The following is a 136,422-nucleotide window of genomic DNA, read 5'->3' as shown; positions in this document are numbered from 1 at the left end:
TCCCTTGGGAGGCAGAGGGCACTGGTGGGTAGCTCCCTTGGGGGCCAGCTTAACTCTGAGTGTGCACATTTGGGGATCCATCCCCTGTGTAATGGAGGTGGTAGAGTGGGGCAGAGTGCCCTGGACTGCGAGGCTGTGTGACCTCTGCCAGTTACTTCCCCTCTCTGGGTCTTGGCAATTTCCTCATTGTAGGATGGGGCTCTAGGTCTGGCAAGACGATTCCCTGGGATTCCCTAGAAAAGCCCTCAGCACAGGGTCTAGCATGAGATTGTTACTGGGGCCTTGAGTTCCCTGTTGGGGGGAGGAGATGTTTGGGACCCCTGGTTACCTGGGGCTGGAGCAGGACATTCACGTATCCCGGGTCCATGAGTGACACAGCCAGGTAAAGCAGCAGGGAGCCCAGTACCAAGAGCAGGAAGGTGAGGGGCAGGAGCAGCTCCCCCTGCTCTTCCCACTGCCGCAGTGCTGGAGAGGCCAGAGGGGGAGAGTGAGGCTGCGGCGATAGAATAGGAGGGTGCAGGTGAGGGGTGCAGTTGGAGGTGGGAAGTGTGTCCCTGGCTGAGGGAAGGCCTGGAGATGGAGTTTGATGAATGGTCAGGTGTGGCCACTGCATAGGGTGCAGGAGGGAGAAGTTCACGTTCAGCGAAAAAAAAAAAAAAGCAGTTCATCTACACTCTCTCTGGAGCGCAATAGGGAACCATGGAAGGTTATAGGGTCAGATATGTTTCTGAAAGCCCTCTTACTGCTGGAGTAAAGATGGATCAGAGGGGAGGCTTATCTGGGACACGGAGAGGAGTGTGTCTGGACAAGGGCACTGGCAGGAAGGGTGGAGAAGAGGGGATGGACAGAGGGGGGTAAGGGGGCTGATGGGGCCACACTTGGCTGGATGTGGGGGAGAGGGAGGAAGGGTCTGGCTGAGGGGTCTGGCTCTGAGATGAGGAGAGGCTGGCCAGGTCCAAGATGCCCAAGAGACAGAGGAGGGCAGGGTCGGCAGGCTGGCTGGCATGCTGCAGAGGGACAACAGGGGAGCCCAGGCCAGGAAGGGTCCAGCCCATGGAGGTGACTGAAGGATTTTGGGAGGCGGGGGGCTGAAGAGCGAGGGGCAGGAGACAGCCAGACAGCGGAGTGTGGCCAACTCTGGTGCCCCTTGACTGTAAAAGGGAGCGGAGAAGGAAGGGGGGTTGCACTGGGGGGGTTCTTTCTGATGGGGAGACTGAGCAGGATTTAGGCTAAGGGGCAGAGGCAGTGGAGGAGACTTGAGATCTTGGGAGGAAAGTGAGAACGCCCCCGGTCCAGGGGTTTATGCTGGAGCAAGGAGGGATGGTGAGTGGGGGCTGTGATGGTGGTAGTGAGGGAGGGTGAAAACTTGTGCTGGAGGTGGCCACGGAGGTGGCCTGTGGTGGGTAAAGAGGGGGAAGGGTGGAAGGGGGTTGATGGGATGAATGAATGCTACCAGGGCGAGAATCAAGGATGAGGACGTGAGGGACAGGCTGCTCCCCTATGCCGTGTTCTCTTGCCTGAGGCTGGGGAGCCTGGACTTGGGCAGCTAGTGGCCACAGGGCTGGGCGGGATGCCAGTCCTTCATCTAGTTGATCCTCGGAATCTTGGGAGTCAATTCCTGGGAAGGGTCGGGCGGGTCCCAGGATCAGGGGAGATGGGGGCTCGAGTCGGTCGTCGGATCTGGTGGGCACCGGGTGGGTCCTGGGACAGACAGGGTATCTGGCAGGGATCAGGAAGATTCTGGAATTAATTAGGGATCAACTGGGTATTAGGCAGAAAGCAGGTGGCTCTTGGAATGAGAGATGGGGAGGGGGCCTCAGGAGCTGGAGGAGATAGGGTGAATCCCAGGATCTCTCGGGCTTCGGCAAGGGACTCAGTGAGACCCAAACATCTAGGGAATCACGCGGGATCGGGGGGGGGGGGTCCAGGGTCGCGCGGGGTCCGGCTCACCGGTATCATGCAGGAAGAGCACCAGCGTGATCCCCCAGGTCAGCACGGTGTGCCCGGTCCGCACCAGGACCCCAGGCCTGAGGAGCGCCCAGGGCGCCATCGCCTCTGCCCGGGGCCCCACCCGGAAGAAGCGCTCAGAGGGGCGGGCCCTCCGAGGGAGAGGGCCCGCCGCCACCCTGGGATTGGAGGATGCAGGCTGTGGGCGGGGCCTAATTGGGTCAGGGAGGCTGCCTATTGGACGGCAGCTGCGGCCGAGTAGGCCCTCGAGCCCACAGGTGCCTGAAGAGGCTGAGGGCGGGGCCGGCGCGCGCGCAGCCGGTAACTCCCCCAACCCCACCCCCAACCAGCCAGGTAACTTTCGAAAGCCGGGGAGCCGTCGGGAGCCTCGACCCAGCCCCACTGGGGTTCCACCACCAGCCCCAGGGCCACAGCCTCACGCATGCGTACAGCTTCCTGGACGCTTCAAAGATCCAGGTGTTGTGACTTCAGGTTGCAGAATTGTGCGCGGTTCGGAGATGTGATGCCTGAGGCCTCGAGAGGGCAGGACTCGCCCAAGGTTGCTCCATGGTGATACCCTTACCTCCTTCTATTCATTTTCAGATATTGCAGATGGGATGAGAGCAGAGTGGAGGTACGTGGTGCAGATTCTGGTTAGGAGGGGCCCAACTTGGGTCAGAGTCAGAAATCCCAGCGCTGCCTCTTCCTACCTGTATGAGTTTGGGCAAGTTACTGAACCACTGCGAGCTCTGTTTTCTGTCTATGTAATGGAGATGATAACAGTACCCCCCCTGCTGAGGTGGTTGGAGGACTGAATAATGGAAATAGAGTGTCTAGCACAGGACTGTCTTGTCTCCCCAGCTCTAAGCCAGCACCTACACCCTTCAGACTTGCCCAACCCAGGGCTTCAGGCCAGGAAAGTCCCAGTGCAACTTTGATTTGTATAGAGGTGACTGGGTATTTTAAAGGGAGAATGAGGGAGCTGAGATGGGGAAGGGCAGGGGCTTGAAGAGACTCAGAGAAGTGAAAAATTACAAAGAGTGGGTCAGGGTAAATGCTGATTAGGCCAGCTGTGTCTGCTATCTGGCAATAATTGAAGTTCAGCTTCTATCCTCCCACAGAGACTGGGAGACAGAGGCCTGATCCTTCCTGATGATTACATTTTAAAGGGATGGCTATCAGGTCCTTGAGAAAGACACCCCTGAGTTGTAGGAGGTACAAATACACCTCAAAGGGACAGAGAAAGCATTCACAATTGTAAGCCCTTTTTAGTAAATGCTCTAAGAAAGGGTGGTCAGGGGCCTGTGGTCAGGTGTTGGTTAAAAACAGTAAATTCTTTTGGCAGCCTGGAGCTTTCTCAGGCAGGCACTTTAAGGGGGGGCTAGGGTCATCCTAGGGATGTGACCTTGAGCTGCTAGAAGCTATGTTAGTGTTTAAGTCTTTTAACGTCAGAGGTGGGAGTGAACGAAATCACTTGCGCTGAAGTCTATAGTTTTTACAGGCCAAGGTTGAGGCCTAGCGGAGAAGAGGGCTTGGAGCCTGGCCACAGTTTGGTCTAGGAGAGAACCTTTGTCATTGGGCACTGGGGACACACCACCTGGCACGTTTGGGAATGGTTGCACGTGATCTGGGACCAGCACCTAGACTGTTCTTTGGGGAAGAGCTCCCCCTCATTGGGTGCAGCCTCAGTAGTACTTCAGGGGCACGGAAGTCACTGCTGATAGTTACCCTAGGACAACAGGTGTAAACCAGGACCATCCTGGGCCAAAGCAGAGTCATCTCAGGATTCGGCCTCGGCTCCTTCATCCCCTCCTGCTGGCTCCCTCGCCCTCCACTCTGCTGCAGCCACGTGGGCTGCTTCGTGGTTCTCCCTGCGAGGCCTTCTCCTGGCAGGGCCCTCTGCCTAGGACACCCTTTCCCTGGACCCCTACAGCCAGGGCTGGCAGCCTGGTCTTTTTGCTGGATTCAGCTCGCATGTCTCCCCTTGTGAGGAGCCTCTCCTGCCCGCACCAGGGTACCACGCTGTCCCTTATCTGCACATATGCTCTTCCCTCTCCCTAAAGGGCTGTGGCCCAGCTAACTCCAGTCTGTCCTGCGCACTCCCACCGGCCCACAGGAGGGGCCTGCTCTGTGCTCCCTTCTCCCTGCTCCTCGCACACTGGGTCATAATCTCGTATTTAACATTTGTCTCTACCATCAGACGGCCATTCTGGGCAGGGGCCCTGTTGGTCTGTTGCCAGCTGTCCCCTCAGTGTCTGGGCACAGGGTTGTGGAGAGACTGCAGAGGAAAAACAGGTGCTCCAGCCCGATCTGCCACCTGTCCCCAGTCTGCTGTTGACCCTCTGGGCTGGGCACACAAACCGACCCGACGCACCCTCACTCAAGGCCCACTGCCTGAGCCAGCCCAGGGCCCTCCCCAGACCCCGTCCCTTCCACCAAAAAAAGACACTCTGCTCCACTTTGCACAAAAATGTATTTCTGTGACATCCCGAAGTACAGACATTTACCCAGGCCCCAGGTGGTAAAGCAATGCAATGTGAGCTCTGCCCGGGGCCTGGCTCAGGCCACGTGAGCATGGAAGGGAGGGGCAGATGTGGCCCATCTGCTAAGCTGAGGGACACAGGGCAGCTGGCCCTTCCCACGGCTGGGAGGGAAAGACCCCAGGGGAGAAAGGCCAGGTGCCTCTCCCCTGGGCTGCTCATCCAGACTGCTCTGTCTGCAGGCAGAAACGCCAGGAGAATCCAAAAACAGGCCCAGGGAAGGAGGAGGGAAGAAAAGCCACCCCCCAAGGGCAGAGTCAGCTCTGCTCCCCAGCCCCTTGTTCCAGAGGGGCCTCCTCACCGCCGTCTGTGCCATGAGAAGCAATTCGGAGTGACATCAAGGGAGGAGCACAAGATATTTCAAGATACGCTTGTGTCTCACACTTCTCTGAAACACAGCACGGAGGTTTCCAAGGGAAAGCCTGGGGTCAGAATGGGAGGGGCGCGGGAAGGGCCCGGGAGGGCCAGGCAGGGCCGCTGCAGGACGTGCCAAATGCTGGTCTGGAGATGTCTGCCTGTTGCCACCGGGAAAGGCTGGCTTGGGGACCTCCTGCCTGTGAGAGAGGTGTGGGGTCCTCTGGGCAGCGGGGCAGGCAGGGGCGAGTGAGGCAGGCTCAGTTCTGCTGGTGGGGTGCCTGGGCACCGTGGGTGCTGCGGGCAGATGAGGGGTAGGGGGTGAGGGGGAAAAAGCCCCTGGCCCCAGGAGGTGCTGGCTTCCAGGGTGGGGGGCAGGTTCTGGATATGTTTGGCAGAAGGGGCAGTGGAATCTGCCCGAATTCTGACCAGCCCTGGGCTGGGGCCTTCGACAGCCTGGGACCTGGTGGGAGACTAGGAGGCAGCCTCCATAGCAGCGTGGCCTCAGGCAGGCCTGGCCAGAGGGCAGCAGAGCCACTGTGAGCTCCACTCCTCGAGGGCCCTCTGGGGCTGGGACTGCCTGGACCTAGGCAGGTACGGCTTACTTGCTCGCCCCAGAGGCCCAAGCCGGGAGCACCAAGGCATTTGGGAGACCCAGTGGGGTTAGTTTTAATCTCCAAACCCCATCAGCTGCACCCAGGAACCTAGAGGGCGTTCTCAGGCTTTGGTGGGTGGGTTAGGGTGCTGGAGTGGGCTATCAAAAGCCCATTGCCTCTCCTAACAGGAAGGGAGGCCAAGGTCAGAGATTACAGGGCGAGGGCTGGACACTCACAATGTTAGAGGCATTTAGTCTGGCAGGGGTAGGAGTGAGTGTGGCAGCGATGAAGGCTTTGAGTTGGGGCTTGAGAATGGCCAAGGAAGCTGCGAGGACTCAGGGAGTGTTTCTTTTGTTTTTGTACAGAAATCATACACACAAAACTTCACACTTCCTAACCAAAAAAAAATAATATATATATATATATATATAATATATATATATCTCACTAATGTTAAGGAAAAGCGTCGGTTGTGCAAAAGTCCCCGTGTCCCTTCATCCAGTGGGAGGCTCCCCGGGTGGGGATCTGCCAGCTGGGCTGCTTGAGAGCGCTTCCTCCCGGCCTCGTGGTCCAGAGCAGTGGCGGCCATGGGGGCAGAGGCCTCTATCTGGACGTGTCCATGTTCTCCTCTTTAAAGTTACTGCAGTGCTCAATCACCTTGCTGGAGACAATGGGAGAAAGAGGACTGGAGGGTGGGCTTGGGTTGGGGTGGGCCCAGCCCCTCCCAGCTGATCAGGCTGCTGGATTTGTTAGCCAGTGTTAACCATGATGCTGACGCTGAATGAGATGAAGTGTACAAAGTGGCGGGCAGAGTGCAGCATGTGCGGGGTACCCAGGAAACGGTACTTGTGGCCACGAATACCATCAGCCCCGCGTGCTCCCCTCCTACTTCCCCAGGCCCCCTTTCCCACCTCTCAGTGCCTGGGCATCTGCGGTTAGGGGCTTCCCTGAATCAGCTCAGGCCTAACCTCCAAAACTTTCTGGTCTTTTTTTTTTTCAGCAACATCTTCCTTCTTCACCTTTTCCCTGTACACCCAGGCCTTTTTCTTCCCCAAAGTCTACTGATGGTCCCCAAACTGGCCGCGCATCAGATTCACCCAGAGATCCTGATCCAGCGGCAGGTCCGTGTAGGGCTAGGGCAGCTGTGCTTGCACAAGTACAAGGGCCCGACACCCTGCAGCAGCCCAGTCCCCGTGCAGCGTTTGGGAATCACCCCTCATGCTCAGATCTCCCACTCTAGTCTGGCCCTTGGGAACCACCGTCAGGTGTCACCCTGAACCCTGCACGGCCTTCCCATTCACACTAAGCCTCTGGGTTGGTGGCGGGTGTGTGTGTGTGTGTATGTGTTCACTGCAGCCTCCATGTGGTAAAGAGGTGCCTCAATGCCTTTTAGGAAGTAAGGGATGCCTGGGGTGGGACAGGACTGGTGAACAGGCAGAGAGATTTCTCCTAAGCACCCTGCCGTCAGGCTGGCCAGCATGGGTACACATCTCAGGTCTTACAGAGATGTTCAAAGTGACTGGGGTAGGTTATGGGTCAGTCTTACCCAGTGCTTCTCAAATCTCCTGGGAACCCTGTTGACAATGGACATTCCCAGGCCCACCGGCAAAGAAAATCTAGGGTGGGGCCAAACATTTTTTGTTTTTTTTTTAAGAAATGATTTTTTTTTTTACTACTACTTTTAAATTTATTTATTTATTTATTTATGGCTGTGTTGGGTCTTCGTTTCTGTGTGAGGGCTTTCTCTAGTTGTGGCAAGCGGGGGCCACTCTTCGTCGCGGTGCGCGGGCCTCTCACTATCGCGGCCTCTCTTGTTGTGGAGCACAGGCTCCAGACGCGCAGGCTCAGTAGTTGTGGCTCACGGGCCTAGTTGCTCCGCGGCATGTGGGATCTTCCCAGACCAGGGCTCGAACCCGGGTCCCCTGCATTGGCAGGCAGATTCTCAACCATTGCGCTACCAGGGAAGCCCCGGGCCGAACATCTTTAACAATCTTTTTAGGTGATTCTTTAGGGAGATTAAGTTGGAGAACCACTCATTTTACCATTCTCAAACTCAGACCAATCTGTCAATTAAATGTTTAAGCAGTGGGTTTCCCTGTTGGTGTAGCGGTTAAGAATCCGCCTGCCAATGCAGGGGACACAGGTTCGAGCCCTGATCCGGGAAGATCCTACATGCCGTGGAGCAACTAAGCCCGTGTGCCACAACTACTGAGCCTGCGCTCTAGAGCCCACGAGCCACAACGACTGAGCCTGCAAGCCACAGCTACTGAAGCCTCTGCGCCTAGAGCCCGTGCTCCGCAACAAGAGAAACCACCGCAATGAGAAGCCCGCCCACGGCAACAAAGAGTAGCCCCCGCTCGCCACAACTAGAGAAAGCCCACGCACAGCAACAAAGACCCAACATAGCCAAAAATAAATTAATTAAAAACGAAAAAAACGTTTAAGCAGTGCCTTTTGCCGACAATAACTGCAGAAACAGCCAGTGACTAGTTGTCTGGGGAGCCTCTGAGCTCCAGGCCCCTCCCCCACGATACTCTTTATTCTGCGCTGTGTTTAGAACTGGGGTAAACTTAACTCCGTTCTCTTCTAGAATGGATCCTGGAGAAAGCAAGGTCGTTACTGCTGATTGCGACACGTAGCATCTCTGAGGGTCTCTCCTGTGCACTGATGGGTGTGAGATCCCGGTAGATGATATTTTAGACCCGGTAGTGAAAACCACACAGCAGCGGAAGGCCTTGATGGCTCTGCCGTGTCCAGGACCTTCACATTATTCAGAAACTCGTATGCATTCTGCCTGATCCCTAGAATGTATTTTACCATACGTGTCCTCGCTTTAGTTGGAATGTCTTTGGCCAAAAATAATGACAAGTTCTGACCTGACTTGCTAATGCCCAGGGATGAGAGGATGGGATTCTCTGGGAATAAAAGAAAATAAAGCTTACAAATGAGGGCAATGATGCTCCGTTCAGAGCTTGATCATCCCGTTTCCGGCCACACTGTGGCCAAAATGACACTCAGGGAGGCCCCAGCTAGACGTCAGTATGCTGTCCACCTCCACACTCAGCCCCGAGTTGCCCCTGGGAATTGCAGCCATTCCTAACCACGAGAGGGCCTGGCTGTGTCCCTCGCTCCCCCAAGTCTAGGCTTCAAGCAGAAACACTGCCAGTCTCTCACCGGGCCATTTCCTTGGTCTCCTGCCGCGCGGTTGCCATCTTGATCATGTCCCTCAGGAGGGGCATCCCACCTTCTTTGATCAGCAGGGGGCAGTACTTGTCCGCTGTGGATAGGGACAGACAGCAGGTGATCAGGGTGGGATTTCTATCAGCCTGTTGCCCAGAAACCCACCCTTGCTGCAAGAACTGCCCTCCCAGAAGGCGGGATGAAGACTTGGCCCTGAGTGAGGGCACTGCTGCAACCGGCCATGAGCCATGTTTGCCCAGCCCTGGGGCCCAAGTTCCTGAGGCCACCTGGGGGAAGCAAGGGGTGAACCCCTTGGAAAAGGCTCTTCCCTTCTTTGCCGCACAGTGGCACTTCCCCCCCCCCCACCAAATGTCACCCAAACCAGCACCTTCTACTCTCTGAGAAGTTTTTGTAAAAATAGAGCTTCCTAAGCACTGCCCTTGGGTATCCTGATTCAACAGATCCAGGAACCTGTTTATTTGTACTTTTAACAAAATATGTCCAGCCAGGATGGAACCACCAGGCCTACCTATTGGGTGGCTTCATGGTTCACTCCAACAAAGAACATTCTAGGGCTCGGTATCCAGGGCTATACACTCCACGGAGAACACAGGCATTTCAATGGCCCTCCAGCAGCTCTATGTCGTAGGAGCTATTTTTATCATCTCCATTTAATGATGAAAGAGCTGAGCTTCAGAGAGATGAAGTTATCCACTCAAAGTCACTCTAGAGGCTTGTCTGAGGGAGTCCGGGCTCAGGGCTCTTCCTCTGTGCTACAATGCCTCTTTGAGGTAAGGTGCTACTTTTTAGTAAGACTAACCTCAAGGAGTAATAAAAAACTGGCAAATGCTTACTGAACAGCTGGGATGTGCCAGAGAACTCTTCCAAACACTTTACATGTCTTATTTCACAGCAATCCTATGCAGAAAGTACTATTACTATCCCATTTTAAAGATGAGGCAAATGAGGCACGGAGAGGTTGAGAAACCTGCTCAAAGTAACACAGGCAGTCTTCCCCCAGGGCCTGCACTCTTATTCACTCTGCCAGTAGCAGGACTGAGCAGTATCCAGGCACCAGGGCTCAGCACTTTCCGCTGGTTCTCTTTTCACATCAATCTTATGAGGTAAGTGTTATTATCCCCATTTTACAGAGGAGAAAACTGAGGCCCAGAGAGGTTAAATAACCTGCATGAGATCACATAACCAGTAAAAGAGAGAACTAGGGGTCAAACCTGGTCTGCAATCAAAGTCTCTTGGTGCTGCACCCTCTTTTTCCTCTCCCCCCAAAGCCACTGAGCAGAGGACAGTTCAGGCTCTTCTAAGAGAGCGTGGGAGTCTCTCTGAGGAAATGAGTGAGACTTGTTTTCAAGTTCTCTCCTGTTCTCTCGGACGTCTGTTTCCTCGGGGGTTAGTTCTTGGTTTGGGTTGGTCTTACCCTGCCTTACAGAAGGCATGGAGATTTTTGACTATGCACTTGTATGGAAGCAGGAAACATTAAGAAAGCTGTCTGGGATCTCTGGATGGGCTGGCTCATCTGCCAGACCTGCTTCTGCCGATGAGGCAGGGGCCAGCCATTATGCTGGGCGTCCCACCAATGCCAGAAAGCGGAGGGCTGGGTGCTGAGGCGCAGACACTGACACCAGCTCTCATAGTACTTCCACCTGGATTATCACCTCCTGAGGGCAAGTCTGCTTTTCAGCCGATGAGTGAACAAAGGGTGAGTGGGTACTCACGGTAGACAGACACCAGGTTGTACAGGGCCCAGGTGGCCCAATGCTGGCTGACAGGTGAGATGCCCTGGGGAAGGAGGCGAAGAATTGGCTCAAATGACCTATAGGAAGAAAAATCAAGGTCACTTTTTTTTTTTTTTTGGCCACTCCGTGTGGCTTGAGGGATCTCGGTTTCCTGACCAGGGACTGAAGCCAGGACATGGCAGTGAAAGCCTGGAATCCTAACCACTAGGCCACCAGGGAACTCCCTCAAGGTCACTTTTGATGCCGGGCATTGTGGGGGGAGGTGCATTGTCTCTTGTTGGGGGTTTGTCCTCACTGAAGGGTCCCGTGGACAAATGATGAGCAGGCCAGTAGGATGGAGGGGACAGGGGGGTACCTGGCCCTTCAGGCTCCACAAAGAGAGCGCCCTGGTGAGAGAGGTCATGAGCATTAGGGAGGCAGGAGGAACACAGATCAGGTGGTGCAGAAACTGGGGACCATGGCAGGGAGGGGAGCCCCAGCCTGGGAGGTGGGGGACGAAGGACCCTGGGAAGCAGAAGAGATTGACTGCACTTCCCATAATGGCCTTCTACTACGCGTCATCTGGAGTCAAGGTCCAAAAGCCTGAAAAATGCATGTGCAACCTCCACCCCCTCCCCAGGCCAGTGATTCCACTTCAGCTCTCCTCTGAAATGACAGTAATTGGAGTGTCGGCAAAGCCACGAGCATGAGCCTGCTCCTCCCAACATGGGTTTTCAACTCCAATGTCCGTCAATACAAGATGGCCCAGGTGCACATAGAAAGTGACTCAGTCATAAAACGATGAGGGAGACCCATAGCTGCGGCTGGAAATTCACTCACGAGATAGTAAGACTTGATGCCAGCTGGACTGGAGGTAATTAAATCTGTGCATAGAAAACTGCTGGGAAGGGAGATGCCAGAATGTTAGGGGGGGATGCTCTCTTAGGGAACGAATGGTTTCCGTTTTGTTTCCTGTTGCGTGTCTGTATTTTCTTTTCTTTTTTTTTTTTTCACAACTGGACATGTATCAAATGTTTGTAAACGGCAGGCTTTGGGTACACACAGGTGTCGATGTGAGGAAACAGGCACCAAACTGTAGAGGTGAGATGTGCGCGTTTACATGCTGTGCTCTACGTGGACTACACCTCGGTTAGTAACATCTGACACAGGACTAGGAGAAGGGCAAGTAGCTCTCACCAGACCTTGTTGGGAAGGAGCATCCTGTCCTAGCACTGACCCCACATCCATGTCCCACCCCTCCCCACTCCGCACCTGTAATTGATATTTCTCCGTGAGTTGATGTCCCAGCTCTGGATGGCTGCCCACATGCGCTCCTCCACCTCCTCCCGCTGGGGTTCACAGATGCCCCAGGCCTCAGGGCCATCAAACATGATGTGGGAGAGGACGCCACAGGCATTGTAGGAAACCTCAATCCCATCGGCCTTGCTCTCCAGCAGGTTGCTGCCAAGAAGAGAGAAAAATGGAGTCCTGATCCCTAAGTCCCTCTTCAGATACCAGCTGCTGGACCCCAACTAACAGGCCAGCTGCCAAAGGTACTATTGATTTCTTTATCACTTATCATCCATACCCAGATGACTTCTAAAGGGGATATAAGATCGCTTAAGATAAGATATAGCTACAACAGGACCATTTATGGAGGGTTGAAAGAATAAGAAACTGCATCATAGAGTGAAGGCGGCATTCCTAACAGAAACCTAGGCTAACAGCGATTGCTGCAACTGAGCACTGACTAGAGCTCTGAGCATCCTGGCAGCCAAGGCAAAAAGGGAAAGAAGAGAAGTACCAACCTGAAGACACTGATGAATTGGGAAGTCATTAGCTGGGGCCGTAGCTCCTTCACCTCTGCCACATTCCCCAAGAGTCCTAGCATATTCCGATGCAGCTCCTGCTTCTCTGGGAACTCCTGGAAAAATGAGAGCCATTGGGGGTCATATCAATGAGTACTTAATTAGTGTCTGATATTGGTAACCTAGAAGCTTTATGAGCATCTGTCTGGCCATTTCAACTAGACAAGGGGGGGGAGGGTGCAATCTGCTGCCCTCCTACCTTCCGGTACACCTAGGACAGTGCTGGGTACACACTACAAGGGATTAAAGTGGTAGAGCTCCCTGCCACAAAATCAAAGGCTGAGTGGAGATCTGACCTATAAAATTATGAATGGGACAAACATGATTCTATTTACCAAAGCTCAAAATATTAGTCTAAGGGAATCCTTTTGGAAACTAGAGCAAGACAATCAAGAATGAGTTTTAGGATGAACAGACCATCCTACTGGACAGAATTCTGTCTGGCTGATATCTCAGTGGACCCCAGCCAGACCTGGAGAGTCTGAGAAATCATGCTGAGAAGGACGGGGCTGGGTTCTCCCTTGGAGGTAGGGCTCTAAGAGAGGGTCCAGCCAGGCCGTCTGGGTCAGGGAAGACCTCTGGAGCTCCTGTTAGCAGCAAATCCTGGGCTGGCGGGCCTGTGAGTTGGTCCCCACTGCCCTTCCATGGGAACCATGGGGAGAGGGGTTGCTGGGGGACCTGGGGACAGAAGAGCGGCCAAGTGGGGGTCAAGGAGGCTTCTGGAGAGGGCGCTACCTTCAGGCAGTCCAGGAAGAGCTTCATGCCGTTGAAGTTAAGGAACATCTCACAGTTGTCGGGAGTCTCGTCCGTGATGTTCCACAGGGCGCTCCAGGAGAACTCCATCACCTGATCACACTGAAGCGGGGAGAGGGCTCAGCACAGGTTCGCCTGGATGGGCCCGCAGGCTCCTGGCACCCGGTGACAGGGTCCCCTGACACAATGTGGACACCCCCCCCACGGGCAAGCCAGTCCCTTCTCAGGCTAGGGGAGGGGCAGGGTGGCTCCATGAAGACTCAACTTACTATCTTGTCCAGCAGCTTCTTCTGAATCAGCTTCAGCATGGTCTGTGGGCAGAGAAGAGAACTTGCTGGGGGGGCCGGGGCTTCAAGAGCTACCATGTCCCCCAAGAACCAAAATGGAGGGAAGAGTCAGCAATTCTATTCCTGTTAATACATCCTGACGAGACCAAATCTGCCTCTCTATTTGGGAGACTGTTGGGAGAAGTGCCACCCACGGACCTGATACTTGGCATCAGGATGCCTGGGTGCTAGTGGTGGCTCGACCCTGACCCCACGTGGCTGTGGGCATGGCCCTCCTGCTCTGTGGGTTTCAGCCTCCCCAGCGCTAAATGAAAGGAGGAGACTGGATGTGCCTTCCTTTCTTCAGCAAATACTTATTAACTCCCCACTGTGCACCAGGCCCTGTGCTAGGAAGTGCTGGGGACGGGATGATGGAAGGAACAAGCATGGCGTCTCTCCCTACGGAGCTCACACCCAGTGGGGAGGCTGATGTTAAACAGATAGGCCCTCAGATATTTATTTAATCCCAGTTGGCAAGACATAAGAGGGGCACCTGGTCTGAGGAGGCAGGAGTGACTTGTACAGTGGGACCCAACGGGAGAGTGGAGGGGCTGGGAGACGACGGCAGAGTGTTCTCTAGGTGGTGGAGGAAATCTACGGGTGATCAGCAACTTTCACCGTTAGGAAATTCTTCCTTTGGAAGTAGTTGTTTTTTTTGTTTTTTTTTGTTTTGGCCGTTCCACGCGGCACGTGGGATCTCAGTTCCCCGGACCAGGGATCGAACCCGCAGCCCCTGCATTGGAAGCTCGGGGTCTTAACCACTGGACTGCCAGGGAAATCGCAGGAAATTCTTCCTTTGGTGCGGCCTAAATCCTCCCCTGTGGCAGTGGGGCTGCGGGAGCGAGAGGGAGGGAAGGAGGGGCAGCCCCGCCCCGCCCCGCCCCGCCCCGCCCCCGCACGCACGCACGCACGCACGCACCACAACAAAGCCCATCTTGCCCACGGCCTCCTTGTGGTCGTTGTCCACCTGGCAGACCAGGGCGTTGCACAGGTGCACGGCGATGCGCTGGATCGACTCGTCCTGCCGTGTGGGGTTGAGGATGCTGAGCAGGAGCTCGTTGACTCGGCGGTACTGGAACTCCAGCTCCTCAGGGATGCTGAAGTTGCAGAGGGTCAGGCAGCAGTTCCGCTGGACCTGGGCGGGGCCGGGAGACAAGCGGAGCACAGTCAGGGTCAGACTTGGGAGCTGGACTTGAGGGGCTGTCTAGAGGTGTGAGATCATCCAGCGCTGTGGGGGTCCACGAAGGCTGTCTGGAAGAGGAGACTACGAGGCTTTTTTTTTTTTTTCAATATTTTTTAAAAACGTGAACTGTAATATACAGAAGAGTGCATAAAACACAAATGTATAGTTTTGCAAATAATTATAAAGCAAGCAAGCTTTTCAACAACCATGTTAAGCACCATCTGGGTCAAGAAACAGCACTGCCAGCACCCAGAAGTCCCCATATGTCCCTTCCTGATCATAAGTCCCTCTCCCTACGAGAGAGCCCCATCCCTGCCTTTCACTTGAAAGATTCTCTAGGATCTTGTGGCTTTTTGTTCAACCACAGGTTTGCAAGATCAACCGTCTTGTTATAAGTAGCTGAAATGCTTTTTTTTTTTTCATTTGCAGTATAGAATTCTAATTTATTTATGCAGTCCACTGCTAGCGGACGTTCGGGTAGACTTCAGTGTTTGGCTACTTCAAACAATGTCCTGTATGTGCATCCTGGTGTCCATGTGTGTGGGCTCCTCTAGGGCACCCACGCGTGGGGTGGAGCTTCTAGGTCACAAGGTGTGCACGTCTTCAGCTTTACCAGGTAACACCAGACTGTTTCCAAGGTGGCTGTACCAGTTTATACTCCCACCAGAAGCACAGAAAAGTTCCAGTTGCTCCACATCCTCAATTACTCTTTGTCTTGTCTGTGGGGTTATTTATTTATTTATTTTACAGTATTCTCAGTGCATTTTCCTCATAATTTCCTTCCATCCTTTCTCATTAGATACTGGAAGTTCACCACACTTCATTACTTATATAAATTAGAGGATATCCTAATCCTCTAATTAACTTGTTAGCCCTTGTTAACTCTCTTTTTTTTCCCCCACAATATACATATATTTTGTAATTTGAGAAGAAAATTTATTTTAAATCATAAAAGCAATACTTACTATAAAATGTTCAAAAAATACTATCTGAGCAGAAACTTAAAGTCCCCCACTTAATTCTTCAGAAGTAATTGCCGTTAAAAGTTTGATGCGGGACTTCCCTGGTGGCGCAGTGGTTAAGGATCCGCCTGCCAATGCAGGGGACACGGGTTCGAGCCCTGGTCCGGGAAGATCCCACATGCCGCAGAGCAACTAAGCCCCTGCGCCACAACTGCTGAGCCTGTGCTCTAGAGCCTGCGAGCCACAACTACTGAGCCTGTGCTCTAGAGCCCGCAAGCCACAACTGCTGACCCCACGTGCCACAACTACTGAAGCCCACACACCTAGAGCCCGTGTTCCGCAACAAGAGAAGCCACCGCAATGAGAAGCCCACGCACCAGAATGAAGAGTCGCCCCCGCTCGCTGCAACTAGAGAAAGCCCGTGCACAGCAACAAAGACCCAACGCAGCCAAAAATATTAAAAAAAAAAAAAAAGTTTGATGCACAACCTTCTAGATTTTTCTACCATGGAAATACAAATGTATACTTGGGGGAGGGGAGAGGCAAAAGAAGGTTTTATCCATATTGGTCCAAAACTTCTCTTCACTTATCAACATGCAGGGCCATTCATCTTTCCATGTTAGGATGTACAGACTTACCATCATATCCCATGATGTGGGCAGATCTTACGTTACTCTTTCAGGACCAGGCCCCTATTGCTAAAACATTTTGGTTGCCTCTGACTTCTTATTTAATCAAAAAGGGAGGATGTACATGTATCTTTTTCCTCTAAGAACATTTCTAACTGTGGAATTTACGCCAAAAGATAAATGGATTCACAGTTTTGGCAGGTTCTGCAAGTTGCCCTGTGAAGAGGTAGTTCAGGTCACACCTCACCAGTGGAAAGTGCAAGTGTGTTCTTCCCCTGACCTTTGTCAACGGACATCATCAATCTCTCGAGTCAAAAAGTGATTATCTTGTTACTTGAATTTCTATTTCTTTGAAAGAGTTTATGAATTTGTGAGTCGTCAACTAGCATTCTTTTCTCGTTAAAAAAAAAAAAAAAAAAGACACGCCTTTTACCTGATTATAAAATCAATCTCAATGCAGGAAGAACTGTTGCTCTAAAGTCTGGAGTTGGCAGGCAGTGGGAAAGGGGGCCTTCTCATCCCTGCAGAGGCTATATCCCCACCAGAGCCTTTCTGGAGGACAATGCAAGAACACGTACCAAATGCTTTTTTTTTTTTTAAGGAGATTGGGTTGCTGAGGGCAGTATTCACATTTCTTTTGTAGATTTATTTATTATTTTTTTTTTTTTTTGGCTGTGTTGGGTCTTCGTTTCTGTGCTAGGGCTTTCTCCAGTTGTGGCGAGTGGGGGCCACTCCTCATCGCGGTGCGCGGGCCTCTCACTATCGCGGCCTCTCTTGTTGCGGAGCACAGGCTCCAGATGCGCAGGCTCAGTAGTTGTGGCTCACGGGCCCGGTTGCTCCGCGGCACGTGGGATCTTCCCAGACCAGGGCTCGAACCCGCGTCCCCTGCATTGGCAGGCAGATTCTCAACCACTGCGCCACCAGGGAAGCCCCCCAAATGCTTTAAAAATACACAAACCCACTGCTCCAGCCATTCTCCTTTTAGACGTGTCTCATGAGGAGTATCAATTACTTGTATTCAGCAAAGCCTTATTTGAAATAGCAAAACATGAAAAGCAACCTAAGTGTTCAACCGTGGGGCTGACTCAGTAAGTGCAGCCCGTGTATTCGGGGGAGCCCTGTCCTGCTACCCCCTGGGGATGGGGCTTGACCACTGCCTCTGAGCCCCAGCACAGAGTCAGCACCAGGGCAGCCTCTCCTTGGATGAGAACGCTTCACACTATGCTGACACCAACAATTATGAAGCGGACTGTTCAAACCAGCTGCCCCGGGGGGGAGGAGAGCTGGGATTGGAACTTTCACTTTCTAGTTAGTGCATTTTCTATTACTTGAATTTTTTTTCTAAGCATTAGGTATCTCACTTTTGTAATCAGAAAAGAAACAATGCTTTTGAAATTTTGTTGTAAAATGTTTTGTTGATATGGGAGATGTTCACATTTACAAGACACTGTTGAAATGAAAATCCAGGTTACACAGTATACACAGAATGGTCCCATTTACTAAATAAATATGCACAGACTAAAAGCCAGAACAATAGATATCCAGTGTTAATCTTGGCTCTCTGTGTGCTGGGATTACGGGTGTTGTTATTTTTTTTCTTTTATACCTGTAATTTTTCTCCAGTAAAAATTTTGATTACTTTTATAATAAAAGCAGTTATTGAAAAAAATACCCACCTCAGCAGAGTGTCACTGGGCAGAAGGGCTAAGGAGTTAGCACGAGCAAAGGCCCAGAGTCAGGAGGACAGGGCCCCTGGGGGAGGGTGGCAGTGGGCGATGGACTGGCCGGGTGGGGCCAGGTCCCAGGGCCCTGAATGCCAGGTCCCAGAGTCTGGCAGTGATGCCACAGGAAAGGGGGGTTGGGGGCGGGGGGCGGGGGGCGGTACAGAGCCAGGAGAGAAAGGGTGAGAGCAAGCATGGCACCGGGAGGGCTCTGCGAGCCTGCTGGTGAGGCTGGGACACACAGGGTGAGCAGGAAGTGGGGTGGCTGGGTCAGAGCAGGCAGCGGGTAGGGGCTCACCGTCACCTCCTGGTAGGATTCCATGCCATTCAGCACCACCTGGATGACCTGCCGGCGCAGCTTGATGCTCTGCTCTGAGCGATACTCGGAATTGGTCAGGTAGAAGAGGGCAGCGCTGCCTGTCACTTGAATGTTCTTGTCATACTTGTGGCACTTGAGGGCCGTGATGACGAGCTGTATGAAGACAGAGTACGGGCCGGGGTTGGCCAGGCCTGTCGAAGTTGCGTGGGGACAGACCTGGGGCTGTGAGAGGGGGCTCGGACGGTCCTCTGGGGCAGGGCTCAGCCTGATCCTGCTTCCTGAGGGCAGAAGTAGGGGTTGGGGAGCAGAAACTGGGGCAGGCCACGGTCCTGGGACAAGGCCAGTGCCGGGGCAAGTTAGGCACCGCGAGGCGGGGCTGGGGTTTGGGAGGCGGGACGGCTGGTGTCCTGGGGAAGAGGAGGGGTGTAGAGGAGGGAGTGGTGGGAATGGACCGGAGCCCGAGGGCCCCCAGGGTCGGGACTGACCTTCAGGGCCCGCAGAAGCTGGTTGCAGCGTTCAATGCGTGCGATGTCGAAAAGCAGGTTGATGGCCCGTGAGGTGATCTCCGGCCTGTGCTCTGTGTAGGCCTCGATGGCGTTCAGCACCTGTTCCTCATTTTTGTCACCACTCACCTGGAGACGGAGCATGATCAGGACATCCCAGAAGAGGCCAAGCGGTGGGATGCCCGATCCCAGCGCCATCTCTAGGCCGGGGGCAGACCCCTCCTTCCCTTCTCCCGGGGCGCCCCGGTCCTCCCCTCCCCCTCCCCCTCTCACTTTGTAGGCCGGAATATGCGTGAGGCGGCACAGGGAGGTCTCGAAGAGCCCAAGGAACTGCAGTGGCCTCTTCAGAGCCCGGAAAGGCATGATGCTGCTCTTGGAAGGCTCGATGCTGAGGGAAGAGGGTATTGGGGTGAGTGGCCTGGGGCCCGGGGCTGCCCTGGGTCAGCATAAACGGGGGCCTCTCCCTGGGGGGTGGCGAGGCATTTCCTTGGGGCCCTCTGATAGGCCCTCCGGCCTTGTCTCTCTTTTTTTTTTTTTTGGCTGTGTTGGGTCTTTGTTGCTGAGCACGGGCTTTCTCCAGTTGTGGCGAGCAGGGGTTACTCTTTGTTGCGGTGCACGGGCTTCTCACTGGGGTGGCTTCTCCTGTTGCGGAGCATGAGCTCCAGGCATGTGGGCTTCAGTAGTTGCGGCACACAGGCTCAGTAGTTGTGACACACGGGCTCTAGAGCGCAGGCCCAGCAGTTGTGGCGCACAGGCTTAGTTGCTCCGCGGCACGTGGGGTCTTCCCAGACCAGGGCTCAAACCCATGTCCTCTGCATTGGCAGGCGGATTCTTATCCACTGCGCCACCAGGGAAGCAGAGAAGTCCCATTTTTTTTTTTTTTTTAAAGGCAGGGAATAGGGCTTCCCTGGTGGCACAGTGGTTGAGAATCTGCCTGCTAATGCAGGGGACCTGGGTTCGAGCCCTGGTCTGGGAAGATCCCACATGCTGCGGAGCAACTAGGCCCGTGAGCCACAACTACTGAGCCTGCGCGTCTGGAGCCTGTGCTCCGCAACAAGAGAGGCCACGATAGTGAGAGGCCCGCGCACCGCGATGAAGAGTGGCCCCCGCTTGCCGCAACTAGAGAAGGCCCTAGCATAGAAACGAAGACCCAACATAGCAATCAATCAATCAATCAATCAATCAATCAATCAATCTTTAAAAAAAAAAAAGGCAGGGGATGGATATAGACCCCACCTCTTGATGGGAGGGTGGGAGGGTGACAAGGTCACACTGTAGAGAACACGTGGGACAGGAGATACTGTTGCAGTCATCTTTGGAGAATCCTATCTGCCACTCTAGTGAGGACGTGTCACCTTTAGGTTCCCCCAACAGTCATGAAGGGAAATGCCCGTCAACCAAACCCCACTCCATTCCGGTCGGGGAGAGGGCTTACGGCCAGTGACAGCTGGATGGGTTTGAATCAGCTCTCTCCTCCAAACAACGAACCTGGGGACCAGCCTGTCTGCCGCAACACCTGATGAGTGGCGGGTATGCTGGCCTTGCCTTAATACCACCACACCAGCTCCAGCCAGTCTGAGCGCCATAATCTCCCAGTCACTCCCCGTGCGGTACCTCCAGCCTTTGCACATGCTGTTTCCTCTGCTAGAACACCCTTCCTCTGGCAAACTCAGAATGAGCTTTCTGCACAGCCTGGGTGCCATTCCTCCTCCTCCCTCCTTCCTGACCCTCAGGGCAACCCCAGAGCCCTGTGCAGCCCTAATAATGACCCGTCTGTCCCCACGAGCTCACACCGACTCAGGGGGGCCTAATTTGTTTCTTTCTGTCCAGCATCCAGGACAGCACTTGACAGAGGGGCACTTGGTCAATGCCTGTTGAATGATACCCTGCTAGCAAACATGGCAGGTGGGTCCCCACCTGGTCTGTCCTGCATCCTCGTCCATCTTGGAGATGCTGCAGTTCTCCAGGATCATGTGGCCAGAGATGTCCAGGGACATCAGGTTCCCCAGCTTCTGCACAAAGAGGCTCAGCACCTTGCGAGTCAGCTTGAACTTGTAGTAGCTGGAGAGGCGGTCTCGGGAGATGTCCAGGTGTCTGGAGATTGGAGTTGGGGGCACAGGTCAGGAGCTGGACACAGACTGGGGCTGCCTCGTAGACCCCTGCTGTTTCAGTCCATGGCAGGGGCGGGCCCATCCCTGTTACAACCACTCCAGGGCGTTCTGGGAAAAAACGTGCTGGGACCCAGGTGCCCTTAACAGCCCCGATCAGACCAAAACAGTGGGTTTAAGGAAGGGGACTGTCTCTTCTATCCCCACCTTCTGCCTGGCCGGGGGCTCAGGAATCTTCTGGGACTGACAACCCCCACCTCCCCACCCCCACCCGGCGAGCTCTGGGCTCGCAGCTCACCGCAGCTTGTGCAACTGGACAATGACACGGATGTGGTCGTCCGACAGGTCCATGTTGTAGAGCACGAGGGACACCAGGCTGTCTTTCCACTGGGTTAGGAAGGCCGCGTCGCTCGTCTGGATGCCCGAGAGGTCCAAGGCGGCCAGCGAGTTGAGCGGCCGCAGCAGGGACTCCACGGGGACCCCATCGATCATGCGGCCCAGGTTGAGGAAGCGCAGGCGGCTAAAGCCCTCGAAGGTGAAGTCCTTGACCAGCACCTGACAGGTGGGGTTGACGAGGCACTCGTCTTCACAGCCCCCCGGGTTCTCCTCCTCGTAGAAGATGTTCGCGCAGCCGAACAGGCTCAGGGACACCAGGGTGTGGCTGAAGCTCCTCAGCGTCTGCAGGCTCTTGGCGGACAGCTTCTCGCAGTTGGTCAGGTACAGCTCCACCAGGTCCTGGCGGCAGGCACAGCCCCGTTATCACCTCTGCACCCACACCCCAACCAGCCTAGGCCTGGCCCTGGGCCACACGTGGGGCTTGGGGAGGGGTCTGCACAAGGGGGAGAGCCCTGGCGGCGCCTCAGGATTCCTGGGCTGGAGGTGACCCGTCCTGCCCCAACTCCGCCTGACCGTCTCAGGGTGGCCTCCCCTGGCCATCCCCGGTGCCTGGTGACCAGGTCTCACCTGCTTGCGAATGGCTTCCAGGTCCTGGTCCTGCACCAGGTCCTCGCGGAGGTGGATTCGGGTGAGGCGGGTGCTGCGGGGGTCCGAGAAGAGGCTGAAGAAGCTCTCGTGCGGCTCAAAGTTGCAGGCGGCATTGACCAGCTCCACATACCTGGGAGGGAAGGAAGCCTGGCTCAGGGCAGGGACCCTCATCCTCCCTTCAAGGCCCAGCACAAGCCCTCCCCTTCCTCTGAAGCCTTCCCTGATCACCCCGGCAGCAACCTCCATCTCCTCCTCCTCCTCCTCTTCCTCACAGCACCTGGTGGGATCCTGACTACGCTACAGATGAGATTAAGGGTGGCCCCAGGAACCAGGAGTCCAAAGGCAGACCAACTGGTGATAAAGGGGCCTCTATCGATGGCGAATCCCAAGCTCTTACCCGCCAAACTGTAGACGCTTCTATAACAAACATACACGTCCACACTCCCCATCTTCTTTAAGCCAGCTTCTGACTCCTTGATCAGCCCTTCCCAGAACCCTGTCCAACAGGAAGACTGAGCCGAGGGGTTTGGAGTTCCCAGCTGGGTACAGAGCAAGCGCTCGGTAAAACTCTGTTGAGATACCAGCAGCTGCAAGGATCCTGGTCAGGTGGAAAAGGCTGTGGAGTCAAACACCATCCTGGCTTGGCTGTTCACTACCTGGGCAACTTCACACGAGTAACTGAAATTCCCCAGACCTCAGTTCCTTCACCTGTAAAATGGACAACTCTGCTCTGCAGTGTCCAATCTAGTGCCTGACCCACATTAGATGCTCAGAACATTTTTACAAGTTGGGCTCTCAGGTCACACCCAGGTTCCCACTTTTATATGCGACTGTCTGGTCTAACAATTTCCCTCTGGGCATCTGGACCGAACTCCCAGCAGTCAGGCCTGTATATCATCCTTCTAGGAGCCTCTATTAGTGGGGAGTCCCTCGGAGAAGCCACATAGAGATTTTCTGAATGATCTGATCCCTGCTCAGGGGTCCATTATTCTGGCATTGGTGCATAAATATGTATGTATTCAGGTTCACACACAGACACGTGTTCACAGGCACAGGTGCATCATGTGTGTACACACACGCGTGTGCACACACACACAAACACACACACAGGACAGCATATAACTCCTTCATTTATATTATGTGAGAGGTTTCTACACCCTCTCATAGGTGTAATGCATACCTGCAGTTTCACACTCAAACCTACCCTGTGCTGCAGAAGCCCACGTGTGTGCAAACACATTCCTTCACGTGCGCCCCCCTCCACACACATACCAACATGCACAATTACAACTTTACGGTTATGGAGGGGCCAGTGTTCTCTTGCACCCACGGATACCCACGTGTGTGCACATCCCCACGGGGGGGCACACACAATGCTCCCAATCTCTCCACACACACTCATGCTGAGGCTCAGGCCCCTGCCCCAGCCCCATGCCTGCTCACTCGTTGACGAGCCGGTCACAGATCTCACTGGGCAGGAAGATGTCTGGATGGAGCCGCAGAGTCTCCTTGTCCAGCAGGTAGCCCAAGGTGCCATCCAGGTTGCGCAGGCAGAAGTCGGTGCAGAGGGCCATCAGGGACTCAGGGGTGTCTGACGCCATGCTGGGAGCAGACAGGTGGGCCACTCCGGGACAGGGGCCCCCAGGGGCAATGGTGACTCCCTGACACTCACAGGATCATTGGCTGAGCCACAGCCTGGGGAACGGGAAAGAAGCTAAGTGAGCCACGCATAAGGGCCAAACTACCAGCTGCCCTACGTCCACTCTCTAGCAGAAAAGCTGAGGCCCCTGGATGGCAAATACAAATTAGCAGCTTAGCAGGGTCAGGGCCCAGGACTCCTGATTCCTCCCTTCCCTGCCCTGCTGTGCTACCACCTACGTGTGATTTGACCTGCAAAGAGCATGAAATGTCTGAGCATTTCGATGACCTCCCAATGTCTGTGGGCAGATGTGTGTGTTGGGGACCCCAGTGCTTGGGTGGGGATTACAGGGGCTTTCTTTTTTTTTTTTGGCCGCACCTCACGGCTTGTGGGATCTTAGTTCCCTGACCAGGGATTGAACCCGGGCTACAGCATTGAAAGCGCCGAGTCCTAACCACTGGACCGCCAGGGAACTCCCTACAGGGTCTTTCGTTAACAGCTAAATTGTGGTGTCCGTTGCTGTGTGTGTGTGTATATATATATATATATATATATATATATATATATATATATATAAAAAACCTGTATATAGCTGTCACTGTTTGAACGCTTAGTACGCTTAGTATGTGCCAGTGCTTTAAAGACACGTCATCACTGAATCTCACTGTATATGATTAAGAATGAAGGCTCCTCACGAGAGCAATGAAAATATACTTCCACATAAAAGTTGTACATAGTGGTATTATCCATAATAGTCAAAATGGAAACAAATCAAATGCCCATCAACTGATAAACGGATAGACACAAAAACATGGTATAGCCATGTAATGAAATCTTATTTAGCAATAACAGGAATGAAGTACTGACACACGCTACAACACCGCACCTTAAAAACATTATGCTAAGTGAAAGAAACCAGTCACAAAAGGCCACATATTTTATGATTCCATTTGTATGAAATGTTTAGCCAGAACAGGCAAACCTACAGAGACAGAAGTACATTAGTGGTTGCCTGGGGCTAAGAGGTTGTGGGGGGCGGGGATGGGGAGTGACTGCTAATGGCTGTGGGTTTCTTTTTTGGGGGAAGAAAATGTTCTAAAATTGACTGTGGTGATGGTTGCACAACTCTGTGAATATCCCCGAAACCCACTGAATTGTCTACTTTAAATAGATGAACTGTATGGCATAGGAATTACAGCTCAATAAAACTGTTATTTAAAAAGTAAGGTCTTGGGACTTCCCTGGTGGTCCAGTGGTTAAGATTCTGTGCTCCCAATGCTGGGGGCCTGGGTTTGATCCCTGGTCAGGGAACTAGATCCTGCATGCTGCAACTAAAGATCCCACATGAGGCAATGAAGATCCCGTGCATTGCAAATCAGACCCAGCACAGCCAAATAAATAAATAAATATTTTTTTAAAAAAAAGTAAGGTCTCATCAGATAGAGAAACACAAATACTGTATGATATCACTTACATGTGGAATCTAAAAAATAGAACAAACTAGTGAATATAACAAAAAAGAAACAGACTCACAGAAATAGAGAACAAACTAGTAGTTACCAGTGGGGAGAGGGAAGGGGGAGGGGCAAGACAGGGGTAGGGGAGTAAGAGGTACAAACTATCATATATAAAATAAATAGTCTATAAGGATATATTGTACAACATAGGGAATATAGCCAATATTTTATAGTAACTATAAATGAAGTGTAACCTTTAAAATTGTGAATCAGTATGTTGTACACCTGTAACATATAATATTGTACATGAACTATACCTCAATAAAAAAAAAGTGAAGCCTCCTACTACCTTCATGACCTTGAGATAGGTAAAGCTTTCTTAAGTAGGACTCATAAGGGAAAAATGATAAACTGATATGTACTGAAGTGCAGAACCTTCGTTCATACACACACAAAAATTAATTTGACATGGACCACAGACCTGTACGTGAAAGGTAAAACGATAGGTTTCTAGAAGAAAACATAGGAGTATATCTTTATGATTTTAGAGTAGGCAATAATTTCTTAAATAGGTCACAAAAAAACCATAGAGAGAAACTGATAAATTGGACTGCCTCGAAATTTAATATTCTTTTCATCAAAAGGTACCATTAAGAAAGAGAAAAGGCAAGGGACTTCCCTGGTGGTGCAGTGGTTAAGAATCCACCTGCCAGTGCAGGGGACACGGGTTCGAGCCCTGGTCTGGGAAGATCCCACGTGCCGTGGAGCAACTAAGCCTGTGCGCCACAACTACTGAGCCTGTGCTCTAGAGCCCGCGAGCCACAACTACTGAGCCCGCGTGCCACAACTACTGAAGCCCATGCACCTAGAGCCCAGGCTCCGCAACAAGAGAAGCCACCGCAATGAGAAGGCCACACACTGCAACGAAGAGTAGCCCCCGCTCGCCGCAACTGGGCAACAAAGACCCAACGCAGCCAAAAATAAATAAATAAATAAATTTATAAAAATAGGAAAAAAAAAGAAAGAGAAAAGGCAAGCCGTTTATTATTGGAAGACGTTTCCAATAATATATCCAACAAAAGGCTTGTATTCAGAATATATAAACAACTTCTACAGATCAGGACATAGCATCCAGTTAAAAAATAGGCAAAGGACTTGAACAGGCATTTCATAAAGGATAAAGAAATGGACAATAAGCGTAAAGGAAAGGAAAACCATAATGAGATACCATTTTGCAGCCACCAGAAAGGCTCCATTGGAAACAACAGTAATACAGGCAACACCCAGCTTGTGTTATAGTGAAGCTATGGCACGAGGGGAAGTTACCCACACTGCTGGTGGGAGTGTGGATTGGTGTAAACTGGGAGTGTAACTGGAATACTGTGTGACACTATCTACTAAAGCTGTACAAACACACACGTTCAGTGTTCAGCAGCTCCACTACCAGATGTACACCCACCAGCAATGCATATAAACGTTCCCGAAAAGACACAGACAAAATGTCCACAGCAGCACTATTCCTAATAGAACAGAACCTAAATGTCCACTGACGTGAGAATGAATATTACGGTCCACTCACCAATGGAACACTACACAGCAATGAGAATGTACCACCTCAAAACAGCTCGGATGAACCTCACAATGTTTAGTGAAAGAAGCCAGACGCAAAAGAGTGTATACTCATATACTGAATGAATCCATTTATGTTTTACTCCCTTAAGTTAAAAAACAGGAAAATCTGGGACTTCCCAGTGGTCCAGTGGTTAGGACTGCACGCTTCCACTGCAGGGGGCATGGGTTCGATCCCTGGTTAAGGAACTAAGATCCTGTATGCCGGGTGGCACGGCAAAAAAACTAACAAACAAACAAAAACCAGGAAAATCTAATCTGTGGTGGCAGAAGTCAGGACTGTGGTTGCTTTGGGGGTTTGGGTCGGAGCTAAGAAGCTTCTAGTCCCTTATCTGAGTGCTGGGCGTACAGGCATGTGCACTCTGTGAATATTCAGGGAGCTGTATATTATGACGTGTGCACTTTTTAAAATGTATATTGCCATCCAACAAAAAGTTAAGAAAATGGCCTGGACACCAAAGAGGTCCACGTTTAAAAGGAATTCGGGGTTCAGCTAAGTAACAATCTAACTGACTATGCATCCTCAGCTACAATAAGTGGCTAGGAGAGAATGAAAACTGAACCTTCACATTCAAGTTGAGTGAACAAGATAGAAAACAATCCACCATTTATAGACCTGAGTCAGGAATTAGTCCCAAACCATTTTCCTATGAGAGTTTACATCAGAAAGGGGAAAAAATAGGCAAAATGAATCTATGGTGTTAGAAGTAAGGGTGGTGATTACCTTTGCAGGGAGGCAGTAATTAGAAAGTGGCAGGGGGGGCCTCTGGGAGGGCTGGGACAGGTGTGTACACCTGTGGAAATTCATCAAACTGTCTGCTCATGCTTTGTGGTCCTTTCCTTATCTATATTATCCTTCAATAGCTATTGCTTTTTTTTCTTTTAAGTGAAGGCTCTAGGTTAGACAGATCTATGTTTCAATCCAGTTCCACAATTCACAGGTGTATTACTTAACCTCTCTGGACCTCAGTTTCCTCACCTGGAAAATGGGGACAACAATCCCCACTTCACAGGGCTGTTGGGAAAATGCCTCATCTCAAGCTTGAGATGACTCAGTGCACAACAAATGGTGGTTATGAGCCCAGCTTACAGATGAGGAAACTCAAGCTCAGAAAGAGGGGCTACTCTGTCCAAACTGGCATGTGAACCTCATCTCTTGGAGGGTTATGCAGGAGTTCAGTTTGCCCCTGGCTGCTTGGAGCCTCCTAGTCCACATGTGAGCCTTCCAGGCTGCTCAGGAAACCGAGTGGGCGGCCACAGAACGCTGTGCCCTTTGCAATGGCCAGTTCTAAATTCTGGCAGCACCACTCACTGGTGACCGTGCTCTAAGAGCTCTGGAGCCAGGCCAACCCAGCTCCAAGTCTCAGCCCTGCTGCTTAAGAGCTGGTGAACTTGGGCAAGCGTCTTCACCTCTGTGCCTCAGTTTCTTCTCTAAAACAGAGAACACTGTGTGCAGATAACACGGAACAATACAGAAAGGGCTTAGCGTGGTGCCTGGCACATAGTAACTGCTCACTAAAAGGCAGCTTTCATCATCATCATCCCTTTCTCCCACCTCACCTGCCCTGGGCCCTAGAGCAAGGTCTGTTCCTGCCCAGCTCCAGGCCCTTGCTTCTCAGGCCTGGGTCTCCTGCCACGAGGCCCACTGTGCCAGCTGTCCCAGTGGTGCCGTGACACCCTCGAGGAAAAGCACAAGAAACAGGCTGCCTGGACCCTGGGCATGGCCTTCCTTTGCCTGCACTCACTTTCAGATCTTGACCCAGAAGGAGCACCGCTGGCAGGGAGACGCACCCTGCTGGAAACTGCCAAGTCCAATCTCTTCAAGCAGTCATTCAGGGCTTCCAGAAGTGGAACCAGCTCTGCGGCCTACTCACCACTCCCTACTCCAGCTGAACTGGCCTCCTTCGTTGTACTGGCAATACGCCAGAAGCACAAGGTCACCTTCGGACCTTTGGTCATCCACTTTCTGTTCTAAATACTGCCCCCAACCCCCCAAACACATTCATGTCCCTCTTCCAGGAAGCATCTCCCAACCACTCCAGCCCACACTACCTTTGAACTCTCCTCTTGACTCAGCTGATGTCTATGCACCCTCAGGCCTTAGTGTCACTTCCTCCAGGAAGCCTTCCCTGACCCGCCAGGGTGCTCTTGCTGTGTGCCCCCATAGGCCCTACCATAACAACTAACATTTGGGACTGATGCTGTTTTAATTATCCAGCTTCCCTGCCAGACGGCCAGCTGCACGAGGGCAGGAACCGGGCTGTCTCCTCTGACATCATCCCTGTACTTAGCCCAGGGTTACTGTCTATTGAGCACCGTAGGTCCAAGGGTGAGCGAAACCAGACAAGGTCTTTGTCCTCGTGGAGCACACTGGCTCTGGAGCGAGACAGATCTCCACCTAAGAAGCACACAAACCCACGCCACGTAACTGGGCCCAGTGCTCTGAAGGAGAGGGTGGGACCTGGGACTCTGGGTGCCCATGCCAGGGGACCTGCCCTGGACTGGGGAGTCAGGGCAGGAGTCCTTGGAAGTGACATTTCAGCAGCGACCCAAAAGATGAGTCATAGTTCACTCCAGTGGCGGGGAGAGAAGGGAAAGGCGTTCCAGGAAGAAGGATAAGATGCTCACAGGCTGAAAGGGCAGAGGGTGTGGGACACTGGCACCATGGGCCCAATACCACGACTATTGGCTGAACAAGGGGCTGCACACCCCATGTGGGCCTGACACGTTGTAGGGTTGCAGCACATGCAGGGAACCTGGGAGGCAAGGCACGCTCTCAGATTCCCCCTGCCCACCATGCCCAGGACAGTGCTGGGCACCCAGTGGCCACAGTGGAACCCTCACCACTATGGATGCGAGAGCTGCCAGGGGCTTTGCCCTTTCTGCAGGATGAGCCCAGTCACCCAGGTAGCCACTCTGCCCTAACCCTGCTCCGCAGGTGGAAGAAACACCACCTTGTCAGCTGCCAAGATCACCAAAAGCCTCCAAAAGATACCGGGCAGGTGGCACAGATCTGCTAACCACGTTTTCGCGGTGCTGACCCCGCTGCAGGGGGCTGGCGTGAGCTGGAGGAGGAAGGAGCCATCTGTCTTGGCACCAAGGCTGGAGGCCTGGGGGCCGGAGCACACTGCCACTTGGGCCCCTTCCAGCTGCAGCCTGGCACCGGCCAGAGGTGGCCATCTCTACCCACCCCATGCCCAGCCCCTAAGGTTTCTCATTCTCGTGGCAGGCACCAGCCATCTGGGATTCTGGCAATGCGAGATGGAGGGAACTCTGATTATGACAGAAGAGCACACAGTAAGAAGAACCCTGTGTCTTTCTCCATCCCGTCTCTTGCCTGGATCCACCAGGAGCTATGACATCCTGGGGGTGGGCAGCAGTGGAGAGCGAATAGCAGCAGACACCTCCAAGTTGGCTGTTTCCAGTCTGAGCTCCTTAAGGGGTTTATTTCATGTAGTCTCTAACTTAACCAACAGACGACATTCCCTAGGATCCTGTGCTTGCGGCTAATTCATCATTTATATAACAATCTGTCTAACGACCCCTCCCCCAGCCCACAAGCTCCAGGAGGACAAGAGCACTTTCCGCTTCCACACTCCTGGATCCTCAGGGCCAGGCCTGTGCCTGGCATGTAACAGAATAAAGGTTTGTTCTTGCCTGAGTTATCACACTAAAAAACCGTGAGGTAGAGATTGTTACCCCGTTTTCTGACGAAGACACTGAGGCTTGTCTAAAATCACACAACTAGGGACTTCCCTGGTGGTGCAGTGGTTAAGAATCCTCCTGCCAATGCAGGGGACACGGGTTCGAGACCTGGTCTGGGAAGATCCCACATGCCGCGGAGCAACTAAGCCCGTGCGCCACAACTGCTGAGCCTGTGCTCTAGAGCCCACGAGCCACAACTACTGAGCCTGTGTGCCACAACTACTGAAGCCCGCGTGCCTAGAGCCCGTGCTCCGCAACAAGAGAATCCACCGCAATGAGAAGCCTACACACCGCAACGAAAAGTAGCCCTTACTCGCCGCAACTAGAGAAAGCCCACGCTCAGCAGTGAAGACCCAACACAGCCAAAAATAAATAAATAAATAAAATCACACAACTAACAAGAGTGGGACACAATCCAAACCTAAACCAAACCCATGCTTCTCACCAAACCATCCAGTCTTCTGTCTATCCAATGTAGGGGGAAGAGAATGTGAGGTCCAGAGAAGGGAGCATGGGACGCCACGAGTGTCCTGACCCCCAGCCTCTCTGTTGGCTGGGGGAGCCAGAAGCTCTGAGCCTTGGAGCGGCACCCACCCTGTGAAATATTAACCCAGGAGCTGGGGGGAAAACCCAAACAAATATCCTATTTACAGAGGCTGGAAGCTTTCCAGGAGGGAGCGGATCACAGGCCAGATATTGGGGGTGGAAGGCTGATGTGAAGGGAGCCAGGGCAAGTGCCAGGGGCCCCCTGGGGGCAGGGGTGCAGCTGAGGATCTGAGGGCATCCCAGGGGGTCACTGACCTGCACAGACTAATCTGCAGGGTGGGTTACATTAGGAAGATATGAGGGGGGAATGCGCATCGCCCCTCACTGGTGTCACTTGGAGGCAGAGGGCCTTGGGGATACCTGGGTTCCAGGCCGGCAGTCAGTGATCACAGCCATACTGAGCACCGTATTCCAAGGACTCTGCTAAGTACTCCACATGCATTAACTCACTTAATTCTCCCAACAACTACACGAGGCAGGAATTATAATCGACAACTTACAGATGAGGCAGCTGAGACTCAGTGGTGACGTAACCGGTCACAGACTATGTATATGTACAAGGGTCTATATGTACATATCAGTATGTATACATGTATTCATTAGTTTGAGACCCAGAATTTTGAGCTTTCCATGCATGTTTTCATTGAAGCCACAAATAACCTATAAGGACATACTCTTTTGTTTTCCAGATGAAGAAACTATGGTTCAAAGATGTGTAATGATGTGCCCAAGTCCCCCAGTAAGTGCCTGGCTCTCTCCACCATTATGCTATGGGCAGGAACTGTTTCTCCAAGCCTCAGGTCTCCCTTCTGCGGCATGAGCCTTTGCCTGCTTACAACCTGGAGGGTCCTGGGCACTGAGCATAGATGATCGGGCATCACCGGTAACTATTCTACAGGCATATATCATTTTTTGACCACAGGGCTAGAATCTTCCTGAAGACAAGACCTAGTGTGACCCATGGGGTCTCCATGACACAGTGAGTGCATGACTGGTTGGTTGCAGGTGAAGGAGCCTCAGCTCCATGAGGTCCCCAGGCAATATTTACCAGCCTCAATATTCATCAGGGTCCTTATCTGTCAATGGGTTGCAAACCTACCACATGGGGTTGCTGAGCAGATGCCATGAAGTAATGGCAAGAATGTGGTAACCAATAATTATGGAGTGATTTCCTAAGAATAATGCTTGGAGAGATCCTTCTGTTCATTTCTGAAGCTGGAAAAGCAGCTTCAGTGATTGAACCAGATATAGGATGTTGGTGTCAAAGTAAATGATCCAACAGGGGTCTCTGAACTCGCATTTCGGGGGTCAAGAACAGCTGAGGTACTGAAGCCCTCTGCCCAAAAACAAGTCGCAGAATCCTGGTGGTGCTAATGATAACAAGAACTGTTTTTAACCTTTGTAGAGAGCTTTAGAATGCACCGAACTCTTTCATCCTCCCAGTAGCCTTCAGTTAGTGTAGAGATAGGAAAACTGAGGCGCAGACAGGGGATAGGACTTGCCCAAGTTCACACAGTGAACCAGAGCAGAGCTGGGCTTGAACCCAGCTCCCCAGATGACTAGTCCGCACTTCTACCCCCAACAACCGGCTCCAGCACCCTGGCTCTCAGCGTTGGTGTGCTCTGACTTTTCATTTTCAAATCCTCTGGCCCAGCTGCCCTGCTCAGCTTATGACCCAGGCCTGATGACATAGTCCAGGCTTGGGGGTTGAGGAGAGAGAGCAACCATTGTTCCACTCCCTATAAGGCAGGCTGCAAAATCTCAGCCTCTGCTGGGCACATCTAGGATCAACAGTCTCCAGCAAATCCGCCACACACAACCCAACCACACAAACAGAGCCAACATATACTGCCCTTCCCAACCCGTCTCCATGTCATATTTATTTCAACACCATCATTTAGCCTATATTATATGGCAGAATAGGGATTTGCTTGCTCTTTAAAAAAAAAAAAAGCCCCCATAACCTTCCACTGGTGTGAAAAAAGACAGGACCAAGCCACCATGACAGTGATGTGCAACCACTGTTCCCACTGAGGGGTGACAGCAAGTTTCCACTTTGTCTCTCCACTGTTCTCCAAAATTCTACTAGTTCAGGGAGGCAGCCAACAGCTGGTGATATCATCATCAGCTGGTGCTAAAAAGAAAGGCTTTGAGGTAGACACATGCAAATATTTCCTCACCATTGTCACTGCCATCGGCATACCTTCAATGTCCTGAGGATTTAATATGTGCTAAATAATGCACTAAGCGCTTCAGTGCATGACCTCTCATTTAGCCCAACAATCCTATTTTTACAGATGAGGACGTTGAGGTGGGAAAAGGTGAGTTGAAAGTGAAACTGACTGCTAGCTACTATAGCTCTGTGGGTGGTACTCGACTTGGCTGCTTGACTTGCCCAAGTTCTCACAACCAAAAAGCAAGTGGCATGACCAGATTTAACTACAGTGTTCTATGGCTGTCCTTTTAAAATTTATTCCATCAGTGGCCATTATAAAGGTGGAGAAAGGGGACTTACAATGCCAGGCCAGAGCACAATGTCCATTTGTCATCTAGAACAAATCTGTATTTTCTCTGACCACCAGACACTTCAAATTAATACAGTTCTGAAAGGGTGCCCCATTAGACACCCTGTGACCCTACATCACATGAACAGCCCCTGATATCCTCCCCACCAATATCTGGCCCCTACTCTTCTCTGACTTCCTTGTCAACCACTCTTCCTCTCCTTCACTCTGCTCCAGCCCTACTGTCCTCCTGCTGTTTTTTAAAATCATCAGATATACCACCTCAGGACCTTTGCGCTTGCTGCATGGCTTGCTCCCTCCCTCCCTTCAGGGCTTTGCTCAGATATCACCTTATTAGAACCCTTCTCTGACCACCCTCTATAAAAAGGGCAACCCCACTCTCTGGCACTTACCGTGGCCCATCCTGCTCTATTTTTCTCCACCCTACACATATTTTTCTCCACCTTACATATATTTCTGATTTGCTGAATGAACTAGTGAACTGAAACAGAGAGACCCCCTCACCACTGGCAACCACCTCCTGCCCTAAGTACACTCTCCTGTGACCCTTTTCAAAGCTGTCATCAGTGCTCATTCTAACCAGTTTGAACCCTGAAGAGAAACATTCTGTGGAAAAGATCATAGGGGGTGATTTTTCCATGGGGGCATCAGGCATTCCCCCTCTGATTGAAAAATCAAATGTGCTGACAGGCACAAAGACTGGAAGTCTTGGACTCCTTGGGCCAAAAAGCAGCCAAGTCAAGTTCCACCCACAGAGCTACAGCAGCCAGCAGTCAGTTTCACTTTCAACTCACCTATCAGGCTCCCTTGGCCCTTAGGTTTGCTACCATCCCATCCCTTTGCCACCCTGTTGGATTTCCCCGCGCCTTGTCATCCCTGAGCTTTCAAGCACTGCTTTGGGGAAACTTAAGCTCATCCAACAGGTAGGAGGGTCAGAGGCTGCCTCTTTCAGCCCTGCATCTATCCCCCATTTTGTAGGGGCATGCGACAGGGCGTCATTTTCCTTCTGGAGGAAGGGTGCTCACTTTTAAAGGCATGTTTCTCAGACCTGGCAGCAGGGGTAGAGAAGGGAGTCCTCCCACCACCGGCCGAGATGGACCTTTGCAAATGGTTGCAGCGGCGATAGTGAGGCACCGGAGGCAAGAAGGGAAGGGGGGAGGACGCAGAGATATCCCTTGGCCCCGGGAGCGGACGGGATGCTTCCTCGGAGAGGAGGAGCGGAGGATGCGGCCCGGGAGATGCTGGGGAGGCATGGGATATCGTCAGGCTAGGGCCGGGGTCTGCGGAAGACGGGGGTCGGAGGGGGCGGAGCTTGGGATCCCAGGGACCGGAGCCCGAGGCGGGATGGGGGTCGCGCCGGGGGGACTCCGTGGCCATTACCTTGCCCTTAGGGCGGCGGGCGGGGCTGAGGGACGCCGGGTGCTGGCTCCGGGGCCCGGCCCCTCCCCCGATCCGGCTCCTACGGCTCGCAGCCTGCAGCCGCCGCCGCCTCCGCTGTCAACAAACCCGGGGCGCGTCACTTCCGGGGCCGCCCCTTAGCAACAGCTAACGGGTTCCCCCGATGGGTCCCGCGGCGAACGCGGGCGGCGGCGGCCGAAGGTTCCGGAGCCCCGCGGGGGCTCCCCTCCCGGACACCGGCTGGGTCTGCGGTTGGAGGAGGGAGCGGTTGGTCCCCACCCCAGTCCTCAGCGCGCTTCTCACGGGCTCTCGCTGGGCTGGGGGAGCTGGGGAGGACCCGCTCGGTGAGACCGGCTTCCGGGCCCGTTCTGGCTTGCGGTTTCCCGGAGTCCAGGGAATGGTTAAGGGCGGACTGACTCCACCTTCCTCGTCAGCATGGACTTGCCTCCAGCGCCAGCCCCGACATCCAGCACCCTATGGAACATCTATCCCTGGCTTATCTGCAGGTAGCTCGCACCCACGCGTCCAAAAGCGGTCACCATCTTCCCCCCCCCAAACGCGCTGCTACTTCTCCAGCTAGTTAATGCGCCCTCCAGGCAACACGGTTGTCACCTGGGAAATGGGGAGTCGGCCTTGGCCCCTGCGTTTCCCTCAGCTCCTCTTCCAGTCGCCAAGTCCTAAGGATCTCTCAAACCAGCCCCTCCCCTCCTCCGCCAGTAGTGCCCGACTCTGTCCACCATCATTTCTCCTCTGGATTTCTGCAACAGCCTCCTAACAGAACTCCCTGCTCCCTCCCCTGATTCTCTCCACAGTTCGACAGTGAATTTTCCAAAACCAATAAATCTGACCAGGGCACCCCGCTGCTTATAACCCTTAAGGTAGACAAGGATGATCTGTCCCCCGGCTCTCTCCCCACCCTCTCCCTTTATTTGCACAACCCCCCCCCCCACGCTTTCATTCTCCAATCCAGACAGTTTAAAGCATTTTTGGTCCTTTTAATGATCCTCTTCTCTTCCATAGGCTGAAATAATTTCTTCCCTACTAAACACTTTTCTTGCTCCCATCTGTATCCAGCACACACTCCTCGTCGTTCTGGTCTAAGTTTAGATGCTGTTTTCTTGAGGAACCCTTTCTTGACACGACCCTCCTCCTAATTCTAATAACTAGTTCTGTGGATGTTTTCGTTCTGCACAGTATCTTTTAGTCTTTGACTATGTGTAAGCATGTTTGTACAATTTTGAATCCTTTAAAAAGTCTTTTGATTTTGGATTCTCAAAATAAGATGTGCTTGTTTAAATAAAAAATCCAAACAATACAGAAATATATGGTGGAAAAAATGAAAAGTCCCATTCAAACCCTAACCCAACCCCAATTTCATTCCCTTCCCCAGAGGGGACCACTCTTTAACAGTTTGGTGAGTATCCATCCCCTTAGTCCTTTAAAAATATGCATGCATATGTAAGAGCTAAAACTATAAAATTCTTAGGAGAAAATAAAGGCATAAGTCTTTGTGATTTAGGGTTAGGCAATGGTTTCTTAGATATGACACCAAAAGCATAAGCACAAGAGAAAAAAATAGACAAACTGGATTTCATCAAAATTAAAAACTTTTGTGCTTCAAAGGGCACCATCAAAGAAAGTGAAAACACAACTCACAGAATGGGAGAAGATATTTGCAAATCACATATCTGGTAAAGAACTAGTAATCCAGACTATATAAAGAATTTATGACTAAATAATAAAAAGACAAGTAACCTAATGTAAAATAAGCAAAAGAGCTGACTAGACATTTCTCCAAAGAAGATATGCAAATGGCCAAGAAACACAGGAAAAGATACTCAACATCATTAGTCATCAGGGAAATGTAAATCAAAACCTCAAAGAGATACAACTTCATATCCTAGGATGGATACGATCAAAGAGATAGACAATAACAAGTATTGGCCAGGATGTGGAGAAATGGGAACCCTCCTACTTTGCCGATGGGAATTTAAAATGGTGCAGCAGCTTTGGAAAACAGTTTGGCAGTTCTTCAAAAAAGTTAAACATAGACTTATCATATAACCTTGCAATTCCACTTCTAAGTATATACCCAAGAGAAAATTTTCACAGCACCATTATTCATAATAGACAAGAAGTGGAAATAACCCAAATGTCCTTCAACTGGTGAATGAATATGATATGGAATAATATAGTCATACAATGGAATATTATTTGGCGAGAAAAAGGAATGAAGTAGTGATACATGCTACAATATGCATGGAACTTGAAAACATGCTAAATGAAAGATACCAGTCACAAAAGATGATACATTTATGATTATATTCCTATGTCCAGAATACACAAATCTATAGAGACAGAAAGTAGATTAGTGGTTGCCTAGGGCTGAGGGGGTGGGGAAAAAAGAATTACTGCTAATGGGTACAGGGTTTCTTTCTGGGGTAATGAAAATGATCTAAAATTAGGTGGTGATGATCATTGCATGGTTGATGGATGATAGTTGTATATGTACAGCTCTGTGGCTATTCTGAGAAACAGTGAATTGTTCACTTTAAATGTATGCTCTAAATGTATTGTATGTGCGGGGCTTCCCTGGTGGCGCAGTGGTTAAGAATCCTCCTGCCAATGCAGGGGACACAGGTTTGAGCCCTGGTCCGGGAAGATCCCACATTCTGCGGAGCAACTAAGCCTGTGCGCCACAACTACTGAGCCTGCGCTCTAGAGCCTGCGAGCCACAACTACTGAGCCCACATGCCTAGAGCCCGTGCTCCCCAACAAGAGAAGCCACTGCAATGAGAAGCCCGCGCATCACAACAAAGAGTAGCCCCCGCTCGGCACAACTAGAGAAAGCCCGCACACAACAATGAAGACCAAAAAAAAGAAAAAAGAAAAAAAACGGTATGTGAATTATATCCCAATAAAGGTGTTAAAAATACATTTATAAACGTGTATATGTAAACTCATAATGCAGGATGGATTTAACAACATAAATAGGATCATACTGTACAAATTGTTCTGTGACATATTTTTATCACTTTTTATGTCAGATCATATAATCCTGTTTAATTCTTTTGAATGGTTGCATTGTATTCCAGTAATTGCACAATCTTCTTATTGGTGGAATTTGGTTGACAAATTTAGGCAGAAGACCTAAATAGACATTTCTCCAAAGAAGACATACAGATGGCCAAGAAGCACATGAAAAGATGCTCAACATCACTAATTACTAGAGAAATACAAATCAAAACTACAATGAGGTATCACCTCACACCAGTTAGAATGGGCATCATCAGAAAATCTACAAGCAACAAATGCTGGAGAGGGTGTGGAGAAAAGGGAACCCTCTTGCACTGTTGGTGGGAATGTAAATTGATACAGCCTCTATGGAGAACAGTATGGAGGTTCCCTAAAAAACTAAAAATAGAACTACCATATGACCCAGCAATCCTACTACTGGGCATATACCCAGAGAAAACGATAATTCAAAAAGACACATGCACCCCAATGTTCATTGCAGCACTATTTACAATAGCCAGGTCATGGAAGCAACCTAAATGCCCACCGACAGACGAATGGATAAAGAAGATGTGTTACATATATACAATGGAATATTACTCAGCCATAAAAAGGAACGAAATTGGGTCATTTGTTGAGACGTGGATGGATCTAGAGACTGTCATACAGAGTGAAGTAAGGCAGAAAGAGAAAAACAAATATCATATATTAACGCATGTATGTGGAACCTAGAAAAATGGTACAGATGAACCGGTTTGCAGGGCAGAAATTGAGACACAGATGTAGAAGACAATCATATGGACACCAAGGGGGGAAAGCGGCGGGCGGTGGGGTGGTGGTGTGATGAATTGGGTGATTGGGATTGACATGTATACACTGATGTGTATAAAATGGATGACTAATAAGAAAAAATAAATAAAAAATAAACGTTAAAAAAAGAATATGAAAAAGAATGTATATATATATATATATGTGTGTAACTGAATCACTTTGCTGTACAGCAGAAATTAACACAACATTGTAAATCAACTACACCAATAAAATAAATTTATTAAAAATTTTTAAAAAATCTCTCATAAATTCTACCACTTAAGGGGTAAATATACCAAATAATACCAGTTCTACACAACTTCCATAAAATTGAAGGGGAGGGGGCTTCCCTGGTGGCGCAGTGGTTAGGAATCCGCCTGCCAGTGCAGGGGACACGGGTTCGTGCCCTGGTCCGGGAAGATCCCACATGCCGCGGAGCAGCTACGCCCGTGAGCCACAACTACTGAGCCTGCGCGTCTGGAGCCTGTGCTCCGCAACAAGAGAGGCCGCGACAGTGAGAGGCCCGCGCACCGCGATGAAGAGTGGCTCCCGCTCGCTGCAACTGGAGAAAGCCCTTGCACAGAAACGCAGACCCAACACAGCCAAAAATAAATTAAAAAAAAAAAAAAATTGAAGGGGAGGGAAGACATTCCTACTCATTTTATGAGGCCATCACTACCCTGATACCAAAGATACACAAAGACATGACAAGAATATAAAACTATAGACCAATATCCCTTGTGAATATAGATGCAAAAATTTTAACAATTTTCAACAGAACAAATACAGAATAAACTGAATTCTTTTTTTTTTATAAATTTGCGGTGCGCAGGCTTCTCACTGCGGTGGCTTCTCTTTATTGCAGAGCATAGGCTCTAGGTGCACGGGCTTCAGTAGTTGTGGCCTGTGGACTCTAGAGCGCAGGCTCAGCAGTTGTGGTGCACAGGCTTAGTTGCTCCGCGGCAGGGAAGTCCTCAAACTAATGATTGAGTTTAGCAAGATTTCTGGATACGAGATCAAGAAAAGCAATTAAAAATAAATAATAGGGATTTCCCTGGTAAAGAATCTGCCTTCCACTGCAGGGGACGCGGGTTTGATCCCTGGTCAGGGAACTAAGATCCCACATGCTGCGGGGCAACTAAGCCCACCAGCCGCAACTACTGAGCTCGCGCACCTCAACATGAGAGGCCGCGTCCCGCAAGCTACAGAGCCCATGCACCCTGGAGCCCATGTGCCACAACTAAAGAGAGAAAACCCGCACGCCACAACTAGAGAGAAGCCCACACGCCACAACGCAGAGCCCGCGCCACAGTGAAAGATCCTGCATGCCGCAACTAAGCCCCGATGCACCCCAAAAAATAAATAAAATAAATAAATAAATAAAATATGTAAAAATAAATAAATAATGTATTATTAGAAATTAATTTTATCATTATAAGTAATAACAAAAACAAATAAAAAGCAATTTTATTTCTGTATTCCAGTAATAAATAGATATTGAAATTTTTAAAAATACCGTTTACGATAGCATCAAAAAATGTGCGTTACTTAGGAATAAATATGACCAATTATGTGTGAGGCCTGTACACTGAAGACTACAAAACACAGCTAAGAGAAATTAAAGACCTAAATAAATGGAGCCATATATTATGTTCATGGGTCAGATGATTCAATAATGTTAGGATATCAATTCTTTCCAAATTGATTTGTAGTTTCAAAGCGGTCCCAACCAAAATCCCAGCAAATTTTGTTTCCTAGAAATTGAGAAGCGGATTCTGAAGTTCATATACAATGCAAATTATCAAGAGCAAAAGCCAAAGTAACCATCAAAAGAGTTGATGGACTTACACTATTTAACTTAAAGACATTATAGAGCTACAGAATTATAGAGTTACATCATGGAGCTTCAAGGCTTACAGAGCTACTTAAGTAGTGTTGTGAGGCCAAAAGAATAGACAAGGAGATCAGTGTGATGCAACAGAGAGTCCAGAAATAGATCCTGCGTGTTTATGATTGGTTTTGCCAAAGTTGCAAAGGCAATTCAGTTGGAGAAAGGATTACTTTTTCAACAAATGGTGCTGGGACAATTAGATATTCATATGAAAATAAATGAACTTTGATACATAACTCACACTATTTATCAAAATTAACTCAAGATGGATTGTAAACATTTTAAAGTGGATCATAGATCTAAATGTAGAACCTAAAACTATAAAACATGTAGGAGAAAATCTTTGTGATATCAGAGTATGTAAAAGTTTGAGGGATATGACATCAAAGGGAGTGCAGACTTTATCAAAATTAGGAACTAATGCTCTTTGGAAAAAAAAAAACTGTTAAGAGTTATAAAGGCAAACCACAAACCACAAGAAAATATCTGCAAATCACATATTTTAAAAAGACATACCACATCATACCCATTAAGATGACTATGATCATAAAAATAGAAAATAACAAGTGTTGGTGAGGATGTGGAGAAATTGAAACACTATGCACTGTTGGTGAAAATGTAAATGGGTATAGCCATTATGGAAAATAGTATGGCAGTTTCTCAAAAAATTAAGAATAGGATTACCATATGGTCCAGCAATTTACCTTCTGGATATATACCCCAAAGCATTGAAAACAGGGTCTTGAAGAGAGATATTTGTATACCCATGTTCATAGCAGCATTATTTGCAATAGTGCTTTATTGTTCATATTTGTATACCCATGTTCATAGCAGCATTATTGCAAAAGTGGAAGCAACCCAAGTGTCCATTGATGGATGAATGGATAAACAAAACATTAAGTATTATTCAGTCTTAAAAAAGAAGGAAATTCTGACTCATGCGGAAACATGGATGAACCTTGAGGACATTATACTAAATGAAATAAGCCAGTCACAAAAAAAAGGTAAATACTGTACTATCTCATTTATGTGAGATACCTAGAGTAGTCAAATTCATAGGGACAGAAAGTAGAATGGAGGTTGCTAGAGGCTTGGGGAGGGAGAATGGGGAGCTGTTTATTGGGTGTAGAGTTTCAATTTTGCAGGATGAAAAGAGTTCTGGATATTAGATGCACAACAATGTGAGTGTACTTAACACTACTGAATTGTATACCTAGAAGTGGTTAGGATGGTAAATTTTATGTTATGTTCATTTTGCCACAGTTAAAAATAAAAGAGATGTGCGTCCAGAAAATCTAAAGAATTCCCAAAACTCAATTTCAGTAAGCAAATAAGCAATTCAATTAAAAAAAGGGAAATAGATTTGAACAGATAACCTCCCCAAAGAAGATATATAGATGGCAAGCACATGAAAAGATGCTTAATGTGATTAGTCTTTTTTTTTTTTTTTTTTTTTTTGGCTGTGTAGGGTGTCTTAGTAGCGGTGCCTGGGCTTCTCTCTAGTTGCGGTGTGCGGGCTTCTTTCTAGTTGCGGCGCACGGGCTTAGTTGCCCCATGGCATGTAGGATCCTAGTTCCGCGACCTGGTATTGAACCCGTGTCCCCTGCATTGGAAGGCGGATTCTTTACCCCTGGACCACCGGGGAAGTCCCTGTGATGAGTCTTTAAGGAAACACATATTAGAACACAATAAAATACCATTACATACCTACTAGAATGTGTAAAATATAAAAAAGACCGACCACACTAAGTGCTGGTGAGGGCATAGTACAACAGAAACTTTCATACACTTCTGGTGTGGGTGTAAAATGATACAACCATTTTGGAAAATGGTTTAGCAGTTTAAAATTTTAAAATTCATCCAGCCATTCCACTCCCAAGAGAGAAGAAAATATATGTACATATAAAGACATGCACATGAATGTTCATAGCAGCTTTAGGTGTAATAGCCAAAAAATGGAAACAACCCAAATGTTCAACTTAGATGAGTGGATAAACTATGGTTGATTCATCTAGTAATGGAATCTACGGCCATAAAAAGGAATGAAGTGCTGATACATGCTACAACATGTACAAATCTCAGAATAATTATGCTTAGCGAAAGGAGCCAGATAAAAAATATCAACAATTCTAGAAAACGCAAACTAATCTATAGCAACAGAAAGCAGGCCAGTGGTTGCCTGGGTATGGAGGTGGGGCAGGATGTACAAAAAGAGGAAGAAGGGAGGAGATACAAAAGGGCAGGAGGAATTTTGGGGGCAATGGATGTGTTTATTATTTTAATTGTGGTTTCACAGCTACATACATGTCTAAACCTATAAAAGTGTACACTTTAAATATGTGTAGTCTACGGAACATCAGTTATATCCGGAAGTTGGTAAAATTGTATTAAAATGAAACCAGAGGAATTCCCTGGCGGTCCAGGGGTTAGGACTCCATGCTTTCACTGCTGAGGGCCCGAGTTCGATCCTTGATTGGGGAACTAAGATCCCGCAAGCCGCGCAGCGCAGCCAAAAAAAAAAAAAAAGAAAAAGAAGAAAAAGAAAAAAGAAACCACTGGGGAGAACCTATAATATTTCAATATAAAAAGTTTAAAAAATTGTATTAGTGCTTGTCAAATTGCTCTGTGAAAACTCTGTACAGGTTAACTCTCTTTAAAGCTGTTTGAGAGAGGTCTGTTTCTCTACAACCAAGTGATGGTGGGTACAATAAATACTGATGACTTTTCCCAGACCAAGAGGCACAATATGGTTGTTCAATTCATATTCCTCTGAGTATTAGTCCAATTTATTGTTATTTCAGGTTCTAGTGAGACATTTTTATTTCTTCTTTGAAGTGCCTGCTTATAAGCTTTGTTGTCTTACCTCCTTCAGGTGTTTGCTTAGACATCACCTCAGAGCAGTTTTCCTGACCCCCTATGTAAAATTGCAGCCCCTCCCACTGCCCACTCCTGTTTTATTTTCCCCTGTCGGAATTTATCACCATCTGATGTACAATTTAGTTTACTTATTTACCTTATTTAGTGTCTAACTCCCCTCACTAAAACGTCAATGCTTCGAAGGCAGAGATTTTTGTCTTTTATTCACTCCTAAATTCCCAATACCTAGGACATACCTGGCACGTTGTAGGCACTCAATACATTTCTTGAATGACTGAATGCTTTTTTTTTTTTCTTCTTGGGGTGTTTGTCTTTTTCTTGTTGATTTAAGAACTCTCTATACATTAGGGAGATTAACCCTTTATCATAAAGGGTACACATATTTTCCCCTGTTGATGCTTGTCTTTTCCTTTACCATTTAGAGACTGAAAATTTTAGGTAGTTATATATCTGTCTTATATTTCATGGCTTCTGGGCCTTATGTCTTCCTTCTCCAAGATTCAAAACATTTTTCTATATAGTTTTCTTCTAATCCCATAGGTTTTTTCCCTTGCAGAGCTTTAATTCATTCCGAATTTACTTTCCTGTCAGATGTGAGGTAAGAACAGACCTTTATTTTTTTCCGAATGATAGCCAACTGTCTTTTTTTCTTAACACGTTGTGTTTTTCCCTGTCTTCCTAATCAATCTTTCAAAGGGCTGGTGGTATTTTTTTTTTAACCTGGAAAAAATTCCTGTCGTGTTGTGCAATTAAGTCAACATTTATTCATTTCTTATATTTCATGCAAAGGAACATAATCTTTGTATTCTGAAGAAACATTTAGCACAGTACCTAGCACATAGTGGGAGCAGAAATTGTGGGATGAGTGAATAAAGGAACAGGTGTCCCTGTGCTTGCTCCATGGAGTAGTGAAATCCTGATGGGCAGCAGCTGAGAGCTGGAGGGGGTTTCGAGATTATACAGTCCAGTGACAAACTTTTCACTGATCTGTGGAGAAATTTAAAAAATAAGGACAGGAGTTCCCTGGTGGCGCAGTGGTTGAGAATCCGCCTGCCACTGCAGGGGACACAGGTTCGAGCCCTGTTCCGGGAAGATCCCACGTGCTGCGGAGCAACTAAGCCCGTGCGCCACAACTACTGAGTCTGCACTCCAGAGCCCATGAACCACAACTACTGAGCCTGCGTACTGCAACTACTGAAGCCCGTGCTCCTAAAGCCCGTGCTCCTAAAGCCCGTGCTCTGCAACAAAAGAAAGCACTGCAATGAAGAGTAGCCCCCGCTTGCTGCAGCTAAAAAGCCCGTGCACAGCAACAAAGACCCAACACAGCCAAAAATAAATAAATAAATTTATTAAAAGAAAAAAAAATCTGCCTGCCAATGCAGGGGACAAGGGTTTGATCCCCGATCTAGGAAGATCCCACATGCCGCGGAGCAACTAAGCCCGTGCGCCACAACTACTGAGCCTGCACTCTAGAGCCCACGAGCAACAACTACTGAAGCCTGCACGCCACAACTACTGAGGCCGAGCACCTAGAGCGTGTGCTCCACGACAGGAGAAGCCACTGCAAGGAGAAGCCTGGGCACTGCAACAAAGAGCAGCCCAGCTGGCTGAGTGCAGCAATGAAGACCCAACGCAGCCAAAAATAAAATAAATAAAATAAAATTTCCCTTCTAAAAAAAAAAAAAGACAATTATGCACATATAGGTGTAGAGAAAAAACATTGTGAGGCTGCCAACTGTTTTTTCTTGGGAAGGATCCTGAAATTTTGGCTCTCCTTTTCTATTGTCCTGATATTATGATAAATTTCATGTTCATGAAATCCAGAAGTCAAGGAAACCCTGAACTGTAGTCCTGCTCTTCCATCCAATGTTTACTGAACCATCTGCTCTGTGCAGTCACTGCTATAGGCGTCGAGGGTTCAGTAGTGAAAAGACCAGCCGGGAGGCCTTGTATAGTTTAGCAGGGAAGGTCTACATCCCTGAAACGATAACTCAATAGCTTATTGCAGGCGAGGAACGTGTAAGGAAGAGGACAAGGTGACAGGTATACTGCCTAGTTGGAAGCTGAGGCCCAGGAAAGGGCAAGGAATAGCCTTGGGGCGCACAGACTGCGCGGTCACCTGCGCGACCTCAAACTTTGCGCACTAGGTCCGCGAGCCTCGTAGGTGGCGGAGCGGAGGCGGGGCCCTGTTCCCGGCGTTCTCTTGCCCCGCCCACCCCGCCGCGCCGCCAGACGGCAGAGCGGAGAAGCGGTGGCACGTGAACGGGGCGGGGCGGAGCAGAACGCGCGCGCCTGAGGCTGAGTTTCCGGTCGGAGGCCTTTGCCCAGCGCCCCGCGGCCCTGAGGGGCGGCGGCGCTGGCGGCGGCGGAGGCAGCGGGGGGATCCGGAAGTCAACACCATGTCGAGTCTGCACAAGAGCCGGTAAGGGGCCACTGGGGTAGACCAGCCAGGCCACTCCTGGCCAGGTTGCCTCTTCTGACCTGCGGAGGGGGCGCGCAGATGCGGCCATGAACCGAGACACCCCCCCACCCCGCCCCCGGCAGAAGGTTTTGGGCGCCCACTTTCCAACCTCTTTGCTGTGGGCCTGAGGGGGGCACGGAGCGTGGACACCTGCCCCTCGGTGTCGCCCCTTTTCTCACTGTCTCTCTGTCTCTTCCTCACCCTGGATCCCTTCCCCTGGTGTCTTCCTCTTCCAGGGCCTCGATGCCCGATCTCACCCCCACCTCCTGTCCTCTTTTCCCTTGTTAACCCTTTGCCCCAGTACCCTAGTCTATCCAGGTGCTCCCTGTCCCACGTGTCCTTTTCTTACTAGAAATGTTAGAAAACCTGGATTCTCCAGTTTGTTCTCCCCTCAGGCCAAATCCTGCAGCGTTGGCTAATTTTGCTCACTCTTCAGTTTTCCTCCAGGACTTGTTTTTTTTTTTTTAAATTTAATTTATTTTTTATACATCAGGTTCTTATTAGTTATCTGTTTTATATATTAGTGTATATATGTCAATCCCAATTTCCCAATTCACCCCCCTCCCCCCACTTTCCCCCCTTGGTGCAGGACTTGTTTTTTAAACCTTTTGTCCTTGCCTGCGGGCAGGCCCAGAGGTCTTTTAATGGTTATATATTTGAGCTTGGAACGCTGATTACACAGGTCCTTGTCTACAGATCAAATTACTCCTGATTCCTAGGGTTTTTTGAGTTCAGATAGCAGCAGTGTGTTGGGCCTGGCCAGCAGGAAGTGCCCCATAAATGCCAGCTCACTAAATATTAGAATGTGTCTAATTTCATGGTGCTCATTTGAGAACCTCTAGACAAGAATATCTCTACATTTCTGGGCTTAGAGGAAAAAGTGATCTCTAGTTCTCCAAAGCTGCCTTTGGCCAGGTTTTGCTTGAGCTTTGCCATCTTTATGTCCCGAAGGGGAGGGAGGAACAGGCTGGAGACTGGTGGTGTAAGGGAGCTGTAGGCTTTTGGAGTGGTCGCTAAGCCTGTCATCTTGGGGTTTGGTTGTGCTTCATTTGCCTCCCCCTCCCTCCTTCTAGGATTGCAGATTTCCAGGATGTCCTGAAGGAGCCCACGATTGCCTTGGAAAAGCTTCAGGAACTCAGTTTCAGTGGTAAGAGGCAACTCTCCGTTTTCAGGGTTTTCCTAGAGCAACGTTGTGACTAAGATGGAGGGGAGGGTGCCCAAGGCCACACCTGGCCAGTTCTGGGGGCCAGCCTGCCTTTTGGGGCCATCTCCAGCTTCTGTGGAGCTGAACAACCAGTGACTACCCTGAGCTTGGAGGGGGTTCCTGGAGCAGTGGTGGCCACAATTAGCATGCCTGTAGGCCTTAGACAGGGTGCTTATTGGCCTATGAGTGATGCTGATTGCTTCCTGAGAGTAACTGGAGGGCAGAGGGGAGACTTTGTGAGCCGAGGTCAGGTCTTTCCTCATTCCTCAGCAAGCTTCCTGTCTTGTAGAATTTGGTTAGCTGCAGAGTGGTTCCTGGTTCTATCCCTGGCTTAGGATCAAAGCCAACTCAGGCAACAGTGAACTTTGATTAATGGTAAAATTCCAGCCTTGAGACACCCACTTTAAGGAACTGAACCCCAGCAGTTTTTGACTTTGCCCTCTGTGGCCTAGTTAACTTTTCAGCACAGAGACTTTTGCTTGTCTTTAAAAATACCCCAAGGTGTTCTGGGTAGCTTCTTGTGACTGCTCTGCCCTTGTAACTTTGTCAGCAAGTAGTGCTTGAGTTGCCCCCTTCACCCCATGCAGATTCTCAGGTGGGGGCATTAGCTCCTGTTCACGGTACTGGGGAGACGGTAGCAACAGCTGCTTTAGCAAGGTTCATGACAGTATTTCAGGAGAAGTTTGTCTTTCTGTTCAGGAGTGATATTTAGGCCCTGAAGATCTTTTTTTTATTATTATTATTTATTTATTTATTTTTAAACATCTTTATTGGAGTATAATTGCTTTACAGTGGTGTGTTAGTTTCTGCTTTATAACATGGCCCTGAAGATCTTGAGGGGTTTTGGCATCTGTGCTGAGCTGAAGAATCTGCCAGGCCCCAGGGGATGCAGCCTGCTGAGTTGGGCTCTAGAGTCAGACAGACCTGTGTGTGAGTCCTTGATTTCTCTGTCTTTCCAGATGAGTTTCTTTATCTGTAAGACGGAGACAATGATGCTGATCTTCCCTACTTACTAGGGCTGTAATGAGGATTAAGTGAAACAATGTCCGTAAAGCCCAAAACACTCAGCATTCATAGCTTTGTTTATATTCCACAGATACTTACGGACTACCTGTTGTGGGCCATGCCCTGGGCTAGGTACTGGGACTGTAAGACAAATTTGGTCCTCTGTCTTTCTGGGGCTTACCCAGTAGTAGGAGTTAAAGATGTTAAATAGATATACAAATTACATTATACGATCCCATTTGTGGTGGATGTTGTGAAGAATTGATGGAGCTATTATCATTTATGTCAAGGGACCTGACTTTGTTTGGGAAGAGGTGGTGGTTGGTAAAGGCTGCTCTGAGGAAGAATATCAAGGGTGAGAAGGTGTTATCAAAAGAACATTCCAGACGGGCCATGGAGAGAGAGTACACACAGGATTAGCATCTAGTCTAGTGATCTTTCTGGCAGAAAACGATCCTGGAAGAAGTACTTCTTGCCCACTCCATTCCCTGCCGACTGGCTCTGAGGTGGAGGACTGGGGGGTTCTGGGACTCTGCGGGGGCGTGACCTTTGCCTGCTATGTCCACAGGCATCCCCTGTGAGGGCGGACTGCGGTGCCTCTGCTGGAAGGTGGGTGTGCCTGGGGTGGAGCTTCTGCTCTGCTGAGACTCCCTGGTTTCCTGCATGGGCTGCCCCTACCCCTGGCCCCTTCTTCCTGCTCTCTGTCTTTCCTTGCTTGTCCCAGGAAGCTTTTCTGGGAAGTTCTGGGTTTTCTGTTTCTCTTGGCGTCCCCTCCAGGATCCCCTTGGGGATGGAACACTTTGTAATGCCAGCGAAGCCCTCTGCTTCCTGGTCCAGACAGCTCAGTGGAAGTGATGCTTATTGGGACAAAAAAAAAGGCTGCGCTTCACCTAAAGCCTTTCGCTGAGGTGGGAGCAGAACCCCGGTGTCCTGGTTTCCAACCCCTTTGAGCACAGAGTTTTATTATCGTTTGGAAGAGTCTGTGTGAGGAAATGCAGTAGAAAGAGCTGGTTCAGGATGAAGGTGGGGGAAGCCAGTGGGGAGAAAATGGGAGGCTGCCCCCAGCCCATGCCTGTGTTCCTGGGTTTTATTTAGCCCATCTTGCTGTCTCCGGGCTTTATCAGACATTTTCTTTGAGGCCTCTCAGCCTCCATCTACTTCCAGGGTTGGGCTGGGGGAGTCGCCAGAGCTTTGCTCTTCTCTCTCTCTGCAGATTCTCTTGAACTACCTCCCCTTGGAGAGAGCGTCATGGACCTCCATCCTGGCCAAGCAGAGGTGAGACCCTGACAAAGGGGGGTGATGGGAGGCCCTTTGTATCAAACAGAGCAGGTGGTGTGAGCCCGGCCCACTTCCTATTGCTGCTGCTCTGCGCCGGGCTCCCTGGGGGAGACCTTTGGGGATCATCCCTCTCTCCTCTTCTCTCCTACAGGGAGCTGTATTCTCAGTTCCTGAGGGAAATGATCATCCAGCCTGGCATCGCCAAGGCCAACATGGGTGTATCCAGGGAGGATGTGACCTTTGAGGACCATGTGAGTAGGGGTCAGCAGTGGGGACCGAGGCTGCAGAGCGGGGAGAGGTGTGGGCTTTGGAGTGGACTAGGTCCCTCGTGCCAGAGGCCAGGTGCAGCTGGTCTTGGTCCCCTCTGGCCCTCCCAGTACCTCATTTCTGCATTTAGCTCCTCAGCCCCCGAAGGCTGTTGTCTCTCCCTGTTCTCCGCAGGCTCTGGGCCCAGTCGGGACTGTAAGCGATGACTGGGGTCACGGGAGCATGCGTGTGCAGCGCTGAGCCAGGTCCTCCACGTGCATTGTCTCCTTTCCTCCTCAGTCCCCTTCCTCGAGGAAGGTTCTGTGATATTATAGTTGAAGGGAGTCAGAGCAGGGCCGGTGGGAGGATAAACTGCCTTTGTGCGGCCTGGAGGAAGCCTCGTTCCAGCCACAAATACCGAGCTCCTCCCTGGTGCTTTGCAGTCGGGAAGTGGAGATGGGTTGGACCCAGGCCGATCCTCCAAGGACTGGAATTGGCAACTCAAAGTAGTAATGAGTTAGATTCGAAGAGACCTAATGATACAATATTCATTCATTCAGCAGGCAAGCATTTAGTGAGCACCTGTTACACGCAGCATTCTAGAGCTACAGACAGGAAAGACAGAGTCCTTGCTGCGCAGGGAAGTACTCAGAGCGGACTGCGGGGCTCGGCCGCCGGGTGTGGAGTGTGATGGTGCTTCGGGAGGCTGCGCGAGGCCTGTGCTGCCCCCCAGCTAGCTCACAGGCTGTCTCAGCCACAGCTGGGTCTCTGGTGGGAATGCTGGTTCGGAGCCGCTGCTCAGGCGCCCAGGCTGGTATCTGTCCCTGGGCTCCTAGCCGGCCGAGGACAGAGCAGCTCGTTTTCCCTGACAGCCACTCAACCCTAACCCCGACAGCCGATGGAACACGTACTTCAAGGACAACGAGGTGCTGCTGCAGATCGACAAAGATGTCCGGTGAGCAGGGCGCTGGGTGCTGGCAGCCGGCCCCTGGGGCTTCTGTGGGATTCCCAGTTCTTCTGCCCTGTCCCTTCCCAGCCCAGGCCCACAGGGGCGTGTTTGAGGAACTGCTGGTGAGTTGTCCTGCTAGCTGAGTCCAGGCCCTAGTGATAGCAGGCCTGGGGTGGGGCTGGCGGTGCGGTGAGCGCCCGGCTCTCCTCTCTCCCTGCCTTAGTTTCAGTTGTAGCCCTGGCGTCTGTGGATTCATCTCTTCCTTCCTTCAGCAAATACTGAGGCCCCGCTACATGGCAGGCTCAGAGCCAGGCTGGGCGTTGAACACGGAATAGACAGACATGGCCTCTCTCCTTAAGGAACCTAGAAGCTGGCAGGGAGGACGGGAAGACGGATGTTCAACAAAACAGATCTTCCGTGTCACTAAAGTTTGTGGAGAACGCTCTGAAGGCAGAGTTCGGGGTGCTTCAGGGTGATTGGGAATCCTGGCCGGAGGCAGCAGCTGAGATGGGAGGAGCGGGCACCTTGGGGCAGGGGGAGGGGAGCGGAGGGCCGTGTGCTGCTGGGCGAGGAGCTGCCGTGGGAGGCCCTGCGAGCCTGCAGAGCTTGGCTGTCCGAGGAGCAGCGCGAAGGCCTGTGTGCCTGCGGCCACACTGGAGGCAAGCAGGGGTCGGACCATCGCTCCATCCCAGGGATGTGGGGCAGACGCGCAAAGGTTTTAAGCACAGGAGCGACAGGGTCAGAAGTGTGTTTTTTTTTAAACTGTGAGCTACGCTGTGTGCATGTGCATGCCGTTCCTCTTGGTAGAGAAGTGTGGAGACGCCGGCTGTGCTGTCCTGTTGGGTGGGCGAGTCTGGCAGCGGGTGACTCTCCCACAGGGCTGGGTGAGGAGCCGGCAGGCCTGTCCGCAGTGGACCCAGTGGTTAGAGCTTGGGTTCTGAGTCTGCCCGCCTGCTTTCAGTTCTGCCTTCACCGTTTGTAGCTGTGTTTCCAGCCCCTCGCCACCTGGGGCTGCTCCTCTCCTGTGCTCATTGTGCCCGCAGTGGGACCCCAACCCTGGGCGGCTCAGCCAGGGGGCAGAACGGGCTCTTGCCTCCTTCCTTCTCAGGCTGGAGCCTCTACTCACCAGGTGTTTAATAGCCCCATTTAAGTCAGGAACCACGTCTTGAACCCAGTTCTGGGGAAACAGGTTCTTGCCCTGGTAGTGATTGTAGCACGTTGTTCAGTGTTTCTAGAGGGCAAGTTTGCAATGTGCTCTGTATAAGATCTTTGGAAAATGCGCGTGTACTGCAGTACATATATTTTAAAAACTTGATCACGATCTAGAGCCTGTCTCCCAACTTGCTTTTTTCTCTTGCTCTGTCTTGAGCATCTCCCATGTCAGCTGTGTAATATTCTGTTGTATAATGTGTAACTTAACTAAACTTCTTTTACCATTTTAAGCCACAATGCAGTTAATACGTTTGTACATATGAGGTATTTTTGACATGGAAAGACATTTGTTTTAGGAGAAGAGTTAAGACCCTAAGGACACTTAAAAATATATATGCGTGTGTGTGTGTCTATTTGCAAATACACGTTAAGATATATGGGTATGTATACATATACCATGACTATATTGCTTTTGAAATAAAATGTTATTAATTAAAAAACAGACACACACATACAGAGGCTTTGGGGATGCTGGGGCATCTGGCAGCAGGGTGCTGGTGGGATGCCTAAAAATTCCACGCTGAGTAACAGTCCTCCCCTGTTCCCTCTTGACAGAAGGCTGTGCCCAGACATATCCTTCTTCCAGAGGGCCACCGAGTACCCCTGCCTCCTCATCCTGGATCCGCAGAATGAGTTCGAGACCCTTCGTAAGCGGGTGGAACAGACGACACTGAAATCCCAGACGGTGGCCCGGAACCGGAGCGGGGTCACAAATGTGAGAGGCAGCCTGGCAGCCCCAGGGACGCCCCGTGATGACCTTTTCCTTCCTGCTTCTCTTGGACTAGTGGCCACGGGCCATCAGACCCCTGACCGTCTGCCCTGAGAGTTACCCAAAGCAGCCTTGGTCCTGCCCGGTCCCCCTCCAGGCTCCCTCTGAAAGTCAGGCATCAAAGGCTGGTGTCACGGGTGTGGGGGAGGGCCCTGCTGTGCAGTGAAGGAGCCACACTTCTGGTCTGTGGTGTAGACGGCGCTTGGAAAAGTAACTACCAGTGTGATGAGGAAGTGCGGTGGGAACAGTGATGGGGGGAGCCGACCTGGTCTGGGCGTCAGGGAAGACTTCCCTGAGGAAGTGACATTTAAGCTGAGGCTCCAAGGATGAAGAGGAAAGAGACTTCAGGTGGAGAGAATGGCATGTGTGGACGTCCTCAGGCCGGAGAGAGCGGGGTGTGTTCAAGGAAGGGAGTCCAGCATGAGGTGGGTCGGGGGGGTGGGGGGAGGTCTGCTGGAGGATGCTGGAGAGGTGAGTGGTGGTGAGGCCACGCGGGGCCTTTATCCTGAGGGCTGGGGACCCTTGCACCATTCTAAGAGCAGGGATGTGATTTAAGTCTGCCTTTATACAAGACTTGACTGGCGGGGGCAGGAATGGAGGTGGAGAGGCCACCTGGGAGGCAGCTGAGGTGTCCAGGCAAGAGTGGGTGGGGGTGGGGGCTGGGGTGGAGTGGGGAGGGGTGTGAGAGGCCTAGGAGAAAAGAACGGTAGGTCTTGTGCTGGCCAGGTGATGCTGAGTGTTTGAACCTCAGCCTTCTAGCAGATTCCTGTGATTCTGAGAAGCTGCTTATAGCTAAACAAGTATGTTGTCTTGTTTCTTAATTTACACCTACTGCTCTGGCACCTGGAGCTTTGACTTGTTCCTCAAAATTTTTTGCTGTCTTCCAACAATGGAGAAATCCTCTGTAACCTCCAACAAGCTAAGCTCCTTTCCCCCAAGTGGAGTGACCGATCAGGGCTTTGTGTTTCTAGGAGAGCAGCCGTTTTCCACCACAGGGGTGATGGGGCCGTTCTGGCTGATCCCTGGGTTCCACGTGCTCACGACAGAGCTGGGTGTGCCAGGAGGTGCCAGATGCTTGGCTAAATGGCCCCGTGGCTGGCTGGGTTGGTGGCCCTCCTGCTTGGCTGCTGATGTTCTGGCTGCATGGCAAGATGGGGACCGGGCTTCTGTCATTCAGTTTACGACAGTAGTTGGTGGCTGAGAGCTGATTTTAGGTTTGGACCTGGTCCTGCTGGTAGAGCTCCATCACTAGACCTCTGGGCCGGCGACTGGGCAGTTTGAGTTGAAGCGGACTGTTTGCCCAGACTCGCCTTCCTGGGCCTCCGCCTCTCCTTCTGTAAACTGGGTGCCATCATTTCTGCCCTGTCTGGCGTTTGAATTGCCCAGAGGGTGAAATGAGGTCATGGCTGTGCAGATTCTTGGAAAGCAGTGGGCACCCTCTGAGGCCTGGACCTCGGGTTCTAGAGTGAGCTGGTCTGGGCTCACTGTAATGCGAGATGCCCGATGAGTGGCCTAACATTTCTGGGCCTCAGTTTCCTCATCTTTTTTTTTTTTTTTTTTTTTTTTTTTTTATAAATATCGTTTTCTTTTTGGTTTTTTTATTTATTTATTTATTTATTTATTTATTTTTATTTTATTTTTGGCTGTGTTGGGTCTTCGTTTCTGTGCGAGGGCTTTCTCCAGTTGTGGCGAGCGGGGGCCACTCTTCACCGCGCTGCGCGGGCCTCTCACTGTCGCGGCCTCTCCCGTTGCGGAGCACAGGCTCCAGACGCGCAGGCTCAGCAGTTGTGGCTCACGGGCCCAGTTGCTCCGCGGCATGTGGGATCTTCCCAGACCAGGGCTCGAACCCGTGTCCCCTGCATTGGCAGGCAGACTCTCAACCACTGCGCCACCAGGGAAGCCCCCAGTTTCCTCATCTTGAAAATGATGTTGAGAGAGTATTCTATGCTGTTCAGGGCATTAAACAGGAAGGCTTGTGGAGCTCTGTTTTGCAATAGGACACTCTGGGTAAACATTAGTGATGTGTGTGTCTGTGTGTGTGCACATGCACGCGCATGTATATGTGTATACACGTGTATATATAGTGGAAAAGGGAGTTTCCTGTTTCCAGGACCCTGCGTGTATATATAGTGGAAAAGGGAGTTTCCGGCTTCCAGGACAGCTTCATACTCTGTCCCTGCATGGCTGTGCCTGTGGCTCTCATACAGTTAACCCCGGGCACCCGAACCTTTATGAAGCTCCCAGGGGATCCTGGTGTTGGGGACCTCTGCTCTATTGCATGAGTTTTCAGTGGGGATCATCATCTCTTCATTCATCTCCCAACTTTTTCTTATGAAAATTTTGAAACATTCAGAAAAGTTGAAAGAAGAGTACAACGCACACCTATATACTTTCCACCTAAATTCAACAGTTGTTAACCTTTGGCCATGTTTGTGTGTGTGTCATATATAGACAGACGTCCTGACCCTTCACCTCCAAGTACTTCAGCAGGCATCCCGTGAGAATAAGGACATCCTCCTTACCATTGTCTCATCTACGGAGATTAACCATAGTCCGTAATAAGACCTCACATCCAGTCCGGGATCAGGTGTCCTCAGTCGTACTAAGAATGTCTTTGTTGTTTTAAATCCAGACCAGCACCTCTTCAGGGTTTATGCGTTGCAATAGGATGTTATGTTTCTTTAGTGTCTTCATCTGGAGCACGCCTCCACTTCCCCCTCCTCAACATTTGACTTTTTGAAGAGTCTTAACCAGTTGTCTGTTTTTGATATATTTTTATAAAGTTTTTTTTTTTTAATTGAAGTATAACTTACACACAATAAATGCACAAATCTTAGGTATACAACTAGATGACCTTTTTCTTATGTATACACCCGTGTAACTGCCGACCAGATCAAGACACGGAACACTCCCATCATCCAGAAAGTCCCCTCATGCCCCTTCCTGGTCAGTACGCCTTCCCTCAGAGGTAAGCACTATCCTGACCTTTATCACCATAAATTAGATTGCAGTCCAGCTGGCTTGTAGAATGTCACACATTCTGGATTTGTCCGCTTGTTCCCGGTGGTGCTGGACTCGTTCCTCTGTGCCCTGGGCTGCCCATGAGATGGAAGTTAGGTTTCGGCTTGTGGGTGAACATACCCGGTGAGAACATACTGTCGGTAGTGCCACCCACCTTAACGAGCTCCTCTTCTCCCCCAGATGAGTTCCCCGCACAAGAACGTGGCGCCCTCATCCCTGAACGAGTATGAGGTGCTGCCCAACGGCTGCGAGGCCCACTGGGAGGTCGTGGAGCGGATTCTGTTCATCTACGCCAAGCTCAACCCTGGCATCGCTTACGTGCAGGGCATGAATGAGATCGTGGGGCCCCTGTACTACACCTTTGCCACCGACCCCAACAGCGAGTGGAAAGGTAGATACACGGGCTCTAGGCTAATGGGCTTTATTTTATCAAGCTGTGCAGCTCACTTCCCTCTTTTGGGCCTCCATTTTCTGTCGGATAAGCCGGTTGGCCTGGATCATCTCTGAGATCTTTTCTGGCTTGAACTTTCTAGAATGTTAGGTGTTTACTGATTTCTTGCTATCTGTAACTGAATTTCTGATAGAGGAGATGAGCTGTATATATAGGAAGCTGAACGATAGAAAGGATTTAAGTAAATAATGATTTGAAAAAATGTCAGCAGAAGAGCATGTAGTCAGCCGCTGAGCTGGTGTACAGCATTGTCAGAGGTGCGAGAAGAAAGAAGTGATGTCCTTAGTCTGGGGGTGGAGAGTGGCCACGGACAGAGGAGGGGCGCAGCCTGACCAAGGCGGGGTGACTTGGTGAGGCTCAGAGGGGAGGGGGTCTCGTGTAGCTGAGCGGTGGGGTGGGACACGGGAGGGCGCCAGTTCTCTCATGGCTGCCCTCACCCTGCCCGTCTCCCAGAGCACGCCGAGGCGGACACCTTTTTCTGCTTCACCAACCTCATGGCTGAGATCCGGGACAACTTCATCAAGAGCCTTGACGACTCACAGTGTGGCATCACCTACAAGATGGAAAAGGTGTATTCCACCCTGAAGGATAAGGACATGGAACTCTACCTGAAACTGGTGAGGACCCCCCAGCACCACACGGGCCAGGGCAGACAGAAGGGGGCGGAGGACGGCAGGCTCCTGAGCACCCCAGGCCCAGGATGAGGACTGGCTTGCGTCTGGGGATTGGAAGTGGCTGCTGCTGCCAGGGAGTGCTGAGCCGGGTGCCGAGGCGGGGCTGGGGGACCTGGGCAGCAGGTGGTGGGAGCCTAGCGGGCTGGGGGTGGGGGAGGTGGATACAGTGCCCCGTGTGCCAGGCGTGGCGCAGGGCGTTTACTGTGTGCTCTTAGTTCAGCCTGTTAGTCCTCCAAGAAAGGAAGTATGAACTTCATTTTTAAAAATTAGTGGAGTGGCATTCCATGTTTATTTCAGGAAACAGTTCAGTAAAAAGGATATTTATTTACAAACAAAACAAGTTTCGTGAACAAGATATATATAAACATATCTTTTTAAACACATATGGAATCATGTCTTGCTGTTCTGTAACATGCTTTTTCGGTCAATAGTATTCACTGTGGCTGACCAGAGGGCTCGTCTCCATTGGGACTAATTGAAAACATCAGACGATCTGACAGCATTGGCTGGCAGCAAGCAGGAGCTTCCCCTTTCACTGAGCGAGGCTCCCTAGGCAGCCCCGTGCCATCCGCGCCTCAGCGTGCCTGGCGCTCACGCCTGGCCTGCTGATTATATGAATTCATGTCTAATAGGTTGCATGGTGTTCCGTGGCAACCAGCCAACACGGATTCTTGCACCCACCCTGCACCTCTGTCTCCCCAGCAAGAGCAGAATATCAAGCCCCAGTTCTTCGCCTTCCGCTGGCTGACACTGCTGCTGTCCCAGGAGTTCTTGCTGCCTGATGTCATCCGGATCTGGGACTCCCTGTTTGCCGACAACAGCCGCTTTGATTTCCTCCTTCTGGTCTGCTGCGCCATGCTCATGTGAGTGTGGCCGCGAGCAGGGGGCGGGCAGGGCCTGCTCTCGAGAGGCTGGTGGGAGCTTCTGGGATTCTCAGGCGAGCATCAAACCAGACTTGCTGCGGGTGCGGTGGGGCGGCAGGAGCGGGAAGGGGCCTGGTGGGCCTGCACTCAGAGTGGCCCAGGGGCCCAGTGCTTTTGTTGCTTGTTTTTCTTAGACTGATCCGGGAGCAGTTGCTGGAAGGGGACTTTACCGTAAACATGCGGCTCCTGCAGGTAATGGAGTTCGGAGGGGCAGGCTCAGTCTTTAGCCATGAGACAGACACTTAGCAGGCGGCCGCCCCATGCCAGCTGCTGTGATAGTCTGCGTCAGGATCAGGAGAGGGTAGCAGGGCTTAAGAGTCCAGACCCCTGAGGCAGATCTGGGTTTGGATCTGGGTTGAATCTGGCTTTGCCACTGACCTTGAGTGTGGTGTGGCCTTGAGTGAATGACTTGGCTTCTCTAAACCAAGCTGGTTCAGAGAAGCCAAGTCATTCACTCAAGGCTGCGACTTATTACCCAGTACGTGCTAATAATGTCCGTTGGTAATCGTGCTCAGACCGGGGGAAGGAAAGTGTGGGCCTTAGTGGTTAAGAACATGGACTTGAGAGTCAGACGATTTTGGGTTCACATCTTTGTTCTCCCGTGCTAGTCATGTGACCTAAGCTAAGTGGCAACCTCTCTAGGCCTTAATTTCTTTGCCAACGCCTGGCCTGGGGTTGGTTTTCAATAACTTCATTGACTAGATGTGTAAAATGGGCAGGTTCACAGTAAGCCCTCATCGGGCTGTTGAGGTGACCCAGTGAGCTAGTACATGGACAGCATCCGGCCCTGTTCCAGGCTCATTGTCAGTGGAGGTCAGGGTCCGACGGCAGGAGTGGGGAGAGGTGAAGCAGGTGGTCCTTGTCCTAGGGAAGGGGCTGTGAGACCTTTTGGGTGGTGACTGGTTGGGTTGGTTAAGTTACTGCTGCAGTGGGTGTAGTATAGCTCCGTGCAAGGTCTGGGCAGAGTGGGGGTATCCTGTGCTCCCTGTCCCTTAGGCCCAGGGTCCAGCATGGTGACAGGTTTACTGGAGAGGGCCGGGAGCAGCAGAGGTGGTGAAGGGTGAGCTGACTTCTCAAGCGTACTGTTGGCCTTTCCCCTGCCCAGGATTACCCCATCACAGACATCTGCCAGATCCTACAGAAAGCCAAGGAACTCCAAGACTCACAGTAGCCTGGCGGCAAGAGGCCCAGGTTTGGGAGAGAAGCCACCGCCGACCGCTGTGCCCTGGCTTCTGGGACGTGCAGGAGCCCGTGGGGTCCCAGCCAGAGGGGCCGCTGCAGGAGCAGCCTGCTCCAGGCCTCTCACCCTGGCCGCTCCCACCGGGGGCCCGCTGTGCCCTGCTCCTTCCTAACCACCGAGCCCTGGCTCCTCCCCCCACTCCACCCCTTCCACCCTGGACCCTTCGCCCAGGCTGCTGAGCAAGGCAGGAGCTTGTGAGGTGGTTTCCTGGGGCTGGGGCAGATTGCGGGCCCTGGGGGCAGGCAAGGGCCCCTCCCTGCCTCTGCCCTGCTGCTCTCTTCCTGCTCTCTTGCTCCATCTTCTGGGCGCTGGTCGGGGAGGTGCTTGGCAGATGAGCCAGAAACCACTTCTGGAGGTTGGTGCTTGGGCTTCTCCACAGGGAAGGTGACACCGTGAAGGAGCTAAGAGGCTGCCAGGCCCAGGTCTCACCCTCTGTCTCTTTCCCACGGAGTGTGTAGTGTGTGTGTGTGTGTGTGTGTGTGTGTGTGTGTAGTGTGTGTGTGTGTGTGTGTGTGTGTGTGTAGTTGTGGGTTGCTGGGTATGTTTTTTAATCCCCCTCGTGTGTGCTTCTCTTCCCTCTGTGTGTTTCCATGTGTCTGGAGGGAGGTGACTCCCTCTTGGTCTTCGCTTCTCCTTGTCTGTCTCTGCCTCCGTCTCCCTCTCTCTCTCCTTCCACCTCTTTCACTGAGGGGGTGTGGCTCTCACTCTGTCCGCCCCTCTCTCCGTTGCTCGCTCTCTCCCCTCTCTTTGGGTTGCCTTATCCCCAGCCCCTCCCCCACCCTCCTCTCTATGCCCAAGAACCCTGGAGACAGGATGAAGAGTCTGGCTCAGCCAGGCTCCTGGAGGTCAGCCTTGACCGTTGCAGCCTGTTCCCATCTCCCAGCTCTAGGCTCCCAGGGCTCCCAGTCCACAGTGCCTCACTCGAGGGCCCTGAACCCTTGCCCCACCGCAGGATTCTTGGAAACCCAGAGTTGCTGAGAATTAATAGCCCATGAAGCTTTGAGCCTCACCCACCTGCCCAGGGAGGGAGGGGGGAGGAGAGGGAGAGCTGGGGCTTCCAGAGGTTCCCCCAAAGGTCCTTCTCTCCCAAAAGAAAAAGGACGTTAAGGTTGGGATCCAGGTGCCTCTGAGGTGTAGTCGTTCCCATGGCTTCCAGGTGCCGGCCCAGGGCAGGCGAACCCCATAATGGGCAGTGGGACCGAAGGGAGCCTCTCTGGGTCAGGCGTGGCCGAGCTCAAAGGCCTGGGTCCTGTCAGGGCCAGGAGAGCCATGTCTCCCTCAGGCAGGGGAGCTGAAGGAGGTGCAGGCCCTTCTCCGGTCACCTGCTCGGGCTGCTCCCAGGATGTGGGGCACATGCGTACCGAGTAGGAGCAGCCGGCTCCTCCCGCGCTGGGCTGTGGGAGTTGTGGGCCTATTCTGACCAAGGCCCTCCCTCCTTTTGTGAGGAGGCAGCTGGTTTGCATCTGGAAGGCTGGGTGACGTAGCATGGGCCCTCTTCATCTCCCCAGACTGGCCAGCAGGGACCCTCAGGCCCCCCGGAAACTTCCTTAGCCTGACAGCCAGGACTTGTGGCTATGGGCCGGGAACAGCTTCCCCAAGGAGGCGCCTTTCCAGGCTGTCCCTTGGATGCTTCTAGGACTCCATGCCTTTTTCCTCCTCCTCTCCCAGCACAGTATTTGGGAGATTTTTACTATTTATTCAGACTCCTGGTTATTTATTGCAGATTGGCAAGTGCTTGATTTGGGGATGAAGGGTAGGGCTGGAATGGTGGAAACCAGCTGGAGTCATGGTCTTCCTGACCTTCCAAGGTCAGTCAACATCCTCTCCCCCTGCCTCTGGGACCTTCCTGGTTTTCCAGCAGGTCCTGGCTGGGAGGGCCCTGAGCTCTGTAATAGAACTGGGTGTAAGGGAGACGAGAGAGTTGGTATCCTTGCCAGCCTCCAAGACCCCGGCATGGGGTAGAAACGCTGCTTCCCAGCAGCCTGGCTCACCCTCTTCCCAGAACTTGTCAGCTGGTGGTTCAGTCACAACTTGATCCCTTCACAGCCTGTCGCTTGGACCACAGCCTGGGTCCCAGCAGGCACTGCCCAGGACACCTGATGCATTGCCTCTTGCCTGTCCCTCTGCCTTCCCTCCTGGTACCATACTACTTGAATCACTGCATCTCATTTGCCTCAGTGGCAGACCTGGGTCCAGTGCCCTCTCCTTGACCTTGTGATGAAGGTCAAAAGAGCACAGGAACCACGTCCAGGTTAGACTGAGCTCGCCAATGGGAGGACCTGCCCTTGGCAATTCTCCCTCCCCAGACTCTCAAGGGAGGTCCCCAGAGAGCTAGAGACCCTGAGGCTTCCTGCTTGGGAAGCTGCCCCCAGGACTTTGGACACTTAGAGAATGGGCTGTATGAATTCAGCAGGTCTCATTCCAAGGGTCAGAATGTTAGTCTGCTTTTGTTTTTTCGTCTGTTTTGTTCTTTGAATCAATGCTGTTGATGATAAGTTGTCTTTAATAAATCATGTGTTCTTTGCAGTGGGCATTGGTTCTGTGATGGGCTGAAACCTTCAAGACCTCGGAGCAGGAAAAAACGTTTGAGCAAAGATGGAGTCAGGAAGCTCTTAGAATGGTCAAAGGAAAAGGTTAGGAAATTGTTGGAAGAGCCTATCCAACTCTTCTTTAACAACTGCAATTTGCAGTTGTAGGGAGGAGAGAGTGTACACTGGGCCAGAAGGTATTATTACATTATGATTTCATAGCAGGTTGTTTTTTAGATTGAAAAAATTTTGAAATTCAACAAGTCGTTCACAGCCCACAATCTGGAGAAAATCACCGGTAACATGTTGGTCTTTTCTTCGTTGATGTAATTACTATTATATAATTGTCATTTTCTTGATATGGAGTTTTGTGTATTGTCTCTCCCTTCACGTTAGGTGGTGAGCAAGTTGCTGTATGATTTAAAAATATTTTTATGGTCTAGATACTATTCTATCTAATGTGCTAAAAATGTCCGGAACCAGTGCCTATTTCCGAATATTTTGCTTATTCCCCGGCCTCTATTATAAGTAATACGGTGGGGAATCCTTGCATTCCTGATTTATTTCCCCAGCTCAGTCGTCTTAAGTGATTTAGAAGGTATGAACCTTTTTAAGGCTTTTTTTTTTTTTTGGCCGCTGTGGGGCTTGCGGGATCTTAGTTGGCAGAGCGGGAAGATCCCTCGGTGGAGACCAAGACGACCTGGCGGGGCGGAGCCGGTTCTGGGGGCAGCCAATCATAAACCGCGGCGGCGATGCCACGCCCTCAGCGCCCAGTCTTACAAGGGCGAAGAGAGGGCGCCGGGAGGTTCAGTTGGGCCGGTCCTGACCCCTGCTGTTGGCCTCCTGAGTATAATATTAATACTTTGGAGCGTTCGGGAGTGGAAGGGACCCGCGTTCCGCTGTCTCACGCCTCCACTCGGCGCTATCCTCGCGTTGGGCCCCGCAGGCCCGTGCGGCCCCTTTCAGAGCCTGCCGGGTCGCCCGCGTGAGGGCGAGGCTTTCTTTCGTCTCCGCGGACCGCTCTCCATCCGCACTCTGGCCACAATCCATGGCTAAGCAGTTGCTTCGGGCCGGCTTGACCCTGGCGCTGGGCGCAGGGCTGGGTGCAGCCGCCGAGGGCTGGCGGCGGCGGCGGCGGCGGCGGGCGGACGCATGGGCGGCGCCGGGGCTGCTGAGCCGGCTGCCCGTGCTGCCTGTGGCGGCGGCGGCCGGGCTTCCCGCCGTGCCCGGGGCTCCGACGGGCGGCAGCACCGGCGAGTTGGCGAAGTACGGGCTGCCCGGGGTGGCGCAGCTCAAGAGCCGCGAGTCGTACATGCTGTGTTACGACCCGCGCACCCGCGGCGCGCTCTGGGTGGTCGAGCAGCTGCGGCCTGAGAGTCTCCGCGGCGATGGCGACCGCCGCTCTTGCGACTTCCACGAGGACGACTCGGTGCATGCGTATCACCGTGCCACCAACGCCGACTACGGGGGCAGCGGCTTCGACCGCGGCCATCTCGCCGCCGCTGCCAACCACCGCTGGAGCCAGAAGGCCATGGACGACACCTTCTACCTGAGCAACATCGCACCCCAGGTATCGCCTGCGCCCCCTGCCCCGGCGGCGGAAGGCGAGGTCACCGCTCGCCTCTGAGCCTCGATTTGCTCCCCTGCAGATGGGAAAACTGCCGAGTGCGCGCTCTATGCCAGAGGCCTGGCTAAACACACCGCGCGCCGCAGGCGGAAGGCACGGAGCGGTGGAGCGCTGAGCACCCACTCTGCACTCTGATCTTAACCGAGGGCCCCCGGGCGCCTCTCTGATCTTCAGTTTCCTTGTCTGTAAAATGGGGATAAAACTGTTATTCACCTACCTCGTGCAGAGGCGCTGAGGAACTGGGGATACCATGCACGTAAAAGTACTGAGCACACTTTCTGGCCCACGGCAGGCATTCAATAAATACCAGCTATAATGAGGGAAGTGATTCTCGGAGAGACAAAGTGACTGGCACAGTGTCGGTGGGTGGAGACCCAGGCAGTCTGCCTAGAGGACCCTGAGCTTTCAGCCATTGTCCTACCCTGCCTTCCTTCCAGGAGTAAAAGGAAAGATAGCTGCGCGCAGTGGTTGTTAGTAGCAGTCGCTGTGCGCCTGGACTAGCCTCTAGCCCTGTTCCCACCAGGGCCTGACACCCACGTGGAGACGGATGTCAGGCTCTGAGTGAGGCTTGTGAGGTCCCAGCCTCTCTGACCTGACCGTGCTACCCATTTGACTAGACGCTGTGCTGAGGACTGGAGAGCTCAAGTGGTGGAATCAGGAGCAGATTCCTGACCTTCCCCGCTTAGCTCTGCATGCGGTTCAGACTAGGAAAAGGAAAGGAGAGATGGTTGGGAGAGCTGGTCTTCCCATGAGCCCCTGGGGGCAGGGGGCAGGCCTGTTTCTCTCTGGGAGATTTGCTCCTTTCCTTCATATGGCTCTTTGGAGCTGAGAAACAGCTTTGAGACCTGGGATGCTAGTTCTCCCAGTCTAGCTGGATGAAAGTAGCACCTCCTTGAGCTCTATCTGGGCCCCACCCTCGTGACTATGTGCGCTAAGTGACTCTCCTTCCGTGAACCTGTTTCCTCCGCATGCTTGTTCCCACCCCCCCACCCCCGCTGGAACCTTCTGGCTCCATGCCAGTGCCAGCCCCTCAGGGCCTGGGGCAGCCCTCTGACTGCAAGTGTCCCAGCCAGCCTCACTGAAGCCCACTTCTCCTGCCAGGTGCCCCACCTCAACCAGAATGCCTGGAACAACCTGGAAAAGTACAGCCGCAGCCTGACCCGCACCTACCAAAATGTCTATGTCTGCACGGGGCCTCTCTTCCTGCCCAGGTAAGGGCCAGAGCTGGGGGGCACCTCCCAGTCATCCCGTCCAGTCTCCCCCCAGGCTCTGTGTCAACACCGCCAGGTCGCCACTCATCTGGTTTCTTGGCGAGTCTGTCCATTCCCTGTCTCGGGCCCCCCAGTTCTACTCCACAGAGACCTTTGGGGTACCCATCTAGACATCTCCTCTGCCCGTGGGCACCAGGCCCTGAATCTGCCCTGTTCCTCTCTCCTGTGTCATCTCTTTTCACATCCACCTGACTCTGTGTTCTGCGCGGGTAGAAACCCTTGCACTAGGCTCTCGTCTTCGGTCTCCCCTGCTTGGAGCAGCCTTCCCCTATGCTTCCCCTGGAGCCAGGTTTGAACTCCATCTCCCTGACCCTGAGCCTTTACTCTTGTCCCTCTGCAGCCTGGCCTCCCAGGTAGAAGGGACTGAGCTCTTCTGAGCTTGCTTGGTGATCTTTCTAGCCTGCTGAGGACTGGGATGAGTGAGGCTAGAGGTTGTGGCCAAACAGCTGGCTCTGCCTGGGATGGAATCCAGGCCCTGTCACCTCGTTTCTGGGTGCCGTGGGCAAATGAACTCAACATCCTCTCCTGTAAAATGGGGATAATACCCATTAGCTACCACGTGGTTGTTTAAGGGACAAAGCGGGATGGTGGATGTCACCGTAGTAAGGGCTGAGCACGGGCCTGCTGAGGCGGTGGCTGGGACACTGATGTACTTTAATTAGCAAGTGCCTCCTCTGGCCTGCTGAAATGGAGCGGAGGCCGTGGAGGCTTAGCCTGAAGTCACCCATCCAGTGCTCTGGGCACCTGCTCTGCCCTAGGCCCTGTGCTGGTGCTGGGAATTCCGCTGCCACAGCCCTGGCCATTTGGTGCCCACCCTCCACAGGGAGAGACAGACAGTAATCAAGGGTCCACACGGATGAATGTGAATGAAGGCCTGATTCTTTCTGCAGCGTTTATTGCCACCACCCACTCTGCCTGACCCAGTGTTGGACATGAAGAAAACAGGGGAAGAGTGAGTCTCTACCCTGCAGGGAGCTCCCAGCCTCCTGGGGGAGCCAAGCAGGGCAAAGAAGCCTCACGCTGAGGGGTGGTCCTGCAGGTTGACACAAGCTGGAGGTCGGGTCGGGGAAGGCTTCCTGGAGGCGGTGGCCTTGGGTCTGACCAAGCCCCCAGGAGCCCTAAAGGGCCATGTTTGCCTGGGTCTGCCCACAGGACGGAGGCTGATGGGAAGTCCTATGTGAAGTACCAGGTAATTGGCAAGAACCACGTGGCGGTGCCCACCCACTTCTTCAAAGTGCTGATCCTGGAGGCAGCAGGCGGGCAGATCGAACTCCGCTCCTATGTGATGCCCAACGCGCCTGTGGATGAGACAGTCCCACTGGAGCGCTTCCTGGTGCCCATCGAGAGCATTGAGCGGGCCTCGGGGCTGCTCTTTGTGCCAAATATCCTGGCACGGACAGGCAGCCTTAAGGCCATCACTGCAGGCAGCAAGTAAAGGCAGCCCCAGCCAGACTGTGGGGTCGGGGGGACTGGGTCGAATTAAAGGTGTTTTATTTTTGGAGACAAGTCTTAGGTGTGTCTGTCCCAGGTGACCCATGGAAACCTCTGGCTTCACCACTGCTTCTGTGCCATCTTGGGCCCGACAGAACCTTCAGCTGGGCCGGGCACCCGCTTGGGTGAGGCCAGGCTGCAGGGCAGCCAGGGAGATCAGGATGGCTTCCTGGAAGAGAAGCGCAGCAACAGGCTGGGGCCTGGGAGGCTAGTGGGTGCCCCCACTGCCCAGGACCCAGCCCCTCGGGGTATGCTGCCCTCAGCAGGGCCTGGGGTAGGGGGGTGTGAAGCACAGGCCCAGCTTCATCCTGCAGATCTGTCACTGGCCAGGAAAGGGCCTCACCCTTCTGCTTCTCAGTATCCTCCTCTGTAAAATGGGGGTGATCGTAATAGCTGCTTCCCAGGGTGGGGGAGGGGGAGGTGACGGGCAGGAGGGCCCTCTGTGCAGGTGTCAGAAGGGTGGGAGCAGGGATTCCTGCTGGGAGGCTGTGGCTGGCAAGCGTGTGACACCTGGCCCTGGCAGGGCTCTCAGGGATAGGTAGACTGAGGCTGTCCACCTGTTTGGTCACCACCCTTTGAGACCAGTGGAAGCAGTGGCACCTTCCCCCAGGAAGTGCCCACAGGTACAGCGTTCTGTGCTGCCCTCAGAAGTGGCTGCCCAGGTGGAAAGCTCTCAGAGCTGGTCGCATCCTGTCCCCCGTGGGACAGAGGTGCCAGAGAGGAGGGCTGCCCTGCCCACCAGGGTCAGACACGGGGAAGTGGAACACGGAGCGTATAGCTAAGGGAACAGGCCTAGAGCAGGGATGGGTGGGGTCCCCTGGGTCAGCCAGCCTGGGAGCAGCTGGATGTGTACCAGCACCCAGGATTCCCAACTCTCCCAGCTCACTCTTAACTTGTCCCTGCTGCAGTTCTGCTGTGGTGAGAGGCCAAAGGGGGCGAGGAGGCCTAGAGGAGGCTGGCTCAGGGCAGCCCTGCCCTGGGCGGGGTGGGGGACGGGGAGAGGGTTGCAACGCCCCCCTTTGGATGGACCCCAAGGCTCCGTCCAAAGCAGTCTGGGCCTGGAGGTCGGGGAGGAGGGCGGGCTCACCTCGGTGCGGATGGTGCGGCTGCCCTGGTTGGGGCAGGTGTTGACGTACCGATCGAAGAGGACACTGGGCTCAGCCACCTCCAGGTTGGGGTCAGCATCCACTCCAGCTTCCAGCCCTTGGAGGCCCCCAAACACCACGAGAGCGTGCCTGGTGCCCACAGGAGGGGGGGGTCACTGACTGCCCATCAAGGCCCACTGAGTGCAGCCCCCAGGGCTCTCAGCCCCCCCATACGCGCAGGGGCCCGGTCCGTACAGCTCTGCCCCCACCAGTCCTGTCCCCTGCTCCATTCCTCCTCCCCTGGATGGACCCACCTGAAGTTGGGAAGCTGGGCGGAGGCCACGTCTGAGCCTCGCTCTGATGTCCCAATGGTCAGGTCATAGCCGCCCTGGAAGGGGGCCTCAGCAAACACAGCACCTGGGGGGGAGGCCAGCTCACTGGGGGCTCTGTTCCCCACAAGCCACTGCCACTTGGCTGCGCGTGCGTGTTGGGGGGCGTGGTTTAGGTAAGAGAGCCACAGCCAGGCCCCTCACTCGTGCTGGGAAGTCAGTGATGGAACAGGCAGAGACCGTGCGTGTACCGGCTTGGGGAGACAAAGCAGAGGGTGGGCAGCAAGGAGCTCCAAAAGCAAGTAGTGGACCTCTGACTTATCTGGCCCTTTTGCCCCCATTCCGGACCCCATGGCAGACATCATTAAAGACGCTTTTCCTCAGAAGTTCTTAAAAGCATTCCAGGCAGTGCACTCAAGGAGACCAAGGCCCAGAGAAGGAAAGGCACTTGCCCAAGTCGCATGGCAAGTGAGTAGGGTTAGGACCCCGGTCTGACTTTTGGGTCAAGCAAGCCTCTCTGTGGCCTCCCAGAGAGAGAGGATGGATATTCACAGGAGGAAGCTCTGTCCTTACTAAGGCAGGAGGCCAGGCGGACCGTGTAGCCCCAGTAGAGACCAGCTTTGGTGCGAGGGTCCTGTGACGACACGACTTTTCCACGGTAGGTCTTGCTTTCTGGAAGGGAAGCAGACAGGCTGTGAAGACGGGGCGAGGGGACAAGGAAGTGGAAGGAGGTGGCTCCGAGCCCGCAGGCTGGCCAGGCTGGGGACGCTTTAGGGTACCTGGGAGCTGCTGCTGGTTCAGCCGCACTGTCACCCGGAGTCCAGGCTCCAAGTGCTTGTCGATCTTCACCTCCTGGGAAGAAGCCAGAAGAAACTGGTGCTGTTCCCCGCAGGAGAGCGGGGGTCACTGCTCTCCCAGGCACGGGGGCACCTCAGGGGTCCAGGTCACCCTTCGAGCCCCGCTCCCCGGCACCTGGGCCAGACCTGCTCACAGAGACCATTCTTTTCAAAAAATAATTAATTAATTAATTAATTTTGGCTGCCTTGGGTCTTCGTTGCTGCGCGCGGGCTTTCTCTAATTGCGGCGAGCAGGGGCTACTCTTCATTGAGGTGCGCGGGCTTCTCATTGCAGTGGCTTCTTTTGTTGCAGAGCACGGACTCTAGGCGCGCAGGCTTCAGTAGCTGTGGTGCTCAGGCTCAGTAGCTGTGGCTCTTGGGGGTCTAGAGCTCAGGCTCAGTAGTCGTGGCGCACAGGCTTAGTTGCTCCGCGGCATGTAGGATCTTCCTGGAGCAGGGCTCGAACCCGTGTCCCCTGCATTGGCAGGCAGATTCTTAACCAGTGCGCCACCAGGGAAGTCCAAGAGACCATTCTTGCAAAACGACTACTGCAAGACACTGGTCCATGGACTTCCCTGGTGGCGCAGTGGTTAAGAATCTACCTGCCAATGCAGGGGACACGGGTTCAATCCCTGGTCCGGGAAGATTCCCACCTGCCGCAGAGCAATTAAGCCCGTGCGCCACAACTACTGAGCCCGCGAGCCACAACTACTGAAGCCTGTGTGCCTAGAGCCCGTGCTCCACAAAAAGAGAAGCCACCACAATGAGAAGCCCGTGCACCGCAACGAAGAGTAGGCCCTGCTCACCGCAACTAGAGAAAGCCCATGCACAGCAACGAAGACCCAACGCAGCCAAAAATAAATTAAATAAATCAATAAATAAATTTATAAAAAAAAAAAAAAAGACACTGGTCCAGGCCTGGCACAGAGTAGGAAGTATCTCATGAGTAGATGAAATCCCAGTTTCCTACATTTTGGTGGCTATGCCACTTACTAGCTATAGCAGTTTGAGTGGTCACTTAACCCCTCTGAGCCTTAGTGTCCTAATCTGTCAGACAGAAGATGTTCCATAAACAATAGCTATTGTTACACTGCACAGGGCCTGGCATGAAGTAAATGCTGACTACATGGGGGCCTGTGAGGCAGGACACTTGATGTTTGTGTTTTGTCCCAATTTTAGTTTGTTTTTTTTTTCCCCTGTGCTGCACGGCTTGTGGAATCTCAGTTCCCTGACCAGGGATTGAACCCACGCCCTCGGCAGTGAAAGCGTGGAGTCCTAATCACTGGACTGCAAGGGAATTCCCTTGTCCCAGTTTTGAATTCAGGATGGGACACTTTCTCTTTCGAGGGTTGCACATTCATTTCTCTCTTCATCTGGGTCTGGGTCATCCTGGTCTGTTTTTAGCCAGTTATCTCAGATCTGTGATCCTCATCCGTTTAAATGTTTCTGCCTCCTTCTCTAGGAGACTTAGGACTAACAGGCGCAGGTGGCAAATGAATGCTCCGATCCCCGATCCCTGGCTTGGCGGCGCCCTGGAGCAGCCCCAGAGGCACTGTGAACTTGATTTTCCGGGGTTTTGTTTTGGTTTGTTTTTCGTATAAGGACTACCTCCTGTTGATTCGATTTTTCTAAAACAGTCAATTTTGCTCCTGGCTTTATCTGTTGAGCCCCATTTTAGGCACTTCTCTGGCCCAAATCTGCATCAGTGGGGGACTGGCAGGCAGAGATGCCTGGGGCCAGGGCTCCCCACCCATGTGCCCTCCGTAGCCAGGGTGTGTCTGGGAAACGTGTCTCGACCCACCCTCCAATTCCTACCTTCTTCATGCCACAGTTGACAAAGGAGCCCTGGCCCGGCCGGGTGGGCCGGTCCACCACGACGCCCTCTCGGAACTCAGATTCCTCATCCTGACGCATGTGGTGAGGGCTGTCCAAGGGGTTCAGGAGCCCTGTGGTTGGGGAGGGCCAGGAAGATTCTGGGAGGTGCAGAGGCACACGGAGGCGCGGAAGCTAAGGCCGGGAACCCTGGTTCAGGTTCCAGCTCTGCCACAGATCTGCTGCTTACCGCCAGCCACAGGCCTTGCCCTGCCTGGTCTTGCTTTCCCAGCTGCATCGTGATTTCTCAGGGTCTGGGGGATGATCCATGGGAAATGGGGGTCAGGCCCTCCCAGCCTTACCTGCAAACTGTAGATCCCGATGCTTGGGGAAGAATGCTTTTCTCAGGTACCTAGGAAAGGACGCAGGTCTCAGGGAGGCCGCCTCCCATCCGACCTGCGCCGTGCCCACCCCTCCCACATGCTCTGGCAAGTCTGTCCTTCACGCCCTTACTGCGGACACTCCAGGTACTGCAGGATCCGGGCCAGCTGCACGCACGCCTGCCCCTTCTTGCCGACTCCCCTGAATTCCCCCTCCACGGTCCTGGAGAGAGAAAGATAGGGCTCAAGCCCACCGGGTTTCCTTCAAGGGCTCCTCCCCCCAGTATGACCTCTGCGGCGCCCCTGCTTGGCAACTCGACCTGCCAGGGTTACAATGTGGGCATTCAGACAGGATTCTCAGCCCAGGCAAGTAGGCAGGGAAAAAAGGGAAGCCCAGCCAATCCTGGCAGCCCCTCCCTTCTCCCTGAGCCCCGGGACCTGCTGGATGGCCCCTCACCTGGCATCCTGGCCCTCTTCATCAAACACCACAATCTCATCCACGCAGAAGATGGTGCAGGCTCTAGCAATCTGGCCGGCCAGGTAGGTGCGAAGCTCGGGCGACTGGGCGTTGTCCAGGATGGAGCCCGGAAGGGCCACGCTCAGGGTGTAGTGCCGCCCTGGGCAGGACAGGGGTGTTCATGGTCAGCCAGAGAGGCCAGGGCCGTCCCTCCCCTCCCTTGCTCTAATCCCAGGGCCCAGAGTTAGAGAATTTTCCTACTGTGAGGAATTTTCAGCTAAGCAGCATAGATCCAACTCCCCTCTCTGGGCCTCAATCCCCAGGAAGAAAATGGACTCAGAGGTCTCCAGGACTCCCATAAGAAGGGCGTACCACTGGCCAAGGCAAGGGAGCGGTTAGAAGAACTGACCTATATTCACATCCTCTGCCCCCTACTGCCTCAGTTCTCCAGGCGTCAAATAGGGATGATAATGAGTTAATATTTATTCTTAGTGCCTTTTATAGGTGCACATTTAACCAATAACCCTAGGAAGTAGGTACTACCATGATCCCGATTGAGAGGTGGGGAACCTTCAGCCCACAGAGGTCAAATATGTGACCCAAGGTCACACAAAAGGCAGGACAGCTGGCTTCAGAGGGACCACCACACTTTCCCCCCCAGAGTTGTCCCAAGGGAGCCACAGGAGATAAAGGGCTTTCCCGGTGTCTGAGACAGCTGACATGCTCAGTTTCTGTCCCCACTGTCACCATCATCACTGGTAACCACTGGGCTTACAGGGTACAATATGGCTCCCTGACCCTCCAGACCTTTGGGTCTGGCCGAGGAGGAAAGATACAACTTGTTAGGGTAGATCCAAATGTACGAACACGGAAGGACATCCAGGACACAATGTGGGATGAGAAAAAACAGCTCCAGAAGTGCGTGGATAAAGCAGTCTCACTTTTGTAAAACTGTATCTATATACCTCTCTATCTGTATATAAGTGGGTGTTAACATAGCTGGAGAAACGTTAACTGCAATGTTTGCTGGGATTTTTCCTTTCTTTATCATTTTCTGTACTGTTTGGGGAGTTTTGTTTTGAGCATGTATTATTCAATGAGACATTCTTATTATGAAATCAAAATAATTAAATGAAAAGTGAAATTAAAGTACACAAAGTGATCAATAAAAAAGTAAAAAATTAACTATCATTACAATGATGAGGTTCTAGAGGCATAAAGTGATGATATATGATGCGTACCCTCCACAGAATCGAAATCTACCTAAGTAGGACGTTAGGACTCAGTTTTCTGGGTCCCTCCCATTCTCTGAGCCTCATTTTCTCCATCAGGACAAGATGTCTGGACCCACTGGCCCCTAAGGGCCCTTCCAGCTATAACGTTCTCTGCCCTGCGCAGGACCCAGCTTGCTCACCCCGATCCTCCCTCTGGGCAGCTGCCTCCTCCTCCTGCTGTCGCTTTGCCTGTTCCTCCTGCACTCGCTGCCGCTCCAGTTTTTTCATCATCTTGAGATCCTTCCACTTCTTTTTCTCCTCTTTTTCTAGAAATTTATTTATTTATTTATTTATTTACTTCTGGCTGTGTTGGGTCTTCGTTTCTGTGCGAGGGCCCCCTCCAGTTGTGGCGAGCGGGGGGCCACTCCCCATCGCGGTGCGCGGGCCTCTCACTGCTGCGGCCTCTCCCGTTGCGGAGCACAGGCTCCAGACGCGCAGGCTCAGCAGTTGTGGCTCACGGGCTTAGTTGCTCCGCGGCATGTGGGATTCTCCCAGACCAGGGCCCGAACCCGTGTCCCCTGCATTGGCAGGCAGATTCTCAACCACTGCGCCACCAGGGAAGCCCTCTCCTCTTTTTCTGCATAAGAGGACATCCCGATTGGTGGAGGGAAGAGGGACTTGGAGGTGAGGAGGACTTGGAGAAGTCCAGGAGGTGATGTCCTCTCAGTAGGGTCAGCCTGGGCTCTCCAATGCTGCTGAGAGAGCAGCCAAAGGAGCCTCCCAGGGCTTCTGGCCCCTTCTTCTCCATTTTGGGTACTGTGGGACCTAGAGGGGACAAATCTGGTGGCTTTTCCCCAAGATTCAGCTGTGCACTGATGGAGTGGCCTCGGGGAGAGGTGAGCACAGACGCTCAGCTCCCCATCTGAGCCCACCGCCCCGGTCCCTTACTTACTCTGTTGCTTCCATTTTCGCCACTCCACCCTCTGGCCATGTTCACCCTGGAGTAGGAGTGGGAGGAGATATAGGAGTGAGGCTGAATGGTCACACCTGAGAGGAGGTCCCACTTGCTGCTCCACAGCTGTCCCCTCTCTTTAAATGGGGGTGGTGAGGAAACGAGGGAACCCTCACCCCAACACACACACTCCTGCTGCCCAGAGAGAGCATCAGGAGGGCAGGGACCTGTCATACCCCCAGTGCCTGAGACCACACCTGGCACACAGTAAGCGTTCAATAAATTGTTTTATGAGTTCCCACTGGAGAGAAGAGGAAACAGGTTCAGGGGGACAGGACCTGCCCACTGTCGCCCTGGTGTCAGAAGAGATACGCCACGAAAGGGCTCGGGATTCCGAGCCGGGTCCGGTCTTCTGAATCCGGGCCACGGGCAATGAGTTACCCAACGCAATCCCGGCTCTGACTCGAACCCCGGCTCCCACCTCCGGTTCTCATCCGGACAGGGGTGCTTGAGGCCATGAGCATGCGGAACCTCGGGGACTCGGGCCGCGGAGCAGCGACGAGCAGGGAGCTAGAGGTGCGGCCAGGCCCCGCCACGGGCCCCCAAGCGGCTCTTTCTCTTGCCTCCACCCCGCGCCCTGCCGCGGGATCCCACATCCCTCCACCTACCGGGCCGCAGGGCCGCTTCCTCCCGTGCTCCGCCATGTTCGTCGCACACCGTCGGCCCCGCCCAGCCAATCAGACTCACCCCTTCCGCCAACACCTCCTCCGAGCCGTCCAATCGGAGAGCCAATGGCGTGCGGGGGCGCGGCCTATGCGCCGGGCTGCGGGAGCACGTGGGCCTGGGACTGGCTCCCGGGGGCGGGCTCCCGGGGGTGGCGGGGGGCTCATCGCAGGCCTGGGTGTCCAAATGCGGACGGTATCGGGTTCTCTCCTGAACCCTCGCATGGTAGGAGAGCTACCCTCTCCTCCCGTCGGGCGCGAAACTCAAACCTCAGCTTGGTTTTACACATGGGGACCCTGAGGCACAGAGCTGGAGTGTGATTCAGAGCCGACAATAATTTAATCCAATTATTTTATAGATTCGTTCATTTACTCTCTCTTTTAATTATTAGACTTTACTTTTTTAGAGCAGGTTTAGGTTTACCGAAAATTGAACAGATAATACAGACTTCTCACATAACCCCCACTCAGTTTCTGTTGTTAACATGTTGTGTTAATGTGTACATTTGTTATAGTTGATGAACAAATATTGATGCATTGTTCATAGTTTACATTAGGGTTCACTCTTTGTGTTGTACATTCTAAGAGTTTTGACAAATGCATAATGTCATATATCTACCATTACAGTATCATACAAAATTGATTCACTGCCCTAAAAATCCTCTGTGCTCCACCTACCTCCCCCACCCCTCGAGCCCCTGGTAACCACGGGGACCCTGATCTTTTTTACTGTCCCTATAGTTTTGCCTTTTCCAGAATGTCATATAGTTGGAATCAGACAGTATGCAGCCTTTTCAGACCCCCTTCTTTCACTAAGCAACATGCATTTAAAGTTCCTCTGAAGTAGGAGATAGATGGGCCCCTGGGCTGGACAGCTGGGGTTTGTCAAGTGGAGTCACACTGAAGCTCTGTTCTCACCCAGACGCTCCAAGGACAGAGCTAGTGGCAGAAGCTGAGCTCTGCTGAAGTAAAGAGATAAGATGACCACTCCTGAGGTCAAGGAAAACTTCCCTGTCTGGACATGTGCAGGAAGGCTCCTTGGGGGTCAAAAAGGGAGGGGGCACCACCCCATAATAAGTGGGGACATATACCCACAGGCCTCTGCAGTGGAATCCATCTTAGCAAAAAGTTGCACACGCAGCTTGGGGAGGGTCCTAGGACCAGTCGTGTGAAAAAAGAAACGAGATCATTGGCCAAAGGTAAACAAAGACCAGGAAGAACCGTCCTATATAAGTGATTTAAATCACCTCTTTACTCCGCTCACTCCTCCTCATCAGAAAGGATGCCCACACCCTTTCTCTCTGGGTGTGTATTTCTGCCTAGCTTCGACTTAAATAAATAAACTGTTTCTCTGTGTGCTCTCCCATACTGCTGTGTCTCTAATAATAAACTTTGTACCTGTTTTTTACAGTTTTTGCCTCCTTGGAACATTCTTGCTCTCAAATGGGGGAAAGAGGGCTTCCCTGGTGGCGCAGTGGTTGAGAATCTGCCTGCTAATGCAGGGGACACGGGTTCGAGCCGTGGTCTGGGAAGATCCCACATGCCGCAGAGTAGCTGGGCCCGTGAGCCACAATTACTGAGCCTGCGCGTCTGGAGCCTGTGCTCCGCAACAAGAGAAGCCACGATAGTGAGAGGCCCGCGCACCGCGATGAAGAGTGGCCCCCGCTTGTCACAACTAGAGAAAGCCCTCGCACAGAAACAAAGACCCAACACAGCCATAAATAAATAAATAAATAAATAAATTTTAAAAATGGGGGAAAGAGCCAGGGCCACTTTGCTTCTAGCCTCTAGCCCCTGGTGCTCTAGCGGCTAGGATTCCTGGTTTTCATCTGGGCTACCCAGGTTCAATTCCTGGGCAGGGAACTAAGACCTCACTGCTGTCTCTCCAAGATCACCTCCATATCTTCTAATGGCTTGATAGCTCATTTCTTTTCCTTTCTCTTTTTTTTTTAATAGTAGGTTGAAGATATAATTTTTTAAAATTTATTTATATTTATTCATTTATTTGGTTGCGCCAGGTCTTAGTTGCGGCTCGCCGGCTCCTTAGTTGTGGCATGCGAACTCTTAGTTGCAACATGCATGTGGGATCTAGTTCCCTGAGGAGGGACTGAATCCGCGGCCCCTGCATTGGGAGTACGGAGTCTTAACCACTCCACCACCAGGGAAGTCCCCGATAGCTCATTTCTTTTTACTGCCGGATACTATTCGTTGTATGGATATGCCACTGTGTGTCTATCCATTCACCTTTTGAAGGACATTTGGTTGCTTCCAGTATTTGGCAATTATGAATAAAACTGCTGTAAATATTCATGTGCAGGTTTTTGTGTGGACATGAATTTTCAGCTCATTTGGGTAAATAGCTGGAAGTCTGATTGCTGGATCCAACAGTAAGACTATGCTTAGCTTTGTGAGAAATTGCCAAACTGGGAATTCCCTGGTGGTCCAGTGGCTAAGACTCCTCGCTCCCAATGCAGGGGGCCCGGGTTCAATTCCTGGTCAGGGAACTAGATCCCACATGCTGCAACTAAGAGTTCGCATGCCGCAACTAAAAGATCCCACACGTGGCAACGAAGATCCTGTGTGCCGTGACTAACACCCGGCACAGCCAAATAGATAAATTAATTAAAAAAAAAGAAGTTGCCAAACTGTCTTCCAAAGTGGTTATACCATTTTGCATTCCTACCAGCAAGGAATGAGATATACTTTCTTTTTTAAATAATAAATTTGAGTCAATATTCATTCAATCAACAAATATTTATCAAGCAGATCCTATTTTGAGTCTGGAACTCCCTGTGCTAACTGCCAGGGACACAATGGTAGGGAAAACAGATACTGATCTGGAGTTTACAACCTAGTAGAGGAGAGATTAATTTCTAATTCAAAGTGTGTGTCAACATTACAGGGGTTGTGTTTATTTCACCATTCCCCGCTCTCCCCTATCTGAATGAAAGGCAAAGTCATTTATGCATCTCAGGTTGGCTGAGGTTACTCAGTCTAAGATCTGGAACCTCTGTAGAGTCACAGGTTTGAGTTAGGGGCAGATTCTGGATTGATTCATGAGACATGAAACCTTTGGTCAGGGTGGTTCTATCCAAGAAATCTGTGGGTTTACCCCATTGAGGACTTTCTTATCATCAGGCTATGTGTAGTATGGTAAAGGGGCTCCAACCCTGAGCCTCTGAGTTGTTATTTGGTTTCACAATCTTGACTTCGGAACAGTGATAGTATTACAAAGTCATAGTTTGGAAAGGAAGAAAGTAAAGTGTCCTGGGACTTCCCTGGTGGTCCAGTGGTTAAGACTCTGCACTTCCAATGCAGGGGGCACAGGTTTGATCCCTGGTCCGGGAACTAAGATCCCATATGCCGCCTGGCCAAAAAATAAATAAATAAATAAGTTTAAAAATTAGGGAAAAAAAAAAAAAAAGGAAAGTGTCCTGTCATAACACATGTATGTTCCAAACAGCAATTCTCTGACACCAAGTGGGTGTCCTACACTTCAGTTAAATTCTGACAAGTTGGCACAGACCTCATAGGTTAAGGGATCAGTCCCACAAGTCTGTCTCCCACTTCAGGTGTCAGCAGCAAGTGGGGTCACCAGCCACCCACACTTCTGCCTGGCTGACTACAAATTCCAGCATTTCCATGACCACCCCCCAGATTCAATAATTTGCTGAAACAATTCACAGCCCTCAGGAAAGTGCTATACTTACAATTACAGTTTCATTATAGAAGATGACAACCCAGGAACAGCCAAATGGAAGAGGTACATAGACTAAGGTCTTGGGAGAGGGGGGCGCAGAGATTCCATGCCCTCTCCGGATGGGCACCCTACCAGCTCATTGATGTGTTCACCAACCCAGAAGGTCCTTGAGCCTCAGTGATTCAGGGTTTTTATGTGGGATTTTATTACATATGCACATCTGATTAAATCATTAGCCATGTGACTGAACTCAATGTCCAGTCCCTTTTCCCTCCCTGAGGTCTGGGTTTGGGGCTGAAAGTTCCGACCCTCTAATCACATGGTTGAAGGGGTTCATTTTGAATAACAAAAGACACTACTATCACTCATGAAATTACAAGGGTTTTAGGAGCTCTGTGCCAGGAACCACGGACAAAGACCAAATATATTTTATTATATAATATGTTCCCATCAGCTCCCCCAATTAAATATGTGATATGAGCAAAACCCATGAGCTTGCTATGCAAATGCAACTTCAAGACAATTCCCCAGCACCACCTTCCAAATGATTTCAGGAGTTGCGTTGCTTTCCAGCGGGAGGCCCACCCCTGGGATCAAATCTCACTTCTACCTTTTACCAGCTGGATGGCCTCAGGTAAGTCCCCTCACCTCCAAAGCGGTTTCCTCACCTGTAAAATGGAGGCAGTAACTCCTGTCTCAGAGGGTCCTTTAATGAGATGGTGCGCATCCAAGTGCCCGGCATGCAGGGGTGAGCAATAAATGTTAGGGGAAACATTCCTTTCCCCTTCTGTCTAATTAGGTAATCCCTGGCAATCCTGGCCTGGACTCTGATCCCTGTGGGGTGTGACTGTCTGCGTCTTCCCTGTTAGACACTCAACTGAGGCCCCCATCACACACACACACACACACACACACACACACACACACACAAAACAACGGTAACACATACCATCTGAGCCCCTAGGCCTGGTTTTACCGTTAACTAACTGGGTGGCCTCAGACAAGGTGCAAGTCCCTGCCCTTCCTTGGGCCTCAAAACACATTTGTACAAAGAGAGTCTGGGATCTGAGGTTCAGGGAGGTGGGAGGTGCCTTCCATTCTGAGCCCCCATCTGCAATCAGCACCAGGGTGTGAAGCAGAGAGAAGCAGCCAATAACAGTTTGAATAACTTAAAACTTTATTATGGGCAAAAGTACTGGCTTGAAGAGTCAAGCCTAAGGGCAACTTTCCAAAATCAAGCTTGGATAAGGAAAGGGAGGGATGCTTGAGGCCTGGCTGGGGCCAGTGCATGGCTGGGGCCAGGGCTGAGACCCAAGGCCAGTACACTATTGAACTCTGCCCTCTGAGTCCCAGCTGAGTCTGGGGAGGCCAGAGGGGACTCAAGACCATATAGCCCAGCACAGGTAGGACCAGGGAGAGGCCCCGGTCAGGCCTCCTTCACCTCTGCAATAGGAACATAGCTATGCACCATGGGGAAGTGCTCCTGACTCCCCCAAGACCAAAAGGGGGGCTCTTCCCTGAGGTCATTCTGTGTTACAGAGAAGAGATCCTCCAGTACCATCTACCCCCAAGCTGGGAATGGCTGAAACCTGGACAAAGACAGAGCCCTGCAGAGTGAGCAGGGACCAGGCAGGGCCGGGCCCAGGGGGTGACGTCAGGGCCTGAGCTCGTCCTTCCACTTCTGTAGCCTCTTGTCCATGGCCTGGAGCGTGGATTCATCCTGCACCAACACAGATCGGTCCTACCCCTCTCCCCACACCCGCAGGAGGCCTGGGGAGGCTTGGGGAGGTCTTCCCTCCCCCAGGCCTGTCCTTTACCTTCGTGAAACAGAAGCGGATATAGTGGTCAAAGAGCTTCTGATGTGGCACGCTGTAGAAGATGGAGACCGGGATGGCCATCAAGCCCTGTGGAGGAGGAAGCCCATGTCTCAGCGGCCCCACAGCCCAGCAGGCCTCTGGGGGGCTCCAGGGGGTCAGAGACGTTCCGTGATGAGACAGGAGAAGGAAAATTAGCTTCAATGCAGCATCTCCCAGTGCTGCATCAAGGTCAGAGGAAAAGCATCCCAAAGCATCATTCCAAGTCCCTCCTTATGTACAGAAGGGAGAGGGAGGCTGAGAGCAGGGAAGATCATGTGGCAGGTCAGGGCAGAGCCATAGAATAAATAAGTCTTAGGGAATTCCCTGGTGGTCCAGTGGTTAGGACTCTGCGCTTTCACCGCTGAGGGCGCGGGTTCAATCCCTGGTCGGGGAACTAAGATCCTGTAAACCACGTGGCATGTCCAAAACAAAAAACAAAAAAAAACCCCACAAACAAACAAAAAAAGAAAGAAGTCTTAGAATCGTAGCTCTGAGCTGGATGGACCTCAGAGTTAATGGGCCAACTCCTCACTGTACAGATGGGAAGACTGAGGCCCTGAGAGGGCAAGAATTCCTGCCAGCCCACAAGGCATATTTGAGCAAATTAAAAACAGGCTCCCCATTCTCGGAAGTGGACGCAACCCTGTACCACGGCTCAAGGCAGAGGATTGGCTGGATTTTGGCACATCAGCCCCCTGGTTAGGCACCCTTAGCAGTGCACAGCCTGTAAAACATACACAGCGGCCCTGGCAGAGGCCCAGCCCACCTTGTTCTTGATCATCCACTTGACAAAGCGTCTGTCATAAGGCTCATCTGCAGCTCCAGGCAAGTTGGGAATCTTGCTCTCTGGGGGACAGAGGCCAGGCTGAGCCCTGGGCAGCCTCCAGGGCCCTGTACCTGGCCCAGCCCGGCCAGTCCCACTCACTGAATTCCGAGATGTCTGTGATGAGGAAGTAGCTGCCCTGGGGGATCACAGGCCTCAGGCCTACAGACTGCAGGCTTTGTATCATGTGGTCACGGCAGCGCTGCATGGCCCGTGGGAGCTGCACAAAGTAGCTGCTGGGTTGGCCGAAGTGCAGCTGCTCCCGCTCAAAGCTCTGGGCTACTGCAGCCTGGGGAGGGCGGAGGGACAAGCAGGTCAGGTGTGACCTGACCTTGGAGCCAGCCCAAACTCCTTTCTTGCCCCACCCCCTCCCCCGGTGGGGCGGGTCCTGCCCCCCCCTCACCTGGCCCTGTGTGGGACAGTGGAAGACGGAGTTCTGGTGCACGGTGCGCAGGTGCTTCAGGAGACTGTCCGGGCCTAGGACCCAGCCCACCTGGACCAGGAACATAGGTAGGGGGTGAGGCCCTTCGGGGCCCGACCAAACCCTTTCTGGATTCCCAGGCCAGCCTCGCCTACCAAGGATTGTAGAGGTAGGGGTCACCCCCGCCCTCGTTGACTCACCTTCCAGCCTGTGGCACTAAAAGTCTTGCCAGCGCTGCCAATGGTCAGGGTGCGTTCCCACATGCCAGGGAGGTTGGCTGCCCAAGGCCAAAGAAAGCAGCTGCTGAGATGGGGGTGGGGGCGGGGGGAGGGGTGGCTGGACCCCAGCAGGCACTCAGGCTCTCAACGCTCCGGACTCCACCACGTGCTGAGCTACTTCCAGGACTTATTTGAGCTCACCCTCACGACAACCCTGGGAGGCAGGTGCCGTTGTGTTCCCCTGTCCTCAGAGAGATGAAGTCACTGCCCCAGGTCACCTGACCTGTGTGGGTCTAGACCCCCTCGGTCCTAATCACCAGGCCTGCGCTGACACCCAGATTGGGCTCAAGGCCCTGCCACAAACATCCAGGGGAACGGGGGCACCCTGGCCGGCTCGGCTCACCGATGCTGACGTGCTGCCACCCGTCGTAGACCAGCCACTGGTAGACCTCGTCGGTGATACACACCACATCATGCTGCTGGCACAGGCTGGCCACCAGCTCCAGTTCTGCCCTGGAGAACACCTGCAGGGACCATCCCCAAACAGAGAGGCCTGCTTAGAGAGATGAAAAGACAGGGCCAGAGCCGGTGCTGAGGGCTTTTCTGCCCCATCCTATCCCTGCAACAGTGACCCTGTGAAGTTGGTTGTGAGATAACAGAAAATACACACACACACACATATATATATATATATATATACACACACACACACACATACATATATATATATATGTCTGTGCCACGATTCCTGGCACAGAACTCCTAAAACCCTTGGAAATTACTAAGTGGTAATAGCACTAGTAGCATCTCTTGTTCTAATATTTGCTCTTTGATCCTGACCTTGACAGGGCTCTGGAAACTCTTGTAAATTCCTAAGTGATAAGAGCACTAGAAGGGGACTTCCCTGGTGGCACAGTGGTTAAGAATCCGCCTGCCTTCAATCCCTGGTCTGGGAAGATCCCACATGCCGCGGAGCAACTAAGCCCGTGCACCACAACTACTGAGCCTGTGCTCTAGGGCCTGTGAGCCACAACTACTGAGCCCTCGTGCCACAACTACTGAAGCCCACATGCCTAGAACCTGTGCTCCACAACCACAACAAGAGAAGCCACCGCAATGAGACGCCCGCGCACTGCAACAAAGAGTAGCCACCGCTCGCCGCAACTAGAGAAAGCCCGCGCGCAGCAACGAAGACCCAACACAGCCAAAAATAAATAAATAAATAAATTTATAACAAGAAAAGAATCCGCCTGCCAATGCAGGGAACACGGGTTCGAGCCCTGGTCCGGGAAGATCCCACATGCCGCGGAGCAACTAAGCCCGTGTGCCACAGCTACTGAGCCTTTGAGCCACAACTACTGAAGCCCGCACGCCTAGAGACCGTGCTCCGCAACAAGAGAAGCCACCGCAATGAGAAGCCCACGCACCGCAACAAAGAGTAGCCCCCGCTCGCCGCAACTAGAGAAAGCCTGCACACAGCAACGAAGACCCAATGCAGCCAAAAATAAAAAAATTTTAAAAAAATTAGAAAAAAAAAGAGCACTAGAAGCATGTTTGTTCTAATGAGGCAACTCTAAGTGGGCTCTTGGATCGGGGTTGATCATCAGAAAGACGAAGCCACGTTGGAAGTGCGGAATTTTCTCCAGAGAGGGCAGAGGGGCTGGAAATGGAGTTGATAATTGAAGCCTCCATAAAAATCCCAACAGGACAGGGTTCAGAGAGCTTGCAGGTGGGTGAGCACATCCAGGTACCAGCTCCACAGGGACAGAAGCACCTATGCTCGGGAACCTCCCAGACCTCGCCCTACATGTCTCTTCATCAGGTTGTTCATCTGCATCCTTTATCATATCCTTTAATAAACTGGTAGCTGTAAGTAGGTGTCTCCCTGAGTCCTGTGAGCCACTCTAGCAAATTAATTGAACCGAAGAGGGGGTTGTGGGCACCTCAGATTTACAACCATAGGTCAGAAGCACAGGTGACAACCTGGACTTGTGATTGGTGTCTGGAGTGGGGTGGGGGGCAGCCTGGTGAGACTGAGCCCTTAACCTGTGGGATCTGACACCATCTCCAGGGTAGACAGTGTCAGAATTGAATTAAATTGAGTTGACTTGTGGGACACCCAGCTGGTCTCACAGAATTGCTTAGTGTGGGAAAAAACCCCGCATATCTGGTGTCAGAAGCGTTGTGAGTGTGATAATGGTGTGACAGTAAAGTAAATGGTGTGACAGATAATGGTGAGACACAGGTGGAAGCCTGGGTCTTCCTTCATATCAGTTCTGTCATGTTCCCATTTTCCAGATGAGAAACTGGAGAGGTGAAGTCACTGGCCCAGGTTCACGGGGAAGTCATGGAGGTGTCCAGCCCACTCCACCACCCGAGGCCTGATACCTTCTCTGGGGATCCCTGCCCCAGGCCCTGGGACCCCTGGGAGCTTCGGTCCTCAGAGCTCATCGCAGGTAGTCCTCCCACTTCACAGACAAAGAAACTGAGGTCCCATGGCAGCACAAGAGCAACAGAGCAGGGATGTGAGCCAATCTGGAGGGGTCCCCGGAGGAGGTATCTCAGGTACCTTTCCCAGGGGGTTGTTGGGTGTGTTGAGAATAAGGGCTTTGGTGCGAGACGTGAACTTGCTGGCCAGCTCTGTGGGGTCCAGCTGCCAGTTGCTGCTGGAATCCAGTTCCCCATCCTGGTTGCGGCTCTGCAAGAGGAGGTGGGAGGGGGTGGCAATACTTAGTCACCTGACTTTCATCTCTAGAAGTTCGGCCTTCCTCCCCCCAGGTATCTCTCCCCACTGTCTCTCCTCTCGGGCTCTGGACACCCCTCTCCCCAACCTGGAGAAACTGCCCTCCTTCACTTCCTTCCTTCTTTCTCACCTCCCAGGGTTCAACCCAGCACACTCCTTGGACCCCTCTGCCCACCCACACCCCAACCAGCATCCTTACCGGCTTCAGGGACACAAACACAGGGCGACCCCCTGCCATCAGTGTCATGGGCTCATAACAGTCAAAAAAGGGCTCGATGATGATGACCTGGTACAAGGATCAGATTGGCTGGGGTCAGCACCGCCCTGACCCTTCACCCCCCACCCAGACCTGGCCTTGCCCACTCACTTCGTCTCCTTCGTCCACCAGGGCCTGGAAGGCTGTGAACAGGGCCCCATAGGCACCCACAGTCACCAGCACGTTCTTGAGCGGGTCTATGTCCTGTCCCAGCAACTTCCCGAAGAAACTGGCCAGGATCTTCGTCAGGGGTGGGTAACCCTGCCGGGACAGCAGGGGTCAGCAGCCTGGTTCAGCCTGGGCCCACCCTCCCACTCAGATGCATCCAGGCAATTCTAGCATCTTCCAGAAGCAAGCCTGGGGGCAGAGTCAGTTCCTGTGGGGTGAGTTCTTTCATCTCCATCGCCAGCATGTGCCATAAAGCCTGCTCTGTGCCAGGCCCAGCATCCAGGGCTGGGATCAGTGGGAAACCAGACAGAGTACATGGCTTCATGGAGCACAGTGCAACGGAGCCCTCAAAATAGCAGCAACTCCACACTTTGAACACCTCCCTCTAAGTTTAAGAAGCACTTTTGTGCCATCTAATCCTCTTGGCAGCCTTGCAAAAGAGGTATTATTTGATCCCCACCATTTGACTGGTAGAAAAACAGTGACCCAGAGAAAGAAAATGACTTGCCCAAGGTCATGCCCGTTGAAGTGCAGGAATAGGACTTTACGTTGCAGCTTTGGAAGCACCCCACTTTGAGAGGAAGATTGTATCTGTACGCTTGTTTGATGAGGACACTTATAAAACACACCAGGCTAAGCCAAGGGACTGAAACCTAAGGTCTAGAACTTAACTAAATAATTCACTAAACCAGAATTGACTGCATAAAAATGAAAAATTTCAGTACACCAAAATATCCCATGAGCAAAGTTAAAAGACAAAGAGAGGAACACTGCAACACAAGAGAAAGAAATAAGATATTTAATATATAAAGAGCTCTTTCAAAGCAATAAGACAAAGATATATACCCAAATGAAAAAAATGAGGTCACGCATGAAAGAAAAAGTGCTGAGGCCCAGTATGTACATGAAAAGAATGAACATTCCTGCCAGCTCTGAGACCAGCCTGTTGGTGGGTATGTGAGTAAACCTTACTAGAGGGCAATTTGAAACATCCAGCACAGGCTGAAATGCTTACACCCTTTGATTCTCTAGTTTTACTTCGTGGGATATATCTGAGAGAAATATTCACATATGTGTACAAAGGGATACACAAAGAGATATTCACTGTGGCATTGCTTAATAGTGAGATAACCAAACCAGATCATCAGTGTAGGGCTGGGTAAATAGATTATGGCACATCTAGGCAATCGGATACTATGCAGCCATCAAAAAGAATGAGGCTAATGGGGTACATATACACAATGGAATACTACTCAGCTATGAAAAAGAATGAAATAATGCCATTTGCAGCAACATGGATGCAACTAGAGGTTATCATACTAAGTGAAGTAAGTCAGAAAGAGAAAGACAAACACCATATGATATCACTTATATGTGGAATATAAAATATGACACAAATGAACCTATCTATGAAACAGAAACAGAATCAGGGACATGGAGAACAGACTGGTGGTTGCCAAGGGGGAGGGGGATGGGAGAGGGTTGGATGGGGAGTTTGGAATTAGCAGATGCAAACTGGTGTATATAGAATGGATAGACAACAAGGTCCTACTGTATAGCACAGGGAACTATATTCAATATCCTATGATAAACCATAATGGAAAAGAATATGAAGAAGAATGTATGTATATGTATGGCTGAGTCACTTTGCTGTACAGCAGTAATTAACACAACATTGTAATTCAACTATACTTCAATAAAAAATGAATTTAAAAAAAAGAATGAGGCTGTTTTGACATGGAAAGATGCCTATGTCATACTATTTAGTGAAATAAGCTATAGAAACATTACGTATAGTATGAGTCCATTTGTGTTAAGAAACACAAATCTCACGTGTGGGCATGTGAATGTGTGTGTGTTTATACAAGCATTTTTAAAAGTTAAAAGTTCAAAAGTCTAAACACTCAGCAAAGTAGCAAACTGTTAGCAGTGGTTATCTCTGGGTGGTGGCACTGGAGGGAACTTTTCCCCAGGGCGATGAGATGCACACCAAAGTTTAAGAAACTACTCCAAGGGGGCAAATATTTACTCTGTGGTTCTTTACAGAAAGACTTCGGATTTAGAGTCAAAACAATCAGCAGCTTGTCTTTCAGGGTTAAGCTTAGGTGTCACCTCCTTCAGAAAGCCTTCCCTGATCTCCCAGGTCTCATTCCCTCCTTCCTGCTCCCAAGTATCCCATTCTCCTCCATCACAGCATTATCAGCTACCTTTGTCTTCTGCTTTTGTTTTGGTTTTTGGTCTGCTTTTCCCACTAGACCATGAGCTCCTGGCTCATGCTTTTTTATCTGTCTTTCCCCCAGACCATGAACTGTCCCAGGGCCTGGAACAAAGGAGACAGTCAGTGAACACTGAACCATGGCCAGACTGAATCCCCGGGGCTCTGTCCCATGAACCCTGACATCCAGATGGACCTGCTGCCCAAAAAGATCTGCTCCATCCTCCCCCAGGACCTCCTCAGAGGCCCATGTCCAGGGACCCCCCCAGAGGGGCTGGTAGACTCACAAATGCCCTCGTGTACTGGTTGAGCATGAAGTCCCCACTGACCGCGTGCTGAAAGGCTTCCACGGCGAAGTCTGGGGGTGGGAAGTCTGGGAAGCCTTGGCCCAAGTTCACGACATCAGCCTCACTGGCCAGTTTGACAAACTCCACCCTGGGCAACAAACAGAGAGTGGGTACCAGCCCAACCCTCCACCCCGACCTGGACTTCCATTTGCTTCCAGGGCAGGGTGAGCAAGGCATTGGGCTCCTTCTAGAAAAACTGGATAATCGGCATCCACCCTGGTCCAGAGATCTGTTTGTGGTCATAACTGATTCCATGCTGATCACATGTCTTAGCCCAGGGGCTTTCCAACTTTCCACCATGATCCATAGTAAGAAATCACTTTTACATCCCAAACTCTGTAGAGCACAAACATGGACTCAACTTTCTCCTTCCGGTGTGATCCACTGCAGTATTTCCCATCCTATCTTACTCGAGTCTTTAGAAATACTTGTTGAGCGCCCCGAAATGGATTTCATGACCCGTTCATGCGTCTCTCAGCACCACACTTTGAAATGCTTGCTCACATCATCTCTGATAGTCTATGAGGCATGTTGCTCCTTGGTCACAGGGGGGACGGAGAAGCTGGGGTTCGGGCGACTTGCCCAACGTCTCCCAGTTAGCACTGCCAGCCTTTGAGTCCATATCTGTCTGAAGCAACAGTTCTGCTCTTGACGATTACCCTGGACAGACTGGGGCCTGCCATCTGCCATCTCTGGCCCCTGACCACGTTTCTTCTCGCCCTGCCTAGTGGCTACCTGTTCAGGGAAACTGGAAGAGAGGCTGAGAGGCTGAAGAGGCTGGTATGTGGTTCCAGGTTGGTTGGGAGCAGAGAGGTCAGGCTGGGTGGAGCTGAATTTGCATAACAATAAATATCATTATGTCTAAAATTGGTCATTTTCTCTCCAGAGCGCCACAATGTCTCTGAAGACACAGAGCTGCTGGAGCTCGGAGAGGCCAGTGACCTGCCCAGAGTCACACAGCCGCTAAGGCAGAGCTGAGATGCAAAATCAGGTGGTGGATGTTCCATGGTGGCTGGGACAGTGGAGCCAGGCTCAAATACCCTACGGAGACCAGCTGTCCTGTAGGTTGGGCCTCTAGGGTCCTGATCCTCAGGCCACCACCCTGGGGTCAGCAGGAACCTGGGGCCTTTCATGGCCCTCATCCCTCCTGGCACTCCTCCCCTGTCCCGTGCATTCCTCCCAGGCCAGCTCCTGCTCTGCCCTGCCTTCACATGAGACTTAGCCTCTCCTGGCCTCAGTCCTTCCTTCTGTACAATGGGTGTGATGGGTTCAAGAGTCTGCTGGGTCTGTGAGTCAGGAAAGATTCTGCCTGTCTCTCCCAGCCAGTCATTTCCTCCTTCGGAGTTGGACTTTACCTTATCTGCAAAATGGGCCACAAGCCTGCCCACCTGCCTCACAGAGAGGACAGAGCGTGGCAGCCTGGGGAGCAGGACCCTGGAGGCCCAACCTAGAGGGCAGCCGGACCCTATAGGGCCTTTGGGCCCGGCTCCCCCATCCCAAACACCACGGAGCATCAGAGGAGAAGATGGAGGTGGAAGATTTTTGCAAAACACAAAGTGCTGTACAGCAGGGGAGTTTGAAAGAAAAAATGGTTCTCTTTTTGGTAAAAGCAGCAGCCAATGATTTTTTTTTTTTAACGTATAGAGGTGGCTCAATGCCCTTGGCCAAAGGTAGAGCGGGCCAGGAGCGGGGGTTGGGGGGAAGCGGGAAGGTCATTAAATCTTTCTCACACATCTTCCATTGCATCCATCAAATCACGAGTGACAAGGGGCACATATACCTCTCGTATTTAGAATAGGTCAATAAAGAAAAGATGTTAACCTCTGCAAGTGTTGGTGAGGAGCTGCCTGTGTCTTACCTTCTTATATTCCTTACCTTAGCTTGTTCTGTACTAAGTGTGAAATGAAAGAATCCCTGGAAAGCCCTCAGCCTGGTGCTGGGTAATGCCTGGGTAATGGCCATCGCTCACACAGTATGTCACCTCATCCTCCCAGGCCCTTCAAGGGAAACGGAATTACCTCCATTTCCCAGATGGCAAACTGAGGCTCAGAGCAGGCGAGTCACCGGCCCCAAATGCCACAGCCAAGCATGGCAAGGCTGAGATCCGAACCTAAGCCGGCTGCTGGGGGTCTCACCTCTCAGGAGCTGCGGCTACAAATCTCCCCCCGTCCGAGTGCGCAGCCGTCCTGGGTACCATTGAGTTACTGCCAATCCAGGGACCGCCAGCCCTGCCCTGCCCTGCCCTTGAGCCCAGGGGACCCCCACACCCCTCCCCAGCCCCACCCAGCTCACCATGGGTTGTGGTCGATCCCGTCCAGCCTTCGAGCCTGCAGCTGTTTGGTCATGACGAGCTGAAGACAGAGCAAACGGAGGGTCAGTGGTGGAGGCCCAGCAGCCTGGGCCTACCCGGGAGGCAGCTTCTCTGGGGCCACAGCCTTGGTGCCCACTCCTCCAGGAGGGAGGCGGAGAGCAGGGCTCCCAGACAAGACAGCGGGGCGGGGTCTCCCGCCTCCCCGCCTGGCTCCTCCCGCTCCACCAGCCTGGACTTGCCCACCTGCCAGCCCAGGGTCCACGTGTCCTGGGACACAGCCTGGATTCCATCAGGTTAAAGTTTGACCCAGGAGGGGCTGGGGCCAAGGAGGAGGAGCAGGAGGAAGGGGGAGAGCAGAGCAGGGGAAGGATCATGGCGACAGTGACTGCAGCGGCTTCTCGCTAAGCTCTTCCTTTGACTTCTCAGGACCACCTGGCTGGTCCCGTTTTACAGATGAGAAGATGGAGGAGGGGGAGCGGGGAGAGGGATGTGTTGAAGGTCATACAACAGATACACTCAGGCCTGTTTGAGACGAGGCCACGTTCTGACTCAGGCAAAGAGGACACTTGCTCGGTCCTGGGGGGCTCAGGGGACCTCCCCTCCCCTTCCCTATGTTCCTTCCAGGCCATCTTCCCCCTCACCCGCAGGTGTGCAGACAATGGCCAGGCCTGAGAACCACCAAACTCAGGTCCTAAGCCCGCCTTGGCTGGGTGACATTGCACAGGTGCTTTAGCTCCCCTGGCCTCAGTCTCTCCATCAGTATAATAGGGGCATAGGCTCCGTGGTCCCTCCCAGCCTCCTGGTCCTGTGGCTTGGAGTCTCAGACGGCCGGCCGGCAGGTGGTAGAGCCACAGCTGTATCTAACAGTGAGCCTCCGCTGTTCCTCAGGGTCTTAGTGCCCACAGCACGCCTATCAGAGGGACCAGGATAATCCCCGTCTAAAGATGCGGACACTGAGGCCCAAAGAGGTTCAGGGACTTCCCCAAGGTTGGAGGAGGGGCTGGACAGGACCCTGGTCAGGGTGGTGGCAACAGCAGGGCTCCTAGCGTCTGGCCCCTGCTCTGGAGAAGGGCATGGGGACCGTCTGTATACGGGCCAGGCTTTTCCATCACCTGGGAGTCTTGCTGATGGGAATGATTTGCAGAGAGCCCAGCATGGGCCTGACACCTAGTAGGTGCTTTGCTAACATTGGCAGCCCTGTCCCTTCACTGAATCCCTGACACCTCTCACCAGGCCTGGCACTCAGAACATGTCAAAATAGTTAAAAATGAGAGCGTGATCCCTGCCAGGGAAAATCATGTTATCACCAAAATGCTAGTCAGCAGTGATTATCTTTGGTTGGTTAGTTAACAGATATTTTTCTTCTCTTCCTTATAATTTTCTTATTTTCCAAATTTTCTAAAATAAATGTTTAATTTTTATGATTGAAAACTGTGGGAGAAAACTACATCTTAGAGGAAATGTTTGTAAATGTGATATACCAATATCAATAAAACAGGCTACAAAATAGCATGTACAGGATGATTATATTTTAAAAAATATACCCTAATATATATTTGTATGTATATAATTTTTTCTATGACCATATGTGAATAGAAAAAAAATTTAGAAGGAAACATATCAAAATGTTAACAAAGGTTCTCTCTGAGTGGTGGAATTACAGGTGATTTAATTATAAGTGTACTTTTCTATGTTTCTAAGTTTGTTGCATGGAGAGCATATCATATTTGATTGATTCTGATATGTGTATTTTTTGCACATTGCACTTTCAGATGTGTCTTAGAATCTATAGCACGAGTTTAACTGGCAATTTCCCCACTTACTAGTCCATAAAATAACAGTGCATCTTAATATTGATGGCATTACAGGTTCAATGATATAAGGAATTACGTTTGAATCGGGTATGCATCATATTTAAAAAAATAAAGTGAAGATGAGTCGGGGTAGTGGCGGGGGGTGGGTAGAGGTTGGAGTGAGGGAGTTTGAGGAGGGCTGGGGTGGGCGAAGGAGTAGAGGGGTACAGGGGCACAGAGAGAGAGCAAAGGGGGTGGATGGAGTTGAATGAGTTTAGGAAGAAGATAAAAAGGGGGGACTCCAGAAACTTGGGGTGCCCAGTGGAGTGACCTTTGAGTATGTCACACACTACTTGGATAAGTGAGGAACAGTGCCTGTTCTTGAGCTTATGCATAATGTATTTATTCAGCCAACATTTATGAAGCACCTACTGTGTACCAAACACTGGGCTGGGCCCAGGGGGTGATGGGGAGGCAGCAGCTCCAAGGAGATCATTCAGATGCATAGCTACAAGTTCTAGATTAGAAGCAAGGGCAAGGGAGAGGCCCACACCCAGGCTGCAGTCAGAGAAGGCCTCCTGAAAGAGGAGGCTCATGCAGAGCTTTGAAGCCAGAACCAAGCCAGATCCCCGGAGCCCTGGGGCATGCAAGCAGCAGAGCACGAGGGGCTAGAGCACTTACAGTCTGATGCAAACACCGGGCCAGCGAAGCTCCAGACTTCTTTCCCCCGAAGGGCCCCACCAGGTGCAAACAGATGGCCGCCGCATTCCTGAACATGCCTCCCAGAGCCATGGGGCACTGACGACGTCTCCTCCAAGGGCAGAGGAGAAGGGAGGAGAATGCCCTGGCCAGAAAATGGCTCCGAGCTCAGGACTTGGGTCCCCCACACACAGCTCTAATAACAACAACAACAATAAGTGCTAATATTTATTGAGTAGTCACTGTGTGCCAGGCATGGCAGCAAGTGCTTTGTTGCGTGGCTATCCTTCAGTCCTTGAAACCCTGGGACCCCTTCCCCCCCAGCAACCAGAGTGACCCTTTCAAAATGTAAATCACCTCTAATTAAAAAGTGATCCAGGAACTTCCCTGGTGGCGCAGTGGTTAAGAATCCGTCCGCCAATGCAGGGGACACGGGTTTGAGCCCTGGTCCGGGAAGATCCCATGTGCCACAGAGCAGCTAAGCCCGTGCATCACAACTACTGAACCTGCAAACCATAACTACTGAGTCCGTGTGCCACAACTACTGAAGCTCATGCGCCTAGAGCCCATGCTCCTCAACAAGAGAAGCCACCGCAATGAAAGGCCCGCACACTGCCATGAAGAGTAGCCTCTGCTCGCTGCAAATAGAGAAAGCCCGCGTGCAGCAACGAAGACCCAACACAGCCAAAAAAAAAAAGATCCAGGGATTTCCCTGGTGGTCCAGTGGTTGAGACTCTGCGCTCCCAATACAGAGTGCAAGAGTTCGATCCCTGTTCGGGGAACTAAGATCCTGCATACCATGTGGCACAGCCAAAAAAAAAAAAAAAAAAAAAAAAATCCAGTTGAAGATTATGGATGGCCCCTAACATTGCAGACAGAGTCAACCCTACACGTTCTGACTCTGGAAACACACATATCACTTGCAAATTATTGCTGTGCTAAAACCAAATCTAAAGCAGATCATGCTGCTGGATTACTAAAATACAAGGGACAAAAGAACATGTTAAATTACACCATGGAGATGCAATTAACAAATTCAGACTGATGGAAACTCTATAGAACAAATGACCCTGTTTCTTCAACAAATAAAATGCAAGAGGAAAAAAAAGCCTGGGACTTCCCTGGTGGCGCAGTGGTTAAGAATCCACCTGCCAGTGCAGGGGACACGGGTTTGATCCTTGGTCTGGGAAGATCCCATATGCCGTGAAGCAATTAAGCCCGTGCAGCGCAACTACTGAGCCTGCACTCTAGAGCCTGCGAGCCACAACTATTGAGCCCGACTGCCACAACTACTGAAGCCCGTGTGCCTAGAGCCCGTGCTCTGCAACAAGAGAAGCCACCGCAAGGAGAAGCCCGCGCACTGCAACAAAGAGTAGCCCCTGCTCGCCACAACTAGAGAAAGCCCCCACGCAGCAACAAAGACACAACACAGCCAAAAAAAAAAAAGCCTGGAGCATTATAGATTAAAAGAGACTCAACAGACATAAATTAAAAAGTGAATGCCTTGAAAAGAATATAGCACAGGCAACTATATCCAATCTCCTGGGATAAACCATAATGGAAAGGAATATTAAAAAAGAATGTATAGGGACTTCCCTGGTTGTCCAGTAAGGGAAAATGCACACCAGGGAACCATGGAGTGTCTCAGTAAAAGGGTCTTAGAACTTATAATAGGACCTATATGGGAAAAGAATCTAAAAAAGAGTGGATACATATGTATATGTATAACTGAGTCACTTTGCTGCACAGCAGAAACTAACACAACATTGTCAGTCAACTGTATGCCAATAAAAATTTAAAACAAACAGACAATTCGCTCCTCAAAAAAAAAAAAAAAAGAACTAGTTTAGGATTTGGACTTTGGTGGGGTGATTTGGGTGAGGGTCCAAGGAAGCGGGACTTTGCTCTGGATTGGTGCTTTCAGAAGCAGGGATAATTTTATGGTTGGAGATCTCAATAATTTTATTTATAGGGAGGGCAGGCTAGAGTGAGACTAGTTATCATTGGTAAGGAAGCTGCAGTCCCTCGGATTAGCCAGGAGAGGGGTGTGCTTGGTATTGTGTGGCTTCAATAATATTCGGGTTTGTCTGTGTTTAGACATGATTACGGAGGGGTCTTGTTTTTGTCTTGATTCCTCAAGGTCACAGAGTGGCTTTGTCTGATGTCGATGTTCTGCGAAATTGTTCAAGTGCAACACAAGACCAAATCTGTAGGTGCCAGACAACTCCTGGACTCCAGATTCTGCTTTTCTTTTTCTAAATCCTCATACTAAGAATAAAATCCAAAGTCTTTACCACGTACCATGAGGCCGTATTAGATCAGATGTGAGGCCTCCTGTGCCAGGGCATTTCCTGCCACTGTCCCTTTTGCTTGCTGTCCCCTAGCCACACTCACCATTCCTGTCTGTTATTTGTTCTCCTCCTTATTCACTCTCCTTATCCTATAGCAGCGCCAGCAAACGTTTTCTGCATTGGGCCAGTGCAAATATTTTAGGCTTGGCAGGACAGAAAGTCTTTGTCGCAGCTTCTCAAGTCTGCTGCTGTAGTGGGAAAGCAACCTTAGACAACACATACACAAACAGGCGGCAGCAGTTTGCCCTGTGGCCTCACTTCTCCGATGGATCTAAGGAGAGGTGTTGATATTTCACTTTGCTCAGCTTTTTACTCATAAGGACAGAGTAACAACTTCTAAGCTCCTTATGTGCCGGACTGGAAACCAGAAGTCCAACATAACCTACCTGTTCACATCATTTCATAACTATCAGTACAACGCTCTAATTTTATTAGAGAGGGGAAATAAAAGGAGAGTAATTTATAAACCAATAATGGATATTTTAATATGTAAATGCTCAGGCTTGTCCACACTAGAAGATTCTAGGAAGTAGAGAGCTGTTGGCACCTGCTTATAGAAATAAGTCTGGCCTAAACTAGGCAACTCCCTAGCCTAGTCCCTTCTAAACCCCTCCCAACCTAGCCTCTTCCTCTAAGGTCTTTCAAAGCATTTCAGAGCCCTGAAAACTAGCCATCTGCCCAAAGGTGGGGCAATTCCTCCTCTGTTCCTCACTCCATCCTCAGCTTCTCCCAAGCATGTTCTCTGGCCAGGCCCTGGCGTAGCGCTGAGACTACAGTGTGGACCAGGCCTGGTGAGAGATGCCCACAAACACTGTCTCCTTCATTATCCAGCAACTATTTCCTGACAAGTGCAAAAATGTGTGTTATGGCTCGAATTGTGTCCTCCAAAAGGATATGTCCAAGTCCTAACCTCTGGTACCCGTGAATATGGCCTTATTTGGAAATAAGATATTTGAAGATGTAATCAATTTAAGACAAGGTCATACTGGATAAGAGTGGACCTTAATCCAATATAATTTGTGTCCTTATAAGAAGAGGAGAGGGGCTTCCCTGGTGGCGCAGTGGTTGAGAATCTGCCTGCCAATGCAGGGGACACGGGTTCGAGCCCTGGTCTGGGAGGATCCCACATGCCGCGGAGCAACTAGGCCTGTGAGCCACAATTACTGAGCCTGTGCGTCTGGAGCCTGTGCTCCGCAACAAGTGAGGCCGCGATAATGAGATGTCCGCGCACCGCGATGAAGAGTGGCCCCCACTTGCCGCAACTAGAGAAAGCCCTTGCACAGAAACGAAGACCCAACACAGCCATAAATAAATAAATAAATAAATAAATAAATAAATAAATAAATAAATAAATAATTAAAAAAAAAAAAAAGAAGAGGAGAAGAGACACAGACATACAGGGAGAAGGTCATGTGAAGATGAAGGCAGAGATTAGAGTAGAGCACCTACAAGCCAAGGAACACCAAGGATTGCTGGCAGCACCGAAGCTAAGAGAAAAGCGTGGGCCAGATTCTCCTCTGGAGCCTTCAGAGAAAGCATGGCCCCAATGACACATTGATTTTGGACTTCTGGTCTCCAGAACTGTGAGAGAATAAATTTCTGTTGTTTAAACCGCCCAGTTTGTGGTACTTTGCTGCGGACGACCAGGAAACATACAGTGGGACACTAGGGGGCGCTGGGGACACAGCCACCCGCATGCGGGAGCTAGGGAGGGCTCCTTGGAGGATGTGGCCTTCCACCTGAGTCCCAAAGGAGGGAAAAGGGTGCCAGGTGGTGCAAAGGCCCGTGGAACAGAGCTGAGAGATTCCAGGAGCTGGGAAGTCAGTCTGGCCAGAGATCACCCTCTAATTTCTCAGAATCGAGAGTAGTCCCTGGAAACCGGAAGTACTCCCTGATCCCTGTGGATCCAGAACCAGAGCTTGGAGCAACAAAGGGCAGTGTGATTATTATCTGAGGAGGGACATTCCACCATGTGTCATGTCAGGGGGTGGTTGTCGGCGTGCTTCAGCTTCCCTCAGCCAGAGGACAAGAGGCCCACGGCCGGGTCTGAGCCCAGTGCCGGTCATAGTGGGCGCCTTGTGACCACTGCGTGTTCTAGGGGGACCAACCATCCTGCTTGCCTGGGATTGAGGGGTTTCTCGGGATGCAGAACTTTCAGTGCTAAAACCAGGACCATCCTGAGCAAACGGGGACGGGTGGTCCCCTTAGATCGGCCAAATGTAGGGTTGGCTGCTCCCGTCCTGTGCCTGATGTCCTGCTGACTCCTCCAGATGGACTTAATCCTATGGGACCCCCCTTGACCATCTCCTGACCAGTTGGTTCAAAATCTGCGGGTGCCTGGTAGGCTGATCCTCTCTCTGACACGGTCGCCCACATCACTCCATGTCTATCATTTCTGTCCTTTCTCCTAAGGTGGCTACACCTCCTCTGCCCCAAATCATGCTTTCATCATCTCACCGATTACAGTGGTAGGAATAATATTAACACAACCAGCTCTAATTTGCTCACTTGGCACCAGGCACTGCAATAAAGACTATACTTATGTCATTGGACCCTTTCAACAGTCCTGGAAAGCAGGTGCTATCCTCACCTCCATTAATAGGCAAGGAAATTCGTAATAATGAAAAAATAATAACAAACACTCAAATGGAGCTCCTGAAGGTCGGGGGAGGGTCTGCATCCCTGGATACCCAGCAAATGGTAGAAACTCACACGGGAAAAGATCCCAGCTTGTGGCCCTTTCCTCTCCTCTGCCCCAATCTCAGCCCTTCACCCTCACTGCCAGCTCTCGGGAAAGGTGGTACCTTGGGGCTGGAGGTGGCCTGGGACACCTGGCTCCATGGAGGGCGAGGAGAGCCTGTGCTGGATGAGGACACGCTTAACCAGTCTCGCTGCCTCGGGGCTGGGGCTGGAAACCAGGATGGGGCTTTCACTGCAGAGCACTGCCAGGGCAGGGGGTGGTGTGTGTGTCCGGGTGAGTCTGTGGGCACGGGAGTGAGCATTACACTGCACCCTCTGTGGGGCAGATTTGTCCTGCCAAACCTTCGGTGCTCCCCTGGGATCAGGCACCAAGCAGACCCCTGAGGAGAGGATTAGAACACAGTCTTTGGGGTCACACAGACCTTGGCTGTGTGACCCAGGGCAAATCACTTCGCCTCTCTGAATGTCAGTTTCCCTGTCTATAAAATAAATAAAAATAAGATAATTCATGGAGGGACTTCTCTGGTGGTCCAGCAGTTACGACTCCGTGCTCCCAATGCAGGGGACCCAGGTTCGATCCCTGGTTAGGGAACTAGATCCCGCATGCCGCAACTAAAGATCCCACATGCCACAACTAAAAGATCCTGCACGCCACAACGAAATCCCATGTGCCGCAACGAAGATCTGGTGCAGCCAAGTAAATAAAAATAAAATAAATAATTATTACAAAAAAGAGATAATTCATGGAAAGCACTTCACTTAGTGCCTGGCACATAAAAGGTGACCATAAATGACAGATGTTTTTCTATGTTTGTTTTGGCCACACCACACAGCATGTGGGATCCTAGTTTCCCAACCAGGGATTGAACCTGTGCCCCCTGCAGTGGAAGTGTGGATTCTTAACCTGGTTACTGGACCACCAGGGAAGCCCCAGTGACAGATATTAATAATAGAGTGGGCACTTTTTGGAGCTAGATGTGTGTGAATTCACACATGCTCACTGGTGGGACTGACTTCTCCGTCAGATCTCCTCAGGAGGCTTAGTGCTAAGGGCCTGCGATAGTTTCAGGAGCCTATGAAAATGTTTTCATTTTAATTTATTTTAAAATAAGAAAAAAAGAGAATATAATAACAATGAATGTATAATAATGAATCCAGCCTGGATGCTATCTGTTCTTTACACCAACATAGTTGTAAAATATAATTTTTTTTTTTTGTAAAATATAATTTTTATTATTTTTTTTAATGGAGAAAGGGGCCCATGAAGTAAAAGTGAATAGGGTCCCTGAAAGTTTTAATGTGACTTTGAACATGGGTATATCTGTGTGTGGTTGTGAAGTCATGTGCAAATAAGAGTGTTTGAGGGAAGCGGGGGTGGGATGAATTGGGAGATTGGGACTGACATATATACACTACTATGTATAAAATAGATAACTAATGAGAACCTACTGTATAGCACAGGGAACTCTACTCAGTGCTCTGTGGTGACCTAAATGCGAAGGAAATCTAAAAAAGAGGGGATATGTGTATACGTATAACTGATTCACTTTGCTGTACAGCAGAAACTAATACAACACTGTAAAGCAACTATGCTCCAATAAAAATCAATTTAAAAAAAAAGAGTGTTTGCCCTTGAGCACTTGCACACGTCTCTGTCTGTGCTTGTGAGCATGTGGGCATCGTGGGGACAGTTTCCAGGAACTTGAAGGGGAGGGAGAAGCCACTGGGGGTCTGAGCCGAGGGCAGGAAGGGCACAGGTGGCCGCGTGGGCTGCCCTCACTAGCAACACTGCCTGAGGTCAAGGCAGGAGGGGAAGTGGGTGCTTGTTGTTCCTGAAGCTGCCAGCAGGGGGCATGAAAAGCCAGCCCGGTCTAGACTTCCGGCTAGCTGGCCCTGGGGCTCCACACGTTAGGACACAGGACAACTTTCGTGCCTCAAGAGGGGGCTGTGGCCTCACTTCATAGAGGAGGTCCACCGTGGGGAGCTTGCTGGTCCAGGCCCACCTCGAGGCAGGACTGCTGGCCTCCCAGTCCAGAGTTCTCCCACTGACTGGGCTGACCTAGAGACCTCCACAGGGACTCATTCATAAGCACCTGGGGGCTCTCACCGGGGACCCATTCAACTCATTCAAGGGCAGCCTTTCCCAGGCCACACCCATCTCCAACTCCCCATGTGCCTCATCCTTCATCTTCCAGGAAGCAGGTCTTCCCTGGACAACTCCTCTGTAGCCCTGAAGTCTATGCTAAGGGTAAGGACAATGGCCTTTTATTTTATTTTATTTTTTTTTTTTATTATTTTTATTTATGGCTGTGTTGGGTCTTCGCCTCTGTGCGAGGGCTTTCTCCAGTTGCGGCAAGCGGGGGCCACTCTTCATCGCGGTGCGCGGGCCTCTCACTATCGCGGCCTCTCTTCCTGCGGAGCACAGGCTCCAGACGCGCAGGCTCAGTAATTGTGGCCCACGGGCCCAGTTGCTCCGCGGCATGTGGGATCCTCCCAGACCAGGGTTTGAACCCGTGTCCCCTGCATTGGCAGGCAGACCCTCAACCACTGCGCCACCAGGGAAGCCCAATGGCCTTTTATTTACTGCACACTTTCTCTGTGCCAGGCTGCCTGCCGAGCACCTCACAGGGTCCATCACTTATTTATTTTTGAATTTTTGGATTTTATTTTATTTATTTTTTTATACAGCAGTTCTTATTAGTCATCCATTTTATACACATTAGTGTATACATGTCAATCCCAATCGCCCAATTCATCACACCACCAACCCCACCCGCGCCGCTTTCCCCCCTTGGTGTCCATACGTTTGTTCTCTACATCTGTGTCTCGATTTCTGCCCTGCAAACCGGCTCATCTGTACCATTTTTCTAGGTTCCACATATATGCGTTAATATACGATATTTGTTTTTTTCTTTCTGACTTACTTCACTCTGTATGACAGTCTCTAGATCCATCCACGTCTCAACAAATGACCCAATTTCGTTCCTTTTTATGGCTGAGTAATATTCTATTGTATATATGTACCACATCTTCTTTATCCATTCGTCTGTCGATGGGCATTTAGGTTGCTTCCATGACCTGGCTATTGTAAATAGTGCTGCAATGAACACTGGGGTGCATGTGTCTTTTTGAATTATGGTTTCCTCTGGGTATATGCCCAGTAGTGGGATTGCTGGATCATATGGTAATTCTATTTTTAGTTTTTTAAGGAACCTCCATACTGTTCTCCATAGTGGCTGTATCAATTTACATTCCCACCAACAGTGCAAGAGGGTTCCCTTTTCTCCACACAGGGCCCATCACTTTTAATCCCACCAGAAAGGTTCCATCAAGAGGCTAAGTCACACACCCAAGGCCACAGCTAGCATGTAGCAGAGCCGGAATTTGAACTCAGGACACTGACTTCAAAGCCTGTATTCACTGCCACTGTGGAGCAAGGGGAGGCTCTGAGCAGTGACACGACGGCCCCTTGGGCCACTGACCCCTACTTCCAGAAAGAGCCAAAGAAGCACAGACTGATAGATGTTCAAGGGGAAATGAGAGAATTTGGTCCAGTCACTCACATTTTACGGATGGGGATACTGATGACCAGGGAGGGGAACTCACCAGCCCAGATTCCAGTAGGACCATGTCACCTGAGTCACAATCCTGGCATTTTTCTCATCCTAGCAGGCTGCCTAGGACATTGTGCACATGGCCCAGAGGAAGCTGCTCAATAAACTTTTGTTGAATGAGAGAATTAATGTCCACTCTCCAACCAGACTGTGAGCTCCATTAGAACAAGGACTCTCCTCAGTTCATCTTTTTACTGTCAACATCTGGTTCAGGGACTTAGGTGCACACCTTTTTATCGCTTCAGCAAATATTTATCGAACTTCTGTTATGTGCTATGCCCTAGGTTAGCTGCCAGGCACACAAGGGTAAATAGGATACCTTCCTTTCCTTCAAGGTGTGCACACAGAATGAAGGAGACAAACAAGTAACCAGACCATTCTAATATAGTGTGAGCCTTAATATGCAAAGGATTCTTATAAATCAGTAACAAAAGCCCGACATCTCAATAGAAAAAAAAAAAGTGTGAAAAAGATATAAATTCACACAAAAAAGAAAATAGCCAATAAACTTGAAAAGATGCTGAACCTTGTCATAATTAACAAAATGCAAACTAAAATGAAACACTATTTTCTGCCTCTCAGGCAGAGAATAAGAAGATTGAGATCTACCAAGTCAACACTATGGTGCATTAAAAGTCATTGGTGTAACTTTTGGAGGGCAACTTAATAATAGTGACTTATATTACTCTTTGACTTAACACTTCATCTTCTAGAAGTTTCTTACAGGAATATTCATACATATACATAAAGAGGTATCCACCTGGATGATTAGTGCAGCATTGTGTGTGAGAGAGAAAAACCTGGAGACAATCTGATGTCCATCAGTTGGAGGCTGGTTCAATTTGTTATGATTTATCCATACAATGGAATATTGTGCAGCCACCAAAAGGAATGAGATCACCCCTAGCATTCTTACATAAAAAGATATTCAGGTTACACGAAAAATGTGTGTTGATTTCAAAACTTACTACAAAGCTACAGTAATCAAAACAGTGTGGCACTGGCATAAGGACAGAAATACAGACCAATGGAACAGAATTGAGAGCCCAGAAATAAACCCAAACATCTATGGCCAATTGATTTTTGACAAGGATGCCAAGACCATTCAATGGGGGAAAAATAATCTCTTCAACAAATGGTGGTAGGTGGACTTCCCTGGCAGTCCGGTGGTTAAGACTTTGCCTTCCAATACAGGAGGTGTGGGTTCGATCCCTGGTCGGGGAGCTAAGATCCCACATGCCTCGCGGCCAAAACACCAAACAGAAGCAAATTGTAACAAATTCAATAAAGAATTTAAAAATGGTCCACATCAAAAAAAAAAAAATCTTTAAAAAACAAAACAAAACAAATGGTGCTAGGACAACTGGATAGCCCCTCGCAAAAGAATAAAGCTGGACCTCTAGCTCACTCCATCTACAAAAATTAACTCAAAATGAAACGACCTTGATCACATTCTTGATGGTGTCCTTTATGCACAAAAGTTTTACATTTTTATGAAGTCCAAACATAGAATTACCTTATGACCCAGCAATTCCATTCCTAGGTATATACTGGAAAAAAATAAAAACATATGTCCACACAGAAACTTGTACATGAATGTTAATACCAGCATTATTCATAATAGTCAAACCGTGGAAACAACCCAAATGTCCTTCAACAGAAGAATGGGTAAATTAGGGTATATTCATACAATGGAATATTATTTAACCATAAAAAGGAACAACAGACATATTGATACATGGTACAATACAACTTGGATGAACCTCGAAAACATTATCCTAAGAAGTCAAGCACAAAATATCACCTATTGTATGATTACTTTTATAGGATATATCCAGAATAGGCAAATCCATAGAGTCAGAAAGCAGATTAGTAGTTACCAGGGCCTGGGAGGGGGAAATGTGGAGTGATTATTCAATGGGTGTTTTTCTGAGATAATGAAAACATTTTGAAACTAGAGGGAAGGGGTGGTTGCACAACACTGTGAATACACTAAATGCCACTGACCTGAACACTTTAAATGGTTAATTGTATGTTATGTGCATTTTACCTCAATTTTAAAAACGTATGGTAGGCAAAAAAGGCAGGTTGAAGACAATATACTCCATTTGCATTTTAAAATTATACAGATAGATACATATGTGGTGGTGCATGCATACACATACACATACACAGTCCTCACTTCCCACTGTACTGTGGGACTGTAAAAATGACCATGCAAGCTGAAATCATGCAAAGAGAACTTAATAATTAATGGGAAAAATTATGATTGTTCTGTGACCTTTCAAAGTTGTTGTTGAAGCATTAAAAACTCTTGATGGTCTGTTACACGTGTAGAGACAAATGAAAGCGTAGTAAAACTAATATTAAATTTAATACTTATTAAATTACTAGTGTAATTTAAATTAAAAACATTGGAATTCAAGAGTTTTCTTTCTTTATCAAAATGTATCAAGGACGATCCAGCAATCCCACTTCTGGGTATACATCCAAAGGAAGCGAAAACGCTATCTCAAAAGATATCTATACTCCCATGTTCATTGCAGCATTATTCATGAGAGTTAACATTTGGAAACAACCTAAGGGTCCGTTGATGGATGGATGGATAAAGAAAGTGTGGGGGGCTTCCCTGGTGGCGCAGTGGTTGAGAATCTGCCTGCCAATGCGGGGGACACGGGTTCGAGCCCTGGTCTGGGAGGATCCCACATGCCGCGGAGCGACTGGGCCCGTGAGCCACAACTACTGAGCCTGCGCGTCTGGAGCCTGTGCCCCGCAACGGGAGGGGCCGCGATAGTGAAAGGCCCGCGCACCGCGATGAAGAGTGGCCCCCGCTTGCCGCAACTAGAGAAGGCCCTCGCGCAGAAACGAAGACCCAACACAGCCAAAAATAAATAAATAAATAAATAAATTTTAAAAAATTAAAAAAAAAAAAAGAAAGTGTGGTATTTATGTATATACAATGGAGTATTATTCAGTCTTTAAAAAGAAGGAAATCCTGCCATTTGTGATGACATGGATGAAACTGGAATACATTATGCTAAATGAAATAAGCCCGAAAGAAAAAAGACAAATACTGCATGGTATCACTCATATGTGGAATCTGGAAAAAAAGAAAAAAGTCGATCTCAAAGAAACAGAGTGTAGAATAATGGTTGCCAGGTGCTTGGGGATGGGGGAAAATAGGGAGGGGTTGATAAAAGGGTACGAACTTTCAGTTATAAGATGAATGAGTCTGAGGATCTAACGTATAGCCTGGTGACTATAGTAGATAATACTGTATTGTATAATTGAAATTTGCTGAGAGAGTAGATCTTCTCCCTAAAAAAAGGGTAACTATGTGAGGTAATGGATGTGTCAATTAACTTGATTGTGGGAATCATTTCACAATGTATACATATATCAAATCATCACATTGTACACTTTAAATATATTACAGTTTTATCTGTCAATTATGTCTCAATAACTCTGGGGAAAATTATCAAGAGTAGTTTGACAGTGCTTGCCTTCTTCCTGTAGCGTAGCTTGAGATACAGAACGAGCATCTTTTCTATGCGTTGGTGAGTCATGATACTCCTTTCTAAGTTTAGATCAACTTAAAACATTTTATCCTTTGTACTTTCAATGTCATGAAATATATCTGGCAGTTCCTTTAATGTGATGTTTTTGCTGGCGTTACTTCCTCGGGACAACTTCATCCTTTTTGTCAGAACCACTCCCATTCATATGTCGATAGGTGTACCTTCACTAAGTTTCCCTGGCTGCATACCTAGAGTTTCTGGAATAGCAAATAGCTGTGGTGTCAACATTCCCAGAGCCAGCTATTTTTTAAATCACTCCATTTATCTTCAGTTCAAATTGCTCTTTCAGTGTTATCACTCTGCATTTCTGTGCTGCACTTTCATGTGTGTTGGCCAATTCCCTTTTTTGCTGATACACTTCTGTAAAATGTCACATGGGTTTATCACAGGGAGATGGGAGGCAACACAAGGACATGCTTTGCTGTCTGTGTAGGAACCAAATAACACGCATGCTGACCAATCAATGACAGGCTTTGAAAGAAGTGATGTAATTGGTCACTGGCCATTATGCATCTATCATTTCCAAAGCGATTTGTGGATGGAAGAGCTAGCAGCAAAGTCCATACTTAATGCAATTACTCATAGTTAACATAACATGGCAACTGAAGTTTGAACCGTGTTATTGAGGGACTGGTGTTATTTAACTAAACCGTGGTATCTGAAAATCATATAAAGCAAGTACTGCCTAATTATATACGGTATATGTTTGTGCATGAATTATTAACAGTGGCTCTCCCTGGGATTGGCTTGGGGGGGTCTTATAAACTTCCATGCAGTTTTTTTGTTTTTTTTTAATGAGGCTGTGAAGTTCTGGAATCAGACTGTGGACTGAAGTCATTTACTAGCTGTGTGACTTCTGGAAAATTACTAACCCTTTCTGAGAATCATTTTTGAAGTGAGAATAATGATAGTTCCTGCCCCATGAGTTGCAGTGAGAAGTCAATGAGATAACACATGAAAACCGCTTAGCCTGGTGCTGGGCAAGGAGTCAGTGTTCCACAAATGTCATCATTGTTATTGTTATTACTAAAATTTAGTCTGAGAAGTGCTGCAATGCAGGCACCTCTCGGGAGGCCAACCCTGCCTGGAGAAGGGAGCAGAGATGCACCAGGTGACCTTTAGGACACCTTCCTGTGCAGCCTCCCAGGCATCTAAGGTCACAGGTTTCCTTGCTGCCAGGTGAGGGGCTGGCGCCCAGCGGTCAGTGCCCTGCCTAACACACGCCTCCATCAATCCGGGCAGCTATTGGCCACCTTCTCAGCCAGAAGGCACCACGACTAGTGAACAGCAGGTGGGTGACCCCTCGGGACACGCCTCAGCGACCAGTACTCTGGCGGCTGATGTAAGCTACACCTCCCGCTGGGTACAGCCAGCATTGAGACGGGATAAAGTCCAAAGCCTCCCTAGTCTGGCCTTTGGAGCTGGCCTGAATCCAGACTCTGCAGCTTCCATGTTCTCTCCTCTTCCAGATGTACGAATCCTTTGCTCTTGAATAGACGTTGCCCATCTTTGCTCAAGCTGTGCCCTGCCTGACATGCCCTTTAATCTGATCCCCCTGGCAGGGCTGAGCCCCAGCTCCGCCTCCTCTCTGAAGCCTTCTGGGTCGGCCTGGGCCTTCCTCTGAACTCAGAGCACCTACTATGCACCTGCTCCCCTGTGCTAAACTCTCATCTTCACAGCAGCCTATAGGAAGGCATCATTGTCCCTATTTTGCTCAAGAGGAGAATGAACAAAGCTTACTCAGCTGAGAGAGCCTGAGCCGGGATTCAAACCCTGGTTCGTCTATTTCCAAAGTCTAAACTCTTCCCCTTCAAATCCTTCTTTCAGGAGGTGGGTGCTGCTGCCTCTATCAGCTCAGGAGCCCATCAATCCCTGGGGACAGGAGCCACGCCTACAGGAGCCCATCAGTCCCTGGGGACAGGAGCCACGCCTACAGGAGCTCATCAGTCCCTGGGGACAGGAGCCACACCTTTTCCAGCTTCCACCCTGCATGGCAGCTTGCAAGGACAGGCAAGGTGATTTTGGCTTTGCAGCCTAGCCCCACATCACCTAAGCCAATTCTGTGCAGTGAGGATATTTGGTTTTATTTATTTATTTATTAAAAAAATTTTTTTTTCAATTTTTTGGCCGTGCTCACAGCATGTAGGATCTTAGTTCCCTGACCAGGGATTGAATCCGGGCCCCGTGCAGTGGAAGGGCAGAGTCTTAACCACCGAACGGCCAGGGAAGTGCCAAGGATATCTGGTTTTAGTGTTTCTCAATAGCGGCACACTTGGTATTTGGGCTGAGTCAGTTCTTTACCGGGCAGGTTTACACAGTGCCTAGAAGGATGTTTAGCACAACTGGGCTCAAAATGTCAGAAGCCCCCTCCCCCTCCAGTTACTGAGAAAACACAAACCATGGCACATCTGGAGAAGAGGCCTGGGAGGGGGTACCATGCCCAGGCAAGACCAGTCTGTTACACGAAAAACCACAGAAGATGAAAGCTTGGAGTTGGAACTTGGACTTGGATAAAATGGTCCCAGCTCCACTCCACTAGCTATAGGATCTTAGTCGTGCCATACCAGGGTCAGCTTCCTCATCTGTACAGTGGGGACAATAATAATGCAATCACCCCCAGAAAGCATGTAGCATAGGTCCTGGCCTACTTAACCCGTCAACGACAATAAGCTAGTAACATTTAAAACTATGAGACTTTCCATAAGGGCTTCCCTGGTGGCACAGTGGTTAAGAATCTGCCTGCCAATGCAGGGGACACGGGTTCGAGCCCTGTTCAGGGACGATCCCACATGCCACGGAGCACCTAGGCTTGTGTGCCACAACTACTGAGCCTGCGCTCTAGTGCCCGAAAGCCACAACTACTGAGCCCGCGTGCCACAACTACTGAGCCTGCACGCCACAACTACTGAAGCCCACGCGCCTAGAGCCCATGCTCCACAACAAAAGAAGCCACGGCAATGAGAAGCCCGCGCACCGCAAGGAAGAGTAGCTCCCGCTCGCCGCAACTAGAGAAAGCCCGCGCGCAGCAATGGAGACCCAATACAGCCAAAAATAAATAAATTAAATAAATAAATTTATTTTTTAAAAAAAGGAATGCAAGAAACAAAAGAAGCAAAACTAAAAAAAAAAAAGACTTTCCATAAAAATTAGTTAACCAAAGAGGACAACAAAATCTCTTGCAGATAACGAATCCTGATTTTTCTGTTTGTTTGTTTTGGATCTAAAAACACAGAGTCCCTCCCTACAAGACAAGTGTTTGGTGAAAACTTGTCAAGTCAATGGTTCTGCCCCAAGGGAGGTGACAGCCTGTCTGGGGAGCCCTAACAAGTACACTGACTTAGACACAGTTCCCCTTGGCTTTGGAATTGGCAAAAGAGAGAGAAATGGCTTCTGGAGCCCAGATTGCAGGTTCTGGGCCAGAGGGGTTGGCAGGTGGGGATCCTAAGTTAGATACACAGTAGGAAGGCCACTCCTTTTTCCTCCTGGCACAGGATCCAGATCCAGAATCGGAATCTTACTCTTTAGGGCAGTTTTACACATGCAAGACAAAACAATATATGTATATATATTTAGTGCCTGGCAGGAAGATTAGAGAGAGTCATATCAGTTTTACAGGTGGAAAAACTCTCAGAGTGGGGAAATGACTTACCCAAAGTGAAAGTCTTAGAAAAGCACAGAAGGACCCCAGCTGTGAATCCAAAGCTTGTATCACTGTCCAAGAATGAGGAAGTGAGATGAGGGTTTGGGAAATATTTCAGGGAGCTGGCAGTGCCATCTGAGAGTGGGATGTGGCCCCAGGTCTGTTAGGGCAGGAGCGACGGTGATTCCTCGCTTGCTGCAGCTGGAGTGACTTTGGCCTGCTGGCTGCAGAAGCGGGGGTGTGCATGCCCAGCTGGATGTCCCAGCACACAGGTAACCTGATAACCCCAGTGGGCACAGATGGCCAGGGAGACAGGAGGGACATTCCTGTGTTGACACACCTTTGTTCACATGGGCAGAGTTTCTACGTCAGTCAGCAAGTGGGCTGCCACTCTGGGGGCCGAATGAATGGGGGGAGGGGGCATCAGTGTGAAGGACTTCCTCACTGCTAACTCTCCTGTGTTCCTTTGTTGCCTCCATCTGGATTATGAAATCAGGGAGTCCTACCCTTTGGGGATGCAGAAGGTTAAGTGTGGCCTGGAGGGTGGGAAGCCACAGATGTTGCCATGAGGAGACATTCTCTAGGAGGAAAGAGCAATTCAGGCAGAAGCCAGACTGATCATTTCTAACCTGCATAGTCTCTGATCATGTCAGTTATCTTCAGGCATGAGGGCGTCTATGCTCCAGTCTCCAGCTTCATCATTTCTCCTCCCAGATATCTTATGCATCTTTCAGTCACAGATTAAAAGTTGCCTCCTCTGAGAAGCCCTCTGTGACTCCACCCGGGCTGGACTAGGGGCTGGACTAGGTGCTACCTCCTCTGTGCTCCCAAGGCCTGAGCTCCTGCTCACCCACCACAGTGCTCATCACAGGTGCTAACTGCTGGGTTGTCTGTTGCCCTGACCAGACTCCAAGGACAGGAACTGTGTGTCTGTCCTGTTTTCCATCAGCTCCTCAGCCTCTGGCAGCTCAACTAGCCCATCTGAGGCATCTCAAAGAATTAGTGCTGATGATCCCAGGAGGCTGAGGGAGAGACCAAGGAGCTCAACAACCTCTCCAGAAGTGGGGGAGTGAGGACTTGTGGGGACCCCCTTTGGGCAACTTTTTTTAAATTGAAGTACAGTTGATTTACAATGTTGTGATGGGCAACTTTCTTAACTTCTCTGTACTTCACCTATGGACCTGTAAAATGGAGCTAGTCTGCATGTAAAGCACAAAGTAGGACACGAGGGAGCGCTCAGTGTCAGTGACTGTAGTTAGTTCTACAGGAGGGGACATGGAGGCTCAGGGAAGTACATGCCAGGTCCAGAGTCTCAAGGCTGGAAAGGGTTCTGGCCTCCAATGTGTGCCTCTCTTCATTTTGCACTGCTGGTTGTCTCCTGTCTGTTCCACTTGCTCAGTCAATAAACAGCCAAGAAATAGCTGCTGGATGCCTGCTGGGTGCCAGGTCCCAAGCGGAGTGTTGCATGGTTGATAACAAAAAAGCTTCTCAGGAGGGAGTGGGATGAGCAAGAATGGTGGGCATTAGCATAACATCCTCCCTGGCTCAAATTCCAGCTTTTCCACTGCCTGGCTATGAGATATTACTAAGGTCCCTAATCTCTGAGACTGTTTCCTCCTCTAATAATGGGGAAGTACAAGACCTCCCAGCAGGAGAGCTGAAACCAGGCACTGGTCAGCTAGACAAATGGGAGCCAGTTATTATCTGCAGCATCCCACTTTATTTTTAACCAACCTGTGTGCTTGGTAGTACATTCTTCCCCCTTGTCCGGGCACCCACGACTCCGGTTCTCCTGTCGGAGGCCACCACAGTTAACAACTCGTGCATCTCACCAGCCGGCTGGTGCACACACCGGCAGACACCCATGCCCCCACACACGTTCTTTCACACAAACGGTAGCACTGATCAGCGCTGTTCTTATCGCCCCTTCCCTTTTCCATCTACGGTATCTTGGAAGTGGTCCCATATTAGTGCATATTGAACATTTTTCTTTTTAGCGGCTGCATAGTATTCCATTGTATGGATTCTCTTTTGGCGTGCTTGCCGTTACTATTATCAATCTGGGAACTCCGAGGACTCGGGATCCCTAGAGCTGTCGAGCTGGAGTCCGGCACCCGGTTCCAGCCCCGGCTCTGCTCAGAATTCGCCCAGTCGCCTTGGGCTCCCTCTTCCCCACCGGTACCGTAAGATTGCGGGGGTGGGGGTGGGGCGGGGGATGGGGGTGCAGAGAGGACCAGCCTGGCGGGTCCCACTGTCCGAGTGCGGGTCGGCGAGTAGCGCCCGCAACAGCTCCCGGCTGGGTCAACCTTTCAGCGTAGCCACTCCGCTATATCAGAAGCACCAAACGCAGCGAGTAGTCTCGACCTCGGAACCGGTTTCCAGGCCCTCCCGCCTCGGCACCTGACCTCGGGGCAGCAACGCTCAGGCGCCAGCTACTCACCCCTGCCTCGGCCGCTTCACCCTTCGTCCCCAGGCGCCGAAGGTTACAGCCGTCCCTGTCCCTTTAAGGGGGACGAGCGCGGGATCCGCTATTTCCGCCTCAAAGCAACATGGCGCCTGCAGGGAGAGGGTGCCTGCTTGAAGAGAGCTCCCCTCAAAAAGATGGCAACGCCCTGGTAGCCCGTTCGCGCCCGAAGGTGACGTCACTTCCGGGGCGGAGGAGGCTGAGTGGTGCAGTGAGGGACAAACAAAAGGAGGCGCCGGAGGGGCGCAGCGGCTGGCGGCGGGACAGAGCAGCAGGCGCTCGGGGCGGCCGGCTGGGCGGCCGCGCGCGGCGGGCCCAGGTGAGTGGGTGGGGTGGGGAAGGGGGTGCGAGCTGTCACCTATCGAAATCCACTCCTGTACGTCCCCGGCCAGCTGCCCGGCCCCGGGCACCCTGGGTAGCTTGGGCTCTGCCCGCCGGGGCCGGCTCCCTGGGGGCCTCCCGCGGCAGCTCAGTTCGGCCTACCTCCGGGTTCCCCATCCGCCGGGTCACCGGGGCCCCCCCGCCTCTCCCTGGTGCCGCGGCGCGCGAGCCCCCTCCCAGGCACCCCAGTGCCTCCCTGCGCTCTACATAACCGGGAGTTTCCGCCTCGGCTCCCCAGGTCCTCTTGTCATCCCTTGGGTTCCCCCAGATCCTCACCCCTCCGCACACACACGCCCCCCTTACTAGAGGTTCCACCTCTGAGCTTTCTCCTTGGCAGCTTTTTTTTCTGTTTTCAAAGGTTCCCCTTGCTCTCTTCTCCTGGGTTCCTGGCCCCCTCCTCTTCCCTTACACCCCTCCCTCCTCTTGACTGGGCTGGAACTGTGCCCTGACTTGGGGGCAGATCCCTGGCTAGGCTCGTGGGGCCTGTCTGGGCTGGGGTTGCTGGGAAGCCCAGTCCAGGGTCTGAGGCTCTGGACCCTGCCGGTGTCCTGTGCATCCAGATGGGCCTGAGAGCCAGGTCTGATGCGGTCTGGGCTGGAGACCCAGCAAAGTTGGCTCCCCAGCTGAAGCAGCATAGCCGCTGGTTCTTGAGGTTCATGATGATTCTGCTCCTTTTGTTGACTGCTTCTTTCCCCTGGTCTGGACTGGACTGAACCAAGATTGGGCTGGTTCTTAGCTGATGCATATGCTGCCTTTTTTGGAAAGGAGGAGAGATGGGTGGGGGGGTGGCTGGCAACCTCCTCCTGGTGGGGACTTGGCTGGAAGGGTGGGGCCGCCCCTTGGTGACCATGCTCCCCGGAGGGCTCTTCTCCTGCCCTACCCCCGGAAGCCTTTTGAGGATGAGGTATGAGGATGAGGAGGGAGAGAGCTTGGTGCGGGAAAGGGAATTTGGGCCTAAATTGTGGAGGAAGGATTTGGGGGAGCTGAAAGGCTCCCAGGGGTCTCTCCCACCTTTTCCATTAGGGGTACCTTTTACCCCTGATGAACTGTATCCTGCCCTTTGAGCAGACAGAGTGGCAGACAGACAGACTGGAGGCAGGAGGAGGAGGTCTGATGTTGGTGATCCCTCCTGTGGAGGGGATGGGGGAGTGAGAGTTTTGTTCAGAGGGAATGGGCAGTGCCCACGGCTCAGTCACACTGGCATTGCCTTCGTGAAGGTCAAGTTTTCCTCTGGCTCAGGAGGGGAGGCAAGGACAGATGACAGTGCTGGAGGACTGGCTTTTGGAGAGGTGCTGGGGCATGAATGACTGGCCCCTGCCTCCCTGTCTTCCCAGTTTTAGAGATTCTTTGGGGTTAGCTCTAATGCCCCTCTGCCTTCCGGGGGCTGTGAGGCACAGAGCAAGAGCCCAAGAAATATTTGTGACTTTCCCCCGGAACTCAACCAAATACTCCATCCCTTGGGCACACCCACTAGGAAGCTGTTTCCTCTGCAAACTTCGAATGGCCTTTCTGGACAGTGGACGCTCCTGAGGATTGTCCCAGTAGGTCAGAACTCAGGGAGCTGGCTTGGCCTGGACCTCGCCTGCAGGAGTTGGAGCGAAGGGATCGGCCTGGTTCCTGACTCTCCTGAGAGTGGAGGTGATTCTGGGTTTTCACAGGCTTTCACGGGGAGTCCGGTGGGTTGGATGTGGGGCCCTGGAGCCCAGCATACCATCTCTCCATCCCTTGACTCATTCATTCATTCATTCATTCAACCATCCTTTGGTAAGTGCCTGGTCTGGGCCAGGAATGGTGCTACGAGAACACAGTACCTGGCTACAGTCTGGGAGGAGAGGCAGACAGGAATACATTGATACAGTGGCCAGCATAATACTAGAAATATTACAGAGGCAGCCCAGAGGAAAGAGGCATTAGCTGTGGGTGAATGTGTAGGGGGTGGTCAGCGTGTGTTTCCTGGAAGAGGAAGGGTTAGAAGAATCAGTGCCAGTGAGTCCAGAGGCCTGAGTTCTGGGCCTGCCTCTGTCATGGGCAAGTGACTGGCTTTCCCAGCCTCAGTGGGTATCCCTCTCTTTGCCAAGGAGGGTAGAGGTAGGGGTAGAGGCTGGCTCCCATGGCTTCTGTGCCTTTATAGACCCAGGTGCTTCACTGTCTAGCTGCCATCACTCTGTATGGGATTCCCGGGTTATTGACTGTCTCCCTGTGAGGCTGGAGACTATCTCCTGCTTCTTTCCTCCTAGCACAGTGCCTAGAACTGAGTAGGTGTGATAAATGTTCAGTGGTGTAAACAGCTGAAAGGCTCCACGATCCCTTTGTCTGTGTAACCACGCCTCCCCGCCCCCCTTCCTGCTAACTCCTCCTTGTCCTTTGGCCTTCCTTGATGGCTGGGCCACACTCCCAGCGCCTGGCTGGTTTAAATACTCCCCCTACCCTGCTGTAGCCTGACCACACTTCTCTCCCCACCCTCCTAACTTGTCTTGTTGGCTCCTGTGAACAGTTCTGAGCAGAGTGCCTGGCATGTAGTAGATGCTCACTAAATGCTTCTTGACTATAGGTGATGGTTGGGTTTTGTGTTTGAGTCGAACTCATGTGTCTGGGTTGAGGGTGTGTCTCTGCCTGGATCCAGCTCACCCTGCTGTAGCTCACCTCTCGCCACTTCCCGCCTCCAGTCCTAGATCCAGCCAGGACCACTCAGCAGGCTCTAGATGTCGTGTTCTCTCCCCTCGAGGCAAATGTGCTGGTCCTTCTCCCTGGAATGCTCTCTCTCCAACTCCCACTCTTCCCCAGCAGTCAGCTCAGGCAACACCCTCTCTGGGGAGCCTTCCCTGACCCTACTAGTCTAGGTCTAGTGCTTCTTCCATGTTCCCATAGGGCCCGGGCTCCCCCCAGCAGAGCCCCGGGCTCTCAAGAGCCAGTTGTAATTGTTGCCTTGGCATATCCCCTGCAGACTATCTGATTCTCTGTCATCACCCCAGAGCCCAGCCCAGGCCCTGCACCGAGCAGGGGCTCTGAAACTGTCGGCAGCACAGCAGGTAACGCTGATAGTCACACACGTCCCTGCTGACTGTAGCTCTTGCTTCCTTGTAGGGAGGCAGCTTCCATGGAGCAAAAGGAATGCCAGGACCCTGCCCAGACAGACGTGGGCCAGCCTCAGCACCGACAGCCAACTCGCAGATAGCAGAGCCATCCGCAGGGTAAGGACTGGACCCCCACCCTCCAGGCCAGCCACGGCCGAGCAGGTGCCTGGAGGGCAAAGGGTGGTGTCTCTGTCCCTGCAGCCCTTTGCTTTTCTCGCTGGAAGGCCTGGGCTTCTAGGGCAGAGGTGCCAGAAAACAGAATTCTTCCTCCTTCTCCTGACTCAGTGGCCAGCTGAGTAGCACGTGGCTGCCATAGTCAGGCTGGCGTGAACTTGTATGGCGAACCCCTGGTTTTTGTCACTCTGGGTGGTTGTTCATGCCGTCTCGTGACCACGTTTCCTGAGGTGTGTTCTGTGGAACACCAGTTTCTTTGATCACAGTGGTCAGGTGACTCCGGGAACAATACCTTGTTGTAGTCTGTGCTGCAGGACTTCTCAGAGCCTTGAAGGATGTCTCAGAGCTCACTGAGAGCATGGCGAGTCTCTGAGAGGGAGCTAGCAAGTCGTGTTTCCCCACACTCATTTGATCACGTGGACGTCTTTGGGGACGGGGGTTCCTTGGCCTGTGCTTTGGAAAACAGTTCCCAAAGGCAGGAGCGTGCACTGGTTAGGACCCAGACTTTGTAGTCAGACCTGGGTTTGAGCCCCAGCTGTCACATGCTCGACAAGTGATTGTGGGCCAGTCAGTGTACCTCTCTGAGCCTCAGTTTCCTCATCTATGGAAAGAGGATAATATTAGCACCTTGCCTCCCTTTAGGGTATTTTGAAGATTAAATATGTTGATATAGGGAAGGTGGCACAGGGTGTCCTAGAACGTGTTCCCTAATCATAGCAGGTGTATGTATAAGCTGCTTAATAATTTGTAAAACAAACCTTATCAGTGATCTCTTTGGTCATTTGTGGAAGCTCAGGGAGTGGCCTTGATCCCCCGTTTACAGACGTGGAAACTGGGGCTCAGAGGGAGGAAGCAACTTGCCCAAACTCATCGGGAAGAAGGCAGGGATGTGGGACCTGAGCCAGGTCCTGGAATCCTGGGCTGGGGTCCTTTGTTCTGTGTCCGAGGGCTCCCTGCCTCCACCTCTCCCATCTAGGCTTTTTATTTTTGGCGGCTGCGTTGGGTCTTCGTTGCTGCATGTGGGCTTTCTCTAGTTGCGGCGAGCAGGGGCTACTCTTCGTTGCGGTGCGTGGGCTTCTCATTCCGGTGGCTTCTCTTGTTGCGGAGCATGGCCTCTAGGCGCACGGGCTTCAGTAGTTGTGGTGCGTGGGCTCAGTAGTTGTGGCTCGCGGGCTCTAGAGCGCAGGCTCAGTAGTTGTGGCACGCGGGCTTAGTTGCTCCGAGGCATGTGGGATCTTCCCGGACCAGGGATCAAACCTGTGTCCCCTGCATTGGCAGGTGGATTCTTAACCACTGCACCACCAGGGAAGTCCCTATAATGTCTTGATTTTAATGTCATGTAGAAAGTGAGAGTCTCCCTTGATCTCTATCTCCAGAGATTCGAGTGAGGAGGGGTAGGTTCTCCCACATGTATTTTTACCATTTGCTTATTTTCCTAAAACCAAGTCCTGTTAGAGCTGCTGGTTTGCGGCTTGCTCTGTTTCATTTAATGGTCCGCCCTGGACCTCTTTCCCAGGCGAGGGTAGAGTTGTGGGTGAGTCCTGTCAGAAGGTCCCGACGTGCTCCCGTTCCTCCCAGCCCCACTGCTCCCCTGTCTTCCCATTCTGGGGTTTTTGAGCTGTTTGTCAGGGCATTTTCAGCAGCAGACGGGGTGGGAAGTGCCTGATGTGTGATTTTGTTGACTATCCTGTTTACTGGGACAAGGTCAGCAAACCCCAGCCCTGCCCTGTAGGAGTTTCCTGTTGGTTTTGAGGAGCTCTTACCTCCCCCCGCGAGAGGGGAAGCCTGAGCGGAGGTCTCTGGCCAGTGATGAGCAGGAAGCAGCAGGTCCTACTTATCTGAGATCAGAATTCCTCCTCTGTGCCAGGGAGGAATGGCGTGGGCCAGCCTGAGAGGTTTTGGCCTCCAGGTTTTGGCCCTCCTCTGTCTGCTTGAGGCAGGGGCTGCTGTGTTGCGTTGGCCTGAGCCTGGCCCTGAGTCCGTTCACCTGGCTGTCCTGGTGGACGGCCCGATCTTGGTCCCCCTGGACGCTCCTCTCAGATTTTAGCCTTGAGGGCGATGGGGTGGGGGGACAGGGGGGTGCTGCCCTGGGACCTGGGTCTAAAGATGCTCTGCTGGGGCGTAGACACCTCAGGCCGGGTTTCGGCAGGAAGAACCCCCGGCCTGGCAGCCTGGCTCGGCAGGGACCACCCTGGGAGTGAGGTCTGTGCAGAGACGCATCCCTCGGCTGGCGGTGTTCAGCTCTCTGTCCGGACCCTCTCCCTCTCCCCTGTTTCTTTCTCCCAGTCTTTCCTGGAGTCTTTCCTTCCGGCACAGGCCACTTCAGGCCGCTTCCTGTGGGAGCCGGGGAGCTGGCCTCTCGGTGGACGATGCTTTGCTTGCCCTCTTTCCAGCAGCAGAGCCTTCCCGTCCACGGTGGCCGCGGTCCGAGCCCAGGCGGCGCGCCGGTCACTGTGAAGTTTGCCATCTTACCCGCCACCGCCTCCTGGGTGAGGTTGTGTCACTTTTACAGGCGAGGAGACCAGGGCTCGAGGCACGAGGGCTCCCGCCCAAAGTCGTACAGTTCAGGTGGCAGAGCCGGGACGCGAACCCGGGTCTGTTTGCCTTGGCGGCCTGTGCTCTTTCTACCCCACCTTCCGTTTGTCTCTTTCTCTAGGTTCTCGGGCTTCAGGGTGCTTCAGAGTCACCCGAGAGCTTGTTCAAAATGCTGGTTCCCCTGGACCCATCACCACAGGCCTCCAGAGTCCGAGTTGGGGGGTGGGCCCAGGAACCTGCACTCTGAAGACACTCCGCAGGCCGTCGTGAGGCTGGGGGTCTGCCGACTGTGCCGGCCAACACTGACCAGGGCGACTGTCGGCGCCGGTCCCCACCAGCTGCCGCCAGAAGGCTCGCCCTTGGTGTGGAGGCGCGGCTGGGCTCCCTCAGGCCCTGGATTTCAGTGTGTATGTGCGAGCTGATGAGGTCTCTAGAACAGCTTTTACACCCAGCCACAAACATCTCCCTGTGCGCTTTCCTGACGCGTTTCTACTGCATCTCACATCTCGTAAAAAGTTCTTTGTTTAACTGTCTCTTGAGGACTTAAAACCTCAAAATTAAATAGACACTGCGATACAGCCTCATGCCGGGAGCCGTGTTCCACTGGAGTAGAAGTGGCTGTAAAATTCCATGGCTCTCACATGGCACCTGGGCACCCTCAGAGGCGCCACTGCCAACCTCATGCCCCCGGCAGAGTTGGCCTGTTGGCAAACGTGCCGACCGGGTGGGGCGGCATAGGAATCCTTCTGTCACATCTCCCGGCTGGTGCCCTGGGTCAGAATCCCTGGGGGCAGCCCCCAACTAGCCCAGAGAGCCAGGCAACAGACGGCTTACCCTCGGCCAGGCCCCCTTGGTCCCAATCCCCTTGGATCTCAGCAGATGAGTCTGCGGCCTCCCTTGGGTGCTCCTGCCCACTTTTCGTACACTGTCTAGGAAAGCAGCGCTGGTGTTCAAAGCAGATCAAGGCCTGTCTTCAAGGCCCTTCTGCCCCCCATGGGCCCAGACCCAGCACCTGGCTTCCGGGCTCAAACCCAGAGCTGGGCTCCCTCCCAAAGTTTCCTGAGTATGGCCTGCTAGAGTTCCCTGCAGAGACCTTGATTCCATGTACCCCTCTGGAAATGGGGGTCTTGTCCCAGGAAGCATTTCCAGGGTCTGGGTGCCCAGGTAGGTCCAGGAGACCTGCTGGCCTTTGTGACAGGTGGGCACAATGGAAAGGCAGACCTGGGTGATCTTCCCCATCATCTTCTTCTAACTGTGTGGCCTTGGGCAGGTCAGTTAACCTCTCTGGGCCTCAGATTTCACACCCCTAAAGGGACTGATAAAACATCCCATGATGATAACAGAAGCTGACGTTACAGAGTCTTACTACGTGGCAGGCCCTGAGCCAAACGCTTTCTATGGACCGCCTCGTTCAGTCCTCACCACCGCCCTACCAGGAATAGACTCAGCGGCCACTTCATGGATGAGGAAACCAGAGCCCTGGGAGGGAAGTGACTTTCCCAAGGTCACATGCTGGTGAAGTGGGGAGCCACCTTACCTGTGTTCCTGGAAATTGCGGGCCGAGGCCCAGGAAGTGCCAGGCACAATGCTGGCCCGCAGTCCGCGTCAGTGACCCGGAGCTCATGTCAGTAACACGCCAGCCTGGTGGGGTGAGGGGACGGCCTGAGCCTCAGGCCTGGCCTGCTGCCTCTGAGCGCTTGCCTCGGGGAGCCATTGCGGGAAGCCCCAGGTGGGTGTCCTTCACCTGTCACCCTTCGCCCCCCCCACCGGAGGCCGCCAGTACCCTTGCAGGTGTGCACTAGGAGCATGAGGACCAACCTGTTTGGGAGGCCCAGCCCACACGGAGAGGAGTTCGGAACTGAAACTTGTTCCCTCCCCCCTCCCACCCTGGGCGGCTCCCCTCTTCTTTCCCCGGAAAGTGAGGGTGTGCCCTTCTACGCAGGGTGCGTGGAGCCAGGTGGTGCCCCCCAGCCCGCAGCTGCCGACTCTCCCCGGCTGGGTGTGGGGACCTCCAGGGCAGTGCCTGTGCTGGGGCGGGTGTGGGCCGCGTGCACCAGAGCGGGCCCTCTCCTCCCCTCCTGCTCTGGGAGCAGAGGAGGCCCCAGGGTGCTGACCGAGGAGCAGATTCACAGGCCCAGAGCACTCCCAGGACAAGACCCGTGACCCAGTGTCTTCCTCCGGCCTCTTGGGGGTGGCCCTTCCCCCTTCCCTGGGAGAGCCTTGGAGGGACAGCCTCCCCAAGGTACGAGGAGGGGTGAGAGGAGGGGTGAGGGGCGCAAGCCTCCTGCCTCCCCTCCCTCCCGCCTGGGAAGTTTTCCCAGCCTCTCTATTTGGGCTATGACAAAAGGCTCTCTGTGCCCTGTTTACCCACAGCCTGGCCTGCCTGCCGGTGCTCAGGTGTGAAAGCCAAATCTCTGCAGGCCAGCATGGGGGTGGAGCGTGCTTGGGTGGTCGCCCAAGGGGGCAGCGAGTCATTTCTTTGACTTCTTTCCCCATCTGTGAGAAGCTTCAGGAGGAAATCAACAACGTGGACCAGGCTGGACACCTAAGGGGTGGTTCTGCGAACCGCTTGCCAGCTCTCTGTCCTGTCCTGTCCTGTCCTGGGGTCCTGAGCCTGGGCTCCAGAAGTTCAAGGCCATTGAGTGTGGTCTCTAAGTCCTGGGAGGTGCTGGGGGCCTTGGGGAAGCTTGGAGGTATTTGTGCTTGTGGCTCAGCGCTCTCCTGGGTGTCTTCCCCCACTAAATTCTGGGTGGGTTTCTGCAATGGCATGTGGGTTGGGATAAGTATAGTGCACCTTCCTCTGTGCCAGGCCTTGGGTTGTCCCATAATATGTGCATTATGTTATTTTTAATTCTCACAATAAGCCTCTGAGGTACTGTAATATTCCCATTTTACAGGTGAAGAAACTGTGGCTTAGAGAGGAAAAGTCATTCGTCCCGGGGTCTGAGCTCACCCACCCTGAGGCGTTGCTTCCCTGCGCCCTGTCGAAGCGTGTTTGTTACCTGGGTAGGGCAGGCAGGGGCAAGCTAACCTTTTTCTTACATGATAGATGGCAGGTACTTCTCGTAAACTCTTCTACAATATTTAGAAACCACATGGTGAGGGAGGTCTTTTGTTTTTTTCCCAAGTATTTTTTTCTACTCACAAAAGTAGCAAATTTAAGTACCACATACTGGAATCATGAAGTATTTGTTGTTTTGTGACATTTTATATTGTTTTATCATACATGATAGATCATATATTTTATATGCTGGTCAACATCTTTTATTTTATTATTACTTAATATCCCTTGGACATCTTTTGGGTCACTGTATACAGATCTATGAGGTAGGTAGCACTGTTCTTATTTTAAAGTTGCAAAAACAGAGGCTTGGGCTAAATAATTTGCCTGGAGTCATGGAATTATTTCATGCTTGAGCTGGATTTGAACCCATGTCTCCCCAGTTCTAAAGCTATTGCTCTTCACACTCCCCGAGATCTGCCTGCCGCCATGGGGAGGAGAGGGGCTCTCTGGGTTGCCCTAGTTCTGCCGTAGGAACCTGGTCCCGCTTCTCTGCACCTGCGTGTGCTGCACAGTGGGAAGGGTCTAGCTGCATCCTACGCACTTCTGCATCTCCCTGGGGCGGGGCAGGACCGGGCAGGGCTGATGCTGCATGCTGCAGTGTCCTCAAAGGCCGCAGGTGCCACTGCGCCCGCCAGGAGCAGGCCAGCTGGAAGGAGGAGCTGAATCTGCTGCCCTGGCGATCATCTAGTAGAGGCTGCCTCCGGCTGAGCCCAGCAGGTGTGAGGACCAGAGAGAGGAGCGGCCAGGAGGGGTAGAAACAGATGCTTGCTCCGGTAAATTTTGTATGAAATAGTTTAAGCACACACGAACGTTATAAAGCTAGAGCAGATATCTTTGTACCCAGGACTCAGCTCTGTTCGACTTTTATGTTTGGCAATAATTGCTTCAGATGCGCGCACACGCTCACGCACACGCACGCACACACACGCACACGCACACACACACACACACACACACACACACACACACACACACACACACACACACACACACCCTTCTCTCTCTCCCTGTCTCAAATCATTTCAGGCACAATTGAAGCCTCTTCCCCAATCCCATTTTCTTCCCTCTCTAGATGAAATTAGCATCTTGGTTTTGGGGCTCTCCATGCATGTGTTTATTTATTTTTGGCTGTGTTGGGTCCTCGTTGCTGTGCACGGGCTTTCTCTAGTTGTGGCGAGCAGGGGCTACTCTTCGTTGTGGTGTGCGGGCTTCTCATTGCGGTTGGCTTCTCTGGTTGCGGAGCACGGGCTCTAGGCGCGCGGGCTTCAGTAGTTGTGGCGCACGGGCTTAGTTGCTCCACGACATGTGGGATCTTCCCGGACCGGAGCTCAAACCCGTGTCCCCTGCATTGGCAGGCGGATTCTTAACCACTGCGCCACCAGGGAAGCCCCCATGCATGTGTTTATACCTTCACTACACTTAGATATGTACATTACAGAAAACCTTATATAAGGTGTGTATTATTCTATAGCTTGTTTTTGGGTTCAGCATTGTTTTGGGGTCTGTCCATATTGATACGTGTAGCTGAAGTTCACTAACTTTACTGCTTTAGCATTTCACCAGATGCTTAGAGCGATTTATACTTTCTCCTGTTGATGGACATCTAGGTTGTTGATTTTTTGCTATTAGGAACAGCTCCGGAGTGATCATTCTTGTCTGTGGCTTCACGCGTATGTGTAAAGTGACTCTCTAAGATCTTTACCTAGGAGCGAAATTGCTCCGTTGGAGGATGCATACATACATTCTATCTCCTCATTTAAGAGTTCAACATTTTTGCCAATCGCAAGGGAGCGAAATGGCACGTGACTGTCTTAATTTGCATTCCCTGATTAGTAAAGATTAAGAATTGTTTCATCCATGAATTCCCTTTTGTATTTTTTTCCCGTGAATTGTCTAGCTGTATGTTTTGCCTTTTTTTGCCTGTGGGATTGTCTTTTTCATATATTTGTAGCAGTTCTATATTTGTTCTGGATATTAATCCTTTGGTAGTTATATCTATTGCAAATATCTCCTCCAGGTCTGTGGGTTCTTTTCATTTGTTTATTATTATGTCCTTCGATGTGCATGCATTTTAACTTTAATGTGATCAATAGATCAATCTCTTCCTGTAAGGATTTGTATTCTTTGTGTTAAGAAATCCTTCCCTGTCTTAAAGACATCGGGATGGTCTCTTAGATTTTTCTTTAAACATTTTCAAGTTTTACTTTAGGTCTTTAACTCATTGGAATTTATTTTCCTGTAAGGAGGTAGATGGGGCTATGCTTTTTTCATGTGAGTAACTAAGCCCGCTCCTTTCATGGACACTGTCATGTCTAAGTTTCCAGAAATTTCGGGGTCTGTTTCTAGGCTCACTCTTCCAGTCCTCTGGTGCATCCATCCATCCCCATATCAGCACCACACTGGCTGAATTCCTAGAGCTTTATGGTAAGTCTCCTCCCACGTTATTCTTCCGAATTGTTTTAGCTATTCTTGATCCTTTGGAATCTTGATTTTTTAAAATCTTTTTTCTTAATTACCTGAGTAACATATGCTTACACTAGAAAATAGAGGTAAGTTTGGGGTGAAAAAGATTATAAACAGCAGGCTAATCTCACCGCCAATATTTTTCAAATATACGTCTAAGTTATTGCAGGAGGCTTATTACTCTATCACAGTTTTGTTACCTACTTTTTGCATTTGACATATTTTGTCATGTCATCAAGTGTTTTGCTCTAACTTGTTTCCATTATTTCATAGTAGTCCATCATCTGATCATTTAATAGGTATTTAACCAATCACCCAGTAACAGGCATCTGGATTGTTTCCAGTTTTCCTGGGGTATAAATAACACCGTGATGAACGTTCCTGTGACTAAACCTTTGTCCTAGAGTCTTTCCCTGACAACTGCCAACCTCCCTCCTACTTCCTCTCCCTCCTGGCTCAGCCCCGTTCAGCAAACCTTTACTCCACTTTCGGTATTCCAGGCTCTACACAGAGACTGGGATGAATCTGGAGTGGTCCCCATCCTGTAGGGCTCCCCGTCTGCCTCCATCCCCACCCCTTGGTGGTCTCTTGCCCATGAGGTTTGCCTGGTACAGCCAGGGTGAACCCCACCTCACTGGTGGGTGTCAAGCCCTGACCTCCAGGCGGGCACAGTCTGTAGCTTTAAACAATGCATCTGTTCTGGAAGAAGGAGGGTTAGCTGGACGGGAGCTCAGAGGACAGCAGGGCACGGGGCCTTTTTGTCTTTCTCAGCCACCTCGATTTCAACCCTTTAATCTTTGCCCTCTATTCAGGATCCTCTCCAGATTCTCCATCTCTTGGGGCAGAGACCTGATCTGACCCGACTCCACCCGACTCCCCATCACCCTCGACTCCCCATCACCCTCCGGAGACTGCCCTCTGAGAGCCACAAAAGAACACCTGAACTCTCCACCTGAGAGCTTATTTTTTTCTTTCTTTTCTTCTAGGCTCTATTTATTTTAAATTCTGTACTACTTTTCAATCACAAAGGTAAGGCATGCTGGTAAAATTCCAGTTTCCTTTCATCCTGCCTCCTATTCCCACTTTAAGAGGGAGCCGTTCCCCAAGTTGGTCAGGGTTTATCAGCATGGGATTGTATTTATTTATTATTCTGGATCTCGCTTTTTTCCAAAATGGCATTACATACAGAGCTCCTTTATTCTGCTGAAAAGGCCCTGTTGTATTCTAGAGGCTTCTTTAAGGGACCAGGATCTGCTTCCTGCCCGCCTCCTTTGTGCCGGGCCCCACCTAACTCTGCCCCTTTGCCAGGTGTCAGGGCAGGCGTCTTGGGTGCTTTTCCTTCTTCCATTTCCTTCTTTCGTGCTCAGCTTCTGCGCTCTTTTCATCTACCCATCGACTGTCTGTTGAAGTCAGGATTGCTGTCGGGGGCCAGGTCTGCATCTGTCTTAGCCTCATTCCACAGATGGGGGAACTAAGGCTTAAAAGAGGTGAAGTCATCTGCCCAGCGTCACTCCACTGCTGAGTGGCAGAGCCCAGGCTGGCCCGGCTGGCCCTCTCCCTCCAAGCTCCCATCACCCTTCTTCCTTGCTCTCCACCTGCCTGAGATCCACCCCCCACAGGCTGTCGGGGAAACCTCACTCCTGTGACTTCCTGAAAGTCCTGAGAGCTTGGCAGGGCATCTGTTACCATGTGCATTTTATGGATGGGTAACCAAGTCTTGGCTGCTGGAGGCGCCTCTCCCTCCCTGTTGGCTGTAGGCAGGGACTGCCAGGACCAGGGAGTGTCTGTGGTGGTGCCAGTGGGAAGGGAGGTGTCAGGGTGGGCGGAGGCCTGGATCACGTGCCCCTTGGTACCTTGACCACCTTATACAAAATGTGGGCACATCCATGACAGATTCTCTGTTCCCTTCCTGACGGGGAAACTGAGGCCCTGGGAGAGAAGCTGTTGCACACCTCTGCTAGGGGCAGTCCTGGCTGCGGAGGACCGGAGGCCTCAGTGCAGGGAAGGGATGAATGCACTGCCTACAGGAAACTTCCTGAAAAGGGAACTTCCCGTAACTAGGAAAAAAGGCCCCTTTTCCCTTATGGTGCTTACCTGACCACCCCCAGGTGTGCCCTGGGGCAGCTGTCAGCTGGGATCTGCTCCATCTGAATGGCTTCCTGGAAGTGCTGCTTGTCAGCGCTCCACCCCAGAACTGGGTTTGAAGGTGGCCTCTCATCCCTGACAGGCAGTGTGAAGTTGGGCACGTGACTTCTCTCCCCAAGCCTCAGTTTCCGTATCTATAAAATGGGCATGAGGAATATTATTCAGCCTAGAGAAGGAAGGAAATTCTGGCACCTGCTAAGACATAGATGAACCTTGAGGACATTATATTAAGTGAGAGAAGCCAGTCACAAAAAGACAAATATTGTACAATTCTACTTATATGAGATACCTAGAGTAGTCAAATTATAGAGATAGAAAGGAAAATGGTGGTTGCCAGGGGCTGGGGAGGTGGGAATGGGGAGTCATGTTCAGTGGGGACAGAGTTTCAGTTTTGCAAGATGAAAAGAATTCTGGAGATGGATGGTTGGTGATGGTTGCGCAACAAAGTGAACGTACTGAATGCCACTGAACTGTTATGGTTAAAACACTAAAAATGGTTAAAATTGTAAATTTTTTATTTTGTGTATTTTACCACAATAAAACTGTTGTGAGAAAAAAAGAAAGGGTGCCAAAACAGTGTGCACCTCTTGGGCTCCTGAGGATTCTGGGCTGGGCCCTCATTCTCAGAACAGGAGCTGTTCCCCCCAGGGCCCTCCCGGTTGGGCAGGAACTGGGAGGGGGCCCAAAGCTGCCTCAGCTTCCTCCCTTGCCCCGCCCATCTGAAGCTGTGGCCCTGCCCACCACCCAGGCCCCGCCCTTCCCCGCCCCACTTCTTGCCCATCCCTCCTCAGGCGCTCTCTTGATACCTTTATTGAGCACCTGCTGTGTGCAGTAGACCCTTGTCCTCCAGCAGCATCTGGAGGAAAGGTTGAAGATTGATGATACCAGTGCAGACTGCCTGCTGCCCTACTCTGTCCTAAGTGCTTTAGAAGCATGGAGTCCCCTGGGCTCTTCCGGGCAGCCCTGCAAGGAATCTGCCCCTGGCATTTGTGAAGAACCTGAGGCTGAGAGCCAGAGAGGACCCTGCCCGAGGCCAAGGCAGCAGCTGAGCCCCGGCCTGCACACAGGTCACATGCTTCCGGCTGCTGGCTCCCCCCCGCCCCCCGTCACCTCCACTCCAGAGGGGCTGCCCCCATCACCTGGCCGTCTCCTCTTGGGGGCCAGTCGTGGGGAAGGCGCAGTCCCTGGCACCCTGGGGACTAAAGCCTGGGCTTTGGCGCCTGCACCTTCTTTCCTGATTTCCCCCAAAACGCCGTCAGAGAGGGGCAGTGACTTGTCCAGAGTCCCACAGTGAGTTGGTGGCAGAGGTGAGGCAGAAACACGGTGCAGCTAAAGGGTGACCCCTCCCAGACAGGTCCCCCACACGAGGCCAGGCCTGCCCTTCTAAGCTGTGTGACCTAGGTCCCTGGCTCTGCCCCTCTGAACCTCTGAGGCCTTCTCGGCACAGTGGCATGGGCGCAGGCCTGGGCTGAGGAGGCACCGGCAGCCTCGGGGACCAGCACAGGACCGTCCCCTGCACGAAGCCTTTCTCAGCAGGGAGGTGGCATCCATCTCTCCTGCCATAGCCATGGCTGCCCCCTGCCCTGACTCGAGTCTAGTTATTTGGACACTCCTCCGTCTCTCCCACCCCTCCCCACATGCTCACACTGGCCCGAGAGCCCCCTGGGGCAGGGGCCTTTTAGTGGTCACATTTATTACCCACAGAGGAACGGGCCAAGGGCTGAACGGAGAGCTTAGAACGTGCTTCGGGACAGGTGTTTGGGGGCCAGGGGGTGGGAGGAGCCAGCCACGCTCGGTGGATGGGACTGTCTCCCACCTCTTGGAGCCTCAGGGTCCCTCACCTGTGACGGAGCTGTGCACAGTTCCCACCTCAGACCCAGAAGGAGTTAGGAGGGCGACATAAGCAAAGCCCCGGGACAGCAGGACCCGGAGACAGCTCCTCACCGTGAGAGGCTGAGTGCTCTCCAGTACATGACATGCCCACTCCCCCGGAGCAGTGAGGTTGCCACCACATCCTGCCTGGCCATCCGCCGCCCCCACCCCCCGCGTCTGGCATCCTGCCCTGGCAGTCTCATCCTGGACTCTCCAGGGGCAGGCTGTTGCACATTCTTGGGCCCTCTGTCCTGGCCCCTCCTACCTTCCGGTCCCCGATCTTTGGGTGCCTGCCTGGATGTGGACTTGGGGAGCCAGGAAGGGAGGGAGGGGTGTCGGGGTGTCTTTCAGCTGGGGGCCGGCTGCGTGATTCAGCAGGCCCTCCCCTGGACGGCTGCTTGCCCAGGAGTGTGGGTGGTGTGAGGAGCCAGCTGGTCATTAGGGGGCCCGGGCCTTCCTGTGGGGCAGGCTCTCACCCTGGCCTGTGAGTCCCGGCCTCACCAGGAGGGCTGACCCCTGGGCTGGAGCCGCCGGCTCAGGGCAGGTGGTGGTGTCTGCTGGCCCTGCGGTGACCTGAGCTCTGGGAACCCCGGGCGGGCAGGGAAGCTGGACTCCTGGGCTCCGTCTCTCGGCCCTGCCCTGCGTGGGGCCTTGGGCAGGTGGGCAGCGAGCCTGTGCAGTGGTGAGGACCCAAGTGGGGAGGTGGAGGGACAGGCCTGGGTTGGATCTCGGCTCTGGCCCTGAGCAGTAGAGTGACGTTGGGCAGGTGACTCCCCTGAGCCTCAGTCGTCCCATCTGCGAAATGGGGCCAAAGATAGACCCTGCATCTGGATGTCAAAGGGACCCCACGAGGAGGATTCCATGGTAAGGGCCAGCCCGGTGCCTGGCACACGTTCTCTGTTGAGCACCCCTATTCCCTCAAGGGGTCTAGGTCTGCTTTCCTCCTGTCCTCACCCGTCCCGGCGTGCCCGAGGAAGATGAGATGGGAAGCATCTGGTGTTTGCAGGGAGGCCCTGTTTTATGAAGTACTTGTTACTGTTGTCACTATTAATATTATAGGTAATCAAAATAATGTGGCCCCGTCCCATAACCTGGGCACCCTTGTGCCTCTCCCAACAGAAACAGACCCATTTATCAAAACACAGGTATTTAGGGACTTCCCCAGCTGCCCAGTGTGTAGGAATCTGGGCTTCCACTGCAGGGGGCACGGGTTTGGCCCCTGGACAGGGAACTGAGATCCCACATACTGCGCGGCGCAGCCAAAAAAAAAAAGTGAGTTCACACTAAGCCCCCTCTTCTGCATTTGGCTTTTCTCACACTTTGAATAAATCTCTTCGGACCAGTGGCGCAGCTTCGTGGCAGCTGGTTCCGAGTGAACTGGAAGTTTTCAACTAGCCCCTCTGGTTGGTCTGATCATTAACAGGATGGAGTCTAGACAGGAATTCGGGAATGCTCCTGCTGAAACGTGGGGGTCCCTGTGAGGCTGCTTTCGCGGTCTGTCAGCGTGGCCTGGATCTCAGTGCTCAGCCTTCCTGTCTGTGGAATGGGGAGGCTGCCTGCCTTCCCTCTGGTGGTTTCCCAGCCACCTGGTGACCATATGGTTCCCGGACAGAGGCCGATCCGTGGGCTGGCCCATGAGTGTTGCCCAGCTAGTGTGACTCACAGCTAGACTTGAGGTAGAATTTTGGACAGTGGGTCCACTGTCTCCTGCCTCTGACCCCCGGGTCTCAGAAAGCCAGGCCACCCTGCAGTAACTCCCTCCCGTGGGTCCCTTTCAGATTGAACCATGATTCCGGTGACAGAGCTCCGCTACTTTGCGGACACGCAGCCAGCGTACCGGATCCTGAAGCCGTGGTGGGATGTGTTCACCGACTACATCTCCATTGTCATGCTGATGATCGCGGTTTTTGGCGGCACGTTGCAGGTCACCCAGGACAAGATGATCTGCCTGCCGTGTAAGTGGGTCACCAAGGACTCCTGCAACGACTCGTTCCGGGGCTGGGCGGCCCCTGGCCCAGAGCCCCGCTACCCCAACTCCACCATCTTGCCGACCCCCGACGCTGGCCCCACGGGCATCAAGTATGACCTGGACCGGCACCAGTACAACTATGTGGACGCCGTGTGCTACGAGAACCGCCTGCACTGGTTCGCCAAGTACTTCCCCTACCTGGTGCTTCTGCACACACTCATCTTCCTGGCCTGCAGCAACTTCTGGTTCAAGTTCCCTCGCACCAGCTCGAAGCTGGAGCATTTTGTGTCCATCCTGCTCAAGTGCTTCGACTCGCCCTGGACCACGCGAGCCCTGTCGGAGACGGTGGTGGAGGAGAGCGACCCCAAGCCGGCCTTCAGCAAGATGAACGGCTCCACGGACAAGAAGTCGTCGACGGTCAGCGAGGACGTGGAGGCCACCGTGCCCATGCTGCAGCGAACCAAGTCTCGGATCGAGCAGGGCATCGTGGACCGCTCGGAGACGGGCGTGCTGGACAAGAAGGAGGGGGAGCAGGCCAAGGCGCTGTTCGAGAAGGTGAAGAAGTTCCGGACCCACGTGGAGGAGGGGGACATCGTGTACCGTCTCTACATGCGGCAGACCATCATCAAGGTGATCAAATTCATCCTCATCATCTGCTACACCGTCTACTACGTGCACAACATCAAGTTCGACGTGGACTGCACCGTGGACATCGAGAGCCTGACGGGCTACCGCACGTACCGGTGCGCCCACCCCCTGGCCACGCTCTTCAAGATCCTGGCATCCTTCTACATCAGCCTGGTCATCTTCTATGGCCTCATCTGCATGTACACGCTCTGGTGGATGCTCCGGCGCTCCCTCAAGAAGTACTCATTCGAGTCCATCCGCGAGGAGAGCAGCTACAGCGACATCCCCGATGTCAAGAATGACTTCGCCTTCATGCTGCACCTCATCGACCAGTACGACCCGCTCTACTCCAAGCGCTTTGCCGTCTTCCTGTCGGAGGTGAGTGAGAACAAGCTGCGGCAGCTGAACCTCAACAACGAGTGGACGCTGGACAAACTGCGGCAGCGGCTCACCAAGAACGCGCAGGACAAGCTGGAGCTGCACCTGTTCATGCTCAGCGGCATCCCCGACACCGTGTTCGACCTGGTGGAGCTGGAGGTGCTGAAGCTGGAGCTGATCCCCGACGTGACCATCCCGCCCAGCATCGCGCAGCTCACGGGCCTCAAGGAGCTGTGGCTGTACCACACGGCCGCCAAGATCGAGGCACCCGCCCTGGCCTTCCTGCGCGAGAACCTGCGGGCGCTGCACATCAAGTTCACGGACATCAAGGAGATCCCGCTGTGGATCTACAGCCTGAAGACGCTGGAGGAGCTGCACCTGACAGGCAACCTGAGCGCGGAGAACAACCGCTACATCGTCATCGACGGGCTGCGCGAGCTCAAGCGGCTCAAGGTGCTGCGGCTCAAGAGCAACCTGAGCAAGCTGCCGCAGGTGGTCACGGACGTGGGTGTGCACCTGCAGAAGCTGTCCATCAACAACGAGGGCACCAAGCTCATCGTCCTCAACAGCCTCAAGAAGATGGCCAACCTGACGGAGCTGGAGCTGATCCGCTGCGACCTGGAACGGATCCCCCACTCCATCTTCAGCCTCCACAACCTGCAGGAGATCGACCTCAAGGACAACAACCTCAAGACCATCGAGGAGATCATCAGCTTCCAGCACCTGCACCGCCTCACCTGCCTTAAGCTGTGGTACAACCACATCGCCTACATCCCCATCCAGATCGGCAACCTCACCAACCTCGAGCGCCTCTACCTGAACCGCAACAAGATCGAGAAGATCCCCACCCAGCTCTTCTACTGCCGCAAGCTGCGCTACCTGGACCTCAGCCACAACAACCTGACCTTCCTCCCCGCTGACATCGGCCTCCTGCAGAACCTCCAGAACCTGGCCGTCACGGCCAACCGGGTGAGTGGCCCGTGGCGGGGGTGCTCCTGAGTGTGGAGTCTTCAGCTGTGGTTCCCAGGACCCCCTGGGAGGAGCTGGGTGAAAATACAGATTCCCAGGCCCCGGACCAGACCTGCTGAATCAGAATCTGTGGGGTTGGGAGGCCGTCTCTGCCGCAGAACGTGGCAGAGTTCACCTGCCAGGAGGGATGGTGTGGTCAGGCGGGGCCTGTCCCCGAGGTGGCCTTGGGCGGGTTCCTCGAAGGCAGTGATGTGCACGGGCAGGAGGTCCACGGCCTGCCCTGCTCTCTCAGAGCTCGGTCGTGGGAGGTGGGACTTAGCCTGGAGCTTGCAGTGTCTTTCTCAGCTTGTCCTGGACCAGATTTGGAGCCCAGGATGGGCCCACAGGGACAGAAACTTTGTGGGTGACTGGTGCAACTCCCAGCGCCACTCACACCCTTTCCCCTCTGCGTTTTGAGGGTGGCAGAGGGCAGAGTTGGGCTTAGGTAGGGCTGGTTTGTTACCACTTGCCTTTCTGGAGAGGAAATTGTGCAAACCGTTGTGAGCCCGCGGTACTGGAGGCCACGCCTGGGAGACGATCGAGACCTCTGGCGGCTCCTGTGCACCAGCCCCTTGCCTGTCTGGACAAGCCCCCCACCCAAGGGCCCCTCCGCGGAAGCAGGCAGGTGGGGGTTGAGGGCAGGTGGTCCTGTGGCTTTGTGGCCTGGCCTCTGCCGTGGAAACAAAGCCACAGCTGCTGGGGGGGGACCTCCCCCTGCCCTGCCCACCCCTGCTGGGGCCCTGCAGGGAGGCTGATATTGGAAAGAACGTCTTCCTGGTTTGTTCCTACTCCGAGTGGAAACCCTCTTGCAGTGAGGAGGGTGGTATCAGGGTGGACACTCTCGCAGTGGGGCTGGGGGTGATGGAAGCCCGTGGCCGGAGGCTGGGACGCTGAGGGAGATCCAATCCAGCCAGCGCCTCTGTTGCCGGCAGCAGCATGAAGCCGCCCCATGGGTTTAAGGAGCTCCTGCTCTGTGTCCACCCTGTGCTGGGCACCCTGCTCCCGGCATCCTGTGAGTCCTCCCGGCAGGAGCTCTCTCCAGCAGCCTGGAGGCAGGCAGCCCCTGAAATGCCCCGTTCTAGGAAAGGACGTGCCTTCTCCAGCATCACCCAGATTGGAGGGTCCAGGCACCCCAGACCTCTGACCACCAGAACCCCTCCCGTCTTCCCTAAGCCTCTCTCCCTGTAAACCACAGAGATTTTGACAAATCCTTTCTCCCTCCCTCAAATTATACCTGTGTACATGTGTGAGAACGTACAGGGGTGAAGGTCAGATCCCAGGCTGCTTCACTCTGGAGAATCTGCCTCCAGGGCCTGGGACAGGCCCACCAGTCAGGAAAATTGGCCTCCTGGGGAGAAGCCCCATTTGGGGAGCATAGGACAAACACACACCTCCTTTAGCATGTTGAGGGGGACCAAGTGGCTCCCCCAGAGCACAGTGCAGGGCCAGATTGCCCCTGGAGTTGGGGCTGACTTGGGCATCCCAAGGACCCCTCATGGTGCCCGCTCTGTCCCGGGAGCTGTGTGGGCACCAGGTCTTGATGGGCCTTGCCAGCCAGTGGAGGGTGGAGGGTGCGATTCCCGACCTGTCCCCACCCCCAGCTCCTCACCCCAGGCCTGGCTGCCAGGTCATGCCTGTTGGCTGAGGTCACCCCTCAGGAAGAGCTGGGGGCAGGCACGCTGTCCCGAGGCAGGAGACCCTCTGACACCCAGTTCAGCACAGTGCTTAATCATGTCCTGTCCCCGCCCGCTGGAATGCCAGAGGCCTTTGTAGGGAAAGAAGTTCACTTGGGCCAGTCCTAGTCAGGCTCCTCCTTTTAGGCAGGAGCCCCGCCCCCCCTTCCTCCCTCTGGGCCTGGCAGTTCCTTTTGAGCCACCCCGGGCTATGGGCTTTGTGTGAGTGGACAGGCAGGGGCAAGCGTGGCCCGGCTCAGGCCCTCGGCCTCTGTTTTCTTAGGTTTAAACTCATGTTAACGAATACCTCGATAAGTGGGCATCCACTTGTTTGGTTATTCATTCGTTCGTTGATTTGGTGAATGTTTTTTGAGCGCTCCTAGTGTGGAGCAGGGAGCTGGGGACCTAGGAACAAACAAGCCCCCGGCTGCCCATCCTGAGCTCACCTCTCAGGGAAAGACAGGCAACCAGCAGTTAGCACAGTGGACGAGACTAGGCTGGGGCACAGAGGAGTGGCCTCAACCCAGACTTAACCCAGGGCAGGCAGGCCTCCTGGAGGAGGGGACATCTCACCTGGCCCTGCAGGACAAGGAGGAGTTAGCCAGGTGAAGAGGAAAGGGAGAGTCTAGGAGGCTCTGTCCACAGGGAACTGAGAGCCCAGGGGGAGGAGCGGTGAGCTGAGCCCCTGGAATTTGGACTTTCCCCTGAGGCCAGGGCTTGCAGAGCATCCTGTTCTTCCCACTTGGTTTCAGATAATCTGTCTCACGTCCCTTCCCTCGACCCTCTGACAACAAGGACCTTGGCTCTTTCGTCCAGTGCCTGACGTGGAGCAAGGCGTTCACCGAATTCCCATTGACTGAGCAACGAAGGAATATGGTGCCTTGGAATTTAGAGAGCTCACTCCTGCTGCAACTCGAGGGTATTGGGGGTGGGGCAAGATGAGAGGTCAAGAGCCGATAAAAGCCCGTGGGCAGCTGTCAGGCGGGGGCGAGGCCTGGACTGGCAAAGGCTGCCAGGGATAGCGGGACGGACGGATGTGGGGGAGACTTCGGGGGTGGAATCCACAGGACGTGGGCGGGATTGGATGTGGGGAGAGAGAGGTCTGACGTGACTCGAGTTTTCTCACATGGCTGCCTGGGTAGCTGGAGGGTCATTTAGGCCAGGTCTGGGACAAGGCACAGGTTTTCAGAGAGGAGAGCGTAGGTCCCATGTTGGGACATCCAAGGGACCAGGTTGAGTCAGCCTGAAGCTCAAGGAGTCATCCCCCCAGGCTCCTGGGTGAAGACGGGTCCTCGATGAGGTCACGGGAGAAAGGATGGAGGGAAGGGGAGTCTGGCTCGAGCCTTTGGGATGGACGGCGAAGAGCAGGGCCAGGCAGGAGCGGGTGGGCACACAGCCCACGGGGGAGTCAGGTGAAAGGAGAACAGATGCATGTCCAGTGGATTAGGAGTGACCGTTGGTGGCTCTGGCCAGGTAGTTTCCAGGGTGGGCAGCGGCAGAAGCCAGATCACGGCGGGCCAAGGAGAGAGACGGCGTCTTTCCAAACGGTTTGTTGGGAAGCCTGGAGAGGCTCCTGGGAAGGTTGTCTTTTTTTCAAAGACCAGGTGGACTTGAGGGGGAGCCAGTGCTGATGGGGGAGCCGCTGAGGTCCCTGAGGAGGTGGGAGAGGGCGGGATTGGGGTGACGGGAAACGACTTCACACCTTCAGCGCACGAGCACACCTCACGAGGAAGGACAGGAGTGGCCCGGGTGGGGCAATGAGCCACCGAAGGCACCTTCTTTTCTCTCCGTGCGCCTGGAAAGAGCTCGCTGCTGGGCCGGGGGGTGCTCCGGGGAGGGGACGTGTCAGGGGGAGAGCTCCGATGTGAGCCCCAGCTCTGCCACCTGCTGGTCCAGCCTCTCCCGCTCCCTGGCCACTGTCTGTGTCACCAGAGGAGGCCAGTGTCGGGCGCAGTGGGGTCTCTGGGAGGCTCTGGCCCCTCCGTCCTGCCAGAGCCCGCTTCCCATCTGCCCTCTCACCTTCATGTCCCTGCTGACCTGGAAGCCACCTCTGCCCCATTCCTGACCACTGGGCCACGTTGGAGCCCCAGGTCAGGAGTCCCCTTTAAAACAGTCACAGTGTCCCTCATGGCATGGCCTCTGCCTTCTCAGCGGGAAAATGGGGACGGTGACAGAGCAAGCTCCCCGTCACCCTCACATGGGCTCGGGCCCAAGTCCCTTGGCTCCTGCCCTGCTGGAAGGGTCCCTCCTGCCCACTATATCTGAAGGAGGTGGTTGTAGGAAAATAGGCTCAGTAAGAGCTCGTGTTTGTAGCTGATTGCTCACAGGAGGGCGGGGAGGAAGCTGGCTTTTATGGGGTTCTTCCCGTGTGGCAGGAGACACGGCAGGTCCCCACCCAGTCTGCACCATCAACACTGTGGACAGTTGGAGCACGGACTGTTGAGCCAGGTTCGAATCTTGGCTCCACCACTTTCCAGCTATGAACCTCTAGGCAGGCTGGCTCCTTCAGGGCCTCAGTTATCCCATCTGTAAAATGGAAAGAGTGTTTACAAAGTACTTACAGGTAGTTCTGAGGGTTCAGTGAGTTAATAGCATCAGCGCTCAGAGCGAACCTGCCCTGTAGTAAGTGGCATGTGGGTGTTGCCCATTATTCAAATTTTGCAAAATCAGAAGGAGGGGGCTCTGAAGGGCCAACACTGGGTTCCCCGCACCCACCATCAGCCTGTGACTTGACAGGTAAGGAAACTGAGGCCCAGGAAGGGGAAGTGATTGGTGAGCTCTCCCCAATTCTCAGCAACAATTAAGGGTATGGAATTTTCTCAGCAGGCTGCTCTGCTTTCATAAATTGTTCTTAAACCCGGCAGGAGCAACAGCCTGGCTCCTGGTGAGCCCTGGGCGGTGGAGGAGGGGGTGCAATTGGGAGTAGCTGGCTACTGTGATTTGCTTCTGGGGTGCCAGGCGCTGGGAGACAGCGGGGAGCACGGCACACCCAGCCCTGCCCTCTCAGAGCCCCCTGTCTGGGGGTGACAGGAGATCAAGCAGTTTCACCACGGAAGGGATCAGTGCTGTCCAGGGGACATGGGTGCCATAGGTTACCAGGAGGTCAGGGAGGCTTCCTGCAGGAAGTGACTGCAGAGCTGAGACCTAAAGAACAGGGGAAAGTTAGCCAGACTTGGGCCCAGATTGTGTTGGTCCCTGGGGTCTGGGGTAGCTGAAATGGGCATCAGAGAAGGTGCTGGTGCCCAGGGCAGGGAAGCCCAGAGGCCCAGGTCCGAGGTGCGCCCGCCTCACTTCGCCCTCTGCTCCTTCCCTGTAGATCGAGGCGCTGCCCCCGGAGCTCTTCCAGTGCCGGAAGCTGCGGGCCCTGCACCTGGGCAACAACGTCCTGCAGTCGCTGCCCTCACGGGTGGGCGAGCTGACCAGCCTGACCCAGATTGAGCTGCGGGGCAACCGGCTGGAGTGCCTGCCTGTGGAGCTGGGCGAGTGCCCCCTGCTCAAGCGCAGTGGCCTGGTGGTGGAGGAGGACCTGTTCAACACTCTGCCCCCCGAGGTGAAGGAGCGGCTCTGGAGGGCTGACAAGGAGCAGGCCTGAGCGCCCACCGGCGCTGAGCACGGGCTGCCCAGAACAGCCAGCAGCGGGGCCTCTGGGGAGGCCTCAGGCCCAGGAGCCCAGGAGCCCCTGACTGACGACCAGCCCAGCCTGTCAGTGGGGGCGGGGCAGGAGCTGGGCCACAGGACCGAACCTGAGGGGCTGGCCCCTTTCTCCTCGAGACTCACGCCCCACCCCCCGGGGCAGGCGCCTGAGGGAGAGATCAGAGACCTGTAGTCCATCTCTGAGCACAGTATTTGGACAATCAGGGCCTCCTCCCTGGAGGCCATCTCTGCCCCAGAGGCCTAGCGACACCAGAGGTCCAGGGACACCTACTTAGTTCTTGGTATTTATTTTCTCCGCCTCCCACCCCCTCCCTCCAGATAACTTATACATTCCCAAGAAAGTTCAGTTCCAATGGCGGGTGTCTGAGGAAGGGTGGGCTGTGTTTCCCTTTTCCTTTTTTTGGTGGTTTCAAAACCATTTAGGGCCCACCCAGCCTTGAGCCGAGCGGTCCAGGGTGAACCAGCTGTGGGACGGTCACCCCAGAGGCGCCAGGCTGGGCTGTGGTGGCACGGCCCATGGGAAAGCAGGCCACCAGGTGGAGAGGCCAGGCCTGGGGTTTGCCGCAGCAGTTTAGATTTTTTTTTAAGTAAAAAAAAAAAAAAAAAAAAATTTTTTTTAAGCTTTGAAAATTGATGGTTTGGGTATTAAAAAGAAAAAACTAAAAAAAAAAAAAAAAAAAAAAAGGACACTAAAGGCCAGTGAGTTGAGGTCTCAGGGTGGGACAGCAGTTCCCCTTGAGGAGAGCAGCAAGACACTGAATTGTGTTTCCTTCCCCCGGGGTGCAGGCTGCAGGATGTCTTCCGAATCTGCTGTGACCTTGGTCCAGGAGTCTGTAGTTCCTCTCCCCGCCTGGGGCGGGGATTGTTTTGTCTTGTTTTTGGTGTCTTGTTTTCTTTCTCCTCCATGTATCTTGGCAGGCTCTCATTTCTGTGACTGTTGGCCAAAGGGAATGTTCCGGAGCTTCCAAGAAGGGAGGGGACTCGGGTTGGCTAATCCCCGGATGAACGGTGCTCCATCCCCACCCCCATCCCTTGTCGCCGTGTTAAGGAGCCCAGAGGAGCCCCCTCACCCGGACTCTGCTTTCCCACCTCACGCTCACGAGTTTGCCCAGTGCTACTACTGGCCTCAGCCGCTGACGTCAGTCCTGTCACCACCTGGTCCTTCACAACGGACACTTGGAGGCGGGGCCGCGTGAGGAGGTTGCCGCCGGGGAGGGCAGGGTCCCCAGGTTCTGGTTCCAGTTTCTGTCCCAGGCGCCTGGCATGTGCAGCCCACTCAGCGCCTGGTGGCGGGAAGCCAGCTCACTTTAGATCAGTCACCGGGGTCCCCGCTTTAGAAGGGTCCCCACCTTAGATCGATCACTTGGACGTTAAGGCACGTTTTAGCGTCTCGTCTTAATGATTATGTGCACTCGTCCATTTGTGTTTTCTGCGTCGTGTCATTGGATGTAATCCTCAGAAATAATGCACACTAGCCTCTGACAACCATGAAGCAATCTGTTACATGTGGGTCTGAACTTGTAGACTCGGTTCAAATATCAAATAAATCTATAACAGAAAGTAGCCTTTGGAGGTCTCCATGTCATGGGGGGACCCTTCCCTCAGCTCTCTGAGGCCCGCTCAGCCCCGTGGACTGGTTTGTGGAGTGACCATTTATCGGGCACCTAGAAGATAATGAACTCCGCTCCTCTGCCTGCCCCGTGAAACCGGAAGCTCCTCGGAGACAGCTACCGGACATGAGCTGGACGCAGCCCCTGTTAACACATCCGGTGTGGGCCCCACCAGGATCCCACAGCCAGCACGTTCTCTGCTGGCTGAGGCCTAAGGTTCGGGCCCTCCTGAGCTTTGATGGGAGGGAGGGAAGGGCGCTGGAATGGGAGCCAGTAGTCTCGGGTCCTTTTCCCAGCTCAGTCATCCCCTTTGTCAAACTGGGCAAGCCCCTTTCCTCCCGTGCCCTCCACATCCCCATCTGTGCAGTGGGCACTTCCACTCTGCTTTCATCCGTCCCTTGTAATTCCAACAGCCAGTCTCCAGGGCTCTGCAGAGGCAGGACTGAGAGTCACCGTGGGCAGGCCTGACCCAGCTTCTAGCCCCTTTGGGCTGGAGGTGCTGAAGGTGTTGGGGTCAAGGGCAGAGGCTGGGGGAGATGGGCAGAGTTGTCTTCAGATTCTAG

General features: G+C 52.1%; 7 protein-coding genes across 20 annotated transcripts in view; 3 read left to right on the top strand and 4 right to left on the bottom strand.

The window, feature by feature from the left end:
• The window catches only part of ZDHHC12 (zinc finger DHHC-type palmitoyltransferase 12), a 3,330-nt gene extending 1,263 nt beyond the window's left edge, over nt 1-2,067 (bottom strand). For 2 of the 3 annotated variants that reach the window (XM_068552769.1, XM_068552767.1), the window contains exons 1-2: nt 1,951-2,067; nt 329-465 (exon numbers count right to left, since the gene is read on the bottom strand). In XM_068552769.1, coding sequence (XP_068408870.1) covers nt 329-465; nt 1,951-2,050 — 237 coding nt within the window. In that variant the 5' untranslated portion in view covers nt 2,051-2,067. Of the gene's footprint in view, nt 1-328; nt 494-1,950 lie in introns of all 3 variants that reach the window. The other variant, XM_068552768.1, reaches the window with a different exon arrangement.
• A 2,334-nt stretch (nt 2,068-4,401) lies between these two features.
• Nucleotides 4,402-34,709, bottom strand: ZER1 (zyg-11 related cell cycle regulator). Of its 2 annotated transcripts, none has more exons than XM_068553103.1 (16): nt 34,588-34,709; nt 23,150-23,401; nt 21,686-21,836; nt 21,021-21,457; nt 20,532-20,708; nt 18,888-19,002; nt 18,597-18,743; nt 18,091-18,264; nt 14,217-14,432; nt 13,241-13,282; nt 12,954-13,073; nt 12,159-12,274; nt 11,623-11,811; nt 10,351-10,448; nt 8,612-8,714; nt 4,402-6,098 (listed from the first exon to the last, which is right to left on the bottom strand). In XM_068553103.1, exons 2-16 carry the CDS (start codon nt 23,305-23,307, stop codon nt 6,041-6,043), a joined length of 2,301 nt encoding a protein of 766 aa, XP_068409204.1. In that variant the 5' UTR covers nt 23,308-23,401; nt 34,588-34,709; the 3' UTR covers nt 4,402-6,040. The 2 variants fall into 2 exon arrangements, with proteins under 2 accessions (XP_068409204.1, XP_068409205.1); XM_068553104.1 differs by having other exon boundaries at nt 18,097-18,264.
• Nucleotides 34,710-45,470: 10,761 nt separating this feature from the next.
• TBC1D13 (TBC1 domain family member 13) lies at nt 45,471-61,157 on the top strand. Of its 3 annotated transcripts, none has more exons than XR_011075101.1 (12): nt 45,471-45,620; nt 46,733-46,806; nt 48,437-48,477; nt 49,082-49,143; nt 49,298-49,397; nt 50,265-50,347; nt 52,109-52,268; nt 55,524-55,734; nt 56,248-56,411; nt 57,101-57,331; nt 57,526-57,583; nt 58,497-61,157. XR_011075101.1 is itself a non-coding variant. In XM_068551944.1 (12 exons), exons 1-12 carry the CDS (start codon nt 45,598-45,600, stop codon nt 58,560-58,562), a joined length of 1,200 nt encoding a protein of 399 aa, XP_068408045.1. In that variant the 5' UTR covers nt 45,474-45,597; the 3' UTR covers nt 58,563-61,157. The 3 variants fall into 3 exon arrangements, 2 of the variants coding, with proteins under 2 accessions (XP_068408045.1, XP_068408044.1); XM_068551944.1 differs by having other exon boundaries at nt 45,474-45,620; nt 52,112-52,268; nt 57,171-57,331; XM_068551943.1 differs by having other exon boundaries at nt 45,476-45,620; nt 57,171-57,331.
• A 593-nt stretch (nt 61,158-61,750) lies between these two features.
• Nucleotides 61,751-65,520, top strand: ENDOG (endonuclease G). Its single transcript, XM_068551947.1, has 3 exons — nt 61,751-62,729; nt 63,888-63,997; nt 65,210-65,520. Exons 1-3 carry the CDS (start codon nt 62,208-62,210, stop codon nt 65,490-65,492), a joined length of 915 nt encoding a protein of 304 aa, XP_068408048.1. The 5' UTR covers nt 61,751-62,207; the 3' UTR covers nt 65,493-65,520.
• Nucleotides 64,936-73,336, bottom strand: SPOUT1 (SPOUT domain containing methyltransferase 1). 2 transcript variants are annotated; one of them, XM_068551945.1, is made up of 12 exons: nt 73,282-73,336; nt 72,614-72,659; nt 71,862-71,987; nt 70,448-70,607; nt 70,124-70,213; nt 69,973-70,022; nt 69,614-69,744; nt 67,742-67,814; nt 67,536-67,634; nt 66,948-67,050; nt 66,636-66,783; nt 64,936-65,717 (listed from the first exon to the last, which is right to left on the bottom strand). In XM_068551945.1, exons 1-12 carry the CDS (start codon nt 73,315-73,317, stop codon nt 65,649-65,651), a joined length of 1,131 nt encoding a protein of 376 aa, XP_068408046.1. In that variant the 5' UTR covers nt 73,318-73,336; the 3' UTR covers nt 64,936-65,648. The 2 variants fall into 2 exon arrangements, with proteins under 2 accessions (XP_068408046.1, XP_068408047.1); XM_068551946.1 differs by lacking the exon at nt 71,862-71,987.
• Nucleotides 73,337-78,194: 4,858 nt separating this feature from the next.
• On the bottom strand, nt 78,195-109,350 carry KYAT1 (kynurenine aminotransferase 1). Of its 6 annotated transcripts, none has more exons than XM_068551935.1 (14): nt 109,209-109,350; nt 90,868-91,081; nt 88,375-88,433; nt 86,023-86,170; nt 83,464-83,613; nt 83,296-83,382; nt 82,923-83,051; nt 80,757-80,877; nt 80,336-80,412; nt 80,118-80,207; nt 79,817-80,003; nt 79,658-79,737; nt 78,853-78,939; nt 78,195-78,755 (listed from the first exon to the last, which is right to left on the bottom strand). In XM_068551935.1, exons 2-14 carry the CDS (start codon nt 90,976-90,978, stop codon nt 78,690-78,692), a joined length of 1,392 nt encoding a protein of 463 aa, XP_068408036.1. In that variant the 5' UTR covers nt 90,979-91,081; nt 109,209-109,350; the 3' UTR covers nt 78,195-78,689. The 6 variants fall into 6 exon arrangements, with proteins under 6 accessions (XP_068408036.1, XP_068408041.1, XP_068408038.1 ...); XM_068551940.1 differs by having other exon boundaries at nt 86,065-86,170; XM_068551937.1 differs by having other exon boundaries at nt 90,868-90,997.
• A 93-nt stretch (nt 109,351-109,443) lies between these two features.
• Nucleotides 109,444-135,812, top strand: LRRC8A (leucine rich repeat containing 8 VRAC subunit A). 3 transcript variants are annotated; one of them, XM_068551933.1, is made up of 5 exons: nt 109,444-109,551; nt 112,698-112,804; nt 121,910-121,952; nt 126,719-128,883; nt 133,912-135,812. In XM_068551933.1, the coding sequence occupies exons 4-5, from the start codon at nt 126,727-126,729 to the stop codon at nt 134,185-134,187; spliced, it is 2,433 nt and encodes an 810-aa protein (XP_068408034.1). In that variant the 5' UTR covers nt 109,444-109,551; nt 112,698-112,804; nt 121,910-121,952; nt 126,719-126,726; the 3' UTR covers nt 134,188-135,812. The 3 variants fall into 3 exon arrangements, with proteins under 3 accessions (XP_068408034.1, XP_068408035.1, XP_068408033.1); XM_068551934.1 differs by lacking the exon at nt 121,910-121,952 and adding an exon at nt 111,088-111,251; XM_068551932.1 differs by lacking the exon at nt 121,910-121,952.
• The last annotated feature ends 610 nt before the right edge of the window (nt 135,813-136,422 follow it).

Source organism: Eschrichtius robustus, chromosome 10 (genome assembly GCF_028021215.1).
Source record: "Eschrichtius robustus isolate mEscRob2 chromosome 10, mEscRob2.pri, whole genome shotgun sequence".
Classification (NCBI taxonomy): Eukaryota; Metazoa; Chordata; class Mammalia; order Artiodactyla; family Eschrichtiidae; genus Eschrichtius; species Eschrichtius robustus.
Note: the sequence above shows the minus strand (reverse complement) of the source record. Positions and strands in the feature narration are given on the sequence as shown.

Coding starts and splice junctions, on each gene's coding strand:
- ZER1 (XM_068553103.1), bottom strand. CDS start 23,307: ATGGCGTCAGACACCCCTGAGTCCCTGATGGCCCTCTGCACCGACTTC. Junction 21,458..21,685: donor TGGAAGCCATTCGCAAGCAG/GTGAGACCTGGT, acceptor GCCTGCCGCCAG/GACCTGGTGGAGCTGTACCT. Junction 18,265..18,596: donor AGCTTCTGCGGGCCCTGAAG/GTCAGTCCCGAC, acceptor GTCTTCATACAG/CTCGTCATCACGGCCCTCAA.
- LRRC8A (XM_068551932.1), top strand. CDS start 126,727: ATGATTCCGGTGACAGAGCTCCGCTACTTTGCGGACACGCAGCCAGCG. Junction 128,884..133,911: donor TGGCCGTCACGGCCAACCGG/GTGAGTGGCCCG, acceptor CCTTCCCTGTAG/ATCGAGGCGCTGCCCCCGGA.
- TBC1D13 (XM_068551943.1), top strand. CDS start 45,598: ATGTCGAGTCTGCACAAGAGCCG. Junction 46,807..48,436: donor TCAGGAACTCAGTTTCAGTG/GTAAGAGGCAAC, acceptor CTATGTCCACAG/GCATCCCCTGTGAGGGCGGA. Junction 52,269..55,523: donor ACCGGAGCGGGGTCACAAAT/GTGAGAGGCAGC, acceptor CTTCTCCCCCAG/ATGAGTTCCCCGCACAAGAA.
- ENDOG (XM_068551947.1), top strand. CDS start 62,208: ATGGCTAAGCAGTTGCTTCGGGCCGGCTTGACCCTGGCGCTGGGCGCA. Junction 62,730..63,887: donor TGAGCAACATCGCACCCCAG/GTATCGCCTGCG, acceptor TTCTCCTGCCAG/GTGCCCCACCTCAACCAGAA. Junction 63,998..65,209: donor GGGCCTCTCTTCCTGCCCAG/GTAAGGGCCAGA, acceptor GTCTGCCCACAG/GACGGAGGCTGATGGGAAGT.
- KYAT1 (XM_068551935.1), bottom strand. CDS start 90,978: ATGGCTCTGGGAGGCATGTTCAGGAATGCGGCGGCCATCTGTTTGCAC. Junction 80,413..80,756: donor GTGGCAGCACGTCAGCATCG/GTGAGCCGAGCC, acceptor GGCCTTGGGCAG/CCAACCTCCCTGGCATGTGG. Junction 80,004..80,117: donor ACTGTCCCACACAGGGCCAG/GTGAGGGGGGGG, acceptor CGCCCTCCCCAG/GCTGCAGTAGCCCAGAGCTT.
- SPOUT1 (XM_068551945.1), bottom strand. CDS start 73,317: ATGGCGGAGCACGGGAGGAAGCGGCCCTGCGGCCCG. Junction 72,660..73,281: donor GGAAGCGGCCCTGCGGCCCG/GTAGGTGGAGGG, acceptor CTCCTACTCCAG/GGTGAACATGGCCAGAGGGT. Junction 67,635..67,741: donor GAACCAGCAGCAGCTCCCAG/GTACCCTAAAGC, acceptor CTTCCCTTCCAG/AAAGCAAGACCTACCGTGGA.